This window comes from Lotus japonicus, chromosome 4, assembly GCF_012489685.1.
Source record: "Lotus japonicus ecotype B-129 chromosome 4, LjGifu_v1.2".
Lineage (NCBI taxonomy): Eukaryota > Viridiplantae > Streptophyta > Magnoliopsida > Fabales > Fabaceae > Lotus > Lotus japonicus.
This window is the reverse complement of record NC_080044.1, coordinates 48,314,336-48,436,852: the sequence shown is the minus strand read 5'-3', so window position 1 is coordinate 48,436,852 and position 122,517 is coordinate 48,314,336. Positions and strand designations below refer to the sequence as shown.

General features: G+C 41.1%; 7 protein-coding genes and 1 pseudogene across 9 annotated transcripts in view; 3 read left to right on the top strand and 5 right to left on the bottom strand.

Annotated features, from left to right (window-relative positions):
- LOC130712871 (uncharacterized) overlaps window positions 1-8,334 on the bottom strand; it is a 19,103-nt gene extending 10,769 nt beyond the window's left edge. The window contains exon 1 of the mRNA XM_057562685.1: window positions 8,245-8,334. Within this exon, the coding sequence (XP_057418668.1) occupies window positions 8,245-8,334 (90 nt within the window). The remainder of the gene's footprint in view (window positions 1-8,244) is intronic.
- Window positions 8,335-20,860: 12,526 nt separating this feature from the next.
- LOC130712131 (uncharacterized) lies at window positions 20,861-22,202 on the bottom strand (annotated as a pseudogene).
- Window positions 22,203-26,233: 4,031 nt separating this feature from the next.
- On the top strand, window positions 26,234-30,687 carry LOC130715856 (probable trehalose-phosphate phosphatase F). 3 transcript variants are annotated; one of them, XM_057566001.1, is made up of 15 exons: window positions 26,234-26,337; window positions 26,456-26,513; window positions 27,268-27,350; window positions 27,435-27,515; window positions 27,714-27,953; window positions 28,200-28,340; window positions 28,460-28,531; window positions 28,708-28,833; window positions 28,925-28,981; window positions 29,069-29,170; window positions 29,263-29,340; window positions 29,646-29,715; window positions 29,802-29,872; window positions 30,262-30,354; window positions 30,499-30,687. In XM_057566001.1, exons 4-15 carry the CDS (start codon window positions 27,450-27,452, stop codon window positions 30,565-30,567), a joined length of 1,185 nt encoding a protein of 394 aa, XP_057421984.1. In that variant the 5' UTR covers window positions 26,234-26,337; window positions 26,456-26,513; window positions 27,268-27,350; window positions 27,435-27,449; the 3' UTR covers window positions 30,568-30,687. The 3 variants fall into 3 exon arrangements, with proteins under 3 accessions (XP_057421984.1, XP_057421986.1, XP_057421985.1); XM_057566003.1 differs by lacking the exon at window positions 30,499-30,687 and having other exon boundaries at window positions 30,262-30,360; XM_057566002.1 differs by having other exon boundaries at window positions 26,241-26,337; window positions 27,435-27,953.
- An 11,635-nt stretch (window positions 30,688-42,322) lies between these two features.
- Window positions 42,323-43,870, top strand: LOC130712870 (protein MAIN-LIKE 1-like). The gene is made up of 3 exons (XM_057562684.1): window positions 42,323-42,629; window positions 42,880-43,573; window positions 43,774-43,870. Exons 1-3 carry the CDS (start codon window positions 42,323-42,325, stop codon window positions 43,868-43,870), a joined length of 1,098 nt encoding a protein of 365 aa, XP_057418667.1.
- Window positions 43,871-65,399: 21,529 nt separating this feature from the next.
- Window positions 65,400-67,536, top strand: LOC130712868 (uncharacterized). The gene is made up of 4 exons (XM_057562683.1): window positions 65,400-65,602; window positions 65,879-65,994; window positions 66,052-67,238; window positions 67,348-67,536. The coding sequence occupies exons 1-4, from the start codon at window positions 65,400-65,402 to the stop codon at window positions 67,534-67,536; spliced, it is 1,695 nt and encodes a 564-aa protein (XP_057418666.1).
- Window positions 67,537-72,524: 4,988 nt separating this feature from the next.
- Window positions 72,525-73,766, bottom strand: LOC130711944 (uncharacterized). Its single transcript, XM_057561737.1, has one exon. It carries the CDS (start codon window positions 73,615-73,617, stop codon window positions 72,739-72,741), a length of 879 nt encoding a protein of 292 aa, XP_057417720.1. The 5' UTR covers window positions 73,618-73,766; the 3' UTR covers window positions 72,525-72,738.
- Window positions 73,767-90,321: 16,555 nt separating this feature from the next.
- On the bottom strand, window positions 90,322-91,913 carry LOC130712867 (uncharacterized). Its single transcript, XM_057562682.1, has 2 exons — window positions 91,908-91,913; window positions 90,322-91,326 (listed from the first exon to the last, which is right to left on the bottom strand). The coding sequence occupies exons 1-2, from the start codon at window positions 91,911-91,913 to the stop codon at window positions 90,322-90,324; spliced, it is 1,011 nt and encodes a 336-aa protein (XP_057418665.1).
- A 14,804-nt stretch (window positions 91,914-106,717) lies between these two features.
- On the bottom strand, window positions 106,718-107,245 carry LOC130712866 (uncharacterized). The gene has a single exon (XM_057562681.1). It carries the CDS (start codon window positions 107,243-107,245, stop codon window positions 106,718-106,720), a length of 528 nt encoding a protein of 175 aa, XP_057418664.1.
- Window positions 107,246-122,517: the final 15,272 nt, after the last annotated feature.

Genomic DNA, 122,517 nt, shown 5'->3' with positions numbered 1-122,517 from the left:
AGGACAAGGATTGGATTCTGGCCATGGAAGAAGAATTGAATCAATTCTCCAAGAACGATGTTTGGAGCTTAGTGAAGAAGCCTGAGAATGTCCATGTTATTGGAACGAAATGGGTATTCAGAAACAAGCTAAATGAGAAAGGAGATGTAGTCAGAAACAAGGCAAGGCTAGTTGCTCAAGGCTACAGCCAGCAGGAAGGAATAGACTACACTGAAACATTTGCTCCAGTAGCAAGACTGGAGGCAATCAGACTATTGATTTCTTTCTCAGTAAATCACAACATAATTCTACATCAGATGGACGTAAAGAGTGCCTTCCTAAATGGTTATATCTCAGAGGAAGTCTATGTTCATCAACCCCCAGGTTTTGAAGATGAAAAGAAACCAGACCATGTGTTCAAATTGAAGAAATCACTCTACGGTCTGAAGCAAGCTCCTAGAGCATGGTATGAGAGACTTAGCTCATTCCTTCTGGAGAATGAGTTTGTAAGGGGTAAAGTAGATACAACTCTCTTTTGCAAGACTTATAAAGATGATATCTTAATTGTGCAAATTTATGTTGATGATATTATATTTGGTTCTGCTAATCAATCTCTATGCAAAGAATTTTCTGAGATGATGCAGGCTGAATTTGAGATGAGTATGATGGGAGAATTAAAGTACTTTCTGGGAATACAAGTTGATCAAACACCAGAAGGAACATATATCCATCAGAGCAAGTACACTAAAGAACTTCTGAAGAAGTTCAATATGCTGGAATCTACAGTGGCCAAGACTCCAATGCATCCAACATGCATTCTGGAAAAAGAAGATATAAGTGGTAAAGTATGTCAGAAGCTCTATCGTGGCATGATAGGTTCACTTCTATACTTAACTGCATCCAGGCCAGACATATTATTTAGTGTTCATTTATGTGCTCGTTTCCAATCAGATCCAAGGGAAACCCACTTAACTGCTGTTAAGAGGATCCTAAGGTATCTGAAAGGCACCACTAACCTTGGCTTGATGTATAAGAAAACATCAGAGTATAAGCTTTCAGGTTATTGTGATGCTGATTATGCTGGAGATAGAACAGAGAGAAAAAGTACTTCTGGAAATTGTCAATTTCTGGGAAGCAATCTAGTCTCATGGGCAAGCAAGAGGCAATCAACCATTGCACTATCAACTGCAGAGGCAGAATATATCTCAGCAGCAATATGCAGCACTCAGATGCTCTGGATGAAACATCAGCTGGAGGATTATCAGATCCTTGAGAGCAATATCCCAATCTATTGTGATAACACTGCTGCTATCTCATTGAGTAAGAATCCTATCTTGCATTCAAGGGCAAAGCACATTGAGGTAAAGCATCATTTTATTAGAGATTATGTACAGAAGGGCGTACTTCTTCTGAAGTTTGTTGATACTGACCATCAATGGGCAGATATCTTTACAAAGCCCTTAGCTGAAGATAGATTTAATTTTATTCTGAAAAATCTAAACATGGACTTTTGTCCAGAGTGAAGATGGATCAGAACCTCTGACTATGATACTTCTTGATCAGAAGATGTCTAGTCCAGAAGGTAACTCAATCAGAGTGTGTGTACCCACTGGTACCGACTCTGAAGCTGAGACAGCAACACGTGCGTCAGAATTTCTGATGCATAGTTCCTTGTGCCCGTGTGACAGTCTGTTATGATTGCGTGTAGATATGCTTATCTCCTGTGTGTGATTGTGTATTTTACTGTTACTATCTATCTTTAATTTTCAACCGTTGATCTTAAAGTGCTTTTTGAATCAACAACGGTTATTTGATAAAACCCACTATACACACACGTTCTCTCTCACTTCCGGTTTTCACTCTCGCACTCTCTGCTTTTCAAAACCGCCTCCTTCTCAATTTCTCTCTCGATCTCTCCTCATCCTTCAAACTTCATCTTCTACCTCAAACCTTCAACCTCTTCAAAATGGTGAGACAAACCAGAAGATCTACTGCAGATGCACCTCAGTTCCCTCATATGGTAGTCGGTTTGGCAACGGGTCAACGAGGCTCTGAGAACCCAGCACAAGAACAAGCTCAAGCTCAAGAGGAGATTGTTCCTATTGCAGAACGGGGCTGTGCCGTTCACTGTGTATTTCCTCCTGAGGAACTCCAAGTCCTGGCAGAATGGAGATTCAACCTCGACAACTTGGCTGCAAATGGGTTTGATCTTCGTCCTGAAGTCCAAGCTCAAGGTTGGGGAAACTACTTCAATCGACTTCGAGGACCGGTGTATGAGAAGCTGGTAAAGGAATTCTGGAAGCACGCCGATTGTGATGACACTCAGGTGGTCTCTTACATACTGGGTAGGAAGATCATCATCACGGAGAAGTCATTCGTGAATCTGCTAGGTGCAGAAACTGCTCATGGGTATCGGTTCTCACTGACGGAATCGAAGCTGAAACCCAGAACCAAGGACATCGTCAACAAGGCCCTATACACCACTTTCAAACCGGGCAAGACGAGTTATAAGGTGATGGATCTTCACCCTAAACTCAGGATCTGGCACAAGATCCTGCTCAACTGCATCAATCAGCGACCAAAGGGCAGTTCTCCAGACTACATCAACTTCAACCAGAAGGCGATGCTGTTCTTCATTCAAGACAAGGAGAAGATCTGCCTTCCCTACTTCCTGTTCTCCTATTTGAAGGAATGCATCCGGAAGTCTCGCACCACCTCCTCCATCAAGTCTGCAATCAAATATATCCCTTTTGGGAGGCTGCTCTCAGACTTTCTCATTGAAAGCAACTTGGTGCAAGATTTGATCGATGCTGGTTGCACAGAGGACTTGAGCACAATTGTCAGCGATGTCTTCACTGCCAACTCTCTGAAGAAGATGGGTTTGGTCCAGAAGAAGATTGCTCCTGCTCATGAGGACACATCTTCTGAGATCAGAGGAAGAAGAATGCCTCTGAATGACTACCCTCTGTGGACTCAAGCAGACCATCCTGAAGCCATCAGATGCTATGTTGAAGACCTCAGGGCTCAAGGATTCGAGATTGACCTTGATGATTTCGTCAGCAGACTTCCACCAGCTCCAGAGTTTCCTTCTCCTCCCAAGAAGAAAACCAAGAGGAAGATGGTTCTGGACGAATCCTCAGAGGAATCTGATGTCCCTCTGGTCAAGAAGGCGAAGAGCAAGCCTGATGATGATGATGGTGATGATAGTGAGGATGGTCCTCCAAAGAAGAAGCAGAAGAAAGTCAGAATTGTGGTGAAGCCTACTCGGGTGGAACCAGCTGCTGCAGAGGTCAGAAGGACTGAAGCTCCTGCCAGAGTGACTCGTTCATCAGCACATTCAAGTAAGCCTGCACTTGCTTCTGATGATGATTTGAATTTATTTGATGCACTTCCCAATTTCTGCCTTACTCCAACACTCTTCAAATCCCCTCACTCCTATTCCTGAAACCCAACCAGCCGCACAAACTTCTCCTACTGAAGCACCTCTCTGGAATTTGCTTCAGAACCAACCCTCTAGGTCAGAAGATCCAACCTCTCTCCTTACCATTCCATATGACCCATTACTTTCTGAACCACTCACCCAAAACCAACCAGAACCCAAACCAACAGAACCACAACCCAGAACGTCTGATCACTCTGCTCCCAGAGCATCACCACGTCCTGCTGTCAGAACCACGGATACAGACTCTTCATCCGCCTTCACACCTGTATCCTTCCCCATCAATGTCATTGACTCTCCTCCCTCCAATACCTCTGAATCAATTAGAAAATTCATGGAGGTTAGGAAAGAGAAGGTATCTGCCTTGGAAGAATATTACCTTACCTGTCCAAGCCCTAGGCAATATCCTGGCCCTAGACCTGAACGTCTAGTTGACCCAGATGAACCTATCTTGGCCAATCCTATCCAAGAGGCAGATCCCCTAGTTCATCAAGCTCACCCTGTCCCTGACCAACAAGTGCCAATTCAACCAGACTCTGAACTCGAACGCTCAGTGTCTAACCAATCCTCGGTTAGATCACCTCACCCTCTGGTTGAAACTTCAGACCCTCACCATGGAACCTCTGAACCCAATGCACCCATAATTAACATTGGTTCTCCACAAGGGGCCTCTGAAGCTCATAGCAGCAATCACCCAGCCTCTCCTGAAACCAACCTCTCCATAATTCCCTATACTCACCTTCAACCCACATCTCTCTCTGAGTGCATCAATATCTTCAATCATGAAGCCTCCTTGAGGCTCCGCAATGTGCACGGTCAGACTGACCTCAGTGAGAATGCTGAACATGTGGCTGATGAGTGGAACAATTTGAGCACTTGGCTGGTGGCTCAGTTTCCCGTTATGATGCAGCTCCTGCATGCAGAGGGAAGTCAGAGCGTTGAGGCTGCAAAGCAAAGGTTTGCCAGAAGGGTGGCTCTTCATGAACTAGAACAGAGAAATAAGCTTCTTGAAGCTATTGAAGAAGCCAAGCGCAAGAAAGAGCAAGAAGAAGAAGCTGCACGTCAAGCAGCAGCTCAGGCTGAACAAGCCAGACTTGAGGCAGAGCGTCTTGAAGCTGAGGCTGAGGCAGAGCGACTTGCACCAGTTATGTTTACTCCTGCTGCTTCTGCTTCCATTCCAGAACCTCAAGCTGCTCAGAACGTTCCTTCCAGCTCTACTCAGACAAGCTCATCCAGACTCGACATCATGGAACAACGTCTTGACACTCATGAATCCATGCTGATTGAGATGAAGCAAATGATGATGGAACTTCTGCGCCGCACCGACAAACCTTAGTCTTAGGATTTCTTCTTTTTCCTCTTTCGTTTACTTTGTTTTCCTTTTTGTTAAACTCTGTTTCTTTTTTATTTACTTATTTTCATTTGTTCGTTTGTGATTCTATATGCATATATCTATTTATATTTGTGTCACATATGTTTGCAAAACCTGTTTTATTCATAATTGTTCTATGTTTACATCATAATTCTTTCCATCATACATTATTCCCTATATCTAGAATGGAGGATCCTTCCTCATTCTTCTGCATTCTTGGCGCTGCTCCACTCTTTCCTTCTCCAGACGATCCAGTGTATACTCTATGTTGCCGAGTTTGATGCTCAGCTCATCTCTCTCTAGACTATCTTCTATCGTCTTAAGTCTCTTTTCCACAGTCTCCTTCTCTTCCAGCAGATTCAGCTCCCGCTGGCAAAGCCCCTGAATCTCCTCCACGAAGCAGAGGAACTCCTTCAGATCTTTCTCCATCTCTGGACCAAGATCTTCTTCCAGCAGTGTCTTCGTCAGCTCTTGTATGGTCTTTGTACCATCGGGATGCCTAATATTGAGGAACATATCTTCCTCAAAAGCCTTCCTTCTGAGCTCTTCTAATGCCATTCTGTATGATGCCATCGTTTTCTTACTGAAAATTATTCGAGGTGTGAAGCTTACCTTTTTCTCCACCGCTTTATATAGGCTTCACTTTCTCTCTGAAAGTTAATGCTCCTACAGTTTCTCGAGGTTAAGTTCTTGGTAACTGACCCTTCTATTTACCCACTTGGCCGGTGGTAAACGCTCATCCCTTGCATTAACTCTTCTACTTATTATCGCCTAACTCTGATTCTTACATCGTCTTCAGTTTCTTTAAACTTAGACCTTCTCTAAGGGGGAGTACCTTGTACTTCACGCTAAGTTTTTCACACCCCAAGCTTTTTGCTTATGACAAAAAGGGGGAGTAAACCCAGTTTTTGATGTGTAAGATGTGTTAGTGTGACTTACTTTTCTTTTGGAGATTTTAAGAGTTCCACCTTCATGACCATAGATGTGTCACTGGGCAAATACAAGGAATACATTTCACTTCGTCTGAAGTGATTCTAAGTTGACTCTGATACCCAAGACTCTGATACCCTGTCCATGACTCTGATCACTTATGCGCTCTGATTATTCGTTTTTCATCTATGTCATAAGCTTTTCACTCTGAACTCTTATATGTTTTAGCTCAGAATCTAGACTTTACTAACGTTTTCATCAAGTATTAGATTCAGGGGGAGCTAAGCTCAGAATCAAGCAGTGACTTGAATTCAGAATGAGCAAGATAAACTATTCACATCAGGATAAGTCTTATTCTATATCTCTAAACTCTGAGTGAATTCAGTTTATTGTTTAAGAATTGTTCATCAAAAATCTTAGTTTTGTCATCATCAAAAAGGGGGAGATTGTAAGATCAAGTTTTGATCTAGTAGTACAACTCATGTTTTGATGATTACAAGTTAACCTTTTGATATGAACAATTGTGGTACTCTAACGTGTTTTTCTGAGTGTGCTATTTACAGGCTCTGACCTCATCTCAATCTCACACAAATCAGAAGCACTGTGTATAAAGGGTAACCCAAGCAACGCTTTCGCATTCACCATGTTCAGTATGAACAGTGGAAAAGCTTCAGAAGTTCTGAAGATATACAAACTCTGATGTGGACTCAGTCGCTAGAAGCTCTGAAGATCCAGAAGTTCTGATAACCAAGAAACACTGAAGGTTCAGATGTTCTGATGGTGTAGAAGACTCTGAAGATCCAGAAGCTGAATAGTGGAAACTCTGAAGTCCAGAAGCAAGAAACTCTGAAGGCCATGTTCTTCCCTCTGAGTTCAGAATCAGAAGATACAATGGTCAGAGGATCTGTGCTTTCCCTCTGACTCTGATCAACCGGCTTCACAAGTTCCAATATGAAGTATTCCCCTGATCAGAAGTCTCCTAGGTTAAAAGGTCAAGTCGCTATCCAAGTACAAAAGCAAGTGTACCTTCCTGACGACCTACCTAACGTTCTCAGCCACAGCAGAAGCTGGATTTTCCAGAACTGCCCTCCAACGGTAGCATTTCCCATGCAACGCTCAACCCTAATCCTTGGAGTATATATAGAGGCTGAAGATTGAAAGAAGTGGCTACAAGAATATACAAGAAGCAATACAAACGCGCAAGATATTCAAAATATTCTAAGCTTTCTTTCATCTGAAATTCATTGTGTTTACTATTAGCTTTTTAGAAGCAAATCTCTTGTAAACATTTCTTTGATAAACAGTTTGTTTAGTTCCTTTAGGAGATCAAGGTTGATCGGATCCTAGAGAAGACTAAGAGAGTGAATCTTAGTGGTAGTTCCTTTAGGAGATCAAGTTTGATCGGATCCTAGAGAAGACTAAGAGAGTGAATCTTAGTGTGAGCTAAGTCAGTGTAATTGTTAGTCACTTGTAGGTTTCAAGTGCAGTTGTAACTCTTACCTGATTAGTGGATTGCCTTCATTCTAAGAAGGAAGAAATCACCTTAACGGGTGGACTGGAGTAGCTTGAGTGATTTATCAAGTGAACCAGGATAAAATCCTTGTGTGCTTTTCTATCTCTTATCTTTAGCACTTAAGTTCTCGAAAGATTTGTCAAAATCTTTAAGGTGGTAGTTTTGTACTGAAAACGTTATTCAAACCCCCCCTTTCTACCGTTTTTCATACCTTCAATCAACGCTACGGATCAAGCGCCTCCAGTCTTGGCCAGAGATCGGTGATTGAGGTACCTGATTCTCCTCTCCCGAAGCTCCGGGTGAGTGCGTTGGTGATCTCTATTGCTCCGGTGAAGTCGGCGGAGAAGGTAACGGAGGCGTTGGAGAAGGAGGTGGAGGTGGTGGTGGAGGAGTTAACTGATCGGTTTCTTCACGACGAACTTGCTCGCGTCGCGGCCTGCCTCTTACGCGACGTGGAGGCGAGCCGCGCCGCCGCTCCTGATCTTCGTCGCGTCGTCGACGACGTGTTTCCATCGATCCTGAATAGTGAACCGAAAAACTTCGAGCGAAAACTAAAAACTGAAGAAAATTCACACGGAGAATTGAACTTCTCCAAATCCAACTGCAATCTACATAGTCCGGGAATCAAAATCTATCGTTCCCCAGAGACGGCGCCAAATGTTCCATCATGAATATTGAGATGAGGTATAGTACCTAAGATGCAAGGAACGTGATGTGAGATTTCTAGAGAGAAGTGAGAGTGTGTAACCGCTTAGAGAGAGAAAGTAACTGAATTTCAAGCTTGTTATTGCACAAATAAGCTAAGAGTCCCTTACAATTGGTATCCTTCCCCTATTTATAGTTGGGGAAGTTGGGCCTAGCGCCTTTAAATCATCCTAATGGGCCAGTTGGGCCTTCGGGACAAGGGCCCAAGTCCCTAATGTAATCCCCGCCTCAGGCCAGCGCCCCTGGGCGAGGGACCCAGGAGTCTCGGCCAGTCCAAGTAGCATTGCCGACGTATATCTGGCTGACCTGGTGCGCGTCGGACACCCAAGCCTCGTCCTTGTGCTCTTCACTGAGAATCAGCTCCCAAGTACGCACCACACTCTTTGTCACAGTCATCTTTGCCTAGAGAGTTGAAGGAAATAGATGAATGGTTGAAGAAGATGATCAACTCTCCCCCCTTGCCTTGCTCTCTCACGAATCTCCTTCTTCTCCCTTGTTTCCCTCTGTTCCGTGCTAGAACATAGAGAGAGAAGGTAGTACCCAAAGTATGAAGAAGGTGATGAGAATGCTTAGAGAGAGAAGCTCTAACCACTTAGAGAGAGAAAATGTAACTGAATTTCAATGCTATTATTACTCAAATGAGCCAAGAGTCCTTTACAATTGGTATTTCCCTCCTATTTATAGAGGTGGAGTTGGGCTTCGGCGCCTCATTCTCTTCCAGTTGGGCCTCGGGAAGGGAGGCCCAAGGTCATGGTGCGTTCCCCGCCCAAGGCCAAGTCCCCTGGGCGAGGGACCCAGGGGTCTCGCCCAGTCCACAAGTCCACAAGACATCGAGCTCGAAGCATGAGAGCTAAGTGTGTCTTTAAGCAAGAAACAAGGCGAAATCCCTAAGAATACTGACTAAGACCTAAAAAACCTTAAAAATCTAAAAGTGAAAAATAATGGCCAACATGGCCTGATAAATAAAGCCTTCACAATCAAAACTTTGGATCTCCAGCCGTGCTCTCCTCTTCCAGGCGATCCAAGTCCACAAGCAGGCTTGTGGCGAAGGCTTCTCGTCCGCCTGACTCGGCATAGCCATGCACATGCCCCAAATCGCGACGTATTGTCACATGTTGCATCCTTTCCACTCGTCGCGCCTTGAAACAATGTTTGGATTAGTAAATCCACATAACCTCAACCGCCACCTTTAAAACGCTTTTTCGAATTATGTCAACATCTTGTTACTTTTTAAATTTGAACCAACCAGCTTCAACCGTCACGGCTTTCCACTTAAAGCGCTGCCCCTACTCTCCGGAACCCACGTCACACTTTTGTGTGTGGGCCCCCCTTTACCATGATGATTTACCACAACGAGGCACAATTTTCTAGTCTTTATCACACCCAACATCTGAGTTCTCTTCCCTCACACCATTCATCATCTTCTATTAACTGCTCCCATATTTGCCCCCGACTCTCGCTCGAGTCTCTTTGCTGATCTCACGAATCCCCACTCCGGCTCTTGCTCTTCTCCTCACGGTTCCCCTCCTGGTTAGTCTTCATCCCTTCCTTCTCCCTTTTCTCTCTTTACTTTCTTTGATGTCGTCAACAGGGGCCTTGTTTTCTGTTGAGGAGATTAAAGCCCATCGCTTGACGACCTTCGCCACTCTGCCTTCCACTACTTCAGAAGCCCCTGATCAAGGAGTTCTTGATCAACCATCAGAACTGTCAACTAGCGAATCTATCTCTGACCTTCCTCGCAAGGTCGGTGGGCTCTGCCACTCTCCATTATTAGAGGGCCTTCTCCGAACTACCGGATGTCGGGAACAAGACCGCCCCTGGCAGCATCGTGATCTACCCGGTTTTAATTTATCGAACCACAGGGAATTGGTATGAGAATTCAGTTTAAGCCTCGAGTTCACGGTAGGAAAGCGAGTAAAATTCAGTTTTAAAGGTTGATTGTTTTGGTGATTAATAAACAAGCAATTGAAATATAAGTGTGTGAGAACAATAGTGAGCATGCCTTGGGTTCTTGCTTGACTAATTCAGTTCTAATCAACCTATTCTATCCACAAAACTCTGAGTCTCTCCTTGATGTTCTAGCCTAATCAATCATCTATCGATGCCTCGCATAGACAATCCTCTCAAGCCAAAAGATAGGCACAATTCCTTGATAACCTAAACATTTGCTAAAGGCATTAAGCATGCAATTCAGGCCAACAAACCCCAACCCTTCCTCTATTCCTAGTAGCAAGTATAGAAGAGGTAATCCCACAACAAGTCCCTAATCTATAACAAACTTCCGTTCTATTATAGAAAAGCATAAAGCTAGCACATGTTCTAACTTGAAACATAAAGCATGGATATGGGATTCAAGGGTTTACTCAGAGGAATCATGAATAGAAATAGGAATTAAGATTAAAACATCATAAGTCTTACAAAGAAACCAAAGCAAAAGGGGTTTAGCCAAGCATGACTATAGAATCCATACAAGAAAAGAAGGATAAAACCTGGAACATGGACTTGGAGAATGCTTCTCCTCAAGCTCCAGAGCCTAACCCTACTTCTAACTTATTTAGGAATGTATAGAAATGACAAAAGTTACAAAAGAAATGACAAAAAGCCTATTTATAGGCAAACAGGTCGAGTATGGGCGCTCAGGTGCCAATTCAGAGCGCCTGAGCGCCAATTCCAAGTGGAAAAAGCAGCCTCTGGAGGTAATTGGCGCTCAGGCGCTCAACAGGAGCGCTCAGGCGCCAATTCCTTTCTAGCATCATGTAAACAGCGAATCAATTGGCGCTCAGGCACTCAACACGAGCGCCTGAGCGCTCTCTACATGCTAGAAAGCCTCTTGACCTTCTTCTTAACTCCCATTTAAGCCTCCCTTCAATTCTCCGAGCCTCTTGACCTTCTTTCTTCATCAGTTTTCAGACCTAGCTGCTTGGGAACAAAGCAAGGAAAATATCTAGGATTTCCAAGAGTTTATTAGCACAAAAGACCCTCAATTCAAGTAGAAAAGATATGCAAGTCCTAAACTTAATTAAAATGCAAGAAAAGTCCCTATAAAACTATGAAATTACCAAAACAAAGTGAAAACACAAATAAAGATAAAAATGCATGAGAATGCATGAAACACTACATGAGACTCAAAAAAAAGACACAAAACTAACTAATAAATGACCCTAAAAACACTACTAAAATAGGGTCATCAAGGGCACTGCCTCTGGCACTCCCGTCCCGGTTGGTGCGGGAGACCCTTCTAAACCTACTCACCAAGGCGAGGCGAGCATTGCCCAGGTTAAGGGCCCTTCTCGCCCCCCGGTGTCACCGACAACCCAGTCCTCAACAACTGTCATTCACCTCTCAACTTCTGCCTCCAACTTGCCAACTCCTGCTTCTCCTAAGGCTATTGGCGAGGAAAAAGACCCCCCACTGAATCGTCCACAGAAACCTACTGGCGAATCAAGCTCCGATCCCTTCTCCTTCCTACTTTCTCATCCCTTCCTCGAGAAACTGAGGGAAACGTCCAACCAGAACCCGCAAGACGTTGCCCAAGAAGCTGTGTCCAACCTCCTCCGAGCGGGCTGCCTGTTCGCCCAAGTGGCTTGGGAAGCCCGCCCCCTTTCCGGGATTGATGGACTCCGGCAGGGGGTGGAGAAGCTGCGCACGACCAACCTTCAAATTAATGAAAATTGCTCCAAGTTGTCCAAACAGTTGACCTCGGAAACGGAAAAGACGGCGAAGATGCAGAAGAAACTCGCTGAGGTGAAGCTTATGAAGGCTGCAGCGGACAAGAAAGAGGAACAATTTGAAAGCAAAATTGAAGAGCTCCGCAAAACTCTTGGAACTCGAGAAGCTACTCTTGCTTCTCAGAAGGAAGACCTTTCGGCCAAGAATGAGGAAATCGCCAAGTTGCGCCGGGACTTGGCGGACAGGAGTAAAGCTCTTGCCGATGCTCGCTCTGATTTGGAGTCAAAACGCAAACTCTTGGCCGAGAAAGACGCCCAGGCCCTCGCCTTGGAGGAGAGGATAAGGGGCGATGCTGCTCAAGCGGTGGCCAATGAGCGTATTCGCGGCTTCCTGATCGCCAAGGCTCAAGTCAAACATCTCCATCCGAACATCGACCTTGGTCCCTTAGGAGTTTTTAAGAAGATTACGCCCGCCGGGCTGGAGGGTGTCGAAGATCCACCGGGATTCGCCAATGTTGACCTTGGAGATGCTGTGGAGAAAAAATGAAGAGACAGATAGAACAATGTTTACTTCCTATTTTTATATTGGATTATTGTAATGTTAGTACTATTTTGTTTTACCCGTCGTATCTTAGTTTAAGCTATCTGTTTTCGGTTTTCATTATTATATTATTTCTCTCGCACGTTTTAGCGCTTTTTGATTTTCTCTGTTTCTGAATTACGTCTGACGACATTGATGGTGTGCTAGGTTCAACTAGGACTCGTTGCTCGGTTTTTGAACTGAGTCTTTTGTTCGCACCAATATTTCCCGTAAGAGCAGGTGCGACCCCTCCAGCCTTATTAGGTGAGGACTTACAATTTCTCAGTGCCCAATGGCCATATGGGTTTACCCGAGACTTTCGAGCCTAGTTGAAAAATGCTCGCCCATATTTCGGGGAGATTACTGGGATAAGAAGCTTATCCGCACACATCGCCGACGAGTGACGGCGAGCTGCGTCGGCTTTTCCGGAGCAATCCCCAGACATCAAGGTCGTGTTGGGATTGCCACCTTTAGGGAATTTTTCCCACCGAGCTCTCGCCGCAATTCAGTGTGATTGAAATTGCTGGATACAATTTTTGTATTTTCAATCAGGCGTGATAGCCAACAAACTCCCGAGATGGAGAACAAGAACGTGTCTTTGTTTTTACCATTTTTGTGCGCTTTTGGCCAATAACTTCTTGGGATAAGTACAAAAGTATGTTTTTCCATTTAGCACTTAACTTCGCAGCCTACGTGAGGCGCACTGCCTTCCTTCGCCTCAGATCCAGCTCGCTCTCGCCTTATCAGTTGTAATAGTACTTCAACCTTGCTGCGTTCCAGGATCGTGGCACCCGTTTCCCATCCAAGCTCTCCAGGTGATATGCTCCTCTTCCCAAAGCTTTTAAGATCCTGTAGGTCCCCTCCCAGATTGGGCTTAATTTGTTTCCGGTGACTCCTGTTTGCTTTTTGAGCACCAAATCCCCTTCCTGCATCTCCCTCGGTTTTACTTTTGTGTCATACCTGGCCGCAGCTCGCTGCTTCATCGCGGCTTCCCTGAGGCGGGTCTCATTGTGTGTCTCCGACAACAAGTCCAGCTCTATCTCCATGTTTGAGGAATTTTCGCCCTCGAACTTCGGTGCCTTTTGCCACAAACTGTTGTCTATCTCTACACGGAGCATGGCGTCCGCCCCATAAGTCATTCTGAACGGAGTCTCCCCTGTAGTTGAGTGTTGTGTTGTATTGTAAGACCAAATAACAATTGGGAGTTCATCTAACCACGCCCCCTTGGCCTCCGAGAGTCTGCGCTTCAAACCTCGCAGGATGACTTTGTTCGCCGATTCTGCTTGTCCATTTGTTTGCGGATGCTCCACCGAAGAGAATCTCCTCTGAATGCCCATCTCTTCGCAGAACTCCTTGGTTTGATTACTTGCAAACTGCGTCCCGTTGTCCGAGACGATCGCCCTTGGTACCCCGAACCGGCAGACAATTATCTTCCAGTAAAAACCTATAATTTTGGCCGCCGTAATGCTCGCCAGGGGCTCAGCTTCCACCCATTTTGTGAAGTAGTCCACCGCCACCAGGATGAACTTCATTTGCGACCTAGCGGTGGGAAAGGGCCCGACGAGATCGACTCCCCACATGGCGAAGGGCCATGGGGAACTGATTGTGGCTAGTTGCTCTGGCGAAGCTCTAGGTAGGTCCGCAAATACTTGGCACTTCTCGCATTTCCTCACAAACTCTGCACAGTCCTTCCTTATCGAAAGCCAATAGAAACCCGCTCTAAGGACTTTGCTCGCCATTGACCTTCCTCCAATGTGGCTTGCACAAACTCCCTCATGGACCTCCGTCATAACAGCCTCGTACTTCTCAAGCGGAAGACACCTTAGGAGGGGCGAACTGAATCCTCGCCGGAAGAGTATCCCGTCGAGTAACGTGTAGTGCCCCGCCTCCCTCCTTTGCGCCTTTGAGTATTTTATTATGTCACTAGGCTCTCCCGCAAGAATGTCAATGATGGAATTCATCCAAGTTTCTTGGCGAACGACCGAAGCCACCAAATCCCCCTCTATGCTAGGATTGGCGAGGGTCTCTTGAATTACGCTCCGGTTGTTGCCAGGCTTCCTAGTGCTTGCCAGCTTTCCTAGGGGGTCCGCCCTTTGGTTTTGTGTCCTCGACACGAACTCAACCACCACCTGTTGCAAACGACCCATGAGCTGTCGCACGCGCTCCACATACTTTATCAAGGCCGGCTCCTTTACCTGGAACTCCCCATTGACCTGGCTTGCCACTAGCAACGAGTCTGTTCTTACCAGTAGACTGTCAATTTGCACCTCAATTGCTAGTTTTAAACCCGCAATAAGAGCCTCATATTCTGCTTGGTTATTGCTGGTTTTGAACTGGAATTTGAGGGATTGCTCCAACACCAACTCCCCGGGCCCCTGCAGCGTGACCCCAGCCCCGCTTCCGTTTTCGTTCGACGACCCATCGACAAACAATATCCATTGCGTACTCACCTTTTCCCCTTCTTCCGGCGTCAACTCCACCACAAAATCCGCTAAGGTCTGTGCGCCGACCTTTCCCCTTTTGTCATATTACAGTCCATATTCCGAAAACTCCACAGACCACGCGACAAGCCTTCCCGACAAATCTGGCTTCTGCAATACCTGTCTCAAAGGAAGGTCAGTTCTTATTTTTACCTGAAAGCTTTAAAAATATGGTCGTAGGCATCTGGCGGTGACGAGGACGGCGAGCGCCGCTTTTTCTATCTTCTGATACCTGACCTCTGCCCCATGAAGTGTATGGCTTACGAAATAGACTATCTTTTGCTCTCCATCCACCTCCTGAAGAATCACCGAGCTTATTGCGTGATTGCCAACATAAAGGTATAAATGCAAAGGTAGGCCTTGGACAGGTTTCGAAAGGACCGGTGGGGCGGACATCATCTCCTTGAGGCGGGTGAAAGCTTCCTCGCACTCTGAATTCCACTCAAATGTCACGTTCTTCTTGAGGCATTTGAAGAACGGGGCTGACTTGTCGTCTGAGTGAGGGAGAAAACGGGATAAGGCCGCGATCCGCCCGGTTAGCCTCTGCACTTCCTTCACGTGGCTTGGGCTTTTCATCTCCTGGATCGCCTTGCACTTGTCTGGATTGATTTTGATTCCTCTGAGCGTAATCATGAAGCCTAAAAACTTCCCACCCCGTATGCTGAAAGAACACTTTTCCAGATAAAGCCTCATGTTATGCTTCCGAATCTTACCGAAGGCCTCCATCAAATCCTCATGATGATTCGATCCCAGAACCGATTTGACGATCATATCGTCAACGTATACCTCCATGTTCCTTCCTACTTGGCCTTCAAACACTCTATCCATCAACCGCTGATACATCGCCCCTGCATTCTTCAACCCAAAAGGCATAGTTTGGTAACAATAGTTCACCCTTGCGGTCATAAAAGCTGTTTTGTCTTCGCCCGACGGATGCATCTTGATTTGATGATATCCTGAATAAGCATCCATTAAACTCAGAAGTTCATTCCCTGAAGCTCCGTCCACCAGCTTATCTATGCTCGGCAAGGGGTAGGAATCCTTTGGGCATGCCTTGTTCAAGTCTGTATAATCCATGCACATTCGCCATTTCCCGTTTCAAAACATTTGCCAACCAGGTAGGGTACTTGATTTCTCATATGAAGTCTACCGCAAGCAACTTGTTTACCTCTTGCTGGATAGCATTTTCTTTCTCGTTTCCCATTCTCCGGCGAGTTTGGGCTATAGGCTTAGCCCCTGGATTCAATGCAAGCCTGTGGCAAATGAAGTTTGGGTCTATACCTGGCATGTCCCTATGACTCCAGGCGTAAAGGTCTAGATTGTCGCCTAACAACTTTGATAACCTTTGTTCTTGGTCCTTACTTAACTTGGTTCCTATCTTGAGTATCTTCTCGCCGAACTTCAGCTCTTTCGTTTCTTCTATCGGTGTGGGACTACTGACACGTCCCTCGCCCCTTGGGTCCAAATTTTCTTCTGGCGCCTCGACTTCGCCGCAACGGTGCCCGACTGAAGCATTTTTCTTCCCATACCGATCCACATCATTACAGTAGCATTCCCTTGCGATCCTTTGATCCACAACAATTCTTCCAATATGCCCACTCGGCAGTGGATACTTCACTGCCAGGTGTGTTGTTGAGACCATGGCGCACAGACGGTTTAAGGTGTTTCGCCCGATGATCATGTTGTATGACCCCTCCGCCTCAAGGATTAGATATTTGACGCTGATCTTCCTAGCGTTCTCTTCCTCGCCAATCGTGGTGTCAAGGTCAATTGCGCCCTTCACCCATACTTGCTCGCCCGCGAATCCCACTAGGGTTCCCCCATAAGGAGCAAGACTTCCCTCGCGCACACCGAGCTGAGCAAACGCTCCGCCGTAAATGATGTCCGCCGAACTTCCCTGGTCTAGAAGTACTTGCTGCACGGTGAACTGATTAACACAGAGGGAGATCGCAGTCGGATCATCTAAATGCGGTTTTATCCCGCAGAAATCAGCAGACGAAAACTTGATATTTGGATGTTGAAAACCAAAAGGAATCTCTGTAACTGCATTCACCGCTCTAACGTATCGCTTCCGCGCCGCACTAGTGGTTCTTCCTCCACCGAAACCTCCAGCAATCGTGCCAACCTCTTTCGCCGTCGGAAACACATTGCCCCGCGTCGTGGCTGACTTCCCTGCTATAATCAGCTTTACCACCGCGCGCTGTAGAGCCCGACATTTTCCAGTATCGTGTCCTGGGATTCGGTGATAAGCACACCACTCCGCTTCCTTCTTTCCTTGAGAAAAAGGAAACTCCAGTCGTTGTACGGAATCCCGGTAATGTTGTTTGTATGAAGCATCAAGCTCGGCGCTGTGTTTGTGGCGCTCGTTTCCGTATCATGTCGTTCCAGGCGATTTATGACGTTGTGAATCATCCCTCGCCAACCCGCTCCATCACTCGGTTCTTGAGGTTGAAGATGCACACCTCCCTCATTTCTCAAGAAAGAAGCTAAAGACCATGCTTGCTCATCGTGTCGTTGTGGCGGCTCGCGTGCTCGCTCGAACCTCTCTCCATCTGACAATCGATGCCTCACCATTGAGCTCCACTGGTTTTCCTAGATGCTCCAACGGAAATTCTTCGAAACTCAGAATCAAGGAATCTCTCCTCTCAATCACTATCTACGAACAAAATTTCAGAAAATCGCTCGGAAAAATCAGTTTCACTCCTCTGAATCACGATCCACGTAGTCCGGGAATAGAAATCTACCGATCCCCACAGACGGCGCCAAATGTTCCGTGCTAGAACATAGAGAGGGAAGGTAGTACCCAAAGTATGAAGAAGGTGATGAGAATGCTTAGAGAGAGAAGCTCTAACCACTTAGAGAGAGAAAATGTAACTGAATTTCAATGCTATTATTACTCAAATGAGCCAAGAGTCCTTTACAATTGGTATTTCCCTCCTATTTATAGAGGTGGAGTTGGGCTTCGGCGTCTCCTTCTCTTCCAGTTGGGCCTCGGGAAGGGAGGCCCAAGGTCATGGTGCGTTCCCCGCCCAAGGACAAGTCCCCTGGGCGAGGGACCCAGGGGTCTCGCCTAGTCCACCCTCTCTCTCGCGCACGTCCCTCTCTCACTCTCTCTCTCGACGGCTCTCTTTCTCTCCCTTTCTTTCTCACAAAACTATTTCTTCTCTTGTTGAATGTTTTACGTTAAATAGGAGTATGGTTGTGCCTTTATAATTCAGTTCTAGTGATATTGAAAAGAAGAGTGAAATCTCCCCAAACAACCCAACAACTAGGGTTTTGCAAAAATTCGCTCTATCACCCATATTTGAAATAAAATAAATAAGGCCTTCATCTTTTTGAAAGTTCAAAATCCAATCCTTAATTCTTTAAATCAGATTTGTCATGGCCCTTTAAGGTTTTAAAATCTCTTACTCAAGTCCCCCATTCAAAGAAAGTCAAAGGAATCAAGCCCTTGATTTGCTCCTTCATAAAGACTAGTCATTAAGTGGAAAAGAAAGAAAACCACATTTCCTCCTCCTTCTCCAAGCTTGGCCACCCACCATATAATGTTATGGTCATATTTTCACTCAAAAAACCATCAAACACAAAACAAGGTTGTTTTTAGGTGAATAGGTACATTAATCACAAAAATCCCTTCTTAATGCACCATAAAATCCCCAATTTGAAATTCAAAAACCATTTCTCTTTCCTCTCTCCAAATCCCCAATTTGAAATTCAAAAACCAATTAAATAAAAACCCATTTTATTGGGCTGTAACTGTTGGCTATTTGCTGTTGTTGTTGCTGTTGTAGAAGGAAGGAATATCCCCTCATAGAATATTTTTATAAATATGTCCAGAACCTCCCCATTAGGTGTGACCCACAAAATTTCCTCGCCTACTCGATTCGCCAACTCATCGCCGTTGTCGGGCCGATTTTAACCTAAAAGTCGTCGCAAAATAACTCTAGCGATTTCACAGTCAAAACGATCGTAATGAGGAGTACATCGTCATCTAGATATTATTAAGGTCTAATAATGTCCCTAATAAAATAATTTCCCTTTCTAGAGGCATAGTATCACATATAACACAAATAATTCACAGAATATTATTCAATATTATTATCAAAATAATATGGCCTAAAACCGGGTCTTACACGAGGGAATTAGTCTCTTCATTGCAAGATGTGGAACATTGGTGCACAACAGGAAACGATAGCAAGTGCATACTTTGTTCTATCTTCAATTTTTTGCTTTTTAAAAAAAACAACAGGTGTTTTCCAATGAGTTTTTGCTTATCACTATATGTTTAATCGATCCCTCTTATTTTATTTTATGAAATAATTCACTTATTAAATTTATTAATGTCATAAAATACCTTAGGTATTAACCGATTGATGGATCCATCTCTTTATTGATAGTTAATATGTATTTTTTACATAATTTATACCCAAAAATTAAGGAGATGGCATGGCCGTTTTCACATTAAAAAAAGTGATTTTTTTGACATTTCCTAAGTTGTATGTCTAGAAGTTCTTTTTGATCACCTCGAGATGTCCGATGGACACCTTAACATTTTTCCTATGGTTCAGTTTTCTGGGTTACAAGATAAGGATATTGTTGTATAAAATTGAAAACTATTTTATCTATCGTGACTAAGAAAAATATAATATACAAGTTAATATAGTTTAGTGTTCTGGGAGACGCTCCAACTGATCACCCCTTGGGTCGACCGCGCTGTCTCCTTACCCGAACAAGACTAGATACGATCTACCCTGACCGGCCAACTAAGTAATTATGGACCAGCAATCAAGGCAAAGGCACGGAGCTCGAGGATGAACTAGGCACTCATGACCGTCTCAAACCGCGCAATCCTAAACTCTATAAAAGTCAAGGCATGGAAGAACTTAAGGTACACATTATTCTATCCTTATTTCTTAGTCCCTTAGACCTACATTCTAATTTGAGCGTCGAAGTGTCATCGCAGGGACCCCTCCCGGGCACGACGAACAATGGAGCACCGTCAAGATCATCATCTCACCACCCCCTCACCGGAGTTTCGCCACTCTCCTCTCTCCCTATCCCTTTCCAGGTAGTCTTGATCGGTTTTCCCCGATCATTTAGGCTTATTCCTCAAATTAATTTCTGTCTTTGTCTTGTCATTTGAACTAGGTCTATTGTCGGAAGTTTTTTAGCAAGAGGTCTTATTTTGCAGAATATTTGGGCTGAATCCTCACCGGAGCCCAGAGCTCCAGTGAATGATGACATGGCCTGCTGTCTGAGTTAATGAGACTTACGTGGATTTAAAAAAATTAACACATCAGAAAATTAAATTAAATTAACAAAAATAAAACAAATTAACAAAACTAACTCTAATCTAATTAACAAACCCAAATTAACCCCCTTCCCCCCAAATCACACAAGTTCCCCAAATCGCACAAAATTCCCAATCAATAACCCAGAAACACAAACCCTTATTCTTCCCCAAATCATCTTCCTCCCTGATCCCCCAACTCATCTTCTTCAGACTTAGAAATACAAGTCTGCTTCATTCTTCTTCAATGGCTCCACTCTTGTGCAGCTTTCTCTCTGGCCCTGATTGGGTCAAAAGGTTGTGGGTATTGGTGTTGGATCTGGGCATCTTGGTTGGATCTCGTTCGCGGTCGAAGACAGCTCATCTTTATCTTCTCCTTTGCTTAAGCGAATCTGACCGAGATGATGGGAAAATGATTCCCACTTGTTGCCATGGAAGCCAGCTGGCCATAGTCTGTTGGTTCTCATCCAGATATCTGCCATTATTGAGTAGAAAGATCGAGATGAGGACTTGAAGGAAAGGAAACAGGGATGAGAAAGATCGAGAACGAGGAAGCCAGCTTGCCATCATCTCATTGATTCCCAAGCATGCTTAACCACCGCGAATCTAGGTTGAGGGAGGCGCGAAATGGGTTGATGGAGGCACGATCTGGGTCAAGAAGAGGCGCGATAGGGTTTCTATAAATAAAAAATATTATATTATTATATTGATATTATAATATTTTTTTTGAAAAAATAATGACAATCGATTGTTAATGAAGTACAAATTCTTGGTACTCATAATGGGAAAAAAACGTATACCAAGTTGCAGAGAAATTTTGTAAGAAATGACTGTTACACAAGCACAATCTGGGGATTGTAAAAAATCACAACCATTCAGAAAGCGTTCAATTGATATAGTCACTCACTTAGAATAATATGAAGCATCTCAAGAAAATATGTAAATAACATGTTTTATATTTTCCTAGTGGTACAACAACAATTTTATGACAACTTAATCTTGGACAAGCTAACAATAACAACAATATCTTTTCATTGAAGTATTTGACTACCATAATCAGCATTAAACTTGTCATATTTGTGGGCATGGAGATGTGCAGATGGCCTTGTGTTCCTCAAAGCTGCCAGTATATCCTCAGGTCTGATTGGCCCAACTTTTGGTAGCTCTTCTTCAGGCACCAAATCTTGTCTCTATTCAAGTTGTGACATCAAACGTCTCAAAGGCTGCATTGCTACCTCTTTACAAAGTAATCGAATATCCGAGCCAGAATACCCCTCGGTCTGGTTGACCAGCAAATCATAGGGGATTGATTCCTCATCAGGCTGCGGGGGAAGGAGTTCCTCAAACATTGCTATTCTCGCCTCTGGTTCAGGAAGTGGTACAAGGATTCGCTTCTCAAGACGTCGAAGCATGGCTGCATCCAATTCCCAGGGAAGATTTGTTGCAGCCAAAACAAAAACAAGTTCATCTGTCTGTGTTAAACCGTCCATTTGAATGAGTAGCTCAGTTTTCAATCGTCTACTTGCTCCATGTTCACTGCGTGCTTCACCACGTTGACTAATGATTGCATCAATTTCATCAAGAAATATTGTTGAGGGTGCATGATGCCTGGCAAGCTGAAATAACACCTTCACTAATTTCTCTGAATCTCCTCGCCATTTACTGACAACAGATGATGTTGAAATATTAAAAAATGTAGTCTTGCACTCTGTTGCAACTGCCTTTGCAAGCATTGTCTTTCCCGTCCCTGGGGGGCCAAAAAGGAGAATTCCCTTCCATGGTGATAACAAACCAGTAAAGTACTTGGGATATTTAATTGGCATTACAACAGCTTCTTTAAGTAAGCATTTTGCATTCTCTAGCCCCTTTATGCTTTCCCACTTCACATCTAGACTCCCACAAATGATATCCCTACTTAAGCTCTCTGCTAAAGTACGCATTTCTGCAGATTCAAAAGGTGGAAGCAAACACTTATGCGGCCTTTCATACATATTGTTCGGTGAAACATCATTAGTGTGGATCCCATTATGCCCCTGGCTCCGAAGCTGCTCGTAAATGGCCATATCTGATGACCTTTTGGAATGCCCATTACCATTCGATATTATGCTCAACGAACTTCCATTACCGACAACTTTATCATTAGTCTCGCCATTCTGCACAACCTTCTTCCTCCCAAACTTTGAATCATAATACAATTTGAAGTCCTGGAAAGACCAGCGAGTAGGCATTGGTTCTTCATCAGCCATTTTAGAGAGAGAGAGGGGGGTTGAGAAAGTGCTTCTCTCTCTAGAATGGAGGAACGATGAGGAAGCCAGCTCACTCTTTTCGCGTCTCTAGAATGTTATATAATTATATTATATCACATTATAAAATGAAAAAGATTATACTATTATAATTATATTATATTATATATTATATTTTTATATATTTATATTATATAAATATATTTTATATATTTATATTTTATAATATCTTTTATATATTTATATTATATAATATATTTTTATATTGTATTATAATAATATTAATATTTTTATATATTATTATAAAATTATAAAAAATAAAAAATTATATTATATATTGAATCGATAATATATTATATCATATTTTAATTGAGAAATTCAAATATAATTTTAATATTTATATTTTTATGATGTAATATAATAAGACAATAACAATAAAAAAAGTAGTGAGTTGAATAAAAATAATATTATAATATAATATATATACCAAATAATATATTGTAAAAATATATTATATTCAAGAATCATATTATTTTTTTTCGAAAACGAAAGATATATATATATAAAGTTGAAAAACAACCTCTCTCAACATGGGTACAGTTACCAAGCCAACAAAATGCTGCCACAACCAAAACCCTCCAAAAGACCTCTAAAGAAACCCCACAAAATGCTTTAAAGTGAAACTAAAACCCTTGCGCCTGCACGACCGAAATGGATCCCCATTTGAAGTCGAAAAAATAGTGACAAGATTAAATCTCACCAACCGCACGACACCTGCATAACAGGGGCCTAGCCCAGCTAGCAAAACAAAAGACCCAACAATCAAAACCGACCAGAACGCCATAGAGTTGAGACACCAAAAACTAAAAGAAAACATAAACAAAAACTAAGACTAGCAAAAGATACTATAAATTTATCACAATAGTTTAATAATACAAAATTGAGTGTTCTTTTATCTCTGACTCTAATTCTCTTTCATAAAATTGTAGTTCTCTCTCCCAACAATTTTTTTTTTCCGGAGATTGAACCTGTGTTCTCACCCTTAAGACTAAAACAATGTTTTTTGAATTGTAGTTGCTTTATATAATTATTTAAATTTTTTATTTTTCTAATAAATGTTATTAGCAAGCAAAATTATTTTTCGGGTCTCAACTAAGGGCTTACTTACCTGTCCCTTGGATTTCCTAAATAAATGTTTGATGATTCTGATGTATGAAACCTTCATCAAATCGTTATTAATTTTCCCTAAAGTAGGTGGATAAAAATAGTGGGTGATTTCTTAAAGCAATGAAGAATGCACGCTACCGGAAAAATGCATTTTATCGATGTCCAAAATCGTTGCTAAGCCAAAAAAAAATTGTCTGTAATGCTCAATTACTGACGGTCAAAAAGTCGTTGCTATATGGCTCGTCGGTATTTTTTTCCAAGGTCTTCCAAAATTTTGTCGGTAATCTGTCGCCAACTTAATAATGATTTTTTTGTCGCTAATTACCGACGATTTTTCTTATCACTACTTATTGTCAGTTTTTTTCGTCGCTAAATAACCGATGACTTTTTCCGTCAGTAATTGATTTGGTATGCACAAAAATACTCCATTTGTTGTGAATAAAAATATCGAGGTGACATTCTTATATGCAACAAATAGACAATTTTGTGGTCTTTAAAATTATCATTATTTATAATCTATTCGAAAGAAGAAGAAGAGGAGGAGTGAATAACATGGTATGCATACTCGTATTTATAAACCGTCGATAACTAATTTTTGATTTTTTAAAATTTCGCCAAGTTTTTGGTGTGTGGTAATTTGAAGACGGCATTTTTGGTCGGTAATAATTTTTCAAATATTTTAAAGTTCACCGTGTTATTCGATATTCGACATTTTCAAATTTTGAAATAACCAATGGTTTTTTCCGTCGGTTATAATTTTTGAATTTTTTAAGTCCACCAAATTATTGGTGAGAAACAATTTCAAATTTGGTAAGAATCCAACCACAAAAAATATTACCGCTTAATCACTAATGACATTTTCCATCGCTAAGTTCGACCGTTTATAATAGCGAGATTTTACGACGGTTTTGGGATTGTCGTTCAAAATTTGTTGGTAATTATTATTTTCTTGTAGTGGCATAAATATAAGAAATGAGGAATTGGTAAATAATTCTTGTACATTTGTGAGTTTGGAAGTAAGGTAGTTTAGGATTGGTTTTCAATGATTCTGATGTAAAGCAAATTGAAGGGCTGAAGCAAAATATGCAGAAAAATTTGTTAAACTGCATCTATGAATTTTGTGTATCGGGTGGGGTGAGAGGTATAGACGTTATGGTGGTGGGGGTCTTTCATTTGGTAAAATCATGGTATTAGAGTGTTTGTCGGGTGTACTTTTACGGTCTAATTTGAGGGAGGTTTTATGTATAATGCAAAGGGGTAGGAGTGTTTTCTTTATGTCGTTTTGAGGTGAAATTACTTTTTGTGAGGTAACCATGTATTTAGAAAGATTTTTTCTCAAACCTCTCAATTTTTATGAATAAATCTTTTTGCTTTTGAAAGAAAAAAAAACAAAAATTAATCTTATGTAAAAGAGTAATCTTATTTTACCACCACGAGAGATCCACAAATTCTATAGGCAACTTATGTAGAAAAAAAAGATCACGAGTCAATAAGATTGTGTACCTATTACCTTCTAGGGTTTCTTGCTCCCTCACACGAAGTATGACGGCTACATCTCTTAGAGGTTGGTGCGTGTTTGGAGGTCCTACGCTTGGGGAGGGCGACAATGAGGTCCATGAGGAAGAGGATGATAGGCTGGTTCGTGCAAGCTCGGGCCTAGAGCCCGTGTCCTTCTTTCTCATGGTTTCTACTAGGGCAGCGACAATTGATACTGGCAAGGGACTTTTTGTGGTGGCTATGTGTGGTTGTCGATGCGCGGCAGTGTGGATATGCAAAGGCGATCATGCCTTTCTCTAAGTATGGTTGCGTTATTCATTCTCGTTTTCTTCTCCACACTCTTCGGCGACAGCTTTATGTTTCTACAAGGTTTCAGAGTGTGTTTGGAGCATCCTGGAGCCTTTGGCAGTGGTGCGTCGTCGTCGTGGTTGTTTCTAGCAATGGAGCCTCCCATGCATGTCAGATCGAGTTTGAGGGCTTCAGATCTATGTTAGTTATCTCGTCTACGTCATTGCTAGTTATCCAAATAGGTCATGGTGCGATGACTTTTGGTTTTTGAGCTGGTTTGTGGGGCTCTGATGAGAGGGTTTCTCTTTGATTGTTGGTGGTGTCATGTCTTTGGTCGTTGTTGTTTCCTTGCTAGTGCTTGGTGTTCTCGCATCCAACATCGTTTACCTTAATGATAATTTTTTTATCATGTCTACGACGATTAGTCTTTTCTTTAGCTATGTTGATGCTTGGAATTGGAAGCTGGGTAGGTTGAGGCAAGGATTGTTATCCAACCTCATCGATAAGTTGTTTAGATTTGGGTTTTTTTCCTTTTGATCTGTTTTTGTTTGGTGGTCGCTTATGGGTTGTTTGCTTTCGAGGCAACAATTCTGATCCAGTCTTAGCGGTTTTTTATTTTTGGCCTTTTGATGGGAAAGTTTTAGGTTCGTTTGTTTTTAAGAGTTTTTATTTTGTGTAGAGCCTACTTTTGGGCTAAACTATGTTGGTGGGCTTTTCCTTTGTCGAAAGGATTTGTATCTCGACACTTTTATAATTCAATAAATATTTTGCTTTATAAAAATACTTGTTTGGTGGATTATAGTTGTATAACTATAATTATAATTTCATTAAAAGAAGAAATGCACGCAAGGATTAATTTTAAGTTTATAAAGAATGTATTTGTCTTAATATAAAAATTTAAAGCTATAAATTTAATTAAAGATAAAAATATTTGATCAACTTTCAATTCGGAGTTCTTTCAAAAAAAAAATCAATTTGGAGTGATTGATAATTAAAGATCAATTTTTCTAGATTAAAAAAGAGTAATGGATGATTAAATATTAAACGAGAATCATGACAACATTGTAACGTGAATCAAACTAACTTGATAGGAAATAGTACTTATCCCCTCAAACATATAAATAGCGGAAGCCTCCCTTTGTTTGTTCATCCCCTTCATCCCGTCTATTCCTCATCTTTGTTCAAGGTGATTAATTATTCATCTCTTTTATACTTTCCAGCCATTCAGATCTCTAAATACGTTTCAGTAAAAAAAACTCCCCCTTCTCTTTCCTTTTTGGGTTATTGATGTGATTTTGTTTTAGGACTTTTGAACGCGATTGCTCTCTACGCCGCTGAAAACAATCGTAACTTATAATTCTGGTATGATCTCGATCTTACCTTTATGCTTACCGTGAAAGGATCCGAATTTATGATTTCATTGTTTAAGATGTGTTCTTGAGCAATCAAATACAAAACCCATCATGTGTAAAATGCTCATGTACCAATCTAAAATCGTTTTCATCTGATATATTATATATTTTTGGTAATCGTGGCCATGCATGAATCATCATCCTGAGCATGATCTATTTTGTGAGCTTTCTTTTTATCTTTCTTTCACCAAATTCTTTCAACAATCTTATTAGATCTAAATCTAGATTGTAGTTGCCTTATATGTGCAACTGGAAGTCCTAATATAAAAAAGTAAACATTTATCAGCCAAGGGACATGAAATCATTTCAGACTTTTGATGGATTCAGCTCAAATATTTGATTCTTTCCTTGTATTGATTTGTTCTGCCATGAATTCCCTTTTCCTAGGATAGCTTTTTATACCCTGCAACCCTATATTTTATATTTTATTAAGAAATTGAAGGTTTTCAATGACACAGTGAAATAAAAGGATTTACTTACTGCGAAAGAGGTTTTCTTGCACAATGTTTGGTTATAGACTGGACATTTCCCATTATTAGCTTATTGGTTGAGGTGGTACTTGCGATTATCCTTAAGCAATGTATTGGTTTCGAGTCCTGTGAATGACAATACAACAATACACTCTGCTGGGAGTCTTGTGAATGTAATTTTTTTTGTGATTTTACCGTCTTGAGAAAAACAAAGATTTAATGCCTATATTGCAGATCCTGCAATAATCACTCTCAAATCAGAAGACCTTGATCGTTAATACATTCCTAGTTGCAAATGCAATGTTGTATATAAGAAGGTATTTGTTGGTTTTCATTTGTTTCATATGCCTTACATTTTGTTTTGCATGTCATGGAAAATCCCAATTTGCTTCCTATTGCAGGGAAACCCGTGCTTGATGGACTGCTCACACAGTAGCAGTGACAAGAAAACATTAAAGCGGTGGTTTTTTATAGATAAGAGAGTAGGTTAAGCTAAAATCTAGGATAAGTTGCACATAAATAATCCCTCTTCTCATGACATAGTCACTCATAATATCAGACCTATCATTTATTACCTTTATTGAAACTTGCCTCTCAAATAGTCTAGCTAGCTAGGTTTAATGGATTTGAAGTCTTCTCATGCTTCTCCCTTACTTACTGATCCTGTTCCTATCAACAAGTCACGGCTTGGAATCCATCCTAATCAGCTAGCTTACTCTCATCAAGATTCATCAATGTCTTCCGGGAAGTTCACAAAATCCAGCTCAAAGAAAAGTATAGGGAGTCTTGATGATGTCAGGTCCAATGGTTGGCTTGATGCTATGAAGGCTTCTTCCCCTCCTAGGAAGAAGTCACCTAAAGGTTCAAGTACTCAAGTTTCCGCAATTGACAATGACATTGAAGACTATAATTCATGGATGGTATGCATTGTACTTAACTTTTTGCATGTTGTTCAATGTTTGGTTTATAGCATGTTTAGATTAACTTCTCTTTTTTTACCATCAATTCTAAATCGTAGAAACAATTTATAGAAACGTATCTCGAGGATTGATTTTGACTTAGAATCAATTATAGAAAAAACTCCTAACATGCACTTATTTGAATTCACTTCATTGGTCATGTTAAAAAATCTCCTAAATTCTCACTAATTCATTTTATTTTACCAGTTGGGTTATCCTTCAGCAATAGATTCTTTTGAGGAAATTGTTGATCGTGCTAAGGATAAGACAATTGCAATGTTTCTTGACTATGATGGCACACTGTCACCAATTGTAGATGATCCAGATTGTGCCTTTATGTCTGAATATGTAAGTAATGCATAGTGGATTCTCATAAAATATATTAATAATTCCTAATTAGTAAATTCTTTCTCTGTTCTCAATGTTATTTTTATCTTCCTTTTTCCCTCTCTCAAAATCATGCTTAGATGCGCAAAACTGTAAGAAGAGTAGCAAAGCATTTCCCTACCGCAATCATAAGTGGGAGAAGTCGTGATAAGGTAACCAGGATGAATTATTTGAAATTCTTCAATGAAGCACTATTTAGAATCACTTCTGAAAACCAGAAGCTACTCACAAAAGCTTCTTTCCAAGTTATATTATGACATAAGAATCAATTCTAGAAGGATTTATAAACATGTTGTAAGTCATTAACATATGGTTACATCCCTTTCAGGTGTTTGATTTAGTTAAACTAACAGAACTCTACTATGCTGGTAGTCATGGGATGGACATTATTGGCCCTGTTAGTGAGACTTTGTCAAAAAACCATCAAAGTTGTGTCAAGTCTACTGACCTTCAGGTATGTAATAATAGTAAATTAGTTTTTTATTCTTGGAATCTTCTATACATTAATAAATGTCAAATAGTTAACTATTTCTTCAAAATGGCAGGGAAAAGAGATAACTCTTTTTCAACCTGCAAGAGAATTCATTCCTATGATTGATGAGGTGAAATTTTTGTCTCAATTAATCTTGAAGAAGTATTCACTTTTAAATGTATAACAATGAAATAAATGATGGGGTGTTTTCATGTAGGTTTTTAGAACCCTCATTGATCTTACAAAAGACATAGAAGGCGCCAAAGTTGAAAATCACAAGTTTTGTGTTTCTGTACATTATCGTAATGTAGAAGAGAATGTAAGGATTTTTACCACAACAATTATAAGTTGATGTCTTTTTTCATTATTATTTTGATGTTCTCATTATTTTAATTCTTGAATCGATTGTAGAATTGGACAACGATTGGTCAGCGGGTCCATGATATGCTAAAAAATTACCCTCGTTTACGCTCAACTCATGGACGGAAGGTACCCTAATTCCAATGAGAAATATTATAAACTTTGTTCGTTGTAATAATTTTTTTAACTTTTCATGATAGTTATTAATTGATATTTTAAGCATGCTTGAGAATATTTTTATAATTAATTATAAAATGAAAAAACTGTTATGCTGGGATTTTATAAGTAACTCCAAGATAACAAAATTGATTATGAAAAATAAATTAATCCAAACATGCTATTTAAGTAACTCTTGACTCAAGTTTTTTAATGCACCATAGTGTATTTCAATTTGTTACATTATAATACATTTCCTTGTGTGTGTGGTGTTATAGGTTTTAGAAGTTCGTCCAGTGATCGACTGGAATAAAGGAAAAGCTGTTGAATTTTTACTTGAATCTTTAGGTAAGAACCTATTTTTGACTTTACACACCACATATAACAAAGGTATTCAAAGGATACAATATGGAGTAAATTATGGTCTTGTGCAGGGCTAACTGATAGGAATCATGTGCTTCCCATCTACATTGGAGATGATAAAACCGATGAAGATGCATTCAAGGTACTAAATCAAAGTTGTGTGAACTAGAATTTTCAACTTTTCATCTATAGGTTGTTTGCAAAAGAGTTGTGCACACACTTCAATGCACGTTTGAGTAAAAGCTATAAATTGAAGCTTCCGAGTAACAGACTTATATGGTGTTTGCAATGTGGTTCCAAACACATGCTTATGGTAAATTAGGATTGGCGATGGGTAAACAATCCAAATAATTGTAGCTTCTTCCTATAATTGATTATGAATTTTTTTACCACATAATCAAACATGTTACTAATCTTCTTATACAACTCCATATTATAATTACACATGAGAAGTCATGTGAAATTTTCTCATTTATCTCTCTTTATGGACACAAATTTATACAATCACACTGAATGTTTGTATATATTTAGGTGCTTAGGGAGAGCAATCAAGGTTATGGGATTTTGGTATCATCTGTGAGGAAAGAAAGCAATGCCTTTTACTCTCTCCGAGACCCCACTGAGGTTTAAATCCCAACACATTTTATATACTCTTTCATGTACACTATCAATATGATTCTTCATATTTGGAGCTGAAGGACATTATAATTATATATATATATATATATATATATATATATATATATATATATATATATATATATGCAGGTGATGAAGTTTCTCCAACTCTTGGTCAATTGGAAGAAACAACAAGAAAGGAAGCGTGGAAAAAAATAAACCTGTATACATATATATAATTTAGTACATATTAGGTTTTGATTTAAAATGTGATTAGATCAGCATTTTGTTTTAATACCAATAAGTTATTATGAATGAAAATTTTTAGATATTGTGGATTTTTATTTTGTTTTGAAATTTTTGCATTGTTAATATTTTCGAGTTGCATGGTTGTGATGTATATATCATATATCTACCATATTGATTCAGGGAGCTTTTGAATTAACTTTTGTGCAACTTCTACCACTCTCCATCTATTTACATTGTCAACCTCTTGTCTTTCTCTTTTGTTGTATTAATCATATCCTCACAATTCAATAGACCTTTCAGCCTAGTACTTAATTAATATTTTGTCAACTTGAGCATCGCTCTGGATCTTGTATCCTCCATTTATTCATCCTTGATCTACACTTCACAGTTGAGTTTCAACAAATTGAACCCACTATTGCATCCAGAACAATCTTAAAATTTGTGGACAACTAATGTCTGACACAAAAAATGGATAAAATTTATTTTGATTTCTCAAGATTATTAATTGAATTTCAACAAATAGAAAACACTCTATTGTCCAAAATGGTCTAAAACCTTGACTACGTGTCTTGTTGGGCCTAAAACAGACAAAAAACAGTCCACGTCATCATTGTCATGTTTACACCTCATATGTCATATTATCCATCGTTTTTTTTTTACCATCCCAATGCCTCATCATCCACTACGTTATCATTGCATCATATTGTTTATGTGGATTTACATGCGAATTCACCTTCTTCAGTGCGGGGTGTGTGGTTCCTATAGGCCTCTATTTGACCTGATTTTAGCATTTCTAAACTCATCTCATAAAAAGGAATCCAATTTTTACCTCCATAATGAATTTGAGCAACTTTAATTTTTGGTCCGTTTCAAAACATTGGGGTTCTAACCACTACCCAAGCTTTCAGTACTGCTAGTTAGATTTGAGATGAGATGAGGAGTGCAATAGTGACCAAAATACATTGTGGTTTGGCCAAAATACATCCATGCCATGAAGTAGAAAAAAATTGCATTCTTTAGATTTGACAAATAATGCAATCATCCAACTCTCTCTAGGATCCACATCATTTATATAGGGGGAGGATCATCAGTTACATACAATTGGAGTTGTTTGTAGCCTTCCTTGATCTTTGCATGACTTCCCAACACAAGATCTTGACAATGATGACCCTTGTTGAAAAAGAGGTTGCTTGTGTGAGCTGACTTGGATGCCATTGTTAACAAGTTGCAAAAGGTGCATCATTTCTTGACTTTAATAGTTGAAATAATTGATTATATTTGAAAATTTGTATTAGAGAAATCTCCATGATGAAGTGATCTGGAGTTTAATTGATTATATTCCCCTACTTATGGGTTGGGCGAGTCCCTCACAAGTAGGGGACCCGCCACATACATAAGCAAGATTGAAGATGAAGACTCCAGATCAGTCATGGGCGGGCTCTCAAACAAGGACATGACCACCAACAGAGGACGATCTTAGCCAGGTAGGGAGAGTCGCTCGCCTAGGTTTTGGATTTGGGCTTGTTTTATTTGCTTGTATTGGGAATTGAACCTTGGATGTGAAGCTCAATTCCCCGAATCCCATAGGATTTCAGATCCAACCACTATAAAAGGAGGGTCCTCTATTGTACTCGACAACTTTTTACTCATTTATGACATAGTAAGCATTTATTTCATCATCTTTTCTTATTTGTGCTTTGTTAGGGTTTGTCAGAATATTCTCTTAGATCTGATAGACCTTTAGTATGGAACATGCTTCAAATCAAAGAGCTTTGTGTCAAGAGGTGTGTTAAATATAAAATGTATTAAATAATGCATGTGCTTTAACTGTTAAAACTTTATGCAAATTTTTGAAAAGAAATTATCTAGTTTGTTATTAAAATCATCAAATGATCCTATAAGAATCAATCTTCATAGCTCATTTGGAAGCAAGTCTTTTTTTATTTTTTTAAATCCATTTGGAAGCTAGTCTGCCTCTAAATATATAAGTCTTTACACCTCACGTGTGAGGCCAGCCAAATAAGCTACTCTAGTGGCTCTGACACAAAATATATGGGAATTAGATTTTCCACCCCATCATTTAGAATTGCCACCCCATTTAAAAGTCGGGAAAAACCAAAATTGCCCCTCTGTGTTTTACTCCAGAGGTTGAACATTCGGATTCAACCGCATATTCAACTTTCGGATTGTGTTAATATTAGAACAGAACAATCAATTCAGATTCACTTTCGGTTATGAACAAAACATCAACACTCGGAGCTCTCAAGACGCGCGACCCATAAGCGACCAAAAGCGACCCAAAAGCGACCAAAAGCGACCAAGAATCACCACCAAAAGCGACCAAGAATCGCGACACTGAGGTAATTCGATTACCTTTTGAGATTAGGGTTCCTTCGAACTATTTTCAATTTTAGGTATTTCAACCGTTGATGTTTCATGAAATACGGTGAATTATGAGTTGATGTTGGGATTCCCGTTGATGTTTCATGAAATTAGGGTATGAGTTTGATGAATTCAGGGTTTTGGGGTTTTTGGGGTTCTGAGGTGCGAATTTGGTATGTTTGTACTCTGATTGAAGATTTGGAATTGTTCAGGTCTTCAAGATTCGGAATGGCCTTGAATTGTTAATCTGCACACTTTGCTTTTGCCAGAGTTAGTTTTCTAATTATGTTCAACAAGTTGTTTCTGCTTGCTTGTTCCTAGTAGTGATTATGTGCCTTTGTATCCTGTTAGCACACTATTATGTTCAACAAGTTGTTTCTGCTTGCTTGTTCTTAGTTTTCTAATTATGTTCAACAAGTTGTTTCTAATTATGTTCAACATGTTATGCTCTTTAGTTCTCTGTCATGAATGATCTGTAGCAAGTTGTCCAGATTTCTAGGAGAAAAGGAAAACAAGTTCTTAATTCATTTGTATGAGCTTTTAATTCATCTGTAGCAACATGTTATGCTCTTTTATCTGTGTATGAGATTTAATTATTTTACAACTTCTAAACACAATTCTGTAAAGGAGAAAAAAGGACTAATTCATGTGAGATATCCTGGTAATTCATGTGAAAACAAGTTCTTATTCACTGATTCAGAGATATCAATGTGTGTGTGTGTGTGTGTCCTATTGAAAGTAGTTCACTGATTCACTGAACTCAAGGATGAGCTTTTCTGCATTGTTTTCCTTCTATTGAAAGTAAGTACTTATTTTGTAGATGGAATTTGCTGATAATTTTGATGATATGTTGTTGCTAGTGTGTGTTTGATGTTTTTGTAGTTCTTTGAATTTGGATTAATTATACGTTTCATTGTTTCACAAAGTTACATTGCATATTCATGAGTCGGTCTCTCAGATTTTGTCACCATTTGGCTTTTTATTCATTTGATTTGTCAATGTGTATGCCTGATATGTTGTCCATTGATGATATGCTGCTGCTGCACACTTTGTTTCATGCTTTTTATTCTTTACCCTTGCTCATTGATTATTAATCTGTTATGCTTAGTTAGTTAGTAGTTTTACTATTCTATTTCAACTATGTTTTCCAAACCATGCTCATTTGACACAATGGTTTACATATTACTGATTTTCCTTATTTCTCTTGATAGATTATGGCGAGGACAAAGAAGCTCAAGAGGGTATCGTCTCAAGAGCTGGCCGATCGTCATGCCTATCTCCACGCTTCTCATAGGCGAGGTGATCATGATAAGGATGTGTCGAGTGCTCGGAAGGCAGCTCGGAAGGGGGCTCGGAAGGCGACCATTGAGGTTCCTGCTCAATTGACGCCTGATGTTCCTGCTCAGTCGACGCCTGATGTTCCTGCTTGTTCCGTGCTAGAACATAGAGAGGGAAGGTAGTACCCGAAGTGTGAGGAAAGTGATGTGAATGCTTAGAGAGAGAAAGTCCAACCGCTTAGAGAGAGAAAATATAACTGAATTTCAATGCTATTATTGCTCAAATGAGCTAAGAGTCCCTTACAATTGGTATTTCCCTCCTATTTATAGAGGTGGAGTTGGGCTTTGGCGCCCTTAGTCTGTCTAAATTGGCAAGTTGGGCCTAGCGAAGGGAGGCCCAAGGCCATGACGCATCCCACGCCCAAGGTCGGGTCTCCTGGGCGAGGGACCCTGGGGTCTCGCCCAGTCCACAAGACACCGAGCTCGAAGCATGAGAGCTAAGTGTGTCTTTAAGCAAGAAATAAGGCGAGAGCCCTAAGGATGCCGACTAAAACATAAAAACTTAAAATCTAGAAGTGAAAAACGATGGCCAACATGGCCTGATAAATAAAGCCTTTTGCAATCGACACTTTGGACCTTCAGATGCGCCTTCTTCTTCCGGGCGACCCCAGTCCACAAGCAGGCTTATGGCGGCGGCTTTTAGTCCGCCCGCCTCAGCATAGTTATGCACGTGCCTTGAATCGTGACACTCTGTCGCGTGTTGTGTCCATCCCACGCGTCGAGCCTTGAAGTGATGCCAGGGTCAGTGAATCCACAGAATCTCAACCGCTACATTTGACATGTCCCTTCCAGTCACGTCACAACTTTGACAATTTGAATTTTAACAAATCGGCAGCAATCGTTCCAGTTTTCATTTAATGCGTCTTTCTCACTCCCCAAAATTTCGCAACTGCAATCATGTCATTTCCTGATGTCATGGGACACAAACTCTCTTTTTTCTCCACATCTCTCGGTAACCGTCCACAACTTCTTCCTACACGCTCCCTTCTGCACGTCACTCCCCGCTTATAACAGCATTATCTCACTAACCCCTTTCGTTCCTTTACGATTACGAACCTCTGCTTCTTCACCCTTACGCGAACTTGTCCAGTGTCAAAATTACCTTTATTCCTTGCAATCCCTCTGTAATGACTCCAAAGAGCCAGACTAAAAGTTCCAAACGTAATGTCGTCGCTGCCACCCCTCTCCGGTGCGTTCCTCCTGTTCTCTCGCCCCCTCCAGGAGGCGTTCCTCTTGAAGAAAAAGACGTCATTGCCTTCCGAACGAGGACTTGGAAATCTTTAAGTGCTCCCGCCGGGACAATGCCTAACCAACGGTCAAGTTTGGAAAAAGAATCGTCCATTTGGGAGATTTCCACAGAATCCGGCGGATTTTGTCATGAGAAACCTCTTGACAAGCTTCTGTATGTCAGTGCCTGCTCACCCCTTGAACGCCCTTGGCTTCGTCCCAAAGACGACTTCGTGGGTGCAACTCACTTCTTTTACGTGTATGGGTATATGTTCACAAATTTGAAGATTAAATTTCCTTTTTCCCCTTTTATCTGCTCCGTTCTTCACAATATCAATGTGGCTCCTAGTCCACTTCATCCCAACAGTTGGACCTTCCTCCAGTGTTTCGAAATTCTCTGCGACACGATTCACCAGGAACCTGAACCTTCGACCTTCTTTTATTTCTATCGCGTATCTGTCCAACCCTCCCCGCAGCGTAGCTGGGTTTCCCTGGAAGCTAGGCCTGGTCGTCAGCACTTCAACCCTATCTGGCCTAGCATCACCGCTCGATTTCCTTTCTACTGGACTCAGGGCGCGCGCCAAATAATTGACCCGTCTGAGGACTCCCTCACTCCTAAACACAAGGCTGTCATCGACTTTCTGGCCCGTCTCGCCGTTTCAGACTGCTCTCGCGTGATTGGTAAATCTTCCTCTTCTACCCCTCTCGTTCTTTCTATTTTCTACCAGCTTACCTGTTCTTTTTTTTTTAGGACAAACTCACCGTGCCGATGAGGAGCTTCTGGCGGCCTTTGAGAAGAAAAATAACGTCTCCTTTCCACCTCGAATAAATTTGAAAGGAGACAAGGCGTCTCTGTTGAGAATCCAGGCGAGCGGAAAACGACCCCTTGGCGAGGAGGATCCTCGCCCTTCCCCGAAAAGGTTGAATTCCAGCGAGCCTTCAGGGACGATTCCAGCCCAACACGGTCTTGTCGACGACTCACTTTTCCGTCCAACAGTTATCTCGTTGCCGCTTGGTCCAAACCTGACGTCTTCCGCCAACGCCCCTCCTCCACCTGCTCATACTTCCACCCCCTCCTCAGGGTCTGTGAGTCGGGGATTCCCGTATTCTTTAACTTTGACATCAGCCCAAATGGCGCGAATGGATGAAGTTGTTAAGCAGCGTGGTTTGGATAATGTCTCTGAAGGGGCTGTGGCGGGAGTGCTCCACGCGTTCCACTACTATAGACGCTCCGCCCAGGATGCTGACGAATTACGATCCGAAGTGGCGCGCCTCCGCGCTCTCAATTCTCAACTTGCTTAGGATCGCGAAGTGCTCGCCCCTCAACTGATCGCCAAGGAAAACTCCTCTTCCAATGAGCTAGCCGAGCAGTCCGCTCGTGCTGAAGTTAGCTTAGAGTTTCGAGATAGGAGGATTTCTGAATTGGAGAAAACTCTTGCAGAGCTGCGGCAGGAGGCGCTGCTAGAATCGAGCGCGAAAGCAGACCAAATAGATTTGACGGAGGCCGACGTTGAAAACCTTCGATCTGACCTGGCGAAGAAAGATGATCTTCTATCCTCAGCGGAGACTCAAGGCCATCTTGACGCGAAGGCCTTAGAAGAAAGATTGATGCCAGAGGCTGCTGTTGCTGCCGTTTCTGAACGCGGCCGAGGCTTCTTCCTCGCCAAAGCCCAAGTCAAACATCTCCATCCTCTGATTGATCTCAGCTAGATGGGGGCATTTAAGAGGGTTACACCCACAGGATTGGTCAGGCCCGACGATCCTTCAGGCTTTGTCGCTGAGCGTTTCCTGACGGAAGAACACGTAGAGCCAACTCAAAATGTTAGGAGTCCTTAGATTATCTTTGTTATCTTTGTACCAAGGGTCTCCTTTTTTTTTCTTCTTTTTAATGAGAACCCCAAGTTTTTACTGCTTTTGCTATGAGTCTTAATTGTACGCCTCCTGCCGGGAGATAAACTATGCGGGACGTTCCTCTTAGGGAATTTCAAACGTCTGCCCAAGTGCTTCTTTTCCACATTCCAACGGTTTACTGTTGACCACCAGCCACGAACGCTCAAGCCTTTATTGCAAGTCGCTCCTTTTCTATGAAAAACTCCGCGAGAAACTGCTCCAGCAATAACTTTCGGAGACTGAACCGGGCTTATAAATAAGAACCAAAAGGCAACAAACTTCACATCTCATCTGCTTTCTAAAACTTCAAGGAAATGGCATCCTACATTGCCTGTTTGGAAGAGCTCAGAAAGAAAGCTTTTGATAAAGATCTCTTCATCAACGTTAGGCATCCGGAGGATCCCAACGTTTACGACCTGACCAACAAGCTGCTGGGAATGGATTTGAGTCCAAAGATGGACGCTATCCTCAGAAATTTCCTCTGCTTCGTGGAAGAGATTCAAGAGCTCTGTCGGCGGGAGCTGGATCTGCTGGAGGAGATAGGAGCAGTGAAAACAGCTCTGGAGACGGTGGAAGAAGGTCTTGAGAAGCAAGAGCTGAGCCGAAGACTCTGCAACCTAGAGTACAGGCAATATCGTTTGGAGCATGAGAGGACAGAGCAACGCAAAGAATGTAGGAAAATGAGAAGAGATCCTCCTTTTTGAATGTATAAAGTCAAATATTTGAATAAAAGTTTTGTTTCCTGAATTGTTTTGACGTGCATCATTATGAATCATACGAGCAAACAAATAACCGAGTTAGTAAATCGTCACGACACAAACAGATAAATGAAGGAATAAATGAATAATTAAATGAGCGAAGGATAGTTAAGCGGGCGAGGCGGATGGCCCGCTACTTATCTTCGCCTTTCGTTGATCGCCGCTTAGCACGTGTTTTCAGTGCTAGTCTCCCAGTTTTGCGTGAGTAATTTTCAAGAGTGTGCTACGTATAACTAGGACTTTCGCTCGGTATTTTACTGAGGCTTTTGTTCGCACCAATATTTCTCGTAAGAGCAGGTGCAGCCCCTCCAGCCTTATTAGGTGGGGACTTACAGTTGCTCGGGGCCCAATTGCCATATGAGTTTACCCGAGACTTTTGGCCTAGTTAAAAAATGCTTCCCGCGTTTCAGGAAGACTCGACTCGCCCAAATTTCGGGGAGGTTCTTTGGATAAGGAGCTTTATTCGCGCACGCCGCCAACAGGGGGCGATGGGAAGCTCATCCGCACATGTCGCTTGCAGGGGCTACGGTCAGCGCCGGAATTTCCGGAGCGATCCCCAGACATCAAGGTCGTGTTGGGATCGCCACCTTCAGGGCATTTTTCCCACCAGGTTGCCGTCTCAGTTCGAGAGTTAGGAGTATTGCTAAGAATATCCTTTTGTATTTGATTTGTTTAAATTTTTACATCGAGGGATGCCTCGTTAAAAAACTCCCGTGTCGGAGAAAAAAAGTGCATCTTTATTTTGGTCCTTGCTTTTTTGTCTCCTTTTCAATCAGAGTATTACTCCCAGCATCCTGTCTTCCTCGCCTTCTTTGCCTTCTCTGCCGTGGCGAGGGATCTGCCCCTGTCCTACCTCGCGATTGGCGGGCCGAGCTGACTTCGTTGGTCTTCTGCCCCCATCCCTTTGTTGCTCGCCCTCCCTCTTGTTACCCCTTCCTTCTGCTCTTTTCTTTCCTTCATTCCCGGTCTGACGATGAGTTTCTCCCTTTCCTGCCTTCCGAGGGGGCAAAGCAAATGCAGGCGGCTCCCCACAAACAGTTCCTCTTTTCCCCCAATTGAAGAGGTCAACATTATCCTCTACTCGTTCACTCAAGCGTTGTTCTTGTTCCTTGGCGAGTCTGGGCTCGATTGCTAGTATTTCTCTACTGGTAGCGTTCATGTCCCAGTTCTCGTCATACCACTCATTATCTTTTTGAGCGTAGAGCTTGCCTTCCCCTATCCTACGGGATTCTTTGCCCTGATTCCTCCCCTTTCTTTCGTCGCTGTCGCTTTGGCTCTGTGCTCCCAAACGCTCTTGTTCACCTTCACCGCCTTCAAACGTCCCAATCTCGTGGCACTTGTGCCCGTCGCCAGCTCCTTTTCTGCCATACAGGTTAAGGCAATGGCTATGGCACTTCCTCGCCCCCTTTTGTTCTACTGCCAGTTTTCCTATCCTTCCGCAAAGTAGGGGATACCTTACCGCAAGGTGGGCCGTAGATATGACTGTATGGAGGCGATTTAAGGTACCTCGCCCTATGATGACGTTATAAGCTGCCTCGACTTGTAGGACCAGATATTTTATCCTCAAGAGCTTGACGTCCTCGCCCACACCGAAAACTGTATCCAACTCTACGTAGCCACGTACCTGAACTTGCTTCCCGGAGAAACCTACCAAACTTCCCGTGTATGGCTTTAAAACCTTGTCTGTCAGCCCCATCTGCCTGAATGCGTCCTCATAGATTATATCCGACGAGCTGTCCTGGTCTAAAATCACCCTCTGTACATTGAAACCTTTTATTCTTACCATTACTACTAACGGATCGTTCGTATGGGCCTTGACTCCCTTGAAATCCGCGGTCGACACCACTATGTCTGGATGTGGGCACCCAAATGGTCATGGATACACCTGTACCGATGTTGTCGCCCCCACTGTTTCCCGGCCCGCCGCCGATACGTCATTGCAAACTTCGAAACCTCCAGCGATTGTGTTCGTTGCTTCAACCGTTCCTCCGCCCTCGCCGCTATCAGCTTCTTCAAATTCCTTCCACTTCGCCTCTTGCGGCCGTTTCGCCCTGATCAGCTGCCTGATTCGACCCTTCAGCATGAAACAGTCGGTGGTGTTATGGCCCTCTAAGTTGGGGTACTCACACCACCTCAGCGGATTCCTCGCCTCGCTTCTGGGGTCCTTTCTGCGCTCGCCGACTCTGTTCATGTTCTCAATTTCCGCCTCGAGAAGTAATTTTGCTAACTCCTTGTTTGAGCATCCCTACGACCTCATTCGCTAACTTACCTTTGCTTCTCGGCGAGGGCACCAGTGCTTTCTATCCCTCATTTTCGGGCGGAGTAGTTGTCCTTTATTCTTCTTTATGAACCGGCCAGCTTCCCCAAACCTCTGCTCGCGACTTGCTTTCTTGTCTTGTATCATTTTCCTTGCCAGTGACACCTTTGCCGCTCGCTCGCCCTTCCTCTCGTGCGCTTCAATTTCCTCTTTTAAGATGTAGTACTGCGCTCGGGCGCGGACTTCCACCATTGAGCATGCCAGCTCCCTACTCAGCTCGCAATAAAATTCTCCCCGGGACAGACCGCCTTTGAAAGCGCACACGCACACGCGTGGCTGCAATTCCTCGAACCTCGCGGATATGGCACTGTATCGTTTCACATATTGTTTCAAGGTTTCACGTTCCTCCTGCCGAATATCAAAAAGATCCTCGATCGTTCTCACAGAGAAATGGTCAAGGAATTTTGATGAGAAATCGCGGAACTTAGTTATGGATCCTCGAGGCATATTCGTGAACCATTCCTTTGTCGCGCCTCGAAACGTTGATGGAAGCATCCTGCATTTCACAGCGTCGGAAACCGCGTACTTCGCCATATTCGCATCAAAACGAGACAGATGATCCTTTGGACTGGTTTGTCCGTCGTACGCCTCCAACACGAGGTTCGTCATGCCGTCCGGTACAGTCACCTCTCGTACTGCCGCCGAGAAAGGCTTGGTTCCGGTCGTAGCCGCAGCTTCCTCCTCCTCTTGATTCCACTACCGGAGGTGATAGTACCTCAACTGCTCCTGTAAACACTCATTTTGCATCTTCAAGTCGTCACTTAGCGCTCGACGTGCTTCTGCACAGCGATTTCTATCGCTCCTTGCGGTGCGCGGGGAAGAGACGTCGTTGGCGAGGCGTCTTCATCAAACTTCGCTAATGAAAACGAAAACTCCGCCAAAAACCTTCGAATTACAGAGAATCTCTTAGAGGATCAAACTTTTCGAAATCAAATCGCAATAACCCGAGAACCAAGTCCGGATGAGGAAAATCGTACAGAAAAGCAAGCTTCACTCCACTGAATCACAATCCACATAGTCTGGGAATAAATCTTTTGATCCCCACAGACGGCGCCAAATGTTCCGTGCTAGAACATAGAGAGGGAAGGTGGTACCCAAAGTGTGAGGAAAGTGATGTGAATGCTTAGAGAGTGAAACTCTAACCGCTTAGAGAGAGAAAATATAACTGAATTTCAATGCTATTATTTCTCAAATGAGCTAAGAGTCCCTTACAATTGGTATTTCCCTCCTATTTATAGAGGTGGAGTTGGGCTTTGGCGCTCTTAGTCTGTCTAAATGGGTCAATTGGGCCTCGGGAAGGGAGGCCCAAGGCCATGACGCGTCCCACGCCCAAGGTCGGGTCTCCTGGGCGAGGGACCCTGGGGTGTCGCCCTGTCCACTGCTGTATCGATGCCTGAAGTTCCTGCTCTGGCGACGCTTGAGGTTCCTGCTCAGGCGACTCCTGAGGTTCCTGCGAAGCCTGCTCAGCCGACACCTCAGCCTATTCCTGAGGTTCCTGCTCAGGCGACTTCTGAGGTGCCTTCTCCTGAGGTTCCTGTGCAGCCTACTCAACCGACTCCTCAGCCTATTCCTGAGGTTCCTGCTCAGCCGCTCCCCGAGGTTCCTGACCACGATACTGCTGAGCCTTCCACCTCTCGACCTGATCGTGCTGCAGTCGAGGAGCCATTGGAGTCGGAGTCTAAGCCTGAGCTTGAGGGTTCGCTGTAGAGGTAGAGGATCTGAGGAGGCCGCCGCTCCAGAGAGATCCACCATTTCCTGGTGGGCCGGTTGAGTTGTCACTTCTGCGGCATTACCCAGATCACATAGCGTCGTGGATGTGGCATGCCCTACTAGGCACCACTGACCATCGTTATGTGGACCGAGGTCATTTGAGGCTTGCCACTGCTGGTACGAAGCTCGGATTGATGACGTGCGTGGGGGACGAATACAGGGAGGTCCGTTTGATTGTGGAAAGGAGCGGACTGTATCCTCTGGCCAGGTGCAGCTATGCAGAGACGGACCTAGAGCTTATATCGGCCCTTGTGGAGAGGTGGCATGAGGAGACTAGTAGTTTCCACATGCCATTCAGGGAGATGAATGTCACCCTCGACGACGTCTCCGCTCTTCTTCACATCCCGTTTGGTGGGAGATTTTACACTCCAGGAGTGGCCTCGAGATATGATGTGGCAGAGACCTGCGCTTTGCTGTTGGGGGGGAGGCAGATTTGTACCTGGCTGAGTTTAATGACAAGAGGGGTCCGACTATGAGGTTCAGCTTCTTGCGGGACCTTTACCCGACAGCTGTTACGGGTTTGTTTCATTCATTATCTAAACTTTTTCCAACTATTATTTATGTTTACTTAATGAAAACTGGTTATTACATTGTAATGTAGAGGGGCGGTACGAGCATGCAGCCAGGATGTACCTAATGCATCTTGTTGGCGCGACCTTGTTCGCCGACAAGAGTGGGGGGCACTCATTCTCCGCCCGTTGGATCGGCATGCTACAGAATCTTGAGGGGGTGTCCGAGTTCGTGTGGGGCGCCATGGCCCTTGCCACGTTGTACGACCAGCTTGGACAGTCCTCGCGCAGAGGGGTCAAACAGATGGACGGTTACACGTCCCTGTTGTTGGCCTGGATCTTCGAGCACTTCCCAGATAGGCTTGTTCGCGATATGCGAACCCGGCTTACACAGAGGACCAACCCAGAGCTTGTAGGTGGACGGAGTCACGGACGAGGGCATGCTAGGCTGGCCGAGAGGCGAGTACTACTTGATGAGTTGACAACAGACGACGTCATTTGGACTCCATACGAGGCTCACAGGGAATGGCGACAGCGGGATGAGAGGGCTTTGTTCTCAGGCTACATTCGGTGTCCCTATCCCCCTGATGTGCGACCTCATCTTCCGGAGCGGGTCATGCCACAGTTTGGGTATATACAGATGATCCCGCGCCACCCTAGTGAGATGGATAGATCTCCCGTAGCTGAGGTTGTTGATGTGGCATTCACAGACTATGTGCAGTACTTGTTCCCTGAGGGCGTACCTGCTATAGAGGAGGGAGAGTCAGTGGGGGGTTACATGGATTGGTACGTGATGACCCGAGGTTTATTCTATGTTTATCGAGTCCTTCTTGTTTCTATCTTTTCCTTTTTGAGTCATTTATTGAGTTTTAAGTCAAGTTGAGTCCATTTTTATTTCATAATTGCATCTACATTAGTTTAGGTGTTTTTAATCAATTTATTTAGTCTTTATATTAGTTTTGTTAGAGAGTAATTCCTATGGTCAGTTTTGAGCTGAAGTCCTTTGAGTTCATGAGTGTTGATTGCACATTGGGGGTTTTATTTGCTGAATTGAAGGAAAGGATGGTGAATTATCATGATTAATGACATGTTCCAATGAGTTACATTGTTGTTTTGATGGTTTCTTGAGATTCTTTTCAGGTTTGATAGGTTTTTGATGGCTAATGATGATGGTTGAAAGCTAAGTTAAGAGCCATGATGATAGGAGAAGTGGGAGTTACAAAATTGAAGAAAAATCAGATGAGCCACGCATGTGCGCCATGTATCCCATGCACATGCGTGGAGCTCCTGTTAGAAAAACCTGATGCCCACGCATGTGCGCCGTCTGATCCACGCACATGCGTGGTGGCAAAATCTGATGCTGCGAACTGTGCGATTTTGAGCGTTTTGTCCACGCATGTGCGTGGAGGAGGCCACGCACATGCGTGGATTACCGCTGGAAACTCTATAAATAGGGATTTTGTTATTTCTTTTAGGTATCTTGTAACTTTTTGAACAAAACTTAGAGGTTTAGGTTCTTGGAGCTTGTGGGAGGCTTCTTGGCCCTCTTCTTTCAGGTTTTTATTCCTTTAGTTTGCATTATGAATTCCCTAGCCATGCTTGGCTAGTTTCTCTTTGTACTTTGGGTGAGGTGAACCTTAGTTCTGATTATGGTTTAAACTTCTTATTTTCTTATATGAATAAAGCTTCTTTTCCATGTACCTTTTCTCTGAATCAATATTCACTTGAGTGCACACAAGTGTTTTGCTTTCTTCTTGCACAACGGAAGTTGGTGAGGATTAAGGGACTTGGGATTAGATTGATTTGTTTGCTATCACTTAGGAATAAGGGTAGAAACTTATTGTGTTGGCCTGAACTTATAAACTTCATTCTTCAATTGAATTGACTAGGCACTAAGGCATTAGGTTTGGCAAATGAAATTGAATGATTTACTTGATTAAGGAATTAACAAGTAGAGGTAGAGGCTATAACATCATGGATAAGGATTCTGAACTTCATATAAGAATTTGATTTGAGAACCATAATTGGACTAAGTGGAGCTTTGTCCAGGGTACTTCTTTATCTGAATTATAATTCTTGCTCTTCATCACAAGTGTGTTAAACACAACAAATCCTCAAACTTATATTGCTTTCTTTTTCACATTCTTAACACAAAACTCTTAGAAGCAATTGATGAACAACTATCCTTGTGGTTCAACAATCTTTTGTATTACTTCGATCAATCCGTACACTTGCGGAATTGCTATCAAGTTTTTGGCGCTGTTGCCGGGGATAGTTTTATTTTGTTGATTGATTCTTGACTTTTATTGTTTGGAAATTTTATTACCATTGCTTCATTGAATCGGTGCTACTAACCTGTGTGTGAAAGTGATTTTTACAAGGTTCAATGGATGCTTTTGATTTGAGTGGATTCCATGGATATGACCCACATCATTACTATGACCAAGGATGGGAAGGACAACCCGATATCTTTTGGGAATGTGATGATAATTTCAATCCATGGGATCTACCAAGTCATCAATATTATGGAGATTTTGAACATCAACCATTTGATCAAGAACAACCTCATCAATATCATGGGAGTGGAAAGAAGAGCTTAGAAGAGATGGTGGCTGATTTGGTACTTACCAATCAAAGTTTCATGAATGAAACCAGGGCCAGCTTAAGGAATCAAGAAGCCTCCATCAAGAATTTGGAGACTCAGTTGGAACATATAGCCAAAACCATAGCTGAAGGGATACCAGAATATTTCTGCCCTCAAGCTTTGGAGGAGGGAGAGCAATCACATATTATCCATGAAAGTGACATTGTGGATGAGCCACGGAGTGAAGAATCCTCAAAAGGAGACTTCACCAATGTTCTTGAGACAGAAAGTGAAAATACAATGGGTGAACAAATGAAAAATGTGATTGAATGTGATGATGTTCATGATTTATCCATAGAGGATTTTGTCTTTGGAGACAAAATGCAGAAAGATGAGGAGGAAACTCCAAATCTTAGCATCAATCTCAAGGACATGTGGATCAATGGAAAGCATGGCAATGAACAAACAAGAGGATGGAATCTTCACAACACACCATGGAAGCAAATTAGTGAGAATTTTCTTAAACCCTCTACTCTTAATTTGATTTATGTTGCCATGATATATGGAAATGCAGGTAATATGATGATGCAGTTGTGTCAAAATTTGCATGATCTAAAGGATCTAATGCAATTTGCTATAAACCCCGACTAGAACTTTGAGTCCGGGGAAGTCTATCAAAGACTTAAAAGTTGAGCTTCTTGGGAGACAACCAGAGTCTTGGTTTGCTTTTTATTTAATTTGAGTTTGCTTTAATTTAGTGTTTTCTATTAAAAAAAAAACATTTTCTTTTTCTTTTTAGGTAGTTAGTGCATCGAGGCTTTTGCATGTTTTTTTTTTCTATCTTCTTTTTACGTTTGAGTCGGTATGAATATCCTTGGGTTTCTTGCTGTTATGCTAAACTTGCTTAAGTGGTTTCACCCTTGATTTAGCTGCTTCTTATTGATAGTTGATGATACTTCCATGTTTTTATCTTGTGGTCTTTGTACATGCTATTGTGATTGGAATGTGAGGTAGCTTGATCTTACTTGCTTCAGTTCATAAGAAAGGGTGTTTCACTTCAACACCCCATTGTTTTTGTTGAGTGCTGAGAGTCTCAATGTTTATTCCTAACATGCTTATACATGCTTAGCTCTGCTTTGAAATGCATATTGGTTGTTGCACAATACTTGTTCTTTGAAGAGACTTGGTAGTAGTTCTTTGTTGGCCTCAGACTTTGGATTGTTATCATATTCCCTTAGTTGCCCAAGTTGAGCCTTAAGAATAAATATTTTTCTTTGTCCCTGAATTATGGTGAATTGAGATTTGGTGAGTGATTTGTGGTTGTTATTGAGCACGGAAAATATCAAAAGGACTTCATTCCTAAAAGTAAAAAAAAAAAAAAAGAGCATGCTTAATTGTCAAAAGAAAGGCAAGTGCCTTGACAATTGAAAAAGAGAAATGAAAAAAGTTGAAAAGAAAAAAGAAGAAGGAAGGAGTCACAAAGTCTTAAAAATTCTGCTCAGGTCTTGTTGAATAGAAGAATCACTCACCCCAAAATCTGTTTTGAGCCCTTGTGTTCCCTTTTTCTTGGCATCCCTACCTACACTTTACCTTAGCCAAAGTTATAACCTTTCTAAGTCTCTCTTGTTCTTGTTATTGTTGCAACTAACTTTGAATTGATTGATTATCAGGGCTGAAGTATTGTGTTTGATGTTAGAGCACCCAAAATGTGAGGAGAGTGCTTGATATGTCAGGAAGTTGATGAGCTCTTGCTTGGAAGTCTTGCTTACTCTTGCTGACCTCTCATCTTTAGTTGTGTGCATTTGACATTTCTTTTGTTTTGTGAAGTATCTTGTTTTGAAAATCTTAAGCAACTGAAGAAGGGGTGATTTATTCTGTGCTTGAGGACAAGCTACCTTGAGTTTACGCTTGAGGACAAGCTGCCGTTGAGTATAGTGGTGTGATGACCCGAGGTTTATTCTATGTTTATCGAGTCCTTCTTGTTTCTATCTTTTCCTTTTTGAGTCATTTATTGAGTTTTAAGTCAAGTTGAGTCCATTTTTATTTCATAATTGCATCTGCATTAGTTTAGGTGTTTTTAATCAATTTATTTAGTCTTTATATTAGTTTTGTTAGAGAGTAATTCCTATGGTCAGTTTTGAGCTGAAGTCCTTTGAGTTCATGAGTGTTGATTGCACATTGGGGGTTTTATTTGCTGAATTGAAGGAAAGGATGGTGAATTATCATGATTAATGACATGTTCCAATGAGTTAAATTGTTGTTTTGATGGTTTCTTGAGATTCTTTTCAGGTTTGATAGGTTTTTGATGGCTAATGATGATGGTTGAAAGCTAAGTTAAGAGCCATGATGATAGGAGAAGTGGGAGTTACAAAATTGAAGAAAAACCAGATGAGCCACCCATGTGCGCCATGTATCCCACGCACATGCGTGGAGCTCCTGTTAGAAAAACCTGATGCCCACGCATGTGCGCCGTCGGATCCACGCACATGCGTGGTGGCAAAATCTGATGTTGCGAACTGTGCGATTTTGAGCGTGGATTACCGCTGGAAACTCTATAAATAGGGATTTTGTTATTTCTTTTAGGTATCTTGTAACGTTTTGAACAAAACTTAGAGGTTTAGGTTCTTGGAGCTTGTGGGAGGCTTCTTGGCCCTCTTCTTTCAGGTTTTTATTCCTTTAGTTTGCATTATGAATTCCCTAGCCATGCTTGGCTAGTTTCTCTTTGTACTTTGGGTGAGGTGAACCTTAGTTCTGATTATGGTTTAAACTTCTTATTTTCTTATATGAATAAAGCTTCTTTTCCATGTATCTTTTCTCTGAATCAATATTCACTTGAGTGCACACAAGTGTTTTGCTTTCTTCTTGCACAACGGAAGTTGGTGAGGATTAAGGGACTTGGGATTAGATTGATTTGTTTGCTATCACTTAGGAATAAGGGTAGAAACTTATTGTGTTGGCCTGAACTTATAAACTTCATTCTTCAATTGAATTGACTAGGCACTAAGGCATTAGGTTTGGCAAATGAAATTGAATGATTTACTTGACTAAGGAATTAACAAGTAGAGGTAGAGGCTATAACATCATGGATAAGGATTCTGAACTTCATATAAGAATTTGATTTGAGAACCATAATTGGACTAAGTGGAGCTTTGTCCAGGGTACTTCTTTATCTGAATTATAATTCTTGCTCTTCATCACAAGTGTGTTAAACACAACAAACCCTCAAACTTATATTGCTTTCTTTTTCACATTCTGAACACAAAACTCTTAGAAGCAATTGATGAACAACTATCCTTGTGGTTCGACAATCTTTTGTATTACTTCGATCAATCCGTACACTTGCGGAATTGCTATCAGTACGGCAGAGTGTCTCATTGTTTCATCATACCGGATGAGAGGAGGATTGATCTCAGTGCCGTGGTAAATTTTAATTCTATTTTTTTTATGCACTTGTGGTTTTCTGTATGTGATTTACTAACATCGTTTTTTGATTTACTTTCAGGCTGCTTTGCGTAGGGGTTTAGAAGTCCTTGACCTGTCACTTGAGGTGGATGATGCTTTGCCTCCAGGCACACAGGCCCGCGCTCTAACTGAGAGAGCACTCCGCATCTTCCAGGACTTGGCTGGGACACAGGGCATTGCTTACGCTGTTGAGAGAGGAGGTGTGGGAGCAGGAGGCCGAGCAGGTGGTGGAGCAGGAGTTAGGGAGGGAGGCAGGGCAGGAGCTAGGGGAGGCCGTAGGGGTAGGGGAGGTCGTCGGGGTAGGGGACAGTAGGGGACATTAGTTGTATGAGCTTTTTATTGACATTAGTATTTACTATTACTTTATTAGGGGACTCTGTATTTTGCACTACTATTTCGCACTACTATTTCATAATTTGTGAGTGTTATGTTCATTGTTATTAGTTTTATGTTCACTTTAACTATTTCGTAATTTGCTTTTTCACTTTTATAATCAACCCTAATAATTGTAAAATCTATTACTTTTATACTTATCAACCCTTGTAATGGAAGAAAAACTAAATTATTTTTAACTGCATATTGATCTTTAAGACATGATCCGTAACTTCATCATTCAGATTCATATGGATCTTCAAGTTTCGAACCCCTCTGACGGATTCTACCACCTTTTTCAGCACCATTACTCCATAACTTCACCTACCTCACCACCATTATGGCCTCCTAGGAAACTCCTCAACCACCAAACACCCCCCCCCCCATTACATCTCACTTCTGATCACTGATAAAGGGCTTTTTCCTTGTTATTTGTACTGCTTTGGAACCAAACTCTTATGATTCAAACGTAGTAAAGTAGATACGGGTTTATCGTCCTCAGAGATTATGTGAAAATTAGTTCCATCAGTTAAACATTGATCTGAGCGGATAAGAAGATGTTTGATAAATTGTTTTTGTGATTTTCAATATAAGGAAAGCGGTAATAGAAGGTTTACAGAGATAACAAAGAAGAACACGTATTCAGAAATGCATTCACCTTATCCTCTGATTGCTTTGAACACAAACATTTATGTAGAGGTTCATTTCACTTACGATGTCGAGAGCTATCAACCTAACTATCTCTAGCCTAGGTAAATCTATCAGTTGGAATTCCTAGACGTAATCCCTTACCATCTAGAAAACCAAAGGGAACATTAAAACTCAAATTCTCTATCATAGACATTCCCAATAACAAATTTAGCCTAAGACATGGTACACTAGGCTTGCGAATCTCCGTTGTCACCCCGAAAACTCTGTTAGAACTCAAAACCCCACCTGTCACGTGGAAGCCCACTATTGTTCCTACCTAAGACCATCTCACCATAAGACAACTATTTCATTGAGTGGTTTCTCTCTTGAACCGGACCCGCAATTATCTCCCGATCTCATGCTAGTCCATAGAAATCTAACATAGATAAATGATACTTGAAGTGTAGAAAGCAAAACTTTAACACACGGCGTGACCTAAGACATAGACATTCTACTTTCATTGATCTAAGCATACACCAACTCATATCAACCTCTCGATCTATTTATAAATTAGTGAAGCTCTTTTGATTATCAATTGATTGGTTAGAAGCATGAAGTACAAAGAGAAACACCATACATGAAATATTTCCATTTACATCAATAATTGAGTTTACAACAATCAAAGAACTAAGCTATAACATTCTAGATACAAAAATAGAAAAGAACATATACAAGAGATAAGAAAGGAAGAGATGAAACCCAAAGAACGGAGACGAATCCACGGCGACGGAAACTTTCTCAAGCTTTCCATAGCCTCCAAATGGTTCTCACCATGCTCCAAAGCTCAACTCCATCAACTCCTAGCCCAGGGACCCTTCCTCCATGAAGCCCAGTCTCCTCGAATGTTTTAGGGAGGAGAAATGGTGAAGAATGGAAGAGATCCCGAGAAAAATCGTGTTCTGGCCTTTTATATGGGTCCAAGGCGGTTTGTCTCGCTAAAGCGAGCCTCAGATTCGCTTAAGCAAGCATAAGTTTCGCTTAAGCGAGGGTTCACTCTCCTTCTATGCCACTGAATGGTTTGCTTAAGCGAGAAAGAATTTGGCTTAAGCGAGATTGTCTTCCAGAATTGATACCCTCTACCATATAATTTCGCTTAAGGGAGTAAACATTTGGCTTAAGTGAAATTCTTCATTTCTTGGCCTTTTGACATCTTGTGGCATAGATCTTCATAGATTTTCACCTATCATTGAAAACAAAAGATTAAATGTGAAAAATTTAATATTTACTCTATTTCTATACTAAAATTAAGTATTTACTAAATCAACTACTTATGGGGATAAAATAATCAACAATGCAAGCATATATGTCAAATAAGTGCTTAAAATGATATTTAAAACACATAAAATTGGCACTTATCAATCACCCTCACTCCCTCTCAACCCTCTTCTTCATCCTTCACCTCTCCTCTTTTCTTACTACCTCTCAACCCCCCACCACCATCATTGCACCACCACCAACAACCTTCATCAACCAGCACCAACTTCCATTTTGCTCTTGATATGTATCATTTCATCCATATTCATATACATATATACGTTTGTTTAAATTTTCTACACCATGTTATGTTTAAATTTCTCACCATTTTTTGCCACCACCATCACTGCATGCTTTCTGCCTCGATATAAATCCGAATGTTGAACATTCAGATTAATATGAAGGTTATATGTACGGAGGGATCCGAATGTTAATTATACGGACTGTTAACCAGTGGCAGATTGGTTTATGCAGGCAGAATGACGAGCACATTCATCTATGACGAAGGAATGCTGCTTCTACAACAAGGTAATGATGAAAATGAAGGAATGCTGCTTCAACAACAAGATAATGTTCCACCAATAAGTGTGGATACCACACATTTATGGTCGACCGATCAGGTATTCATTACATAGACCATAATGACATTATTGTTTAGGAGACCCATTGTTTAGTGATGCTTGAATTGATTATTAATTTTAAAGTGATATGTTATCCTTGAACAGATATTTGATACTGTTGATGACCTTAAACAATGGGTTAAGAAGGTTGGGAAGAACAATGGATATGCGATTGTGACTGGAAGGTCTGATTATACAAAAGAAGGTGGAAATATGTATATTGTTATGCGGTGCTCGAAGCATGGTGTGTACATCCCGTACAAGGACCCTAAGTCCTTCAAGTACAAATCCACCAGATCACAAAAATGTAGTTGTCCTTTTAAACTTAAAGGACGGCCTACGGAGGGTGATAGAAATTGGTGGCTGAAAGTGTTGGACGGGGAACACAACCATGAACCAGCTAGATCATTGGTTGGCCATTCCTACGCTGGTCGACTAGCAGAAGAAGAGAAGGTTCAAGTCGACAGCATGAATAATAATTGGGTTCCACCGAGACACATGTTGGCCACTTTGAAGGAAAATAATCCAAGTAACTTGTCTACAATCACTCAAGTTTATAGTCGCATCAAAAAGGTTAAAGAATTAGACCGCGGGCCACTTACAGAGATGCAATATTTGTTGAAGAAGTTGGCAGAAGCCAACTATGTTCACTTCGAAAGACATGAAGAAGATTCGGGTGTCATTATGGAACTTTTCTGGGCTTATCCTAATGCTATTAAACTCTTCAACACATTCCCTCATGTGGTAATCATGGATTGCACATACAAGACAAACAAATTCCAAATTCCCTTGCTTGAAATGGTTGGCCTCACTTCTACTGGTCTGACTTATGAAGGTATGAAAAACGGTAGAAAGGGGGGGGGTTTGAATAACGTTTTCAAGATAAAGCTTCCACCTTAAAGATTTTAACAAATCTTTCGAGAACTTAAGTGCTAAAGATAAGAGATAGAAAAGCACACAAGGATTTTATCCTGGTTCACTTGATAAATCACTCAAGCTACTCCAGTCCACTCGTTAAGGTGATTTCTTCCTTCTTAGAATGAAGGCAATCCACTAATCAGGTAAGAGTTACAACTGCACTTGAAACCTACAAGTGACTAACAATTACACTGACTTAGCTCACACTAAGATTCACTCTCTTAGTCTTCTCTAGGATTCGATCAACCTTGATCTCCTAAAGGAACTAAACAAACTGTTTATCAAAGAATTGTTTACAAGAGATTTGCTTCTAAAAAGCTAATAGTAAACTCAATGAATTTCAGATATAAGAAAGCTTAGAAGAATTTGAATTTGTCTTGCGCGTATGTGAATGCTTCTAGCCGCTTCTTTCAGTCTTCAGCCTCTTTATATACTCCAAGGATTAGGGTTGAGCGTTGCATGGGAAATGCTACCGTTGGAGGGCAGTTCTGGAAAATCCAGCTTCTGCTGTGTCTGAGACTGTTAGGTAGGTCGTCAGGAAGGTACAGTTGCTTTTGTACTTGGATAGCGACTTGACCTTTAAACCTAGGAGACTTCTGATCAGGAGAAAGCTTCATGTTGGAACTTGGGAAGCCGGTTGATCAGAGTCAGAGGGAAAGCCCAGATCCTCTGACCATTGTTTCTTCTGATTCTGAACTCAGAGGGAAGTACATGGTCTTCAGAGTATCTTGCTTCTGGACATCAGAATTTCACTAATCAGCTTCTGGATCTTCAGAGTCTTCTACACCATTAGAATATCTGAGCCTTCAGTGTTTCTTGGTTATCAGACTTTCTGGATCTTCAGAACTTCTAGTGACTGAGTCCACATCAGAGTTTGTATAACTTCAGAACTTCTGAAGCTTTTCCACTGTTCATACTGAACATGGTGAATGCGAAAGCGTTGCTTGGGTCGCTCTTCATACACAGTGCTTCTGATTTGTGTGAGATTGAGTTGAGGTCAGAGCCTGTAAATAGCACACTCAGGAAAAACACGTTAGAGTACCACAATTGTTCATATCAAAAGGTTAACTTGTAATCATCAAAACATAGAGTTGTACTACTAGATCAAAACTTGATCTTACAATCTCCCCCTTTTTGATGATGACAAAACTAAGATTTTTGATGAACAATTCTTAAACATTAAACTGAATTCACTCAGAGTTTAGAGATATAGAATAGAACTTATCCTGATGTGAATAGTTTATCTTGCTCATTCTGAATTCAAGTCACTGCTTGATTCTGAGCTTAGCTCCCCCTGAATCTAATACTTGATGAAAACATTAGTAAAGTCTAGATTCTGAGCTAAATGATATAAGAGTTCAGAGTGAAAAACTTATGACATAGATGAAAATAGAGTAATCAGAGCGCATAAGTAATCAGAGTCACGGACAAGGTATCAGAGTCTTGGGTATCAGAGTCAAATTAGAATCACTTCAGAGGAAGTGAAATGTATTCCTTGTATTTGCCCAGTGACACATCTATGGTCATAAAGGTGGAACTCTTAAATTCTCCAAAAGAAAAATAAATCACACTAACACATCTTACACATCAAAAACTGGGTTTACTCCCCCTTTTTGTCATAAGCAAAAAGCTTGGGGTGTGAAAAACTTAGCTTGAAGTACAAGGTACTCCCCCTTAGAGAAGGTCTAAGTTTAAAGAAAATTAAAACGATGCATGAATCAGAGTTAGGCGAAATAAATAGAAGAGTTAATGCAAGAGAAGAACGTTTACCACCGGCCAAGGGAGTAAAGAGGAGGGTCAGTTACCAAGAACTTAACCTCGAGAAACTGTAGGAGCATTAACTTTTAGAGAGAAAGTGAAGCCTATATAAAGCGTTGGAGAGAGGGGTAAGCTTCACAACATCATACCAGAGAAAAATGGCATCATACATGATCGCATTAGAGGAGCTGAGAAAGAGAGCCTTTGAGGAGGACTTGTTTCTCAACATTAGGCATCCAGAGGGTACAACAACCATCTCAGAGCTAACACGGACACTGTTGGAGGAGGACCTGCGTCCAGAGTTGAAGAGAGACTTGAGGGAATTTCTTGCCTTCGTGGAGGAGGTGCAAGAACTCAGCCAGCTTGAACTAAAGCTGCTGGAAGAAAAAGAGATCTTGGAAAAGAAGCTCAAGACTGCAGAAGAGATTCTGGAGAGGGATGAGCTAAAAGGCAGGCTCAACAACATCCAGTATGCACTGGAGCGTCTGGAGAAGGAGAGGTCAGAGCAGCGCCAGGAGTGCAGAAGAATGAGGAGGGATCCTCCATTCTAGGATTTTAGGAAAAAGAAAAAAATGTATGATGTAAAAGCGGTTATGATGAATAATAAAAAAAAAATTTGCAAACATAATGTCAGATATATATATATATATATATATATATGCATAGATAATCACAAACGAGCAAAGTAAAGATTAACAAGAAAGAGCCAGAGGTTAACGAAATAAAACACAGGTAAAGAAAAAGAAATCAAAACGAAGAGATCCTAAAGCTAGGGTTTATCAGATCGACGCAGAAGTTCCATCATCATTTGCTTCATTTCAATCAGCAGAGACTCATGAGTGTCAAGACGTTGTTCCACAATGTCGAGTCTGGACGAGTTTGGCTGTGTAGAACTAGAAGGAACATTCTGAGCAGCGTGAGGAGCTGGAGTGGAAGCAGAAGCAGCAGGAGTAAAAACTACGGGTGCAAGTGCTTGGCATCTAAGAGCTTCAGCCTCAGCTTCCAGTCGTTCTGTCTCTAATCTGGCTTGTTCAGCTTGAGCTGCTGCTTAACGTGCAGCTTCTTCTGCTTGTTCTTTCTTTCTTTTGGCTTCTTCAATAGCTTCAAGTAGCTTATGTCTCTGTTCTTGTTCATGAAGAGCCACCCTTCTAGCAAACCTTTGCTTTGCAGCCTCGATCCTCTGACTTCCCTCTGCATTCAGTAGCTGCATCATAACGGGAACTTGAGCCACTAGCCAAGTGCTCAGATTGTTCCACTCTTCAGCCACATGTTCAGCATTCTCGCTTAGGTCAGTCTGACCTTGCACATTGCGTAGCATCAATGAGGCTTCATGATGGAAAATATTGATGCACTCAGAGAGAGATGTGGGTCGGAGGTGAGTGTAAGGAATGATAGAGAGGTTGGTTTCAGGAGAGGCTGGGTGATTGCTGCTGTGAGCTTCAGAGGCACCTTGTGGAGAGCCAATGTTAAACATTTGAGCATTTGGTTCAGAGGTTCCAAGGTGAGGTTCTGAAGTTTCAACCAGAGGATGGGGTGATCTAACTGAGGAGTGGTTAGACACAGATTGTTCTGGTTCAGGTTCTGGTTGAACAGGCTCTTGTTGGTCAGGGGCAGGGTGAGCTTGTTGAGCCAAAGGGTCTGCCTCATGTAAAGGATTGGCCAAGATAGGTTCATCTGGGTCAACTAGACGTTCAGGTCTAGGGCCAGGATATCTCCTAGGGCTTGGACAAGTGAGATAATATTCTTCTAAGGTAGACACCTTTTCTTTTCTAACTTCCATGAATTTTCGAAGGGATTCAGAGTTGTTGGAAGGAGAAGAGTCAGCAACATTTGTTGGGAAGGATACAGGTGTAAGGGCTGTGGAAGAGTCTGTATCCGTGGTTCTGGGAGCCAGACGTTCTGATGCTCTTGGGACAGAGTGATCAGAGGTTCTGGGTCCAGGTTCTATTTGGTTAGGCTCTGGTTTCTCAGGGATGATGGGTTCAGAAGTTAATGGGTTGTACTGGATGGTAATGAGAGAGGTTGGTTCATCTGGCCTAGAGGGTTGGTTCTGGAGCAAATTCCAGAGAGGTGCTTCAGTAGGAGAAGGTTGGAAAAATGAAGACCTTGGGGAATGTGGTGGAGAGGTGGTTTGTGCAGCTGGTTGGGACTCAGGAATGGGAGTGAGTGGATTTGAAGATTGTTTGAGCATGGCTGATATGGGGAGTGCATCAAATAAATTCAAATCATCATCAGAAGCAACTGCAGACTTACTTGATTGTGCTGATGATCTTGTCACTCTGGCAGGAGTTTCAATCCTTCTGATCAGTTCAGCAGCTGGTTCCACCCGAGTAGGCTTCATCACAATTCTGACCTGCTTCTTCTTCTTCTTAGGAGAAGGAGGACCATCCTCATTATCACCATCATCACCATCATCTGGCTTGCTGGTTTCATCATGTTTTCTCTTGGATTGACCAGCCTTCTTCCCTTTGGTCAGAGGGACATCTGATTCCTCAGAAGATTCTTCTAGGATCATCTTCCGCTGAACTTTCTTCTTGATAGGAGAAGGAAACTCTGGAGCTGGCGGCAGTCTGCTGAAGAATTCATCGAGATCAATTTCATAGCCTTGAGCCCTTAGGTCTTCAACATAGCACCTAATGGCTTCAGGTAGGGGTGTTCATAACCAAACCAATCCAAACAAAACCGATAAACCGATCCAAAAAAACCGAAATCCAATCAAACCGAAAACCGAACGGACTGAAAATTGAAAAAAAAAGAAATTATTTATTGGATCGGATCGGATTTCGGATTTGATTTCCAAAACCGAACCAATCCAATCCAAACCGAACATTCACAAATATGTATACTTTTAGTTATACATATATCATTCAATTTACACTTACATAGTACATATTTATTGTTTATATATTGATTATATCACACATGCTTATTTATAAAATTACGTTTTAATAAAAAAAGTTCAAGTAATTATTTGAACTATATACATGCATCAAAGTAAACAATTATAATCATAATTTAAAAATTTGTTACTATGTTATAATTTATGAATGTTATATTAATGTTATAAATTATGTATCATATATCATATATTTTTAAAATTTATACAACACAATTTCAAAATATAAAAAAGTGAAACAAAAACCGAATAATCCAATCCAATCCAAACCGCTATAGATTGGATCGGATTGGTTCGGATTTGAATTTAGTAAAAAATCCATTGGATGACAAAATCATAAAACCGATGAGATCGGATCGGATGATTTTTCTCCTCAAAACCGATCCAATCCAATCCGCGAACACCCCTAGCTTCAGGATTGTCTGTCTGTGTCCACAGAGGGTAGTCATTCAGAGGCACCCTTCTACTTCTGATTTCAGAAGATGTGTCTTCATGGGCAGGAGCAATCTTCTTCTTGACTAGGCCCATTTTCTTTAGAGAATTCGCAGTGAAGACATCACTGACAATGGTGGTCAGATCCTCTGTGCATCCAGCATTTACCAGATCTTGAATGAGGCCACTCTCAATGAAGAGATCAGACAACAGTCTCCCAAAGGGGATATACTTGATTGCTGACTTGATGGAGGCAGTAGTCCTAGACTTCCGGATACACTCCTTCAAGTAGGAGAACAGGAAGTAGGGAAGGCAGATCTTCTTCTTGTCTTGGATGAAGAACAACATCGCCTTCTGGTTGAAGTTGATGTAGTCTGGGGAACTGCCCTTTGGTCTCTGGTTTATGCAGTTGAGCAGAATCTTGTGCCAGATTCTGAGCTTGGGATGAAGGTCCATCACTTTGTAATTAGTCTTGCCCGGTTTGTAATTGGTGTATAGGGCCTTGTTGGTCTCATCCTTCGTCTTGGGTTTCAGCTTCGATTCAGTGAATTGGAAACGATACCCAAGAGCAGTTTCTGCACCCAGCAGATTCACGAAAGACTTCTCTGTAATGATGATCTTCCTTCCAAGAATGTGAGATACCACCTGAGTATCATCGCAGTCGGCGTGCTTCCAGAATTCCTTGATCAGTTTGTCATACACCGGTCCTCGAAGCCTGTTGAAGTAATTTTTCCAACCTTGAGCTTGGACTTCAGGACGAAGATCATACCCATTTGTAGCAAGGTTGTCGAGGTCGAATCTCCATTCTGCCAGTACTTGAAGTTCCTCAGGAGCATATACGCAGTGATCGGCACAGCCCCGTTCTGCAATCGGAATAATCTGCTCTTGAGCTTGACCTTGATCTTGATTCGGATTCTCAGGACCCCTTTGACCTGTTGCTAGACCAACTACCATATGAGGGAACTGGGTTGCATCTGCAGTAGCTTTTCTGGTTTGACTCACCATTTTTGGAGCGGTTGAAGGTTTAGGTAGAAGATGAAGGTTGAAAGATGAAGAGAGATCGAGAGAGAAATCGAGGGTAAGCGGTTTTGAAATTGCAGAAGAGAGAGAGAGAGTAAAAACCGAAAGTGAAGGAGATCGTGTGTGTATAGTGGGTTTTGACAAATAACCGTTGTTGATTCAAAAAGCAATTTAAAATCAACGGTTGAAAATTAAAGATAGATAGTAACAGTAAATACACATATCACACACAGGAGAGAAGCACATCTACACGCAACATGACAGACTGTCACACGGGCACAAGGAACTATGCATCAGAAATACTGACACACGTGTTGCTGTCTCAGCTTCAGAGTCAGTACCAATGGGTACACACACTCTGATTGAGTTACCTTCTGGACTAGACATCTTCTGATCAAGAAGTATCATAGTCAGAGGTTCTGATCCATCTTCACTCTGGACAAAAGTCCATGTTCAGATTTTTCAGAATAAAATTAAATCTATCCTCTGCTAAGGGCTTTGTAAAGATATCTGCCCATTGATGGTCAGTATCAACAAACTTCAGAAGAAGTACGCCCTTCTGTACATAATCTCTAATAAAGTGATACTTTACCTCAATGTGCTTTGCCCTTGAATGCAAGATAGGATTCTTACTCAATGAGATTGCAGCAGTGTTATCACAATAGATTGGGATATTGCTCTCAAGGATCTGATAATCCTCCAGCTGATGTTTCATCCAGAGCATCTGAGTGCTGCATATTGCTGCTGAGATATATTCTGCCTCTGCAGTTGATAGTGCAATGGTTGATTGCCTCTTGCTTGCCCATGAGACTAGATTGCTTCCCAGAAATTGACAATTTCCAGAAGTACTTTTTCTCTCTGTTCTATCTCCAGCATAATCAGCATCACAATAACCTGAAAGCTTATACTCTGATGTTTTCTTATACATCAAGCCAAGGTTAGTGGTGCCTTTCAGATACCTTAGGATCCTCTTAACAGCAGTTAAGTGGGTTTCCCTTGGATCTAATTGGAAACGAGCACATAAATGAACACTAAATAGTATGTCTGGCCTAGATGCAGTTAAGTATAGAAGTGAACCTATCATGCCACGATAGAGCTTCTGACATACTTTACCACTTTTATCTTCTTTCTCCAGAATGCATGTAGGATGCATTGGAGTCTTGGCCACTGTAGATTCCAGCATATTGAACTTCTTCAGTAGTTCTTTAGTGTACTTGCTCTGATGGATATATGTTCCTTCTGGTGTTTGATCAACTTGTATTCCCAGAAAGTACTTTAATTCTCCCATCATACTCATCTCAAATTCAGCCTGCATCATCTCAGAAAATTCTTTGCATAGAGATTGATTAGCAGAACCAAATATAATATCATCAACATAAATTTGCACAATTAAGATATCATCTTTATAAGTCTTGCAAAAAAGAGTTGTATCTACTTTACCCCTTACAAACTCATTCTCCAGAAGGAATGAGTTGAGTCTCTCATACCATGCTCTGGGAGCTTGCTTCAGACCATAGAGTGACTTCTTCAATTTGAACACATGGTCTGGCTTCTTCTCATCTTCAAAACCTGGGGGTTGATGAACATAGACTTCCTCTGAAATATAACCATTTAGGAAGGCACTCTTCACGTCCATCTGATGTAGAACTATGTTGTGATTCACTGAGAAAGAGATCAACAGTCTGATTGCCTCTAGTCTTGCTACTGGAGCAAATGTTTCAGTGTAGTCTATTCCTTCCTGCTGGCTGTAGCCTTGAGCAACTAGCCTTGCCTTGTTTCTGACTACATCTCCTTTCTCATTCAGCTTGTTTCTGAATACCCATTTTGTTCCAATTACATGGACACTCTCAGGCTTCTTCACTAAGCTCCAAACATCGTTCTTGGAGAATTGATTCAATTCTTCTTCCATGACCAGAATCCAATCCTTGTCCTGAAGAGCTTCATCTATGGACTTGGGTTCAATTAAGGACACCAATCCTTTCAGACTGAGCAAGGTCTCTTTAGAGGGTCTGAAGGCTGATCTGGTTCTGACTGGTTCGTCTTTGTTGCCCAGAATCAATTCCTTAGGGTGAGCTGCAGTGATTCTGCTCTTCTTCAGAGTTTGTGAGTCAGAGGGACCAGCTTCTTCCTCTGGCTCATCTTCCTCTGGCTCAGCTTCCTCTGGAGCTTTGCCTTTGTCAGAAACATTAATGCTTAAATCTGCAAACTTCTCAACTAGCTTTGACTGGTCAGAGTCAAGCTTATCGTCAAATCTAACATGAATAGATTCTTCAATAGTCTTAGCATCAGTATTATAAAATCTAAAACCTTTAGATCTCTCAGAATAACCAAGTAATAGACATTTAGAAGATTTAGCATCAAATTTATGCAATCTATCCTTAGTATTGAGAACATAACAAACACAACCAAAAGGATGAAAATAAGAAATGTTGGGTTTTATGTTCTTCCACAATTCATAGGGATTCTTATTCAGAATTGGTCTCACAGAGATTCTGTTATGAATGTAACATGCTGTATTTACTGCCTCTGCCCAAAAGTGCTTAGCCATGCTAGTTTCTTGGAGCATGGTTCTAGCCATCTCCTGAAGAGTTCTGTTCTTCCTCTCAACAACACCATTTTGTTGAGGAGTTCTGGGACAAGAGAAATCATGTGCAATTCCATAGGAATCAAACAGACTCTCAAACTTGTCATTCTCAAACTCTCCACCATGGTCACTTCTGACACGCACAATCCTACAAGCCTTCTCGTTTTGCACTTGGGCAATGAAGGTAGAGAACACAGCATGAGACTCATCCTTGCGGGTTAGAAACTTTACCCATGTCCAGCGGCTATAGTCATCAACGATAACCATCCCATATCTCTTGCCACCTATAGACTCAGTTTTCACTGGTCCAAAAAGGTCGATATGCAGAAGTTCCAACGGCCTTGAGGTTGAGACAACATTCTTTGTCTTAAAAGGGACTTTTGTGAATTTGCCTTTCTGACATGCTTCACAAAGAGCGTCTGAAGCGAACTTCAGATTGGGTAAGCCCCTGACAAGGTTTAGCTTGCTCAGCTGAGAAATCTTTCTCATACTGGCATGCCCTAACCGTCTATGCCATACCCACTGCTCTTCATTAACAGACAGAAGGCACTTCACATTCTGAGCCTCCAACTCAGATAATCTGATCTTATAAATGTTGTTCTTCCTCTTGCTGTTAAACAGAACAGAGCCATCGATTTGACTTACAGCCCGGCAGGACTTTTGATTGAATATAACATCATAACCCTTGTCAGCTAATTGACTTATAGACAATAAGTTATGTGTTAAGCCGTCTACCAATAACACATTATCAATGCATGGACTACTATCTACACAAATAGTACCAGTACCAACAATTTTACCCTTTTCATTTCCTCCAAAGCCAACTTCGCCTCCAGGCTTAAGTTTTAGCTCTTGGAACATACGCCTTTCTCCCGTCATGTGATTGGTGTTTCAGTGGAGCTATCAAGGATATCTGCAACATAGATAATCTTGTCCTTAGGTACCCACTTTCTGGGTCCTTTCTTGTTAGTTACCCCAGAGGTTCTGATCACCTTGGGTGTCTCAACATAATATTTTAAAGGAATATTTGCATGATATTTAGACATAGAGAAAGATCCCTTTTTAAGAGGGTTTTTAACAATTTTAGCAGGTAAAGGATCAGGCAATATGGTACCAGAGGGAACAAAGCATTCATACAAGGATTTAGCTTTAGACACAGAGGGCTCATTTCTAATTGGTTTAGAATAGCCAATGTCATGCATTCCATTTCTGCTTACGCCATAGATCATTGAAGCCATTAAGCTTCTATCCACGCTTTTAGCTAGGAATCTTTGAAAAGACTTTTCATACTTAGACTCATTTCTACAATCAGAGGCATCACAAGCAACAATTTCTTCTAACTTAGCAATCTGGTTCTTAAGCACAGAGTTAGAATTGATCAAAGCATGATTATCATTTTTCAAATCAGAAATAATTTTCTCATGTTCAGAAGGAGTCTTGGAAACAGCAGATAAGTCCTTTTTCAGCTTCTTATGCTTAGACAATAAGGAGTTATACTTATCCATGATATCAGAAAATGCATGTTTCAGTTCAGAGGTAGAGAAAGAAGCGAATACCTCATTTTCATCGTCTGAGTTAGGATCTCCTTCTGATTCTGAGTCAGAGTCAACAGCTCCCTTTGACTCTGCTTCTTTGTCTTTGACAATAGCCATGAGTCCTTGGACTTCACCATCAGAGTCAACATCCTCTGACTCTGATTCATCAAATGTCACCATCAGACTCTTCTTTGTCTTGAAGTGCTTCTTTGGCTTCTTGTCCTTCTTCAACTTTGGACAGTCACTTTTGTAGTGCCCTGATTCTTTGCACTCAAAGCATGTGACTTCCTTAAGTGAGGACTTCTTCTGACCTGAGGATTCAGACTTTCCTTTTGCCTTTCCAGAGCCTTTGTATTTGCTCTGCCTGTGCTTCCAGATGCGATTGAGTCTCTTGGAGATCAGAGTCAGCTCATCTTCATCAGAATCTTCTGATGCTTCTTCAGATTCCTCTTCTTCAGCTTGAAGAGCTTTTGACTTCTCAGCCTTAGCCTTTTCAGATTTAGATTTCAAGGCTATGGACTTTTTCCTCAGATCTTGCATCTCTGAGCGCTTCAGCTCATGGCATTTCAAAATGCTGATGAGTTCTTCTAAACTCATATTCTCAACATCTCTCGTGAGCTCTATTGAAGTCACTAAAGGCATCCAACTTTCAGGAAGACACCTGATGACCCTTATGACATGATCTTTTGTTGTGTAGCTCTTGTTGAGAGGTCGTATGCCAGCTACAAGCAACTGAAATCTGGAGAACATTTCTTCAATGGACTCATTTGGCTCCATGATGAAGGATTCATACTTTTGGATTAAAGACAATGCCTTTGATTCTTTGACTTTCTTGTTTCCTTCATGAGACATCTTCAGAGATTCGAAAATGCCTTTCGCAAACTCACGATCTGTAATCTTCTGGTACTCTTCATAGGAAATAGCACTTAGAAGAATTGCTCTTGCTTTGTGATGTTGTGAGTACAGCTTCTTTTGATCTGCAGTCATCTCTGACCTTGGGATATTCTTGCCATCTGCATCAACTGGACGCTCGTAGCCATCCACAATAATATCCCAGAGATATGCATCGAAACCAGAAAGAAACTTTCCAGTCTATCTTTCCAATATTCGAACCTTTGACCGTCGAACATAGGAGGCTTTGCATTGTAACCATCTCTTTGAGTTTCACTGGTGGTGGCAGCCATTGTTTTTCACACCGGCCCGGATCACTGAACACTGTTAGGTGTGGTAATCAGAACTTGCGCTCTGATACCAATTGAAGGTATGAAAAACGGTAGAAAGGGGGGGTTTGAATAACGTTTTCAAGATAAAGCTTCCACCTTAAAGATTTTAACAAATCTTTCGAGAACTTAAGTGCTAAAGATAAGAGATAGAAAAGCACACAAGGATTTTATCCTGGTTCACTTGATAAATCACTCAAGCTACTTCAGTCCACCCGTTAAGGTGATTTCTTCCTTCTTAGAATGAAGGCAATCCACTAATCAGGTAAGAGTTACAACTGCACTTGAAACCTACAAGTGACTAACAATTACACTGACTTAGCTCACACTAAGATTCACTCTCTTAGTCTTCTCTAGGATCCGATCAACCTTGATCTCCTAAAGGAACTAAACAAACTGTTTATCAAAGAATTGTTTACAAGAGATTTGCTTCTAAAAAGCTAATAGTAAACTCAATGAATTTCAGATATAAGAAAGCTTAGAAGAATTTGAATTTGTCTTGCGCGTATGTGAATGCTTCTAGCCGCTTCTTTCAGTCTTCAGCCTCTTTATATACTCCAAGGATTAGGGTTGAGCGTTGCATGGGAAATGCTACCGTTGGAGGGCAGTTCTGGAAAATCCAGCTTCTGCTGTGTCTGAGACTGTTAGGTAGGTCGTCAGGAAGGTACAGTTGCTTTTGTACTTGGATAGCGACTTGACGTTTAAACCTAGGAGACTTCTGATCAGGAGAAAGCTTCATGTTGGAACTTGTGAAGCCGGTTGATCAGAGTCAGAGGGAAAGCCCAGATCCTATGACCATTGTTTCTTCTGATTCTGAACTCAGAGGGAAGTACATGGTCTTCAGAGTATCTTGCTTCTGGACATCAGAATTTCACTAATCAGCTACTGGATCTTCAGAGTCTTCTACACCATCAGAATATCTGAGCCTTCAGTGTTTCTTGGTTATCAGACTTTCTGGATCTTCAGAACTTCTAGTGACTGAGTCCACATCAGAGTTTGTATAACTTCAGAACTTCTGAAGCTTTTCCACTGTTCATACTGAACATGGTGAATGCGAAAGCGTTGCTTGGGTCGCTCTTTATACACAGTGCTTCTGATTTGTGTGAGATTGAGTTGAGGTCAGAGCCTGTAAATAGCACACTCAGAAAAACACGTTAGAGTACCACAATTGTTCATATCAAAAGGTTAACTTGTAATCATCAAAACATAGAGTTGTACTACTAGATCAAAACTTGATCTTACAACTTACTCCATTGCATTTTGCTACATGACTCGTGAGCGCACACCTGACTATGTTTGGGCCTTGGAGTGCATGAAGTCTCTGCTTGCTGACCCTGCCCGATTACCTGGAGTGATTGTGACTGATAGGGAATTGGCTTTACTCAGTGCGGTTCGGAATATTTTTCCTGGGGCTATCCATTTATTATGCCTATTCCACATAAACAATAATGTTGAGGCAAAGTGCAAATTGTGGGTTGACACAACAGATTTTAAAGCCTTAGTGATGCAAAAGTGGAATGAAGTGGTATGCGGAAACAGCTACACAATTTGAGGAGGAATGGAGAGAGATGTGTGATATGTGTAAGGATCATCCAAAGTTCACATCGTACATTTATGACACTTGGTTAGTTCATCCAGAGTGAAGCATTTTTGGAACGAAAACAAGTAACAGGTACAACGCACATGCAATCTTGATAGACTTCCTTTATTTGATAGAATTGATTCATTTTTGTATGCATTTGATAGGCTTGTTTCATTTTTGTATGCATTTGATAGACTTGTTTCATTTGATAGGCTTGTTTCATTTTTGTATGCATTTGATAGACTTGTTTCATTTGATAGGCTTGATAGACTAGCTTCATGTTTGTGTGCAGGGCTGAAAGTGCACATGGAAGCTTGAAGAAGATGCTTGGGAACAGACTTGTGCGATTCATGGGAAGCAGTGGATAGGTTGACCATTGTACGCCACAATGCAATACAAGCATCGTTTGAGCGCAGTATTAACATTGTAGAACACCGCTTCAAGTCTCCAATGTATAAGAATATGAGAGGATTCGTTGCTAAACATGCCCTTCAGCTAATGTACGATGAACAAAACAGATTTTGGGGTCATGGTGAGAAACGCGGTTGCTTGATGAAAGTCACTCATGGACTACCTTGCGCTTGTGCACTTCAGAGTTTATCTTCAATTCCGTATGCAACAGTGGATCCATTCTGGAAGATACTTTCTTGGGAACAAGTACCTGTTGTGGAGAGTCAAACCTCAAACAGTGGATGCATGCCGCCAGAGATTGAGGCCTTGATTACTCATTTCAATACCTTGGATGATGCAGGCCAAAGTATGCTGAGAAGGAAGCTTAAAGAGCTTTATTGTCCTCAAATCAGTTCATTGTGTCCTCCTGAAGTGAAGAAGATAAAGCACAATCAATCGTCCAAGGAGAGGAAAACCAAACCTCCTAGAGGTCAATCAATAGGATCCACCCAGCGTGACCTTTCACATTGGGAACATGTTGACAATCAAACCAAAGAACAAGAAGCGAAAGCTAGCAAGAGGAAACCTAGGCTCACCAAAACTCCTATAACAACTATTCAGTCCTCAACTCCAAAATCACAAGCTCCTAAGTCAAAGAACAAGAAGGCTATGAAGACCACCGGGGCCACCACCAAAATCTACTTACCGGAGTTGCCATCTTTTTTATGGCAATATATACATGAAGTGATAGATGTTGTCGGGGATGGTAATTGTGGATACAGAGCCGTCGCTACATTGCTGGGCCTTGAGAACGGTCAGGACGGTTTGCCTTGGGTTAGGGAAGAGCTGATTGCAGAACTCACATTCTATGAGAAACATTATACATGCATGTGGGGTTATGATGTGGTACAGGCCATGCACCTTCGTCTCACTCTCCCTCCTGAGGGTAGAGCCACTGAAGACAAATGGATGCATCTACCGGAGATGGGGTACCTTATTGCTAATCGGTTTCGGGTGGTTTTCATCTCCATCTCGTTAAAATCTAGTTACACATACCTTCCGATGAGAGGAAGCGCTCCACCGTTAGAACATCCTGTCGTGGCTGTTGGTCATATGACCAATCACTTTGTACAGGTATATCCTCTATTAAATACTCTACTTTTTTATTAATACACTCTCTTGTCACGTGAAACAATTTATGTTTGAATTATATCTAATTTTAGTGTTATACTCTTAAATGTAGCTGAAGTTGGTGTCTGGACATCCTATGCCGCCAATTGCTCTCCAATGGGAATTCAACGTTGTAGAACCCGAGTCCGAATGGTGTAGACCATATGAAGAGCGTTTGGAAAGATTTATGGCTGAACACACTGTTTGGATTGGTCGTCATGTTCCTAGCAAGAATGATTACATAGACATAACAAAAGATTGATATTATGATTCATGTTTGTAATGTTGTATTAGATTTGACATTTGAATATTTTCCTACATGTATTAAAGCAATGCTCCAGTATTGTAACCATGTCTGTTTGTCCCATATTATTGTCTCTGCATTTTCGTGTTTCTGTCTTTGTGACAGTATCTGGTTTGAGAGATCCGAATCTTGAAGTTTCATATTAATCCAGTTCAACAACTCTCGGACATCTTAAAAAGGGGGTGGCAAATTTAATTATCAACCAGTCCGAACCTTCTAGTCCTGGAGAGATCCGAAACTTATAGTCCTGGATCACTCTTACCAGATGCAGCAGAATGCAGTAAGTTAAGACCAAACCAAAGGCATATTTCCCAATTACACTCTCAACCACCATCACTGCCTATCACACAACCAACTCTGACCACCATTGCTCTTCACCGCCAACCCCACCACCAGCCCCATTACTCATCCATCCTACACCATAAATCCCTTTACTTCCTATATTAGTCCCCTATGCACCAAAGACATCCTACACCATTACATTACTTTCCTTATTCCCTTGTTGCAGGAAATAACCATAAGAAATGGAACAAGATCCACCATCAACCTTCATCCTCCCTTGCAAACGCCAAGACAACCTTTCCTCCAGCTCTCGTCCTCTCATTCCCGGCCCCGCTGGCGCCGTCCAGGCCGCCATGATTCACCGCAGATCCAACGACGACAAACCCAACATTTCAACCCAACAATTCGTCAGGCAAGTCCTCCAAGACGACCACGACACCGATCCCGATTTCCAATCCAATTCTTGGCTTTCAACCCTGCAATCAGGCGGATCTGCCACTCCACTGGGCGCAATCACTTACCATCATGAAAGAGTAGATCACGTCCTCGCTGTTATCAAATCCTGCACTCCCAATGGGTTTGGAGATGCAACAGCTACCCTCAAGGTATTTCCTTCTTCCTCCTTATATTTTAATGAAATGTTATCTTCATGTTTCTCTCATGACATCTGAGATTGAGATTAAGGACCCTACGGGTACTGTTGGTGCTAGTATCCATCACAAGGTCTTCACTGAAAGCGTATTTGTGAAAGACATAATTGTTGGATCTGTTCTGCTTCTCCAAAAGGTTAATCTATAGGCAACTTTAACATTTTTATGCTTCTTAATTTGGACAACTTGGACATCACATCGTTTCTTCACTTTGCTTTCAGGTCGCTGTGTTCTCTCCTAGAAAGTCTACTTATTATCTGAATATAACATTGTCCAACGTAGTCAAGGTATGAGAATCATTTTCCACATCTACAATAAAGCATTTGAATATTTTCACACATGTGTTCTCAATATCAATTATTCATTTATGTTAATATACAGGTATTTCCAAAGGGCAGTGCACCTCCCCCTGGAAGCTTCACAAACATAACAAAAGATTAATATTAGTTCTTTACTAATTCTATATTAAGGACTATTTGTGTAACTTTTGAAATGCTTAACTTCGATTATGTATTGTTATTTTGCTTCACTTTTCAAATGCTTACTTGGATTATGTATTGTAATTTTGTTTAAATTGGATTATGTAACTTTTCAATTTTAAAGTCATGTTATTTTTACTGCAATTGGACTAAAGTCATGTTATTTTAACTGTAATTAACGCATCCGAACGTATAACTCTCGGATGGAGTCCAAAACATCAACAACTGGACTGGTGTAGAGGTTTAAGTCCCGGAGGGTAGTCCCGGCATTTTTTTAAAAAGGCTGGGGTGACAATTCTAAATGATGGGGTGGGAAATCTAATTCCCAAAATATATGTATGTTATGATTTTTTTCCTATTAGTTGTTTGTTCTTGATGAGCCTCATAGTTCACTATTGTTTAGCCTTATGCTCCCCCTTAATCTCAGAGGCCCACATAGGTCTTTTATAGTTGGATCACCCACTGTGAGCCTTATTGAGCTCTTTATTATACCAAGTTACATGTTTTTATCAGCAGGGTTCAATACAAGTATCTAGCTGTGAGAAAACGAGCTACTTTATGGTCTTTTATTCTTTAAGGGTGCTAGTTTTTCTAGAATGTCTCAAGCCTATCAACTTAGGAATCCCTTTATTATATGGGGTTGTCTAAATGACCTTGATAAAAATTGGTTTAAATCACCCTTTGATGAGGTGTTCCACTAATATTGTAACATGTGTTTTTTAAATTCCTGCTCATTTTTTATTTTATATTATCATAATATTCATTTTATTAAATAACTTATTTACATAATAAACCAATCAATTAGAATAATAACACATAACTCCTTTTCCCAAAAGAATCAATTGAGAACCCCAATACCCCATTCTTCCACGTTTTCTCAACCTATTTTATTAGTTCTTGTTCTTGGCCTCTTGGTGAAGCATTCGCGAGATCTGGCGAAGACAATCAATGAGGTCTTGTTGGGATTAATCTCGTATGCAAAACTTAAGCAACAAGGATTGATACCAGATTCAATTATTGATGGAGTACTGCCTGAACAATTGCAAGGCTGTGATCATGATCAGATGACAATTCGCAGGAATAACCAAATTGAAGTTTATTATTTTATCAAACTTAAAAAAATTGATTTAATTGTTGTTCCAATGTTCCATCCATGACAATTATTCTTATATTCTTAATTCTTAAACCATTTAGTGTTGCGGCTATGGCAGGTCGGAAAAAAATGACAGAGCTTGGATAGCTTCCAAAATGTCGTAAGGGTTCTGAGGGTTTTTTTAGAAGGAGTTATGTGTTATTATGTTAATTCATTGGTTTATTTTGCAAATAGATTATTTAATTAAATGAATGTTATGAAAATATAAAATAAAAAGAATAATGAAATGAGTTGGAATTTATAAAAACACATGTTATCATATTATTGGGACAACTCATCAAGGGTGATTTAACCCAATTTTTATCAAGGGTCATTTAGACAACCCCTTATTATATATTCCTGATTTTTTTTTCAACCTATATTCCCGATTTTAATCCTCGTAAAATATGGCATGAATTGAATTTAGTTTCACAAAAAAAACTTCATAACTTTTATTCTCTAACAATAATAAAATTGGTGAAGTTGGGCTTGCGACACATTTTTTGGCTGTTTAAACTAGAACTAATGCATTGACCAAAAAAAACTAGAACTAATGTAGTCTTGCAGCTTAGGCCGTGTGTGATTAAAGTTTGCATCAATGCAAATGGACAACAAAAAAAAGATAGAACATGAGTAAAAGAAACGTCGCAAACTACTTACAAATAGCAGTGCTAGCTAGCTTAGCCAGAGAGACAAAAGCTCTTTGTTGTAGTTAGTTAATTTTTCAACATCATGTATTTCATTATCAGGCAAGCAAAGGTTAAGACATGTTTTGAAAAGATTGCGTGACTTGCGCTATACTTCCCTTAATGGTGTACCCAAATTTTCACCTTCTAGTGGTAGAGAGCGTGACCTTTTCTCCCTATTAATCCTAACTTTCAATAAATCCTCCTTTTCACTGATCCTCTTTTGTATCATTTTGCACGAAAGAGACATCATAATGATTTTGAACTGTAGTTTTAAAAAATAGAGGAAGACTCAATACGAAAATTTTAATCTATTTCATCATATTAAATAATAGTCAACAACAACGTCTCAAAGAAAAATATTCATACAGATTTTGATCATTAAGCGGTATATATGGAAAATAATTTATTAAAATAGGTTTATCAATTAAATGTGATCTCAAAATCTTTTGAGAGAGATTGGTATCATTGATGTGGATACTTAAACAATAATGTTACTGTTTATGTGACTTGTGAGAGACAAAAGGAGACATTTGATTTACACTCTATATTGTTAGAAGTCCCACATTGGCTAGAGATAGAGCCAAGATAAGCTTTATAAGGGTAGTGCAAACCTCAACTCTTGAGCTAGCTTTTGGGGTTGAGTATAGGCCTCCCGATTTCTAATATGGTATCAGAGCCTATCCTAGATCCATTTGTTGTGGAGACCACCCATATTTGGGCCACCCGTTGTTGATCCCACGTTCCAGTCTGTTCAATCCTGGACGTAAGGGGGTGTGTTAGAAGTCCCACATTGGCTAGAGATAGAGCCAAGATAAGCTTTATAAGGGTAGTGCAAACCTCAACTCTTGAGCTAGCTTTTGGGGTTGAGTATAGGCCTCCCGATTTCTAATATGGTATCAGAGACTATCCTAGATCCATTTGTTGTGGAGACCACCCATATTTGGGCCACCCGTTGTTGATCCCACGTTCCAGTCTGTTCAATCCTGGACGTGAGGGGGTGTGTTAGAAGTCCCACATTGGCTAGAGATAGAGCCAAGATAAGCTTTATAAGGGTAGTGCAAACCTCAACTCTTGAGCTAGCATTTGTGGTTGAGTATAGGCCTCCCAATTTCTAATATGCTCTCGTGCAAACCTCAACTCTTGAGCTAGCTTTTGGGGTTGAGTATAGGCCTCCCGATTTCTAATATGGTATCAGAGTCTATCCTAGATCCATTTGTTGTGGAGACCACCCATATTTGGGCCACCCGTTGTTGATCCCACGTTCCAGTCTGTTCAATCCTGGACGTAAGGGACATTGGCTAGAGATAGAGCATAGATAGCCTTTATAAGGGTAGTGCAAACCTTAACTCTTGAGCTAGCTTTTGTAGTTGAGTATAGGCCTCCCAATTTCTAATATGGTATCAGAGCCTATCCCAGATCCATTTGTTGTTTGTTGTGGAGGCCTCCCGTATATGGGGCACCCGTTGTTGTTGATCCCACGTTCCAGGTTGTTCAGTCCTGGACGTGAGGGGGTGTGTTAGAAGTCCCACATTGACTAGAGATAGAGCATAGATAGCCTTTATAAGGGTTGTGTAAACCTCAACTCTTGAGCTAGCTTTTGTGGTTGTGTATAGGCCTCCCAATTTCTAATATATAGGCCTCCCGATTTCTAATATATATTACATCCTCAACTGCTCTGAAAATGAAACAGGCAACCAAGCAAACTAATGAAAAATAGAGAATTTCAAGCGAGCATTTATCAACTCAATTTTCATCATAATTACATTACATAAGACATTTTAAGTGTTAACAAAAGCTGAAAAAATTGCGTAGATAAATGCATGCTCATATGTGCCACAAAAAACTCCAACGAAAAATAAATCAGAAGTTTCAAAAAAATTAGAGAAACGTAAAAAAAAATATTAAAAAAAAAAACACTTTCCATTTTTTTACAACCTGTAAACAATAAGAAAACAGGGCAATACCGCACGCGGGTCAAAAACAAACAACTCGCCGTTGTCACCACTCACTGAGTCAAACCCGACTCGCTTATCCAACAGCGAGTCCAGAAACCCGATCTGCTTCGAGACCCGACCCGCTATGACCCGACACACCAGCATCGCCCTCCTCCCCCTTCCACCGCCAGTACTCTCATGCGCGTCGCCGCTACCAGCAAACGTGCAGATCGCCGACCCGTTACGCTCCGGAAACGACCACGAACATCCACCATCAACGCCGCCGTAGGCACCCAAACAGTGAAACCGCATCACTTCATTCCCGTCAGCGACACACCGCGCGTTCTCCTCGAAATTGTTCCCTCCGTCGAGCTCAGCGGCCGCGCGCGCCTGCACCGCCTCGCGAAACTCGTCAAACCGTGAAACTGTCCGCGCACTATTCTGGACCTTGAACACCATCTCGACCCGACCCGGGAACTGCTTCGGGCCCCAACTACTGTGAAAGATGATATCGACCACGTTGCGGGAAGGATGCCCCTCGGGAAGCTCAGTGACGGCACGGGAAGAAGAGGTCGTTGCGGTGGCGGTGGTGGTGGTGGTGCTGCGTGAGCGGTTTATGGTGGGGGTTTCTGTTTGGAAATCGGGGTTTGTGATTGTTGTTGATGGGTATTTTGAACTTGGGTGTTTTTCCAATGTAGGCTTTGATTTTCTGGGCTTGGGTTTGGGCCTGGGCTTGGGCTTGGGTATGTCGACCATGTCTTTGATGCTTTGAACACTTTTTCTGCAACTAGCTGAGAATTTTGGGTTGGGGTGGAACACGTCTTCAAATGCTCTTGACTTGCAGTGTAGCGATTTCACCCACGCACTAGCCATTGTTTCGTGTTCTTGTTTCTGCTGTTGTTGTTGTTGTTGCTATGAATAGAGAAGGAGAGAGTGTGTAGGGGAAGAGACATGTGGCGAGTGCGCCATAATAAATGGGATTCTCTCTTTTTCGTTTCTTTCTTTTTTATTCGTTACTACTCGCTTTACTCCGTAGGCGTTACGAAATCTTATGGGGTTCTGCTTTTGTGAAGATTTCCACGTGGAATCTGTCTCGGTCTTTCAGAAGTTTTCATGGTACTTAGAGCAACTCCAACCCCAAAATTCTTATTTGGTTTTTTAACACACTATTCAGCACTATTTAGCACTATTCTTGTGGGTCCGTACTGCCACATCAAACTTAAGAAACTCCTAAAAAACTGAAGCAGATTTTGCTCCAACCCATGGTTTCTTAAATTACTATTACAAGTGTCCCACATGTGTCCCACCATATCACATTAATTTATAATATTTATTTTCACCCAATTTAGATTTATAATTTAATACTAAATTAATAATATAATTAAATTAAATGATTTTCTTTTAATTTTCTAATATTATAATTAAATAGTAATAATTGGGCTAAAATTAAAAAAATAAATTGGGCTGATCAGATGAGCCCATATGGACAAAAACCGGCCCATCCGGTCAAAATATGCATAAATGGTAAAAAAACGGGTTCCAGCCGGTTAACCAGGGCTCAAACGGGCAAAAAACCGGGTGAACCGGTCACCTGGGTATAAATTTCCCTTTTCTCTCTTCTTCCACTTGAAACCCTAGTTCTCCCTCACCTCTGATCAGCCGTCTCCTTCCTCTCTCCCCCTCTCTCTGCTTGAATTCCATTTTTCATCTCCCTCACCTCTGGTCCACGTCTCTAAGTCCCCAGCCGGCCACAAAACCACCACCACCGGCCACCAAACAACCACACACACTCGCCACCGGCCACCAAACAACCACCACCGCCACCATAGAGCGTTGATCCGCCCCCCACAGCCCATGTTTCATAGCTTCAAAGCCTTGAAGCTTGCAAAGGAGTAGATTTGATTTCTCGCTCACCCACTCACTGTCTTCCTCCTCTTCCGATCGCTCTCTTCCTCCTTTCTCGCTCACCCACCACGGTCTCTTCCTGCCACGCCACGCTCCGGCCACGATGCAGCCTCCACCGCCCCTCTTGACACATGCAAGCCGATTTGAGGTAAGTTTATGTTGATTTTGTAGATTTTCATCAGTTTCTTTACTCTTCTATTGAATTTCTCTCATTTCCCTTCCAGATCGGAGCAAAAACGATCGGATCGGAGCTCTTGTTCTTCCACACAGTCAAGATCATATTTTTTTTTATCTTTTTTCCATGTAAAAAAACTCATCTTTTGTAAATAAATTTGTTCATCTTCTTTCTTCTGAACATTTCATTATAATTTTTTAATTATTTTATTGTTGAATAAAATTTCTGAAATTCTGGTTTAAGAACAAGAACTGTGTTGATGTGTTGATGTTCCTTCATTCTGTTTCTTTCCCTCTGAATTCAGTTGAAGCAAGTGAGAGAAAATATCATTTTTTTAATCTAAGAAACCAAAAAGCAGAGTTTCTTCCACAAGGAACTCTGCACTGTTGCTAAGAAACCAAAACTGCCAACTAGACATGCTCCAATGCTGCAAAAAATAAGAAACGGTTTTTTAGCAACTCCAGCTGGGTTAAGAAACCAGCGTTGGAGTTGCTCTTATGAAAGTAATGAAACAACAATTTTTCTTAATTAGGGAAAGAGAAACTCATTGGACAAGGCAAATTCAAATTCAAGTTGTTTATGCTGCTATTGTTCTGTATGTAACTTACGGTGCTGCCTGCAGTATATATGTGAAAACGTCCACATGACAATTTAACACAAGCTTGTGGGAACCTGCATTGATTGGGTTTGGATCGCGTTCGGGTTTAGAGTTTTCAAATATAGGCTCGGGTTTAGTATTAGGTGCCACCTAATATGCACCACTTTTTAGTAGTGCAACCTTGCACCACTATACCAATTGTTCATTTTACCCCTGTTAAAAAAATTATTTTATAAAAAGAAAAAAATATTGGTATTACCGGGTGGATTTTGATGGGATTAATTTTTTGAACAGGGGTAAAATGGTCAATTAACATAGTGGTGCAAAGTTACACCACTAAAAAGTGGTGCATATTAGGTGGACCCTTAGTATGTATTAATGATTGATCAGACTATTCTAGTAAAATTGAGGAGAAATGACTGAACTCCGGTGATGGTCTCGATCGAGTACCGACCACGGGGATTGTCACAATCGTCCAAGCATGCTAAACGAGAGCATTCCCCAGAACAGTAATACGCTTAAACCCAACATGAACTCGCCTATAAAACTATTCATTTTGTTATGCATACTAGTAACAAATAAAGAATTGCATAAAATCATTTTTGTATTCATACTTGATTACTTTCTAATGGTAAATTGGACAAATTGTAAGTACAAACATTCTTCTTTTTTTAAAAGACCAAGAAAATATATGACATTAAAAGAACCATTAGGGATGCTTTAACTCATGTACAACAAAATAATGTAAGTACAAACATTCACATATGTAGAATTGAAGTAATGCAACCTTATCAATTAGGAATCACAATGAGTTTTAGATCATTGAGTACCAATAAAATATCTTAAATTAGTACTGGGAATCATCATCTCATATAAAAAAATTCTCATGTTAAATTTTTTGTATGTATCTCTCTTCATGTATATGTATTAATTAGGTATAAGTTTGTTAGCCAAATGGTGGTGGCGGTACCATACAGAACCAAGAAATTTATGGTGTCAAATTCTGAAATCGAAGTATGGTGGTGGAGGTCGTTTAAAGGAATCAGCGTGGTGGCAAGGAGTACAATCTGCTTGCTGTTTGGAGGATGTTAATTGGGTTGAAGCAGGAAGTTCAAAGGTTCTTAAATCAGGTGATAACACTTCGCTTCAAAGCAAAATACCATAGGTTGTACAACCTCTCAAGGCAAAAACACGCACTAATTTCTGAGTGTGGGTCGTGGGGGCAGCATGTTTGGGGGTGGGATTTCCGGTGGAGGAGATCTTTGTTCGGAAGGGAGGTGTCTTGGCTTCATTCACTGATCTCCGATGCGAGTGTGGTGCCACTGGTAGAGGGTGTTCCAGATAATAAGGTCTAGAATCCTTCGCCTGATGGCAGTTTTTCAGTTAATGCCTCTTATTTCTTTTTGCAGGATCCTCAATCGTTGGCAACAGATATTGTCATGGAAGTTTTGTGGCACTCCTTTGCTCCTTCGAATGCTAAGGCGTTCGCGTGGCGATGTCTGTTGAGTAGGATTGCAAGTGGTGAAAACCTTTTCAAGAGGAGGGTGCTATCGTCGGTTGAAGATGCTTGCTGTAAAGCATGTTTGGTGGAGCTTGAAACCTGCAATCACCTTCTTTATTCATGTCTCTTTGCTTTTGAAGTTTGGAGGGGCTGCTTTAATTGGCTTGGGTTTGCTACGGTCAGTCCAGATGACACAAGGTCCCATTTTCTTCAGTTTTTGTTTGGCTGGAATCATAGTCAAAATCTGCTACTTGGTTCAATGTGGATTGCTGGTGTGTGGACTCTTTGGTTGATACGAAATGAGAGGCTTTTCAGCGGTGGGCAGAAGGATATTTCACGAGCTTTGGAACTAATCAAGTGGAGAGCTTCGCAATGGATAAAAGTGAGGAGAAAGGGATTTTCTTATTCATGGTTCGAGTGGCTAAATAATCCAATGGTGTGCATTCAATCCATGTAATCAGCTTCTGCATTGTGCTGCATTGTCTTGGGTTTGCTGTGCTGATTTATGCGTTTGTCTTGCATAAGGGTGGTTTTTTCTTTGCTGCGTGGTTTGGACAGATTGGGAGCTTGGCCTTTTGTGCTTTAGCTTATTGTGTTTTTCGTTTACTTTTGTTGGACTTTAACAAGCACTGTTGCTGCGTGGTTTGAACAGTGATACACTTGAACCCAACATGAACTCACCTATAAAACTATTCATTTTGTTATGCATACTAGTAACAAATAAAGAATTGCTATTCAAACCCCCCGACATCTATTCGAACCCCCTCCACATCTATTTCAATTTTGGCTCGCACTTTGAAAGTGTGTTACCTACGCACTTCCAAAGTGCGTTATGGTCACACTTTGAAAGTGCGTAAATAAGTGTTTTTGCACTTTAAAGGGGGTCCAAATAGATGTGGGGGAGGTCTGAATATCAACTCCCTTTTTGTTTTCATACTTTTTTTTGTTACAACGGAAAATACGACAACAAGAAAACTAAGCTAGAACATCCTTGCAAAGCAAGGGAACAACAATCGCAGGAGGGAGCTTCCAAACTTGCTACCCACACCTCACTCTAGTCGCATATCTTGGCAAAGCGTCTGCCACCATATTTCGCTCTCGCTCAGTATATTCCATAGTCACTTGTCAATCACGACGGAGCAATTTCTGGACTTGCTGAATTGCATCATGTTGCCAATACGAATCCACCTCTTGTGTACCCATCACTAACTTTACCATGTTAGCACAATCAGAGAAACATAACACTTTCCGGAAGCCTAAGTCTCACACATGACAAAGGCCTGCACACAATGCTTGGATTTCTACTGCGAACGCATCTCCACCACAGCCCGAGGGTGCTGCGAAACCTATGATCCACCTCCCATCCCTGTCTCGTAACACTCCCCCTCCTCCAATGACGTTTTGACCCGGAATCATGCTACCATCTGTACATAATTCAACCGTACCCTCCTCCCTCACTCCATGGTCCTGCGTCGTAGCCTTCTTCACGTGATTCATCCTTCCCCATCTATGAAAACTTTGTAACAACAATCTGAATCTTCCTCAACACCACATCAAACGGCCATGGTTGAGGCTCAAACGCGACATTATTTTCCCAAACCCACAGGTTCCACATGATTGCACAAGAGAGGGAGTGATCTTCATGCTGTAAGTGCGCTACGATCCACTCGCGAAAACTCAGCGTGCTTGGCATCCTTGGCAACAAAGCTCGAAAGTAGTCTCAAACCTGCACTGCAATAGGACAGTGCCTCAAGATATTCTCCACGTCCTCAACTTGTGCTCCGCATCTCGTGCATGACGGTGACATCGCAAGATGACAGTGGTGTCGCCGCTGGTTTGTGGGAAGAGCCTCCCTGGCAGCCAACCAAAAAAAACGTACCTTTTCCTGAGCTTTACACTTCCAGATTAGCTTCCACATGCGCGACGCTGGAAGATTATTCTCCATCAGCAAGTTGTACGCGGAAGACGTCGAGCAGCAACCATCATTCTCTCCCTTCCACAATATCTGGTCTGGGCCCTCAAGTTGTAACGGAACTACCACCATACCAATCTCCTTCTTGATTCATCAGCTAGTTGTGTGTAGAGACTATCAAAGCACCACTGACCACCTCACCACAAATCCGCAACCGCGCATATTTGTATCTGAGATATGAACGAATGGAACCCGTGTCATTAACATGCCCGTCCCTAGCCAATTACTATACCATAATGAAGAATTTCCGTCACCCAATCGAGCCCCAAAACCATGCGCTACCGCTGCCTTCGCCTTCGGAATCCCACGCCAAAGATAAGACTCCCCCTGCTGGTGATCCGCTGTCAGAATATTTCCTTCCTTCAAGTATTTTCCAGCCAGCACCTGCACCCACATTTTATCTTTCTCGGCCAGCAAGCTATGCACCATCTTCCCCAGCACAGCCTCGTTATTTTCCCGCGCACTCCTCAACCCCAAACCTCCCTTATCCTTAGGTTGCGTTATATCATGCCATGCAACAAGGTTCCAACTTCTACGGTGGTTACCTTTGGCCCAAATACAGTTCCTCACCATCCTATCTACATGATCACAAATCGCTTGCATAGTATAGACCGGTAGGGAGGACAAAACAGACTTTGCAAGGCATAGCCTCCCCGCCTTGTTTAAGAGCTTGCCCTTCCACGAAGCTAACCGTGAGTTTATCTTATCAATAACTGGTGCAAATTCTGCCCTATTAACTCTCCCTTTGAGAAGCGGAATCCCTAGGTACTTACCAAGATTGCTGGCCCTGCAAATCCCATAAATACCAGACAACTCCTCCTGCTTCCTATGATCAATGTTTGTAGAACAGAACATGCGGGATTTCTCTAAATTCACTTTCATCCCGGAAACCTCACAAAAGCCATTCAACGTCTCTGTGACAAGCTAAACCTAATCCCTTGAAGCTTGACAAAAGGGGAGCACGTCATCAGCAAAGAACAAATGAGAGATCCCTATCCGTTCCTTGGATACTCTAACCGGCTTCCAAGATCCTTCCGCCACTAACCTCTAAATCTGAATGGGAAGACGCTCCATACAGAGAACAAATAGGTAAGGGGAGAGAGGATCCCCTTGCCTAAGTCCCCTTTTCGGAGCAAAAGGCTCCAATTTGGATCAACTCCACAACACAGAGGTATTGGATCCTTAAACACCCCACATGATAAGAGCCACAATCGACGGAGGAAACCCAAAGTCATATAAGGTAGCACGAAGGAAATCCCAATTGACCCGATCATATGCTTTTTCCAAGTCAATTTTAAATGGAACTAATCCGCCCCATTTTTTGTGAGTGTGGATAGTATGCATTACCTCCTGCGCCAGAATAATATTATCTCTCGTACCTCTACCAGGGATAAAACTCCCTTGCAAGGGCCCTATCAAATCCTTCAAAAGAGGTCGGGACCTGTTCACCAATACCTTCGTGATCACCTTATAAGCCATGTTGCACGAACTTATAGGCCTCAACTCTTTGAATCGACAAGGATCATCAACCTTCGGAATCAGAACAAGAAGGGTATCCAACAGAGCAAGGTCGGCTTAGATAAATTAGATAAATGGTAAGTACAAATATTCTTTTTTTTTTTGAAAGACCAAGAAAACATATGACATTAAAAGAACCATAAGGGGTGCTTCAACCCATGTACAACAAAATAATGTAAGTGCAAACATTCACATTTAAGTAATGCAGCCTTATCCCCGTCAAAAAAAAAAATGCAGCATTATCAATTAGGAATGAAAATGAGTTTTTTTTTTGTTACAAGGAGGGGAGAAAAACCCCAAAGCAAAAGCTAACTCAAACTAGCAGAGAAGCTAGGGCGAGAGTTAATATCACTCGAAAGAATAGAATGGCATTCCCCAAAAGGACTATCAAAGTTATGAGCTCCATATTGAAGACCTAGCCCAATCTTGGCTATATAATCTGCCAGGGAATTAGCAGTGCGAGACGTGTGCTGGAAGACAAGTCTACCGTGAGTTGCTTGCAGGTGGAGAATATCTGCGGCAACTAGTTTTAGATCATTAAATACAAGTAAAATATCTTAAATTAGTATTGGGAATGCATCATCTCATATAAACAATTCTCATAACCATAAGGGGGTGGCATAAGTGGTGAATGTGCATTTTCTTAAGGGATTTCACCTAGGCTTCTGGCCTGGGTCCGATCCCCTCTGAGGTCAAAAATAAAAACCTTTGTGGCCAGGGACATCACTACCGTATCCCGAGCCAGATTAGTCACGTGAGACCCCTTTCCCCTGTGGAGACTGGTGCCAAAGGAGAAAAAAAAATATAAACAATTCTCATGTTAAATTTTTTGTATTTATCTCTTTTCATGTATATATATGTATTAATTAGGTATAAGTGAGACCCTTTGTTTATAAAGAGATAAATAGACATATTTTTTTTTAATGGACATAAACACAACTTTTAACATGAAAATACATGAGAAAAAATTCACATGAGAACTCACCCATTTCTATAGTACCCTGCACATTATTATAATCCCTATTGTCAATTTTCATCAACCGCACCCCTGTGTCTGGCGTTAGAACTTAGAAGTAAGGAGGAAACTCCATTTCTAATTAATTTTCCAATTAAGATATGTCTATCGTTGCCATGTTCAAAAAACAGATATGTCTATCATAATCACAAAATTTAAAAAGTCTAAAAAAATTACTCCTATAAAGAGCATTAAATTTTTTTTTTGAACGTAAAGAGCATTAATGTTATTTTTATATTTTTTGTCCCCTATTAGTTGAAAATTTGAATCTTGCAAATTAATTGCTTGTGGTCTGAGATCGGTAAATGCCAAGCCTCAAGCCACTTGAGAGATTGTAGACAATATTATTGTTTGGTCATATTGTGAGAATTTTAAAAGAAGAAAAAATGCCGGTGGGGGTAACATTCTTCATTTTCTTTTTCTTTTAAGCAGTTGTGCTAGATAGTAGATGCTGATTAGTTTAATTTACCGACCTGTTGATTTTCATTTAAGTATTATTTTTTGGATCAAATTGGGATTTTGATTGAGTAATTTCTACTTCTCTAGACCCATATTATGGCTCTCCCCATTTCCTAAAGACAAGTTATGTGATATCATCATAAACTCGATCTAACAAGTGCTTGAGGAAATGGATCCATATATACATGATTGCATTTCAGTAATTTTGTTGGCATGTGTATCTAGTTGGTTTCACTTCATTAATTTATTAGGGTTCAGATTGAGGTGACTATTGTGAAGAACCTAAAACTCTCTAGCATAATGTGTCATGAGAAGTGTCCTGGAATGATTTAGTTTTAATTTGTTAATTGTTAAATACTTAATTAAACATGTTGTTCTTTAAAAAAAGAAGAAGTTAGATTTAGAGTTTTGAGTACATAAATCAAATAAATCATGCTTGTTAATACTAAAAATTTCAAAATAGGCTAAGTATTGAGAGGAGCTTAGTGTGTATAGTTAAATTGAAGTAAGGATTTACCCAACAGAGGTAACTCAGTTGGCAACGCAGACCGAGTGTGTGAGAAAAATTAGGGTTTGATCCCCGCATAATACACTTTGAATCAGGGATGAAGAACCTTAATTGTGACTAAATCCTGAATCTAAAATAATCAACATCCGAAGGGTGATTGAATACAGGATAATTCATACTAAAAAAATTGAAGTAAGTGTTTCAAAGGTTTTAAGGTTCACTCGAGATGTAAGCCTCATTGTTTATATCAAATGTAGGCTTGATTGTTCAGTTGGAATAATTTAGATCAATTTGGAGTTACAAGTTCAAAGTCTAGCTCAAGGCAAGCAAAACTCTAATCTTTCATATCAAGTTAAGTTCAGAATCTCCAAGTCAATTCGAGATTCATTGGCAAGGGCTCGAAGCATACAAGAATGTTAATACATAAGCAATGTCCAAAGATGTTACAATATAATATAAAATAAGTTATGTAACTCTTACTCAACAACTTAAACTAATGAGATAATTAATTGCTTGATAAAAGATAGTTTTTAAAAGTTACTTTGCTTCGTGTCTCACCGTTGTGCCAAGTATATATAAGTGGATTAGGAAGTTGTGTTTTTGCTTGAATATTATCCATAGGATCTAGTTATAGTTATTTTCATTAAACACTATAAGTATATGTTGTAATTCGAAATTAATGTTGGATATCTAATTACTGAAAGCTCTGAAACAGTGGCGGAACTAGAAAAAATAATATGAGGGGGCTAAAATAAAATATGAAACATAAATATAAAGTTTTTTATTTGGAATGAACTCAAATATACAAAAAAATTAATGACTAAACTAAATTATTTACATGAAAATTTATTATAATTATATTAATAATGTTGGAAATTTGCTGGTTCATTTTTTACAAATGTCTCTTAAAAAAAACATATAAATTTGTCAAAATGGAAGTATTATTAAAAAATCCTTCTAAGAGAGTTTTGAACCACCAAGAAATATTTTAATTCTTGAACTAATTAATTGTATAAAAGTTATTAAGTATTAATAAGTGAATTATCTTTCAAAAAGAAATAAATAAGTGAATTAACATAATAGCAGAAAAAATAAGTTTGTCAAAATGGAATATTAATCAAAAATTGACTTGGGGAGGATTTGAAGACACTACCTAATAGTCACAAAGCATAAGTAACAACCACTGAGACAACACACATCATTTGACAAAACATGCATCGTGGTATATATATAACAAATACAACATGATGTTTGGGGGGGCTGCAACCCTCCCCTGTCTCAACGTGGCTCCGCCACTGCTCTGGAAATGTCTTCAAGTCCACTGTTATGATAATTGCTTCAAGGAGTGTCAATTGTAAACAGGGCCGGCCCAAGGGTAAAGCCACTCAAGCAAGGGCTTTAGGCCTCAAAAAAATAAAAAAAATTTACTAAGTAAAAAGGCCTCTAATTTTTTTTACTAAGTAAAAAGGGCCTCCAAAATTACAATTAATAAGTATAATAGGCCCCCAATTTTAAAAAAGAAATATTTTTTTTAGATAAATGATCTTACTTATTTAGTATGTCTTGTTCTTATTTTTACTTTAAGTTCTTTCACTTTTCGTGCAAATTGATTGCTTTTTCTTTTTTCTAAATTAATATTCACCGGAGTGTTAATCTTTCAAGTTGTCATCAAATAGCAGGTTGATTTCTTTCAGTTTTTACGTACAATGCTCACCGGAGCATTGTTCATTCAAGTTCGAACAACTGATGTTGATAGTTCTTTAACTTGAAATACCTTCACATTGTTAGAAATTTACAATTCTGGCATTAAAAGGAAAAGAACTCAATTTCATTGTGTCTGAATCTATTCTTAACACTAAATGAAAGAATTAATTAGTTTTAACCTTTGAAAACACATAAGAGTTGTAGTTTCAAAACCTCAAAACTAAAGAGCCTAAAAGAACTTTTATCTAAATCCCTAGATTGTTATTTTAGATACATTTGTTTATAACAATGTTTTGAGAATAACTCTCTCAAGTAGGAAAGAGCACATTAGTTCTATTACACTTTTTTCTTAACTAATACATCAGCTAAACTATTGATATCCCTAAAAACATGCTTGATATCACTAGACTTAATTTCCTCCTTCAAATCCGGAAAGTATCCATTCATTTCCAAGGGCGCCGCGTGTTTTTGTCTGTATCCATCCATTATTGTTCTTTTCCTTCTTTAAGGTTATCAGTAACAACAAAAAATTTCAACTTACCAATGATGTTTTTCATCGGCACTTGCAAGGAAAAATGAATTATCGACGGGCTTAGTCGTCGATAATATGGATGGTGTCATTAATGTGACCGTTGATAGGGTTATCACCGGTCTGGATTGCCAGTAATTTGATGGTTTCATTAATAAGAGTGTTGATAATGTTATTGACGGACTAGTCTATTGGTAAGATGGCGAAAATTTAACTAATACATTAGCTAAACTATTGCTATCCCTAAAAACATGCTTGATATCATTGGACTTAATTTCCTCCTTCAAATCCGGAAAGTATCCATTCATTTCCAAGGGCTCCGCATGTTTTTTGTCTGTATCCATCCATTATTGTTCTTTTCCTTCTATAAGGTTATCGGTAACAACAAAAAATTTCAACTTACCAATGATGTTTTTCGTCGGCACTTGCAAGGAAAAATGAATTATCGACGGGCTTAGTCGCCGATAATATGGATGGTGTCATTAATGTGACCGTTGATAGGGTTATCACCGGTCTGGATTGCCAGTAATTTGATGGTTTCATTAATAAGACTGATGATAATGTTATTGACGGTTTAGTCTATTGGTAAGATGGTGAAAGTTTGACTGTATCAACAATCATGATCGTGGTATTTGTTCCCACCAAAAAGTGCAAACATAAATTGACATACTAGTCGTATACCAAGTCATCTTGTTACCGACGGCCTAGTTGTGAGTACTAGCCAAATTTCATGTCTTCAGGTTGTCAATATATTTTTGTCGGTAGTAAAATACTTAGTGCACCTCTACACCATCATCAAACTTGCCTGACATCATCTTTGCTTTGACTCTCAACTCCCAGTATGAGTATGAGTTAATAATAAACACCCGATTCATTCAGTTTTGAACCTTTAAGGTTCTCCATTCGGGTGTTCTTGATATATTACTCTTTCTCTTAAATTCAAATCCTTTTTTATCTTAGCAATTGTTTTGTATAGGCTTCATAGTGATCTTGAATGGACTAGTCGGATCGTTAGTTGTGTTAACCTTGGGGTAAAATCGGTTTTCAAATATTGTCTAATAAAATTTGCTTTTAAGACGAGCATAACATCCAAACTCTCCTTTTCAATATACATGGTATTTGAATAGAGACCAATGACTAAACTACATTGTAATTTTTCACTCACTGTTAAATTCAATTCACCTTGTAGTACTTTATTTGATCCTACTTATAAGACCCTTTAGAAACATACATGGTGTTCCTTGGTATTTTTTTTTGGTTACAGTAGGAAAATTAAACACATAAACAAAACTAGCAACTAGGGTCTAAATACAATGACGCAAACATAGCAGGAGGTGGTAGACCCCAAATCCGGCGTGAAGATCCCTCTCGACAGGCCTTCCTTGCAAGGAAGTCAGCAGCGTTGTTCTTGTCTCGAGACACATGAACCAGAGATATGTTTCGGTCCTTTCTCATCCATTCCCTCACTTCCATAATCTTGTCCCTCTCCCATAAGTTTTCCACGTCCATCAACGTCCCGATCACCCGAACGACATCTAAGCAATCTGAGACGCACCAAGGGACCTGATTCCTGTGTCCCAAGAATAAGCAAGGCCCATCTCCAAAGCCCAGAGTTTTGAGTGGAATGCTGACCCCTGTGTCCTGCTTTCTGATACAGCGACTTGCCACCCTCCATCAGGTGCTCGAAGGATCGTTGCTCCACCCATCCGTTGGGTCACTGGATCCCAACTTCCATCTACAAACATCTTGTAAAGATTGGGTTGCACGTTGCTACTGCCAGGACCCTGCACCATATGATGTTGCCCCAATGCTGCCACACCACTACGCCAGGAAGATACATCCAGGAGAATCCTACGAAGAACAAGAGCTAGGTGCCACTCTTCCCCTTCAAAAACAGTGTTATTGCGCCACTTCCAGTTCCACCAAATAACTGCTACCGCCAACACTCCTTCACTCGCAGTGAGGAGTTTAATGAACCAACCACTGAACGATGCTCCTTCATCGATGACGGGCAAGATTCCTGCAAATTGATTCCAAATACTGCGACCCTGTGGACATCTCCGGAATAGGTGATCCAAGTTTTCAGTTTCCGTTCCACATCTAGGACACCTCGCGGTGTAGCTTAGGTGGTTTCACATGCGCTTCTTGTTTGTGGGTAAGGCATTCTTGTGGATCAACCAAAGGAAAAATCGAATTTTCTCTAGCACTTGCATCCTCCAAATCTTCTTCCAGTCACCATTGTTGTGAACATCAGATGTAGTGAGTGCTGGATATGCTGTTTTCGTTGTGTACCAACCATCGTTTGTGAGACCCCATCTGATGCTATCTCCTCCATTAAGCACGGTAGGGATATGCACAGCAAGAATTTATGTTCGAATATCATTTGGCAGAATGGTGTTTAACTTGTCAAAGTCTCATTTACCAGCGGTCCAAACATCCGCAATAGAGAAAAGAGTATCTGAAATGTTGACAAAGGGAATTCTATTCCAAGTTTTCCCAGAACCGAGCCAATTATGGTACCAGAAAGAGGTTGAACCACCACCTAGTTTTGGAAAGAACAAATTATGTACATGACCCTTTGCTTTGATGATGCCTCATATTATATAAGAGTTTCCCTGCCTATATTCTCCATCCAAAATAATATCATTCCCCAAATATTTTTGTGTTAGAGCCAGCACCCACAGCTTTCCTCTATCATGCAAGAGATTTTCCACAAGCTTGCCAAGCATAGCAATGTTATTGAGGTGTGTGCTACGTAAAACAAGCCCACCACTTTCCTTTGGACGAGTAATTTCCTCCCATGGTACTAAGTTCCAACTTCGTGTACTTTCTCCCTTGGCCCAAATACAGCTGCGAATTCTCTTATATTCTCACATATTGATTCTGGAAACCATAGTGCCTGCATAGAGTACACTGGGAGAGAGGTCAGCACAGATTTGGCCAAACACATGCGACATGCTTTATTCAGTAATTTGTTCTTCAATGATGCCAATCTAGAGTTTACTTTGTCAATGATTGGAGCAAAATCACGTTTTGTAACTCGCCCTTTCAGAAGGGGTAGCCCAAGGTATTTGCCAAGATTTGCAGCTTGCCAGATTCCCAGAATTTCAGAGAATCTTTGCTGGTTTCGTCTATCAATGTTTGTGGAACAAAACATAAGAGACTTCTCCAAGTTGACCTTCATCCCGGAATCTTCACATAACCCTTAAAGAGTGTCTGCCACTATCTGCATCTGTGTCTTAGAAGCCTGGCAGAATAGTAGCACATCATCTGCAACGAACAAATGTGAAATACCAATACATCCTTGCGTAATTCTGATGGGTTTCCAGGCGCCTTCAGTCACAGACTTTTGAATCTGAATGGGCAAGCGCTCCATGCAAAGAACAAATAGATAAGGAGAGAGTGGATCACCCTGGCGAAGCCCACGTTGTGGGTTAAAGTGAGGTAGTATAGATCTGTTCCAGAGAATGGAGATGGATGCTGATTGCACCCCCACATATTCAAATCAACAATGGACGGAGGGAACCCAAAATCATGTAGAGTTGCTTGGAGAAAGTCCCAGTTAACTCGATCATAGGCCTTCTCTAGGTCTATCTTCAAAGCCACAAGTCCACCCCTTCTCTTATGAGTGTGGAGAGTATGCATGACTTCCTGTGCTAAAATAATATTATCCTTTGTGCCTCTGCTTGGAATAAAGCTTCCCTGCAAGGGTCCAACCAAATCAGCTAGAAGAGGATGAAATATGTTCACTAATACCTTGGTAATTATTTTGTAGGGACATTACAGAGACTGATTGGCCTGAGGTCTTTGAAACGCAAGGGTTCCTCCACCTTTGGAATGAGGACAATAAGTGTCTCCAGGAGGTTATCATCCACTCTGCCATTGGTGAAAGCTTGCTGCACCATGTGATGAAGATCAATACCCAGGATATGCCAGTATTGCTTGTAGGAAAGAACGCCTGAAAGCCATCAGCTCCATGAGCTTTGAAGGGGCTCATGGCCATGACAGCAAGATGGACCTCCTCCAAAGAAACTGGCTCTACAAGGTCTATACGATTCTCTAGGGAGATGGTAGGAGTTGGGTTCTCCATAATAAAATTTCTTTGTACCTGCGAATCATTAGCAAACAAGTTAGTAAAATATTGTTGTGCTCCATCCTTCAGGATCTCCGCATTTGTGCACCATTCATTCTCCCCCACAAACATCCCATGGATTTTATTGCGCTTCCTCCTTATGATTGTTTGTGTATGGAAAAATTGTGTGTTCCGATCGCCATATTTTACCCACTTTTCTCTTGACTTTTGGAACCATATAAACTCTTCATGGAGAATAATTTGCTAGTATTCTTGGCGAAGCTCTTTCTCAAGTCGGATTGTAGATTCCATTTGCCGCACATCAAGTTCAGCTTGGAGTCCTTGTAAGCGCCTCTCCACTTTTTTCTTTCTCAAAGCAACGCTGCCAAACGTTTCTTTATTGAAGGTTAAGGATGCCTCCCTCACCTTATGAAGCTTTCCCATCAAGGAGCTTGGTGGTTGTTCCCATACATCACGTACCAGGGGTTCATATAGAGGGTAGGTTGCCCATGCTGCCCGAAAGCGGAATGGACGTGATCCTCTGTCACCCACAGTAGGCGCGCAACGCAACAAAACAGGATTATGATCTGAGTACACACGTGATAGGTGTTCAATATACGCTTCAGGGAATTGGTACCTCCAAGAGATGTCTCCTAACGCACGATCCAAACGCTTCGCCACTGCCCGTCGGCCATCCACCGTCCTTTGCCACGTGAATCTGGGTCTTGTGTAGCCTAAATCAATAAACTCACAATCCTCCATCATCCTCAGCATTCGCATGGCTCGGGCCTCAGAGAAATCCCCCCTACAACTTCCGCTGGTAAGCAGATTTCATTAAAGTCCCCCATGGCCACCCATGGTTCCAAGAATCGAAATCGGAGGGATCTCAGATGGGCCCATAGTGCGTCTCTCCGAGCTGGGATAGGGCTAGCGTATATCATGGAGCAGAACCACCTTCCACGACCCCTTCGAATGGACACAGTCACAACTTGAGGATTGATATCAACAACCTCAATAACCTGGGTCCCTGACGCCGGAGCAAGAATCCAAATACCCCCCATTATGTCCCACTGCCTCCGAGGCACCAATGAGAACATAACCAGCATCCCTCCAAAATGATGCAACTCTAGCAAATTGACAGTGTGTTTCGAACACTACAAAATAAGAAGAACGAAAGGTTCAGATTAAATCCTTCACCCGTCCCTTGCCATGAGCCCCAACCGCTCCACGTATATTCCAAGTAATTATACTTAGGTTGTCACTATCCATAGAACAGTAGTTGTTGTGGTTCTTCAGGCTCAAAGCCTCAAGTTCTGGGTTTCCCTGGAGGTACTCCACTGTATTGCCTTGGAACAATAGTGGATTGTTGTCCTTGCTCCTCACTATCCATGAGCCTATAATGGCTGCCTCCTTGATGTTGTAGAGGAAGAGTCGAGCGAGTACCATCTGCTAGAGCAAAGATAGTAGTCGTGCCATGCGTCTCCGCCACGTTTCCAGTTCCTGATGGTTTCGTGCTTGTATTCGACTTCGCTGGTATCACCTTCCGTGATGGAATTATTATTTCTTTACCAGATTCCTCGCTGGCAGATGGGTCCCTTCGAACTTGGTAATCACTGCAGCTTTATAACCTTGCCCCGTTGGTAATCACTGTAGCTTTATAACCTTGCCCCGTCTTGACTCCAGCATTGAAAACCGATGAATTTGTCTCTACCAGTTTTGGAATAACTGCAACTTTCATGGCTTCCTTGCCGTTACTAGACTTTCCACGCACTGAAGTATCTTTAATCTGTTTTTTCAAATTTTTTCTTCTTTTATCTACCACCAGCCAATCACCATGAGCCGTTGGTGGCCATTGTAACGGCTTAATTGAAGGCCCATGATTGGCTCCTACATTCATTGTGGTATCCCCTAGTGCAATTACTCCTCCTTGCATTACTGTTTCTGTACTCGCCTGAGGATCTTGCTGCCCATGATCCGCTGCCGCCGCTGGAGTCTCCTTCTCCGACGTATTGATCGGTGCTGGTGTTGCATCCGGAGACGCCTTCTGTCGTGGATTGGTGTAGTTCCGTGCAAGGTGACCATAGCACCCACAGTGAGAACACAGTAAGTGTAGCCCTTCATACTCCATGTTATACCAAGTGCCTCTAAGTCCCACCATGCCCATAATTGGCTGATCAAGGTCGATCTCGACGCAAATTCTAGCGAATTTTCCACGGTGCATATGCACCGTATTGGTATCAACTCGGATTGGTTCCCCAACGCCAGCCGCTAGCGTCATTAAGATACTCTCATCATAGAACTGGAAACCTAGTCCTGGGATCCGAATCCACACCATTGTTGTGTTAATCTTGGAGTGTGCTGCAACGAACTCCGGGTTCCAAGGCTTGACGGACAAGTAATGATAGAAGATCATCCACGGATCTCCTGCCATTGCCTTCATCCTGTCTTCATCCAGGTCAAATTTCACAAGAAAGTAGCCATGGTGAATGTCTTTGACCACGAAGCCACCTGCAGGCTTCCACAGTACCTTCAGCTTCTCACACAGTACTCCATATCCAATACGCTTTCCCAGCAGCTTCACCACCAGGCATTGTTCCCACGGCTTGCAGATCCGTTGATATATTGTCTAATCAGCAAAATCAAAATTTGGAAACAGCCGACTGCCACCGTATTGCTCCCGCTTCATGACACCATCTTTGACAAGGTTGCGTATCTCCTTGGGACCCTTGGGCGGCGCTCCAAGCACTTTTTCTTTGAATGTAGCTTTCCTTGGCGTCTCCTACATCGGCTTCTTCAGCGGACGTGTGCCAGCCGTCGTGCTATCCATACCCTCACTTTCAACTTCCATGCCCTAGCCCTAAAATTCTCTTTATGGTGTTCCTTGGTACGTATAAGACCTCCTACTAAATTTTAGAAAATTTGATCACTCGTTTACGTATATACCCTTGAGTTTATTAAACTTTTTTAAATTTAAAATTTTGATTATCATTGGTAATTAATTTTCTTCACCACTACCCAGTACATTAATTAAAATTAAGTGTAGAAGATATAATTTTTTTCAAAAATCAATACATTAATTAATTTAATCGCATACTTTTTTAATAAGTATAATTGTCCAAAAGAGAATATTATACTTAAGAGCGGAGGAAATAATTCATATTTGTATATCATTTATTTGAGTTTCAAATTTCAAGTACTTGATTGCACCTCCATTCATACTTTTAGGCATAGGTTTGTGGGTATCAGTGTTTTCCAAAAACTCTTGATAGTGACATTATCCATTACACCATTATATTACTAGTACATTAGGTTTGTGGAGTAGTAGTAACTTGCAATTTGCTAAATGTTCTTTTCCTGATTTTCAGTGGACAAACACAAAATTTCAGTTGGTGAACTGCCACCAATCTCGAGTCAAGTCATTTTCTAATAAAAGCTCTTTGCCCTACCATCTAACTATGAATGCTTGGTGGCATAGTTGCTCCTTGAAATCAAAGCAAACCATTACTACTTAGCTGCAGGATTGCCTAGTTCGTCAGGTTGAAGTTTCAATGGAACAGTAAACTTAAGGACCCTCAAACAGTAAACGCTACTTTCCAACGCACGGGTGGGGAAGAGATTAAAGACTCAAAACAAGTTACTCCAATAAGTTGTTTCTCATTTTATTGTAATTCCGTATGTCACAGTGGAATAGTAATTTTTTTTTCACTACATGTATGTTCAGAAAGGTATTAATGTTCTGGAAAAATCTACATTGTGACGAAATAAACTCTCTGATAGATTTTTTCATTAAAAAGCTCAAACCCAAAATCTGAAAAATCAAACATGTACTTAAATCAGATGCAGATGGTCCATAATCTCCTCTCCCAGTTTTGTCTTGCCTCTGGTTTGCGGATTAATGTGGCTAAATCTCGTGCTTATGTGGGTGCTGGTGTTGATCGGGCTAGGCGGGCTCATATTTTCAGTGTCACAGGGATCCTTTTTACGTCTCATCTTGATAAGTATTTGGGTTTTCCTATTTTGCGGGGTGGACAAAAAGCTAGTGATTTTGAGTTTGTTATTGACAGGATCGGTCGCAAGCTTGCCGCTTGGAAGGGGAAGCTTCTTAATAAGGCTGGTAAAATCACTCTGGTTAAATCTGTTCTGAATGCAATTCCAGTTTATCCTATGCAGTTGTTTTGGTTCCCTCAAGCTGTGTGTGACCGCATCGATAGCTTGGCCCGGAATTTTATTTGGTCTCGGGGAGATCGTCGTGGGATGCACTTGGTCTCTTGGAAGAAGATCACCATGGCTAAGAGGTTTGGAGGTCTGGGTGTGAGGCAAGCTCGCCCCACTAATGTTGCTATGTTGGGTAAACTGGTTTAGGACCTTATTAATAATTCTGATAAACTTTGGGCTCGGTTTTTGCTTGCTGCGTATTGTCCCAATTCCTCTTTTGTGGAGGTTCCTGCCAGGCGTGGGTCTCCCCTTTGGAATGCTCTGTTGAAAGTGCGAACTCTCATTCAGGCTGGTTTCTCTTGGAGAGTTGGTGCGGGCGCTGTCTCTTTCTGGTATGAAAGTTGGTGTTCCCTTGGGCCTTTGTGCTTGTTAGTGCCTTATGTGCATATCTCTGATTCCGCTCTTCGAGTGTGTGACGTGTTCAGAGATGGTGTTTGCGAGCTGCGCTGCTTAGCCACGCCTTTGACCCATGAGTTCTCCCAGAAGTTGTTGTCCCTGTGTGTGTTCACAGACCAGACGGTTCCTGACCTTCGGGTGTGGGCTGCTTCGACTGATGGGTTATATACTGTGGCAGGGTGCTATGATTGGTTGATGACCCAGCGCATGGAGCAGCTGCCTACAGTGCCTTGGGGTTGGATTTGGCGAGCTGCCGTCCCGGAGAAAGTTCGCCTCTTCACTTGGCAAGTTCTGCATGATTCTCTCCCCGTGTTAGCCGTGCTTGCGCAGCGCGGTGTTCCCACGTCTGCTGTCTGTCGTCGTTGCCATGGTGCCCCGGAAACTCACCTACACTGCCTGCGGGATTGTGTGGATTCTGTCCCTGTTTGGAATAACCTTGCTTTTTCTCTTGCTTCCGGTTTCTTTACTGTTGCTTCGTTCCAAGATTGGCTCAATTGTGTGTCACGCGCGGATGCGCCATCCCTGCTCATCCATGCCTGGTTTTTGTGGCGTCGCCGTTGTAGCTTGGTTCTTGGGCAAGACTCGGAGCCTAGGCAGCTGGTCTTGCATCATGCAGCGAGTATGCTGAAGGTGTTGCGCGCAACTCCTGGCGGTGCGGTTGATCCCCGATGGGTGCGGTGGCGAGCGCCCCCTGAAGGGTGGTTAGCTCTGAATGTTGATGGGTCCTTTTTGGGTAACCCGGCCCGTGCTGGGGCAGGTGGTGTGGTCCGTGACTTGGCGGGGGTGTGGTGCTTTGGTTTCTCAGCTTTCGTTGGAGTTTCTAAGATCTTGAAGGCGGAGCTTCTTGCTATTTTGTATGGGCTGAGGTTGTGTTGGGACTGTGGTTGCCGTAGAGTCGTGGTTTTCTCCGATTCGCAACATGCCCTCTCCCTTGTGCAGAAGGGGTGTGGTCGTTTCCATATTTATGCTCCTGTGCTGGGTCTCATCATGGACATTTTGGGTCGTGAGTGGCTACTCAGATTTGAACACATTCTTCGTGAAGGGAATGCAGTGGCGAATCTCTTGGCAAAGGAGGGTGCTCGCATGGATGCTCGCTTCCAGTGTCTTGAAGAGCCTCCCTTGGATGCTCTTCCTTTGTTGGTGGAGAACTACCGTGGAACTTCCTTCATAAGGATCTAGTGTTGTAGTCGTTTTCTTTTTCTTTTAGCCGTTTTGTACCCAAAAAAAAAAAAAATCAATCACTTGGTCTTGAATTGTCAATTTTGACTAGCGCTCAATTGAGCCTTTATTTTCTTATTTATTATTTCTGTTTTTACTTAAACAGAAGTTGAGACTTTAGAGTAGTGCAAGGGATTAAAAAATTTAAACTATGTCATGTAGTATGAACTGGAAAAGCATGGGAGGGGAATAGAAGAATGGAAACTGACACGAACAAGTGATAATGTAAATAAAATAAAATAAGCACTGAAATATAAGGTAAAACAAGAAGTTTTCCTCCACCTTCATTTCTTTTATTTTACTTCTTCTATATAATACTAGTTGAGAGAGGGACGAGGCTAGGGTAGATAAAATTTCAAAAAAGAATCTGTCATTGGAGTTTGCATAGCATAGGGTGGGGAATAGAAGAATAAAAGACAATGGAAACTGGCACTGACCACAGGTAATGCAAATGAAAAAAAAAACACTAATTACGCTATGTTTGGGTGAGTGAAAGCTATGTTGATCGTTGAAATTTGCAACGGTCTTCAACAACGCTAAGTACCAATTTACCGATGCAAGTTAGCATTGAATTGTCCGACTCAAAGTTTATGTTGTTTTTAAAAAAAATGAAAAAAAAATCATTAATTATGCGTTTGGTTGAGTGGAAGCTTTGTTGATCGGTGATTTTATTTTTGGATTGTCCGACTCAAAGTTTATGTTGTTTTTTTAAAAACAAACCTTGTTTTGAGTCAGCTTTGCGCTAGTCAGGACGACAACAAGTAGCCTAAATTAGTGTTTGGTGTCGTGACCAACGCAAAAGTTTGGCCGCTAATAGCGCCTTTTTTTTTGTAGTGTTGTAATCCCACATTCATTTGCATTAAGAATAATTAAACTCTTAAGATGGTGTTTAACCTTAAAAAAAAGAGTAATACTATATAGTCCTATACCATCCTCATACTTAATCCAATGGAAAATTAAATGAAGAAAGTTTAATTTTTTTGATATTTTCAAGAAATCAAATGCACTTCATTTTTCATTTATAATATTTATTTCAACTGTCACCTACCTTCGATCTTGTCACTTTTCGAGTGCATATACCTTTGGCGCCCAACCAACTTGACGCCAAAGTTAGAAGACTATTGTTTCGACTGTTATCTCCGATGTGCATCCATTCTCCGAGCGAATAACCCCCTTTGCCCCAACTACAGGCAACCGCTCCGTTCATCTGCTACTCGGGCGCCTCCACTGACTATAAAACATGCTTTCAAAATCAAGAGCGTTTAAGTCACTTCCCCAAGTCCCATTAAACGTCCCCTCCTCCTTGCCAGCGCGCTCAGACTGGAGCTCGATGCCTTGAAAAATGCATAAGTAGCTTACCCTAGACATCTAGATCAAGCGATCGCCTGAAGATCCAAACAATTGACAAGTGGTGTGGCACTAGGCATTCATTACGTCCTCGATGCCACCAAAATTCGCCTTCGCATAAAAGGATAGGGTGAAAATATCAGACACCCACATTCTTATCTTTCTCTCTTCAAACTCCTTTCAGCTCATCCTATCACTAACTTAGGCATTAGATTGAATTTGCAAGGTCTTATTCGAAGCCGACAATAGAGTTAAAGCGACATCATCGCCTCCTCTCTCCCATTAGAATGTTGCTCCTCTTAATAAGCCCTCCAAAGTCAACATTTTTATATTCCTCTACGAGAATTTGTAGACTAAAAAAATTATTCTCAATAAGTTGCAATGGAGAATCACCTTTCGCTAAGTTGCAATGGGAACGAGTTAGGGAAAGGTGGAAGTGTGGAACCAGATCTAGAATGGCTTTAGTTAAAAGAAATGGAGAATCATGATTTTCCTTGCTAATCATATTGTCTTATGGAAAACACAGACTGCAAAATAGTAGCCCTAATCGCAGGGGTTAATGATGGCAACCTCTTAGCTTTCCCTTATATCTGACAGTTTGACCGCTTTAGGAGCCGATTGCTTTTTTTTTTTGGTCGCAAATGTCTCATCAATTAATTAAAGGTGGGCCCTACCCAGCTCTAGTGTAACCGGGCTTGTAGTTTCTAGCTCTCTCTTTGGAGCTGATCGCTTGAAACCTTTGTAATTTGTTGACCAAAAACAAAAAAGAGACCTTTGTATTTTGCTAAAGCCCAAGAGCTATATAATATTGTGACTAAAAAACAAAACAAAAAAAGACATCATCTTGACATAGGACTCACAAGGATTTGTCGACCAAAAAATTGACTCACAAGTCACAAGGAATGGGCTGTTTAAAAATAAAAAGGCATGAGAAATCATTGATCAAAAAAATAAATAAAAAGGCATAACTCTCTTTTTTCTAAATTTTTTCTCTTTTTTCTCTTATTCCTTTCATATTTCTCTTCTTTCTAACTATATCACTCATCATGACTCTCATTTCTCTTACTTCCATTTCTATGTCTCATTGTGTGTGGGTGAATTTGAGGAATGTACACAAATTTTCCTAAAAATTTAAACTCCGGGATTGTATATATCATGGAGGAAATTGCAAAAAATGCTAGAGTTAACTTTGCCATATGAGGTTTAAAAAAAACTCTGTCATTTGACGAAAATCATGAGATAGTGATGAGATAACTACCCATTCGTATATTTCATATAATATTTATAAAAAAATTAAGCAATAGAATGAGGCTAAAGTAAAGAGACTATAATAAAAAGTCTACTAACACTTAAATTTAAGTTCCACCTTAGAGAGATAAAGAATGGAAGACATGCATTTCTTTTTAGGAAGTTATTCATGGCCTTGAGGAAGAATTGAGGGAGATGCGTTCCTTCTGAGCAACGTGATTGTATCAAGTGCTATTGGGTTTTTCTTTGGTGTTTGGAGGTGTTCTTGTTTGCTATTGAAGGAACTTTTGAGTTGATTGGTGTGTGAGCTTTTGTATCTTGGAGAGGTCTTTGGGAGCCTTGTGTTGTTAGAATTCATGGGGTTATCTTGTAGGCTTGGTGGTTATCTTGTATTTGGTGTCTTTTGGAGTTTTTTCTTTGGATTTGATGTAATGAGCAAAAAAGAAAAGGAAGGTAACTCCTGTGGCGTCCCTTTCCACAAGTGACGTATTCATCCAACTCCTATCATTTATAAATGAGTGGGCCGTTTTTTTTTTGTGTTGTCGCATTAGTGTTAGTGTTGCCATTCTAATGATGCATCGATTCAGAGACCCATTACGACTTCTCACAGTCACAGAGTTCCCCTCTAACCTTTTCAGATGGATGACCGTATACCTAAAGGCAAGCAGGTTAGCACACAATAAAGCATTAAACACATAGCATACGTGGCCAAGGCCACTATAAAGTTCGAATGACAGAAGCTAATAGAGTGTTCAAGTGAGGGTATACACATTCCCCCACAAGGCATAATCAAACAAAAACTTAATTAAGAGAACTGGTGTGAACTATCACTGGACCATACGACTTCACTCCCCAACCTCCTCCTCTTCCGGATCCTCTTCCATGCCATACCCGGCACTGGCATAGGCACCCTCTCCCCCAACCCACCGGGTTTCACGAACCGCTGTCTGTAGATTCGAGCATCTCTGGAAAAGCTTGGTGACCGCACCCTCTTCCTTGTTGTCGACCTGAGACGAGGCGCAATCCTCCCGGGCAGAGAACCTAATGACTCCTGAGGTGCTTGATTAGGCGCAAAGAGCTCATGTGGGCTCCTGACTCGGATCGGTACGGGTCAGAATGGCTCCTCCTGAGGCGTAGGGTTCACACCAACCTGCGGGTCGAGACACAATCCGGTCTGGGGCGTTGGATCCACCTCCGGCTGAGGCTGTTGTTGCGGATCTGGAACGGGCGGACAGAACCTCCGGTCATGCCTCAGCATATAGAATGAGAACATGAGGGGAATGGTCACTGGGTAGCCAAGTTCATCTGATCCGGGTACCCTGCACCACAACATGATCAGTCCAGAATAAAAATAGAATCTGGTAGCGGGGTCAAGGTGCCAGCCCGTACGGGACGGGAAATCAGCATGAATGGCGAGTACTGGAGGGAGGCTCATCTTCTAACCTGTGATCTACTTTATGGTAAAAATAATGCAAGGATGAGTCAAACGCGACTTTCTCAAGTTACATGTCAAATAAAATAAACCATAAAGTTCAAGGTAACATACTATTAAAAACAAGCATGTCAACAAGCACATACAAATCACACATAGTATGAGGTTTTACCTCCTTATACATTCGTTCTTCGAATTGACTTCTCTCGCTACTTCTTTACAAAATGGTGAGTTCATCGTCAACCTTTTTAATTATATTTATCATGTGATGAGTATATTTTATGGGGCCCGAAGCCTTAGCTTCTTTAATCTTTGGAAAGTCGCCTCGGGAACATGGACACTCCTTATAGTCCACTCTTTACCGGACTTGATCGCTCAGTAGCTCTCCGACAGAAATACACAACTTCGCGACTCTTGGTACGTTGCATCAGGCCGGCCCTCCGGACCCTGCCGGTAGCTGATGGAGAGGTAGAGTCATTGTGTAAGTCCCGAGTCTATTCATCTATGAACAAGACCACCATTGGCGTCTCTGTATTCCCACTCTCTTTAGTGGTAGTGACAGCACTTTCCTACTCCTTATCGCTCCGAAAGGTTGTTTACAAACATCATCCATCGCCCCCGTATTCTTCTCACTAGTTTCTAGCGGACTAGAAACAAACATCCTTACCTTACTCTTCAAGTAAGTACACCTCATTGTGCTTGGAGGCGAGATCCGAAAGGACCAAGTAGTCGGGTTTTAAGGCAGGAAATAGTTATTCGTCCCGGTAATGATTATGTACTTTTCGTAATTGATTTAAATAAAAGGGTATCACCTATTGTTCACTAATTCCATTATATAATTATTGTTATTTATCTTCCTAAGGTGATTCCTAACATGTGACGGGTAGGTCAAGTTCTTAAATCCAAGTATCAATAACACATTAAGCCGGTGAATTATTTCCCTGTACCCCCCTACCTCAGATGTTTTTAGATTCTTTTTGTCGTAAGACAATTCTTTTATCCGGCTATTAGGCCGATTTCCTAAGTATCACCATATCCCATGGTATACTTTATCTCCATACTAGCAATGCAACAATACATCATTCACAAGCAATTCACATATGAATCCCAAGCAACATTCAGCATTATTTCACAAAAATTCAACAATAATTGTAAACAAGCGAGTAAATAATAATATGCCTACTATCGCTTTAATGGTTACTTATTGTAATTCAGGTTTTCTGTAGTACAAATGTCCTGCACGATGCTGGGACAATAGGTTCGACAATCGCTTAACAGTAAAACAAAACTTAAACCAGAAACAATAACACACAAGAATTGTTAACCTAGTTCAGTGAAAACTTTCACCTATGTCTGGAGGGTTTGCACCCAAAGAAAGGAAATCCACTATCTCAAGATTCAGGAATTACAGACACTCATGAACACAACAGTTCATAGTTCACTTCCTAATCTACCCAGTGTATTTCTACTTAGAATCTCAACCTAAGTATGAGAGCCCCTCTCACTTTCTCTCAATCACTGCCACAGTGATTGGTGAACACAATAAACAATCAGAGTTTGAACGCAATCAAACACCCAGAACCCTACTTTGCTTTATAGAATTAGTGAGCAAAGAGGATTCACAACTAACAAAGGACAAAGCACAATCACAAATCCTAAAACACTTGATCTCTCTCTCTATAGCTTCGGTGGTCTTCATGTTTTAGGTCTTCAACCTTTTATAGACTTCAACAGCGGTAGCATGGGCTCTAGGGTTAGCATGGGCTGAAGTAACAGATTGCAGCAACAGCAATTCAAAACGCAATCTTGATAGATTTTGTTTACTTATTGCATAAGTAAAGATAGAAACCAATCTTTTAACAAAGATTGTTTCAACAAATAACAACCCATAAATAAAACCCTTCTGGAATAGCTACTTGATCCCCAAGTAACACGAAAACATATCTTCAGATAATCTTCAGAGGGCCCACAACAGAAACTCAAGCTAAGGACTGATGCCCTAGCTTCACGAAATCAGATGCCACGACATCTGCTTCGACAATCGGTTGTTTTGACAAAATCCAAGGCAACATGTACCAACACTTATTCGTCATGTACCAAGATAAGGTCTTGTCTAACTCCCCTTACCTGTGACTCAATGATTTTTTTTAAACTCGAGAGCCTGATCCTTCACGCTCTGCATCATGGATTATGGTCGGGTTATAAATCTATGAAGCTAAAAATAATAAACTAATTCATGTACAGATTTTATTTTCTTTTTATTACCCTCCTACTCTTAGACTTAACCAATTTTCTTTACTGACCTGATTCTGTTACTAAACTCAGCCCTTAAGCTCATAATCACTTCTAGACTATCTAACTTATTCCTTAAGCCTTTTTTTCAAAATCACTTATACATTAACTTACTAACTTAACTTTCTAATTCATCATGCTAGCCTACTGACTTCTGACTTCTGTTCTGACTTCTGGTCTTTCATGAATTTATTCCTAGTATCCTTAACTCATAATCAAGTTCAGAATCACTTAATTAAGCTGATTAATCTAGCTTAAGTTCAAATTAATCCCAAGTTTACTTGCAAATTAAGAAATTCACAAACTAGGCTAAAACTAACTTCTGATACTCTATTCCTATAGTTTCCAACCTTCTGAGTTCATCTAAACCATTATTAGAAGCATTTAAGCACTGTAACTACCTCAATTTGCCAGTTCTTGAGTCGGCCGTGAGGTGAAATTGGGGTTTTTCACCTCACAACTTTATCATCGGTTCTATCTATCCTAAGAGGCTCTACCATGTTCCAGAAGCATAAAATGATTGATTTGGCACTCTAACTCGAGGCCAGAAGCTCAACCCGATAGCTCATTCGAGCTTGAAAATTCAAATATTGGTTATACTAATTCGTGGTGATTCGAGGCTCCAAACTAGTCTAAAGCTTCCTAAAAATGTCCTAACGTGCTTAAGGGTAAGTTTTGGATAAAAAACAACGCAAAAATGAGAGAGTTGAAGAAACTCACTCGCCGGAGAAGACAAGGTTCGCCGGAGAAGATGATCGGAGGTGCTGAGATCGTCACTGTCGTGCTGTTCTGGGTACTGGAACTTGATCTACAGGTTATGAGAATGAGTTTGGTGCCAATGGATGTTGCTATGGAGGTCTAGAGCGTGAGAAAAGTCGAGTTACAGGTCGGAGCACTCGCCGGATTCTGGAAAATGCTCGCCGGAGTTGTAGGGTGCTCGCGGGTTTGGGTTTTATGGGCTCAAAGCTTCACAAAACTGACCCAGATCGAATCCTTACTCTCTCAGGAACTCAATGGAATGAAAATTACACTCTAACACTCAGCCAATTATGAGAATCGAAGAGAAGAAGCTTGTGAAGCTCTTCTCGGTCTCTCTTACTCTCAGGGCTCTCTCTTCACTCTCAGCTCGCTCTGGGACTTGGAATGAATTGCTGGGGACTCAGAGACTTCAGAATGGCTCTTTTTATAGGCTGAAGGCTAGTAATTAAGGCTAACCAAGCTTAAGCTCTAATCCAAGTTGCACCACCTATGGAATTGCATGCAAGCTGATTATCACCAAGCTCCAGGTGTTGCTGCAGGTCTGTACTCGTCCAGGCATCATTCAGGAGGGGTTTATGGGAACTAGAAGCCATCATGGTGCTTACTATTGATGAATAGTAGTGTGTCATCATGGGTGAATAATAACCTAGGGCACCGGTTGGTCAATTATTTTATTCTGTCTTCAAGTCGGGACAAATTGGCTACTATGCTTCATCATTTTTGAATACTAAGGGTTTTCTAGTAGTGTATTTCCCCTCTGAATGACTAATACTAACACATATTGTATACTAGGGTTTGGCTCGTTGGTTCGACTATCGATCGATCTGAGAAAGTGTTTTACTACCGTCAAGAGATTCGATCAGATTAGCTTCCTATCCTCATCTACTCGATTCATTCAATTAAATGGGAGTCATGATGACCATGTCTTTGGTACTTTTGATTGTCGGTTTGATCTAATCGTCACACCGACGTTCTATCATCGCATCGTAAATCGTGCATAAAATAGGCATATATATATATTTATATATATATATACACACACAAGCACACACATACATGAATCATATATATATATATATATATATATATATATATATATTCATGCTACCTCAGGCTTTGTTAGAGTTCTAATCCTAGTCCATTCCTAGTTCTAGGGTTAATTCGTCGTCTAACGGTCATCACATGTTTGGTTAGAGTGTGGAATGTTACATTCTCCCCTCCTTTTTGAGAATTTCGTCCTCGAAATTCATCACTTATTCCTTCAAATAGATAAGGGTATGTCTTCCGCATATCTTCTTCCAACTCCCACGTAGCTTCCCGGTCTTCCCCATCTCCCCAAGCTACCTTTACTAATGGGATTTCTTTCTTCCTAAGTTTCTTCATCCTCCTATCTAATATCTGTTTAGGTTTTTCTGTGTATGTGAGGTTTTCTCTAAGTTGTATATGTTCAGGTTTCATCACATGAGAGGGGTCAGGTATGTATCTTTTCATCTGGGACACATGAAAGACATCGTGCAAGTTTGACAACGAGGGCGGAAGGGCTATCTGATAAGCTGATGCCCCCACTCTCCTAAGGATTTGATAAGGTCCTAAGAATTTAGGTGAGTTTCCTTGACTTTATAGATCTTCCTATCCCTATGACCGGACTAATCCGAAGGAAAACATGATCTCCTTCCTCAAATTCTAAAGGCTTCCTTCTGTGGTCATAGTAAGCCTTTTGTCGGTCCTGTGCTATCCTCAGCTTCTCCCTAATCCTTTTTACTTTCTCGGACATCTCTTGTACCACTTCGGGTCCTAAGACTATCTTGTCTCCTTCGTCAAACCAACATAGTGGCGTCTTGCACTTCCTTCCATATAGCGCCTCGAAAGGTGCCATTCCTAAACTTGAGTGGAAACTATTATTGTAGGAAAATTCTACCAATGGTAGGCAGTCTTCCCAGTTTCCTCGCTCTTCCAAAATGCAAGCTCTTAACATGTCCTCGAGTGTCTGGATCGTCCTTTCGGTCTGTCCATCGGTTTGGGGATGACAAGCCAAGCTAAATCTTAAATTTGTTCCCAAAGCCTTGTGTAGACTCTTCCAGAATTGTGAAGTAATTCGCAGATCTCGATTCGAAACTATGCTTGTTGGTATTCCATGCAGTCTTACAACTTCTTTGATGTAAATCCTGGCCAACTTTTCCAGTGAATATGTCATGTTAACCGCGATGAAATGTGCACATTTTGTAAGTCGGTCCACAATTACCCAGATCGCGTCATTCTTAGCTTGCGTCTTAGGTAATCCTGACACAAAATTCATTGAGATACCTTCCCACTTCCATTCGAGAATCTCTAAGGGTTTCAGCTCCCCAAAAGGTTTCTGGTGTTCCGCTTTCGCCTTCTGACACACCATACAAGTCATCACCTTCCTCAGGATGTCTTTCTTCATTCCTGACCACCAAAACCTTTCCTTCAGGTCTTGATACATCTTAGTAAATCCTGGATGTATGCTCAAAGCGCTTCTGTGTGCTTCCTCCAAAATTCTTTCCCTCAATTCCTTGTCTGCTGGGATGTATATCCGCTCTCTGAATCTCCACAGTCCGTCTCTTCCTTTCGCGAATTTTCCCTTCTTTTCCCCTTCATTCTTCCGCATCTGCTCTTGAAATTCCTGGTCGTCCTCCTGACAACGCTTTACATCCTCCAGAAAATTACTAGTCACTACGACCATCCCAAATTTTATTTGTCTAGGCTTTAGCTCCACTACTAAGCTTAGATCTCTGAATGCTTCAAGTAGCTTCATTTCCTTGATCTTTACCGCGGAGATATGTAAGTTCTTCCTACTAAGAGCATCCGCTACGACATTTTCCTTTCCAGGGTGGTATTGTAGCTTTGAATCGTAATCCTTCAGGAACTCGACCCATCTTCTTTGTCTCATGTTTAGATCTTTCTGATCGAATAGATACCTGAGACTTTTGTGGTCACTAAATACGGTGAAATTCGCTTCGTATAAGTGGTGTCTACATATCTTTAGAGCAAACACGACGGCTGCTAATTCTAGGTCGTGCGTGGGGAAATTCGCTTCGTGCGGCCTCAGTTGCCTAGAAGCATAAGCCACTACTTTGCGCTCTTGCATCAACACGCATCCTAATCTCATCTTCCATGCATCGCAATACACTTCGAAGTCCTTCTTGGCATCGGGTAAGACCAAAATTGATGACGTAGTCAACCTCTTCTTAAGCTCTCTGAAGCTCTCCTCGCATTCGGGTGTCCACTGGTAGGGTTGATCCTTCCATGTAAGCCTTGTCAAGGGTGTGACAATCTTGGAAAATCCTTTGATGAACCTCCTGTAGTATCCAGCCAATCCGAGAAAACTTCGGATTTCTGTGACCGTCTTTGGTGCTTCCCATGAGTTCACAGCTTCTACCTTTGCCGGATCTACCACTATGCCAACTTTGCTCACTACATGTCCTAGGAATTGTACTGACTCCAACCAGAACTCGCACTTAGACAACTTGGCGTACAATTTTCGCTCTCGCAAGATCCCTAGCACTATTCGGAGATGCTCCTCGTGTTCTCCTTTGCTCTTCGAGTAGATCAAGATATCGTCGATGAAGACCACTACGAACTTGTCTAGGTATGGGTTGAAGATTCTATTCATGTAATCCATGAAAATCGCGGGTGCATTAGTCACTCCGAACGGCATGACTAAAAACTCGTAATACCCATATCGCGTCCGAAAAGCAGTTTTTGCCACGTCCTCCTTCTTTACTCGAATTTGGTGGTATACAAACCGCAAGTCAATCTTGGAAAATACTTCGGCTCCCTTCAACTGATCCATCAGATCGTCGATCCGTGGTAGTGGGTACTTGTTCTTGATGGTTACCTTGTTCAACTGTCGATAATCTACGCATAGTCTCATGCTACCATCCTTCTTTTTGACCAACAAAACGGGTGCTCCCCAAGGAGATACGCTTGGTCGAACGAATCGCTTCTCCAATAGCTCCTCCACTTGCTTCTTTAACTCCATTAGTTCCAACAGCGACATTCGGTATGGAGCGATAGAGATCGGCCCTGTTCCGGGAATCAGGTCGATAGAGAATTCTATCTCCCTCTCAGGTGGCAGCTCGGTGACTTCTTCCGGAAATACGTCGGAAATTCCCTGACTACGGCCGTCCTTTCCATGTTTGGACCTTCGCTCCCTACTCCTAGCGATCCTAAAAGTACCTCTACTTCGCGTTCCGACTTATCCCCACCGGTATGTTTGAGTCGTTTGGGATGTCCCTCAACTCCAAAGGTAACTGTTTTATGCCTACAATTTAGCGTTTCGTTGGCCGATAGCCAATCCATCCCTAGAATCACGTCTAATCCTACCAAGGGTAAACAGACTAGGTCTTGTTCGAAAGTTCTCCCTAGAGTAACTATGCAACATCCCTCACATACCTCAGAGGTTCTACTAGTATTCTTAGTTGGGGTACTAATTTCTAAGTCCCATGCCAAACTTGTCAAGTGCAATCCTAATTGTTTGACCCTCTCGTATGATATAAACGAATGCGTTGCACCTGAATCATATAAAACTTTTAAAGGAAAACAATTAACATAGCACATACCTTCAATGAGCTCTGGTGATTCAGACGCTTCCTCCATTGTCATTGCGAGAACCTTCCCTTTGTTCGCTGGGCGTCCAACCCTCCTATTGTCTCTGGGTGGCACGTTTGCATTCCTATTGCTCCCTTCGCCAACTGCGGTGGTGGGATTCGGGTTTCCACTTCCTCTAGTTTGCACTCCCGATTGTCCTCCCAATACCACTCTACAATCTTACGCGCGGTGTCCATTCCTGCGACATCTTGCGCAGAACGGGGTATTATTGAATCCTCCGGGTCTCCCTTGGAGTCCAGATCCTCTCGTTGGGTTCCAAGTCCTTCCGAATTGATTTCTTCCCTGATCCTGTGGTCGGAAATAGGGTTTCCTCTTCTCCTCTTTCTTCTTTGGTGCCTTATTCACACCCAGTCCTTTCAAGTACTCCTTTCGTGTCTTCTAATTTTCTTCGAAAATCCTGCACTTTTCCACTAAAGTAGCAAAATTTCGAATTTTGGTCATGCCCTACGACAATCCTAATGTCAGGCCTTAATCCATACTAAAACTTGACGCACTTTGATGCTTCATCATTAGCCATGCTGTAGTGCGGATGGAATCGGCACAACTCTTCAAACTTTGCGGCATACTCACCTACCGACATCGCTTCCTGATTCAATTCCAAAAATTCTATTTCCTTCCTACCTTTGGCATCCGCCGGAAAATACTTCTCAAGAAAAGAATTCTTGAAGATTTCCCAAGTCAACTCTCCTTCCTCTGGGGTAATTCTTCCCCTCACACTCGTCCACCATGTCCTTGCTTCACCTGAAAGTAAATAGCTAGCGAAAGCCACTTTTCTAGGTTCAGCACATACCAGGGTTTCGAAAATCCTTTCCAATTCTCGCACCCATTCATAGGCTCCATCCGGATTATATCCTCCTTCAAACATAGGCGGACTTCGCTTCAGGAACTTGTCCAGACCGTGGTAAATCTCTTCCTGGTTATTCGCAGCCCCTTGTCCTGCTCCTTGCCCTGCTCTTTCCGCTTGTTCGGTCAAGAAAGCGGTGAGTTGCTCAAGTGCTCGCGCCATGGCAGCCATATCTTCCTGAAATTCACAAAGTGATTAGTTCCGTTGTTGGATCTTAGTTTATTTGTCATGTATTTTATGCTGTGCCTTGATCGAGGCCAGATGTAAATTATTTACGGTTGGGAGTATGCATTACATATTTTAGAAAACACTTCGAAAAGGAAAAAAAAAATAATAAATACTCACATTTATAAATCCCTTTTGGAATAGATTGCATATTTACTTTAACATGTTACTACCGTGGCACCCGAAAATCGGGGTGTTACATAAGCGTTTGAGTCAAGTTTTGGATCATGGTGCCTAGAGCACTAGTATGAGCGTGGTATCTAAGTTTAATTGAAGATGATTGCTAGAGATCTGAGTGATAATTTTGTCTTGTATGGCACTTTGATGTGAACTTGTTGTGACTCTCCCAGGTTTTGGGATGTGTGCTGACGCTACTAGTAAGTTAGAAGATAATTTGGGGGGATGTTATCCGCAAGCTTTCTCTGACTACGAGTTTCGAGGGCGAAACTCCCATTTAGGGGGGTAGTATTGTAAGACCCAAATAAATTAAGCGTTTAATTAACTAGTTATATATCGGCTTAAGAGCGATAAGCGCTATTAAGTTTAAATTGATGTGTTTATTATGCCTTGTATATTTATATAATTCTATTAGGATTATTATTTTGTTACTTGAAGAAAAAAAGAAAAGAAAAGAAAAGTTCAAGTTTAAGAAAGAAAAACTAAGAGTCACGTGAGTGGCTTAAAATGAACAAGAAGAAAGCAACAAAAATAAAGAAGGAAAAAGATATGTTAATATATGTATATCTAGGTTGTTAACACTTCTATATTCGATCACTTAAATTTATTCAAAGTAATTTTAAATTATATCACAGAGTCCCTAATAATTTTTAGGATGATGATTCATCTTTCTAATATTTTTTTTATAGCTCTAAGAGTCAAATCCTACACTACTAAAACCATTCTATACTTCAATATATATTTCTATTTGTATACTTCTCTGATATTAGTGAGAAAGGATTTATAAAAATAATAGATTGAAGCTGGAGGGGTCTTGAACGTGGAGTGTTCAACATGAGGTGTAAATAAATAGCATGACAAGGATTTCAAAAACAAAACGTGTCCAACCTCAAGCTACCACCACCCATGCACTTTCCACCTCCTCCTTAAACATGTTGGACATGGCACTTGCTAGTGATTTCTTCACTCTTAATCATTGAGCATTCAAGCCTATATAAGGCAGAAACATCAAGGCTTCAGCAACCCCCACAAAACTATATGGGCACACAATATCCACAATAGCATTAGTTACTTGGGTAAATGCTATTTGAGTCATTAGTTTTTAGTGAAAATTCTTGGTATTTGTCTTGAGTGTGAGAAGATTCTTATGTTTTGGGAGCGGAAGTCAGGATCTTGAAGCTTAGCAATTTTCAAAGCGATGAATTTTATAAGGTTACAAAGTGCGAGATTGCGTTCGTGTCGGAGCTAAAAAAAATGGAAGAAAAGCAAGCCGCTACGAGGAGCGATGACGTGATCGGAGCAGAGTCGCAATTTAGGAGGGAAAGTGGCTTAGGTGAGGGCACTTCACTTCGGCTATTTATATTATTGGATATATGCTATATGCTTGTTGTGAGGACTATTCTCTTAGGCTATTTATATCGTTGAATATATGCTATATGATTGTTGTGAGAGCACCTTGATGCTTGCAATTTGATAAAATGACTTGTTGTGATGATGTTTGTACTTTCATTGTGATATTTGATTATCTATTAACGGCCTATCGCTTGTGTAACCGGAGGGTTTTTTCGAGTGTCGGTTAGAGGAGACTCTAACTATGCTTTAGATTTACTGTGGTTTTCGATCAAGAGGTTTTCTCAAAAAGATTTATACAGGGTGGGATCTTTTATTTAATTTATCAAAGTTTTCGAAAATGAACAAACCTATTCATGATTTACTTAAAAAACTTCATCTAAAATAAATAATCAAAGTGAACACATATTTTGTAAATTAAAACAGAGTTTATTTGCATTGCAAAACTTTTAAAGAATGTGAAGGATATTTTCAAAGGGGACTTAAATCCTTTTTTTAAGAAAAAAAAAAGAATTTCAAAGGGGGGATTATTTGATGGCTTAGATGAAAGAAAGACGAGACTCGACGACACAATTACTTGGAGTGGAGTGACCTGTCGTAGTGTAAACTTCGGTCACTTGGAGCGGAGTGCAACCGTTGATGTTGAATCTAGATTGGTTTTCTCGTATGACTGTTTTCTTAGAGATAGACGTGAACACTTGAGAGGGTGTTCCCGTTTGTTTGGCTAACCATGATTCATATCATGCATGCATACATTTTGTCAGGATGGTGGAGTGGCCATGCCTGTCTTCTGAGGACGATGGAGTGGTCGTACCTTTAGATGTTGATAATGGAGAGGTTATCAACTATGTTGATACTGGAGTGGGTATCAACTAAGAGGCATTCACTTGTCAGAGGTCGATACTGGAGTGAGTATCAGACCGACTAAGTGTTGTCCCGCCTACCTTATATGGAAATGGCATTTATATCCGGATCATTTGATGTGCCTCTGTGGCATTGCATTTGCACGAGCATATAAACTAACCTTAGGGTTGTCGATTTAGCTTGATATGTGCTATGAGTTTTGATATGCTTGAGATAAGCTAAATATTATTTAATTGTTATGTGTGTGGGAGAGGTTTGTCATGGACAACCCTCATATTTTACGTAAGCCACGTGATCGATAGATCTGCGTGTGTGAGCGTGAAACGTATAAGTATGTGATTATGTGTATACTTTGTGACCTACTATTATATAAATACTTATATTCTGGAAGTTGATCCTCGCACGCCATTGTATGTATTGCTTGTGTTTGGGCGGCCGGCGACTGCCAGGTGATGGGCGACTGCCAGGCGATGGGCGACGACATGATCAAGTACCATGCTTTTGGGGAAGTCGCAGTGGTGCTGCTGATGAGGGGGATCCATGATGATTTGATGTAGTGCCATGCCTTTGTATCAGTTCGGTGAAGCGCACCGTAAGTCGTTCGTGGGATTTGACTACATGTTTGCTAATGCTAGAACCTTGTTGCAAATCTCATCAGAGATTGATTGTTCGACTGAGGAGAATCACTAAGGGCAGAAGTAGAGTCTTATGTAGGGCTTGAGCCCTTTGGGTAGAAAGCTTACCGTCGTTGGTTGAAGCTTGTAGGATGATCATATGAGTTTGTATTCTCTTGGGTTCGGAGGAAGGGTAGGTCTCGATGTGTGTCGTTTGGTGGTCTATCCAGCGTAGAGATCACAAGAAGCTAGTCGGGCATAAAGTCTTTTGATATTTCTTTTTGAAGACTCAATTGTACCTATACTTTTGGATATAAAGTTATATATTATTGGGTAATTACTGTGCATTCGCTAGAGCATGTTTTGAAAAAAAAAAAGTTACTCGCATTTTTGGACTCCGAAAGTTTAGTCAGCATATTTAGTTTGGATAAAGGTTACTAAAGTGACCCTCGAGAAATCGGGGCGTTACAGCTATGTTCTCCAGATTTCAGATGATCATCTCTGGAATCAGAATACTTGACAAAGGCTATACCAATACTGATCATGTCAAGAGAATTCTCAGAGGTCTTCCTGAGAAGTGGATGCCTTTGATGACTTCCCTGAAGCTGTCTAAAGACATCAAAAAGATGAGCTTACAAGAACTCATCAGCATTCTGAAGAGTCATGAGATAGATCGTGTTGATCATGTTGCTCAGAGGAAGCAAAGATCCATAGCTCTGATGGTGAAGTCTGAGAAGACCAAGGCCCTTCAAGCTGAACAAGTTTCAGAAGAATCGTCTGAGGACTCTGATGAAGATGAGCTCTCACTCCTTTCAAAGAGACTCAATCACCTCTGGAAGCACATGCAAAACAAATACAGAGGTTCATCAAGAGCCAAAGGAAAACAAGAGTCTTCATCTGGTCAACGCAAGTCATCATCCAAAGAAGTTACATGCTTTGAATGCAAGGAGCCAGGACATTACAAGAGTGATTGTCCTAAGCTGAAGAAAGACAAGAAGCCTAAGAAGTATGTCAAGGCTAGGAAAGGTCTTATGGTATCTCTTGATGATTCAGACGCAGAAGAAGTAGACTCTGATGGTGAAGTTGTTGAAGGACTCATGGCTATTGTCAAAGACAAAGAAGCTGAGTCAAAAGCTAAATCAGATCCAGCATCAGAGGCTGAGTCAGACTCTGAAGACGAAAGTGAGGTATTTGCATCCTTCTCTTTATCTGAACTAAAATCTGCCTTAGCTGAAATTATGAGTAAACATGATCTACTTCTGACTAAGCACAAAAGGTTGAAAAAAGGATTTTCTTGATGACTTTGATATATCTGTTAAACATGTGAAAACAATTTCGGAGTTAAGTGGAAACAATTTCTCTTTAGTTAATTCCAACTCTGTTCTTAAAAATCAAATTTCCAAGTTGGAAGATATTATTTTGTCCAGCATTTCTGATGATAAGAATGAAACCAAATATGAAAAATATTTTCAGAGGTTCCTAGCTAAAAACGTAGATAGAAGTTTAATGGCTTCAATGATCTATGGCGTTAGCATAAATGGAATGAATGGTATTGGCTATTCTAGACCTAGTAGAAATTAGTCTCCCATGCCTAAACCTAAATCTCTTTATGAACATTTTGTAACACCCCGGTTTCGGTGGCGTCACTTTAGTAACCAAAAAAACTCAAATAAAGCGGAAAAGCAGATATATTTTTTTTTTCGTTTTGTTTAAATAGAAAGACTTGACAAAATAAAGACTCAACCCAATCGCGATTAACAGCGACTAATATACAATATAGGTACAGTCCTGGCTGTAACTAAAAACATCGTCACGAGTGTCCTCAAGTGACGGAAAGCAACACCAAGTAACTAAAAGTAGTGCCTGCAGGCAATTAAGTGCGACCCATAGATAGAGTCATAAGTTTTATAAATACAGTCCTCCAAGAAAGTAAGTCAGCCTAAAACGGCCTCCAAAAGACTTCCTACGTCCGACAAACTCCCTGTGATCCTCATGGAAGGGAATCACACAAAAAGCTAATAGTCGGGAACCTACCCTGCCCCAAAATAAGAAATGACAGTCAGAGCTATGACAACGAAACCCATTATACTACACCCCTGACATCGACCCTCATCTGATCCTGCATGAAGTCCGGGTCCACGTCGAAGGCTCAATAGTAGTCATTTCGCTCCGGGTCCTCCTCGAACGACGAACCATCTCGAATCAGCTGTTGAACGTCTGGCAGCAGGCCGACCGCCCAAACACAAACATACACACGAAGCCAAGGCGTGAGGGTCAACTTACAGAATATGATAAATAATACAAGCAACAAGTGAAGAATAAGGGGGTATATATATATATATGTTGTTTATATACTTATATGTTCTGTATTGCCTACCCTAAGGTATATACATGGCATGTTAACGAATCTGTAATAACAACACAATATTTAGCATCTCAGCAAATCAACAAATAACATAACGATGTTCAACACATCAACAAATATAGTTAGGTGCATAGCGTGTAAATGCAATGTCATGCTCAAAAGATGATCCGGATAACATGTCACCATCTTGATGGATGGGACGAGCCAAGCATCTCGCTCCGCTAAAGCACCTCGCTTTTATGAAGCAGCACGCTCCTGTGAAGCAGCACGCTCCTATGAAGCATCTAGCTCCGTTGAAGTCCGATCTGAGATCGTCCTTCGGAAAGCAGCATGCTCCCCAAAAATGTATGCATGAATGCAATATGGTTAGCCAAACAACGAATCTTCCTCTCCAAGGTACGCGTGTCTAGCTAGAGTACATTGTCTCTACAATACCCTAAGGTAAACAAGGAAGTGCTAGTCGCACTTGGTAACTTTCCTAGTCACTTTGGCTCACCGTCTCGATGGCCAACCAAACTGCTCCACGAGCAAAAGAATGCATCTCGCACTCAGTGACCTTTCAAGTTACCCTGGCTCACCATCTCGATGACCAAACAACTCATCAACAATTAGAGAGAATGCTGCTCGCATTCTGTGACTTCTCGTCACAACAGCTCATCCTCTTGAAGACTGAACCAAAAGCTCAAGGAGCAAGGAATGTCATCCACACTCAGTAACTGTCACAGTCACAACGCTAGGATCGCCGACACTTCCCGTTTTCAAACTTATTTCAGATCCTAAGTCTTTTCCAAGAAATTGTTATTACTATTTGAATATGTTCTATCTTTGGTTAATGCTTTATGAATTTCATTTATGAAGTCAAGTTTCGTTTCTCTTTCGTTTCAAAACTCTATAAGTAAAAAGATCCCAATAAACCCAAGTAATTTCCCCGGGAAGGTCTCGATCCTAAAATGACTATGGCTTAGACCTCCGGTCAGAGCCTGCCTAACATTTCTCAAACCTCGTCATTAGCATGGCATAACATCACGTTTTCCCCACACTCCGAAATCATATAATCAAGTACTATCTCAAATCAGTACAATTCAATAGAGCATATGCAAAACATCGTAAACTCAACAAAAATAATGGCATATAGCTCAGTTCAATAACAATATCAATATAACAATAATTCTGTGCGGAAATCATACGACGGAAACCAGTAAACGGCCGAAGCCTCTCAGAAAACGGAGACACACGTCTCATATAAGTTCACTCGGTCGAAGCCTCCAGAAAACATTTTCCAGCTCAAAGCGATAAACAACATTCAATGCAATCTTCAATATCAAGCAGTATTCAAGTCGAAGTTATTGACGCCTACAATACAAATAGCTAGTAAGTAAGTTGCCCTAACCTCGAGTTGTTCCAGTCTCGCGGTGCAGGTCTCCCTCACAAGCTTGTTTAGTCAACCCCAAAGTTTCCACAATTGAACCTTTGAGCAAACAAAGCAATAATGAATCAAAACAAGTCGATACAGTCGAAACAATCCTAACTAATGTTCGACAAAGCTCAAGAAGCTTCAGAGCACAACATTTAGGCACGAATGAAAGGGCTGCCCCCGAATGGATGAGTTTTAACTCGATTCAAGTTTTGTACAAAAACACTTTATTCGCTTAAACGTGCATAACTCGAGCTGCAGAACTCGGAATGACACGAAACCAAAGCCAAAATTTTGACAACGGAGAGAGCTATGCTATAACTCAGGTCATACAGACCAAAAAATTATTTTTGGACACGGTACCAAGGCATATAAGTTTCGGCCACTATCAAAATAGGGTTTCCCGAACTTTTTCTTCGATCTAATTTAATTCCTAAGTATTGTTAGGCGATATATAGGCCAGGGAAACTCTCAGAAAAATTATCGAATCGAAAACTGTCGCAGGGGTATTTTGGTCATTATTTTCAGCTCAGAATTTCAAAATTGGAATTTCGAAAAACAAATTGGATGAGACGTTACCAACGACGTTTATGACGACTAATCCTACTAGCGCTAAGCTAAGTCGTGAGTTTTCAGCTTAAAGGATGAGACTTTGTCTAGAAATGGGTTTTTCCTACAGAAATGAATTCCGGCAGCATTTCGGCGACATTCAGCAAAATGTAATCCGCTAGAAGTACTCTTGGGTACGTAGGGAATATGTTTAGACACTAAAATCAAGCTATTTGGACAGTTTTACAAAAAGCTCCAAACTTTGAGCACAGAAAGACATAGAGAAAGACGACAGAATTGACGATCAGAAGTGAGGGATAGTATCTATACCTCGTAGTCTTCGAGTAGCAACGAACGGTGAAGCAATCAGGCAAGAAACGGCGAAAATCACTTCCTCCTCCTCCTCCTATGTTGCTCGCGGGTTTGGGGTTCCAAATGGGTGAAATTTTGTGAAAATTTTCATTTTCTTGCTATTTATAGGTTTTGGAAAATGCGGAAAAATGAAAATTTCGCGATTTCGATTTTTCCTACGTATTCCTCGGAGAATTCTAAGATAGGTTCTGGCGACAGAATTTCAGAACTCAAAACAGGTTTCTTGGAATTAAATCAAACGATCCAAAATCGGTGTAAATCGATTTTACCCGAAAAGTTACTTTTTGCAGTTGATATCGGATGAGAAAACTTCGTTCTGAAGAAAGATTGGAAATATCAAGAGAAATGGGTGTGCGCGAGTGGAATCTTCGTTTGAAGCTCCGAATAGAAAAAGTCTTCATCGTCGGTTGATTTTAGGTTTCTTGAACTATCAGTGATTTAGTTTCGGCAAACTTCTGAGTATTGGAATTTGACGTTCGTACATTCTAGGGTTTCGTATCGAAACGCTTGTTTATAGACGATCAAGAGAAGTTCTAACATTTCTCTGAAGATTTTTGGAATTAGTTTCCATCATGTCTTTAAGTATAAATTAGCTATTTACTAGCACTCTTGCCCTAGGTTTATGCGAATATTAATCGTGCTATAACTTTTATCGACTTTGATACGATCCTTAGCCTTTTCCTGAACTTTCTCCTTCATAAATTATTTCCATTCGATAAACTCGTTCAGGTTTTCCTCCACGATACATCAGAACTAATTGTGATTAGGAATTTTATTCGGTTTATTCTAAGCTTAAAAACTTGGGTCTCACACATTTTGTTCCCTCTGGCACTATTATACCTAAACCTGCACCTTCTAAAGTTGCTTTACCCATTAAGGTAGGAACATTTTCTATGTCAAGATATCATGCTCAAATTCCTTTGCATTATCCTGTTGAAAGACCCAAAGTTGTCAGAACTTCTGGGGTAACTAACAAGAAAGGACCCAGAAAGTGGGTACCTAAGGAAATGATTGTATATGTTGCAAATATCCTTGATAGCTCCACTGAGACTCCAATCATGGTATCTGGACAGTGGATGCTCGCGTCACATGACGGGAGAAAAGTTTATGTTCCAAGACCTAAAACTTAGACCTAGAGGTGAAGTTGGTTTTGGAGGCAATGAGAAGGGTAAGATTGTTAGTTCTGGAACCATTGGTGTCGGTAAGGGTCCATGCATTGATAATGTTTTATTAGTGGACGGTTTAATGCATAATTTATTGTCAATAAGTCAATTAGCCGACAAGGGTTATGACATTATTTTCAATCAAAAGTCTTGCAGGGTTGTAAGTCAGATTGATGGCTCAGTTCTGTTTAACAGCAAGAGGCGGAACAACATCTATAAGATCAGATTATTTGAGTTGGAAACTCAGAAAGTAAAGTGCCTTCTTTCTGTTAATGAAGAGCAATGGGTATAGCATAGACGGTTAGGGCATGCTAGTATGAGAAAGATTTCTCAGCTGAGTAAGCTTGACCTTGTCAGGGGCTTACCCACTCTGAAGTATTCTTCAAATGCTCTTTAAGAAGCATGTCAGAAAGGCAAATTTACAAAAGTCCCTTTCAAGGCAAAGAATGTTGTTTCCACCTCAAGGTCGTTGGAACTTCTGCATATTGACCTATTTGGACCGGTGAAAACTGAGTCTATAGGTGACAAGAAATATGGGATGGCCATCGTTGACGACTATAGCCGCTGGACATGGGTAAAATTCCTAAGACACAAGGATGAGTCGCATTTTGTGTTCTCCACCTTTGTTGCCTAAGTGCAGAATGAGAAATCCAGTAGGATTGTCTACATGAGAAGTAATCATGGTGGAGAGTTTGAGAATGAGGAGTTTGAGAAAATCTTTGATTCCTATGGGATATCTCATGATTTCTCTTGTCCTATAACTCCTCAACAGAATGACGTTGTAGAAAGAAAGAACAGAACTCCCCAAGAGATGGCTAGAACCATGATGCAAGAAACTAATATGGCAAAGCACTTCTGGGCCGAGGCAGTAAACACATCGTGTTATATTCAGAACAGAATCTCCATAAGACCAATTCTGAATAAGACTCCTTATGAATTGTGGAAGAATATAAAGCCCAACATTTCCTACTTTCATCCCTTTGGGTGTGTGTATGTTATATGTTAAATACTAAAGATAGATTGCTTAAGTTTGATTCCAAATCTGTGAAATGCTATTTGCTAGGATAGTCTGAACGTTCTAAAGGTTTTAGAGTTTACAAGATTGAATCTAAAACTATTGGAGAATCTATACATGTTAGATTTGATGATAAGCTTGACTCTGACAAGTCAAAGCTAGCTGAAAAGTTTGCAGATATGAGCATAAGTATTTCAGAGGAAGACAAAGATTCAGAGGATGCTAATCCATAAGCAAATGCATTAGAAGAAGCTGCCACAACTTTTGAACCTTCACGTCAGAAGAAGAGCAGAGTTATAGCCTCTCATCCTGAAGAATTGATTCTTGGAGACAAAGATGAACCAGCCAGAACCAGATCCGCTTTCAAGCCTTCAGAAGAGACTCTTCTAAGTTTAAAGGGCTTAGTCTCTCTGATTGAGCCAACCTCTATTGATCAAGCTCTTCAAGACAAAGATTGGGTTCTGGATATGGAAGAAGAACTGAATCAATTCACCAAGAATGATGTTTGGAATCTTGTCAAGTCACCTAAGGACCAACACATCATTGGAACCAAGTGAGTTTTCAGAAACAAACTCAACGAGAAGGGAGAAGTAGTCAGAAACAAAGTTAGGCTCGTCGTACAAGGCTACAGTCAACAAGAAGGCATTGTTTACACTGAAACCTTTGCTCCTGTAGCAAGGTTAGAAGCTATAAGGTTGCTGATTTCATTCTCTGTGAATCACAACATTGTTCTTCATCAAATGGATTTCAAGAGTGCCTTCCTCAACGGTTATATCTCTGAAAAAGTATACGTTCAACAACCCCCTGGGTTTTAACAACCCCCTGGGTTTTAAGATGCTCAACATCCCGATCATGTCTTAAAACTCAAGAAATCTCTCTATGGTATAAAGAAAGCTCCAAGAGCATGGTATGAGAGACTCAGTACCTTCCTTCTGGAAAATGGGTTCGTAAGGGGTAAAGTGCATACAACTCTCTTTTGCAAAACTTATAAAAATTATATTCTTATAGTTCAAATTTATGTTGATGATATCATATTCGGCTCTGCTAATCCTTCTCTGTGCAAGGAATTTTCTAAGCTAATGCAGACTGAATTTGAAATGAGTATGATGGGAGAACTCAAGTACTTTCTGGGGATTCAAGTAGATCAACAACCAGAAGCAACGTACATTCACCAAAGAAAATATACCAAAGAACTTCTGAAGAAGTTCAACATGTCAGAATGTACTCCTGCTAAGACTCCAATGCATCCTACGTGCATTCTGGAAGTAGAGGACACAAGCTCAAAGGTTTGTCAGAAGCTCTATAGTGGTATGATAGACTCTCTTCTTTATCTGACTGCATCCAAGCCAGATATTGTTTTCAGTGTTCATTTATGTGCTCGTTTCCAATCAGATCCTAGAGAAACTCACTTAACTACTGTTAAGAGAATTCTCAAATATCTGAAAGGCTCTACTAACCTAGGCTTGATGTATAAGAACACATCAGAGTATAAGCTTTAAGGTTATTGTGATGCAGATTACGCAGGAGACAGAACTGAAAGGAAAAGCACTTCTGGAAATTGTCAATTTCTAGGAAGCAACTTAGTCTCATGGGCAAGCAAGAGGCAATCTACAATTGCTCTATCTACTGCAGAAGCAGAGTATATATCAGCTGCTATCTGTAGCACTTAGATGCTCTGGATGAAACATCAGCTAGAAGATTATCAGATCTTTGAGAGCAATATTCCAATCTATTGTGACAACACTGCTGCTATCTCTCTAAGTAAGAATCCTATCTTACACTCAAAGGCCAAACACATCGAGGTAAAGTATCACTTTATTAGAGATTATGTTCAAAAGGGCGTACTTCTTCTGAAGTTTGTGGATATTGACCATCAATGGGCAGATATCTTCACAAAGCCCTTAGCGGATGATAGATTTAAATTTATTATGAAAAATATGAATATGGACCTTTGTCCTATATGAAGATGGATCAGAACCTCTGACTATTATGCTTCTTTATCAGAAGTGGTCTAGTTCAGAAGGTTACTTAATCAGAGGCTAGTACCCATTGGTATTACTTCTGTGATAAGTCATCAAACGCGTGTCCGATTTATTCTGATACCTTGTTCCTTGTGCCTCTTGGGAATTTCTGTTGTAATGATACATACCACTTGATTCTCCATCGCGTGTTATTAGTATTTAATGCTGATTATTACAACTTTAATTTTCAACCGTTGATTTTTACCTTTACCTTTGATTTCTCAACTACTCAGCGGTTACTTTTGAAAAATCACTATTTACCTACGATCTCACACACGTTCCCATCACTTCACTCATTCACATTGATTTTCAAAATCTTGAAGATTTTCTCTCTCTCTCTCTTTCTCCTCACAACCCTTCTTCACCCAAAACCTTCATCATCGTCCATGGATTCCTCAATTAGCCATAAGCAAGCAGCGACTCTGGAATATCTCAACTCCTTTTCTTAGGAGGGTCAAAGCAAGGGTTTGGAAGAAACCTTTGATGGACCGGTTGTTCCTCATCTACACGCAGGAGGATCATCTTCATCTTCTCAGGCACAACCCAGAAAGCCTGAACCAGAAAAGGAAAAGGTTGCTGAAATGAAGGATGCTCCGGTCGAATGTATTCTTACTTTTGAAGAATTGACAGTTCTCTGTGAACCAAGGGTTGATTTTGATAACCTCGAGCAAGATGGAGTCAATTTGAAGTATGAGGTTGCTGCTCAGGGCTGAGAAATGTACTTCAACCATCTTCCAGGGCCCGTCTATGTGAAATTGGTCAAAGAATTCTGGAGAAAGGCCACCTCCAATGATGTTCAGATTACTTCATACATTCTGGGGCAGAAGATTGTTATTTCAGAAATCTCTACTGCCAAGCTTCTGGGATTGGAAAACAAGAGAGGGAAACGCTTCACAAATGTTGACAACCAGATTCGGTTGATCCAAAAGTATGTTAATCCCCATCTTTTCCCTGAAGCTTCACTCGAGTATTTGAAGGATGATGTAAAGAAATCAAGGACCACAACCACCTCTGATTGAAGGATGATGTAAAGAAATCAAGGACCACAACCACCTCTGACAAAGCTTCAATCAAATACATTCTCTTTGGAAGAATGCTTTCAGACATCTTTGTTGAGAATGGGTTGGTGATGACCCTATTTTAGTAGTGTTTTTAGGGTCATTTCTTAGTTTGTTTTGAGTCTTTTTGTTGAGTCTCATGTAGTGTTTCATGCACTCTCGTGCATTTTTATCTTTATTTGTGTATTTACTTTGTTTTGGTAATTTTATAGTTTTATAGGGACCTTTCTTGCATTTTAAGTAAGTTTAGGACTTGCATACCTTTTCTATTTTAATTGAGGGTTCTCTTTGCTAATAAACTCTTGGAGCTTCTGGATATTTCCCTTGCTTTGTGCTTAAGTTACCAGGTCTGAAACTGATGAAGGAAGAAGGTCAAAGGCTTGGACAATTGAAGGAAGGCTTAAAGAGGAGTTAAGAAGAAGGTCAAGAGGCTTTCTAGCATGTAGAGAGCGCTCAGGCACTCGTGTTGAGCGCGAATTGATTCGATGTTTACATCATGCTAGAGAGGAATTGGGGCGTGAGCGCTCCTGTTGAGTGCCTGAGCGCCAATTACCTCAAGAAGCTACTTTTTTCACTCTGAATTGGCGCTCAGGCATGCTTAATTGGCGCCTGAGCGCCCAGACTTGACCTGTTTGCCTATAAATAGGTTTTTTGTCATTTCTTTTGTAACTTTTGTCATTTCTATACATTCCTAAATAAGTTAAAAGTAAGGTTAGGCTCTGGAGCTTGAGGAGAAGCTTTTTCCAAGTCCATGTTCCAGGTTTTATCATTTCTTTCTTGTTTGGGTTCTATAGCCATGCTTGGCTAAACCCCTTTTGCTTTGGGTTCTTTGTAAGACTTATGATGCTTTAATCTTAATTCCTATTTCTATTCATGAATCCTCTGAGTAAACCCTTGAATCTCATATCCATGCTTTATGTTTCAAGTTAGAACGCGTGCTAGCTTTATGTTTTTCTAAAATAGAATGGAAGTTTGTTATAGATTAGGGACTTGTTGTGGGATTACCTCTTCTATGCTTGCTACTAGGGATAGAGGAAGGGTTGTGGTTTGTTGGCCTGAATTGCATGCTTAGTGCCTTTAGCAAATGTTAAGGTTGTCAAGGAATTGTGCCTATCTTTTGGCTTGAGAGGATTGTCTATGCGGGGCATCGATAGATAATTGATTAGGCTGGAGCATCAAGGAGGGACTCAGAGTCTTGTGGATAAAATAGGTTGACTAAAACTAAATTAGTTAAGCAAGAACCCAAGGCATGCTCACCATTGTTCTTCACACACTCATATTTCAATTGCTTGTTAATTAATCACCTAAACATTCAATCCTTAAACTGAATTTTATTTGCTTTCCAACCTTGAACTTGATTCTTAAACTGAATTCGCATTCCAATTCCCTGTGGTTCGATAAATTAAAACCGAGTAGATTCTGTACACTTGCAGATTGACCAACAAGTTTTTGGCGCCATTGCCGGGGAATTGTTTGTAGTTTTTGGTTTAAGTTTTTAGTTTGTGGTTTTATTTTAGTTTTGAACTTGTCTAGAATTGGTGCTACTAATCTTTCTCTGTTTTAGTGTGATACTTTCAGGTTGCTCTCGAGAGAGACAGTGTCATGGGTGGCCATATGACGGAGGAGGAGATGCAAGCCCATCTTGAGGCGAGAATCCAAGAGGGTATCACCCTCCGGTTACGAGAACAAGAAGTTGAGAATGCCAACCGGTCTCTACGAGAACTTACTTCAGCTACTATGAGTTATGACTATCCCGGGAGCATTGTTTTTCCCGAGGGAGTTGGAAACTTGGAATTGAGACCGGCATTCATCAACTTAGTGAGCCAAAGCCAATATGGTGGAGGTGCCCTGGAAGATCCTCACACTTACACGGAGAGGTTCATCCGGAATTGCAACACTTACCGGGTGAACAATGTTCCATCGGATGCGATCCGGTTGAGTTTGTTTCCGTTCTCCTTGACGGATGCAACTGAGGAATGGCTAAATACACAACCTCAAGGGAGTATCACTACTTGGGAAGATGTTGGTAAATCTGCAAGTGTACAGAAACCTCCGGGTTTTAAAATATCGAACCACAGGGATTGTGAGTGAGAATTGTGGATTTAAGCCTATAGTTTGCAAGTTCTTAAAACAGTGAAATTCTGAAATTGGTTTTGGTTTTTGGTAACAAAGGTTTTGCAAAAGAGCAATGTTGAAAATGTTGAAATTAACAATTGATGGAAAATTGCCTTGGGTTGTTGATCATCT

Coding starts and splice junctions, on each gene's coding strand:
- LOC130715856 (XM_057566001.1), top strand. CDS start 27,450: ATGGACTGCTCACACAGTAGCAGTGACAAGAAAACATTAAAGCGGTGG. Junction 28,532..28,707: donor GTGGGAGAAGTCGTGATAAG/GTAACCAGGATG, acceptor CATCCCTTTCAG/GTGTTTGATTTAGTTAAACT. Junction 29,716..29,801: donor ATTTTTACTTGAATCTTTAG/GTAAGAACCTAT, acceptor GGTCTTGTGCAG/GGCTAACTGATAGGAATCAT.
- LOC130712870 (XM_057562684.1), top strand. CDS start 42,323: ATGTGGCATGCCCTACTAGGCACCACTGACCATCGTTATGTGGACCGA. Junction 42,630..42,879: donor TCTTCTTCACATCCCGTTTG/GTGGGAGATTTT, acceptor ATTGTAATGTAG/AGGGGCGGTACGAGCATGCA. Junction 43,574..43,773: donor GTGGGGGGTTACATGGATTG/GTACGTGATGAC, acceptor TCCTATGGTCAG/TTTTGAGCTGAAGTCCTTTG.
- LOC130712868 (XM_057562683.1), top strand. CDS start 65,400: ATGACTCGTGAGCGCACACCTGACTATGTTTGGGCCTTGGAGTGCATG. Junction 65,603..65,878: donor GTTGAGGCAAAGTGCAAATT/GTGGGTTGACAC, acceptor TGCATTTGATAG/GCTTGTTTCATTTTTGTATG. Junction 67,239..67,347: donor TGACCAATCACTTTGTACAG/GTATATCCTCTA, acceptor TCTTAAATGTAG/CTGAAGTTGGTGTCTGGACA.
- LOC130711944 (XM_057561737.1), bottom strand. CDS start 73,617: ATGGCTAGTGCGTGGGTGAAATCGCTACACTGCAAGTCAAGAGCATTT.
- LOC130712866 (XM_057562681.1), bottom strand. CDS start 107,245: ATGGCGCGAGCACTTGAGCAACTCACCGCTTTCTTGACCGAACAAGCG.